This window comes from Perognathus longimembris, chromosome 11 (genome assembly GCF_023159225.1).
Source record: "Perognathus longimembris pacificus isolate PPM17 chromosome 11, ASM2315922v1, whole genome shotgun sequence".
NCBI classification, from domain to species: Eukaryota; Metazoa; Chordata; class Mammalia; order Rodentia; family Heteromyidae; genus Perognathus; species Perognathus longimembris.
The window spans coordinates 17,764,857-17,881,055 of record NC_063171.1 but is presented as its reverse complement, the minus strand read 5'-3'; the positions used below and the strand labels follow the sequence as shown (position 1 = coordinate 17,881,055).

At 38.1% G+C, this 116,199-nt stretch overlaps 2 protein-coding genes and 1 long non-coding RNA gene across 13 annotated transcripts; 1 reads left to right on the top strand and 2 right to left on the bottom strand.

Moving 5' to 3' along the window:
* Window positions 1-10,114: 10,114 nt before the first annotated feature.
* Trmt1l (tRNA methyltransferase 1 like) lies at window positions 10,115-40,611 on the bottom strand. 6 transcript variants are annotated; one of them, XM_048356776.1, is made up of 16 exons: window positions 40,168-40,611; window positions 38,579-38,725; window positions 35,445-35,555; window positions 34,094-34,207; window positions 29,692-29,756; window positions 27,452-27,581; window positions 25,312-25,435; window positions 24,835-24,932; window positions 21,609-21,855; window positions 20,628-20,840; window positions 19,122-19,312; window positions 15,905-15,983; window positions 14,218-14,342; window positions 13,530-13,583; window positions 11,302-11,428; window positions 10,115-11,202 (listed from the first exon to the last, which is right to left on the bottom strand). In XM_048356776.1, the coding sequence occupies exons 1-16, from the start codon at window positions 40,370-40,372 to the stop codon at window positions 10,995-10,997; spliced, it is 2,238 nt and encodes a 745-aa protein (XP_048212733.1). In that variant the 5' UTR covers window positions 40,373-40,611; the 3' UTR covers window positions 10,115-10,994. The 6 variants fall into 6 exon arrangements, with proteins under 6 accessions (XP_048212733.1, XP_048212730.1, XP_048212732.1 ...); XM_048356773.1 differs by having other exon boundaries at window positions 10,852-11,202; window positions 14,176-14,342; window positions 40,168-40,610; XM_048356775.1 differs by having other exon boundaries at window positions 10,852-11,202; window positions 14,176-14,342; window positions 24,835-24,914; window positions 40,168-40,609.
* On the bottom strand, window positions 25,507-26,332 carry LOC125359191. The gene is made up of 3 exons (XR_007212512.1): window positions 26,024-26,332; window positions 25,885-25,988; window positions 25,507-25,660 (listed from the first exon to the last, which is right to left on the bottom strand). It is a non-coding gene; the product is annotated as an uncharacterized LOC125359191 (long non-coding RNA).
* A 197-nt stretch (window positions 40,612-40,808) lies between the features above and the next one.
* On the top strand, window positions 40,809-112,043 carry Swt1 (SWT1 RNA endoribonuclease homolog). 6 transcript variants are annotated; one of them, XM_048356904.1, is made up of 21 exons: window positions 40,809-40,931; window positions 44,517-44,668; window positions 44,821-44,907; window positions 48,823-48,906; window positions 51,989-52,047; window positions 52,141-52,170; window positions 52,803-53,502; window positions 56,410-56,469; window positions 58,224-58,353; window positions 58,974-59,075; window positions 59,472-59,660; window positions 70,011-70,104; window positions 73,749-73,894; window positions 76,472-76,635; window positions 78,169-78,307; window positions 79,789-79,937; window positions 84,609-84,796; window positions 89,339-89,473; window positions 104,720-104,786; window positions 107,498-107,562; window positions 111,103-112,043. In XM_048356904.1, exons 2-21 carry the CDS (start codon window positions 44,657-44,659, stop codon window positions 111,230-111,232), a joined length of 2,730 nt encoding a protein of 909 aa, XP_048212861.1. In that variant the 5' UTR covers window positions 40,809-40,931; window positions 44,517-44,656; the 3' UTR covers window positions 111,233-112,043. The 6 variants fall into 6 exon arrangements, with proteins under 6 accessions (XP_048212861.1, XP_048212860.1, XP_048212862.1 ...); XM_048356903.1 differs by having other exon boundaries at window positions 40,810-40,936; XM_048356905.1 differs by having other exon boundaries at window positions 40,930-40,950.
* The last annotated feature ends 4,156 nt before the right edge of the window (window positions 112,044-116,199 follow it).

The following is a 116,199-nucleotide window of genomic DNA, read 5'->3' as shown; positions in this document are numbered from 1 at the left end:
ACTACCATAAAGAAATTTGCATCCACAAAACAATCAGCAGTTGTAGATTCTAGCAGTCTTAGAAAGCAACAAAAGAACAATTTATCACAAGAGATTTTCCATAACAGCCTTTAAACAGTGGGGATGGGGAGAAGGGAAGACAGTGAATCTCATAGTGTTGAGAGAAAAAGTAAGAATTTTATGTGCAGTAAAATTGTGCCACAAATCGAAGAAATAAGCCATTCTCAAAGTCAAAATCAGCCAGCTGACTGGCCCTACAAGAAATTCTAAAAAGACCTGCAAGCTGAAGACATGAATCTACACAAAGAAACAGCCTTGGTAAAAGGAATAGAGGCTGGGAATATGGCCTAGTGGCAAGAGTGTTTGCCTCAGATACATGAAGCCCTGGGTTCAATTCCCCAGCACTACATAATATAGAAAACTGCCAGAAGTGGCACTGTGGTTCAAGTGGCAGAGTGCTAGCCTTGAGCAAAAAGAAGCCAGGGATGGTGCTCATGAGGCCCCTGAGTCTAAGGCCCAGGACTGGCAAAAAAAAGGAATTGAATAGTTTACATGTAAAAGACAGTCTTAGTCCAGGCTTGATATGACAAAATGCCATAGACCACATGACTTAAGCCACATTTATTTCTAGTTTTGAAGGCTACGAAGTTCAAGGTGAAGGTGCCAGCGAATTGTTACTGTGAACTTCTGTTTGGCTGTCTATAAACAATTGCCTTCTCATAGTCCTCAAATATTGGTAGCAAGTGAGCACTGTTCTCACCCATCTCTCTCTCCCTCTCTCTCCCTCCCTCTCCCTCCTCCCCCTCCCCTTCCCTCACTTTCTCCTTCCCTCTCCCTCTCCCTCCCCTTCCCTCCCCCTCCCCTCTCCCCTCCTCTCCTCAGTTGTGGGCCTTGAACTCAGGACCTGGGCATTGTCACTGAGCCTCTTTGTGCTCAAGGCTAGGGCTCTACCAATTGATCCACACACTTAGGTGGTTATTTGGAGATGAGTCTCAGGAGGACTTTGCGTGGTTATTTGACTAATCTTTTTCCGTTTTTGAGACAGTATCTCCAAGCTAGGTTCTGACTCAGATCCTTCTATCTCACCCTTTTAGTGCTGGGATTCCAGGCATTTGCATACTCTGCTGTTCTCCTACTTAGAAGGAATCCCTCCTAGAGACCTCAACACAGAACTTTCAACTTCAGCTACCTCCCCAAAGCCCTGCTTCCTCAAACCATTGCATTGTGGTTAGGGCTTCAAGGGAGAAAACTGAAGATGACTAATTATCAGTCCATGCACCTCTTCTTTTGAAGGAGGGATACTGAGGATAGAACTTAGGCCTCACAGTATGCTAGGAAAGTTCTCTACCACTGAGCTATGTATGTCTCCAACTCCAGATACATTTTTGCTTATTTCATTAAACCCTGCAAACTATAGGTATATTGCTTAGTGATGGTGGTAGGTTCTGAGAAGTGTATTAGGCTGTTTCCTTGTATGAACATTAGCGTGTGCTTAGAACATAGCTAGATGTTAGTCTATTCCACACCTTGGATGGGGATAGCCAGTTGAGCTTGAGGTAGCATGGATAGACAAAAACAGTACAGTAAAAATACTGTATCAAAGATTTTACTGGAAGTCCATTGGTGGGTGGAGCCTGGGATATTACTGTATTCTGATCTAGAGTATAAATGTATACTTAGGTTTGCCAAATTTATTAAAATATTTTCTTCAGTAATCAAGTTTAGCTTATGCTTTTTTTAATTAAAAAATTACCTTTACTTGTACACAGGAGTTTCAATTCAACAGGCTTATACATACGAGTCTTGGTCAATGTTACCCTTATTGTACTTAAAACATTTTTTTTAATTCTAAAAGTCATTTTCTAAAGTTTTTTTAATTTTAAGTTGAGGTTTCACTGTGTTGCCAAGGCTGTCTTTGAACTCTTGGTCTTCTCAGACTCTCTAGTGCTGATATAGTGTGTGACACCATGTCCAGCTGTTTTTAGCCTTTGACTCATGTGATAACCTTGTTAAAAACTGTAATGGATGTGTAAACTTACTTTTGCACATCCTTTTTTTAAATTTTAAATTGAAAAAAAGTGTGAAGCTGTTTGTTAACTGAGATACACAAAGACATGCCTAGGCCTACACAAGGTGGGGATTATGAATATCACTGTCTCCTATATCCATATTTTGTCTCAATGGAAAGTCTTGAGGGTTAGTAGTATGCAGGGAGCTGATGCATCACATAATAGCTATTCTGAAGCACCTGCTTGAGGCTCTTAAGACAAAGGCTCTTCTGAAACGTCATCAGAGTTGTTTGTATGTAGGTCATGTACTGCAATCATTACTCTTTTTTTTGGTGGGGGGGGGGGGCTTGAACTCTGGGCCTGGGCACTGTCTCTGAACTTCTTTTGCACAAAGCTAGTGCTCTACCACTTGAGCCACAGTGCCATTTCTGGCTTTCTCTGTGATTAATTGGAGATAATTGTTTCATGGCCTTTCCTACCTTGGCTGGCTTTGAACTGTGATCTTCAGATCTCAGCCTCACAGGCATGAGCCCCCAGCACCTGACTAATCCTCTCTTAAAACTTAAAAACCAGACACTGTTGGCTCACTCCTATAATCGTAGCTACTAAGGAGGCTGAGACCTGAGGATCATGGTTTGAAGCCAGCTTGGGCAGAAAAGTCCCCATGAGACTCATCTCCAGTTAACCACCAGAAGACCAGAAATGGCGCTGTGGCTCAAAGTGGTAGCGCATTACCCTTGAGCAAAAACCTCCATGACAGTGCCCAGGCCTAGAGTTCAAGCCTCAAAACCACCCTGTATTTTTAAAAATATTAACATGTGGATGCCTGCAAATTTCTGCTGGGGTAGCAGCATAGATATTACTTTTGCACAAGTTTGGGGGGGGGGGCGAGGGTGTATGGCATACTTTCCCTTAAGTCCTTTGTTGTTAATTTTTCTGGGGTTCTGTGGTTTCCCATTGCCATAGTAGCTCTATTTAACTACCAGTAACTTCATTAGCCGCTTACTCAGCAACTGCCAAAGGCACATCTCAGAGACATCAATCCTGTCTGTGACTCAGTCACAGGTACAGTCCTTGAACTGCATTAATGTCTTTGGTTGAAGCAGTAAAAGAAACAACAGTGAAGAGAAGAAACAGCCTACAGAATGGAAGAAAGTACTTGCAAACCATCTTGACATATGTAAGGAACTTAATAGAACACTGAATTTAAAAGTGGGCCAAAAGCCAAGTATGTTGGTCCACAGCTGGCTTCCCTGCTCAGGAAGTATAGGCTAGACTGGGCCAAAGTCAATGATACCATCTTTCTTTCTTTTTTTTTTTTTTTTTTTTTTGCCAGTCCTGGGCCTTGGACTCAGGGCCTGAGCACTGTCCCTGGCTTCTCTTTGCTCAAGGCTAGCACTCTGCCACTTGAGTCACAGCGACACTTCTGGCCATTTTCTGTATATATGGTGCTGGGGAATCGAACCCAGGGCTTCAAGTACACAAGGCAAGCGCTCTTGCCACTAGGCCATATCCCCAGCCCTTAATGATACCATCTCAAAAACAAAGATTAGACATATAGTTTATATGCTGAGTGCTTGCCTGCAAGGCCCTGGGTTCAATCTGCAGTACCAGGGAGAGTTAAAGCACCTGAATAGATAACCTCAGCAGAACAGAAAGCCAACTAGTGTATGAAGAAATTATAATAATTAATCATCAGAACCACAGATTAAAAATACAATGAGATATCGCCCACCTGGTAGAATGGCTATTATCATTTGTGAAGATGTGGAGAAAAAAAAATCCTTGTATAAATGTTTGTGGGAAAGTAAGTATAACAACTATGGAAAACAGTATGGAGGTTCCTCAGAAAGTTAATTCTGCTTCTTATATATACCCATAGAAAATAAAGTCACTGTCAAGACATCTGCAGTTAATGTGTTCATTACAGTGTTATTCACAGTAACAGAACCGACCTACATTTACATTGGTGCATGAATGCATAAATCAAATGTATAGATATACATATTGGAATTGTTACTTCTACCGATAATAGAAAATTTGTCATTTGTGATAACATAGATGATCCTGGAGAAAAGGATACAATCTGAAATAAGCCAGACACCAAACGTGGAATCAAAAAACAATGCCTAGAAGCAGAGAGTAGAATTGTAGCTGCCAGTTACCAGGAGGTAGAGGTGGGGGATGAAAGGTGAATTGTCAGAAGTATATTCTGAAATGATAGAAATACAGAAGCATGTGAAACATGTTTCCTATGTTGGAAGTTAATTCCCTGATGTGATTGGGTTGGGGGGAGGGATCTTTGGGACATGACGGTCATGAGAGGGGCCCTCATCAATGGCATTAGCGTCATATTAAGAAACTGTCTTGTTCATCATGTGTGGTTATAAAGAGAAGATTATTGTCTATGAACAAAAGCTGACTCTAAGACACTAGGTCTGTCAGTGCCTTAATGAATTTGTGTGTGTTTTTTTCTTCTATGGTAATTTAAGGCATACAAGAAGTAGAAGCAAACATCAGAAGTCTCACTAGCTCATATTTAATACTGGGGTTTGAACTCCAGGCCTGGCTGGCACTTGTTAGATAGGCACTTTGTTGTTGAGCCATACCTCTAGCTTTCCATTAAGAAAAGTAGGGGCTGGGGATATGGCCTAGTGGCAAGAGTGCTCACCTTGTATACCTAAAGCCCTGGGTTCGATTCCCCAGCACCACATATACAGAAAATGGCCAGAAGTGGCGCTGTGGCTCAAATGGCAGAATGCTATCCTTGAGCAAAAAGAAGCCAGGGACAGTGCTCAGACCCTGAGACCAAGCCCCAGGACTGGCCAAAAAAAAAAAAAAAAAGAATTAAAAGTAGGAAAAAAATAAGCCTTGAAAATTAAAGAATAGAATAATGGGAAATATTTAACACCAACAGAAGTGCTAGGATGTAGGAAGTGTCCCGGAGAAAGTAATAAAAAGATGGAAAATAGAAAAAAAGTAAAAGTTTTGGGGTGAGCTGGGTGTTGGATTACATGCCTGTAATCTTAGCTACTGGGATTTGAGTATCACAGTTCGAAAACAGCCCAGGTATGAAAAGTTTGAGACACTTATCTCCACTAAACTAGAAACAAGTGACATAGAGCCACAGCTTCGAGAAAAAAGCAGCTCAGGGACAGAGCCTGTCCTATGTTTGAGCCCCAGGACTGTTACACACAGAAGTTTCAGGGTGGTAAGAAAGATGGCAGGAGGTTAGGATTTCAGTAAAATTGAAAATAAAAGGATTATGCATTTTACTTGGGAATAACTAGTGTGACCTTTTGTCTTCCTAATATACATACATTGCTTTTTTTTTCTTTTTTCCCCAGTCCTAGGGCTTGAACTCAGGGTCTGAGCACTGTCCATGGCTTCTTTTTGTGCAAGGCTAGCACTCTGCCACTTGAACCACAGTGCCTCTTCTGGCCTTTTCTATATATGTGGTGCTGAGCAATCGAACCCAGGGCTTCATGTATATAAGGCAAGCACTCTTGCCACTAGGCCATATTCCCAGCCCCTTTAATCTCATTTTTCTGTCTAAAGTATGAGTGCAGTATCTTTGCAAGCATGTAAAATCCTTATCAGTTTAAGCACCCTTAAGATAGATTATCATAAAATATTTTGAGATTTTCCAGCTGGAAGTGTTCATTGACAGAAATGAAGCTTAAAGTGTTTTTACCAGTTATCTTCAAATTCTTAGTTTGCAATGATTTTGTTATCAATCTAAAACTAAGCCCGGGGCTTAGTTTTAATCCTGGCAATAGAAATGATAATGAAGTGGAATTAAGTGCTCTCTGAAGATGCACAAATGAGTGAGTATACAGTATACTGATTTAGAGGTTTCAGAAATAGAAAATGGTAGGCTAGTAGTTAGCTGTCCTTTTCTGATAATTTTGTTCCAGAAGTTTTTACCTAGCTAATTTTGGCCAAGTAAGTACTTAAACTTTTACATGTCTTTATTTCCTTTAATAAAGGCAGATTGCCAACTGCCTAAAAGCATGAGCTGTAAGATTTCCCGGATTTGGATCTTGGCTTTTTTTTTTTTTTAACTTAGTGGGTTTTTTTTGGCCAGTCGTGGGCCTTGGACTCAGGGCCTGAGCACTGTCCCTGGCTTCTTCCCGCTCAAGGCTAGCACTCTGCCACTTGAGCCACAGCGCCGCTTCTGGCCGTTTTCTGTATATGTGGTGCTGGGGAATCGAACCTAGGGCCTCGTGTATGCGAGGCAGGCACTCTTGCCACTAGGCTATATCCCCAGCCCTTAACTTAGTGGTTCTGAAGTAGCACTGGAAAATCATTTAGCCTTGCTTAGCCTTCATTTTCTATGAAATGAGGATGACAAAATGGATTATATAATTTTTTTTTTGGGGGGGGGGTGCTGGACCTAGGGCTTGGACTCAGGGCCTGGGGACCATCCCTGATCTTTGCTCAAAACTAGTGCTCTACCACTTGACCCACAGTTCCACTTTGGGCTTTTTGGTGATTGATGACCCTGTAATAACATTTAAAGTAGCTAGTTACCTTGAGTAAAGGCTCTATTATCCTACAATCCTTTTTGGCTTTAGGACAGGTTGAGGATTCCCAGAATGCCCTGAGGGTACATAAGATATGGGGAAATAAGACTAAGACCTTGCCGAACATAAGCTTAAATTGGGTCTTAACAGGGTACTGCTATGGTTTGAATGGTTTATCTCCTGATCAGAAGTTTTGCGCTAAAAACTTAAACTTCAAAGTCATATGTTAATGGGATTTTGATGTAAGAAATTTGAGACTTGACTGTGTCATGAGAGCTCTGCTATTATGGATTGCTCTGTTCACAGGTTAACTGTTATTAGGGAGAGACTTTGTTGATTTTTAAAATGCCCGTTTTATCTTGCACATGATGCTTTCCACCATCTAATGATGTAGTTTCTGGCACTATGCCCTTAGATTTAGTGGCTTCAGAACCACGAGCTTGGTTAAATCTGTGTCCTTTTATGAATTACCCAGTCTTGACTAGTTGTAAACAGACTACACCTAGACAGATTTAGGCTTAGTTAGCTTGAAACCTGGGGCCATCCTGATTGAAAGACTTTAATGCACAATGGTTCATCCAAATTGGAGGAGACAGGATAGAAATTCCCTGATGTAGAGAATGGAAAAGGAGACCAAAGGATTTAGCATTTGTGATCCTCTACCTTTATAAGAATCTGGACAGCCGGTTTTTTATTCCTCTGTACTGGCTTTGTGCCCTTGTTTAGCCTTTTCTGGTCAGGGCTGGTGTATTACCACTTTTGCTGTGGCACTGCTAGCTTCTTGCTGATTAATTGGAGGTATACGTCTCATGAACTTTTTTGCTGGGCTGGCTTCAAATTGATCCATCCTCAGAGCTCCACCTTGAGTAGCTAGGATTACAGGTGTGAGCCACTGGTGGCAGAGCACTAGCACTAAAGCCTGATAGTATGGCAGTGGACGAGGAGTGGCAGTGGGGGATGTTTCAGTTGAAAGGGATCCACTGGTTCAATGAGCCTTGCTAATGGTGATTATTTTGAGTACAGTCACACATTACCCAGCACAAGAATACATTCCGGGAAATGTGTTGGGCAATTTCATTGTGTTGAGATAAGAGAATTTATTCACAAACTTAGATGGTATACATCAGTCATGAGCTCTATGTCAGCACTAGGCTGCTGCCAGTGTAACATGAAATACTGGCTTACAATAAAAACAAAAAAAAGTGCCCACTGAAAAATGATTATAGTGTAGGGGCTGGATATGGTGGGGACACACCTTTAATTCCAGCATTTTGGCAGAAGGATCTTGAACTTGAAGTCAGCCTTCCCCCTACTACTAGAAGTAGTAAATTCAAAACCCAGTTGCAGTTTATTGCTATTATCAAGTATTATCTATGCAACTGTATGTGCAATACTTTTATATAAATGATGGCACAGGGTAGGTTTGTTTACACCAGCAATGTGTGTTGTACTATGACATTTCGCCAGCTATATTACAGGCAGTAGGAATTTTTCAGTCCCATTCTCTGTGGAACCACTCACTATATGCAGTCTCTCCCTAACTAAATATTATGCACCACATATTATGAACAGTAGTTTACTTAATTGCTAGACTAGAAAGATAGGCATGGGCAGTATAGTAGGCAGGAGAACCTACAATATAATATAGAACCAGAATAGATTCCATGATCCATTTGATGTACTTGAATGAGCCACAGCAGTACTCATGCCGCCTCAGGCAGGTCCCACCCTGTTTATAATTCACTTTGCTAAGTCTACTGAGAAAGGGCCAAAGACTAACATTGTAATTATGCAATGCAAATTCCAAAACTTTGGGGGATTATTTAATTAATATCAGAGAACCAGAACATCATCAGTTTAGAGTAAGGTTTTATAAAAGTCAGTATATAGTTTTTACTACCATTGTAACTGCCCCCCCCCGCCCCCAGCCATTGTTTGGTTACATCACCCCTTTCCTGAATTTGTTTAGAGTATTAACAGTTAATTTTATTTTTTGTAGTGTTGGAGATCAACCCATGGGCCAGGAGGCCTTATTAATACTAGGCAAGCATTCAACCAGATCTACACTTGATCTTAGCCAAAAGGCCAAGAAGCAATTCAACCAGATCTATATTCCCCAACCTGCTTTCTTAAAATTCATGAAGGGATACAGCTGGCACTGCTCAACAGTGTACTTAATATTCTCAAATTACTAGTTATTATGACAAGATAGCAATTCTAGATAGCATTTTGAAGTATTTTCTCTGTAGCTTGGTGCACTATATCAGTTTAAAACTTTCTACCAAATATTTTAAAACCTACCTTTATGTATGAAACTTTTTCTATGGCACTGGAGACCGAACTCGGCCTGTTTTTATCAAGCTCCCTACCAACTGCAATACATACATATTCTGGGTAACACTAAGTTCTGTTTCTGTACTAAATTAAGCTCCTTACATATAAAACTTAGTATTTGATCAATATGTCATGTCGATGAGCATTTAGCAAATTCTGGCTTTCTGGTAATTGGAGAACCCTATCATGAATTTCCTGCCTGGGCTAGCTTCTTATTGAGTTACAGTAATTTATTCAATTATGCAAACAAGAAAGTTACAGTGATTTTTGTGCTTAAGTTTTAATTCCAACTAGGAAGAATTAGGTGTTTTGCTTTTTTTTTTTGCCAATCCTGGGGCTTGGACTCAGGGCCTGAGCACTGTCCCTGGCTTCCTTTTTGCTCAAGGCTAGCACTCCACCACTTGAGCCACAGCGCCACTTCTGGCCGTTTTCTAGATATGTGGTGCTGGAGAATTGAACCCAGGGCTTCATGTATAGGAGGTGAGCTCTCTTGCCAGTAGGCCATATTCCCAGCCTGGTGTTTTGCTTTTTTTGTTTTTGGCAACACTGGAATTTGAACTAAAAGCTTCCTCAAGCTTATTCAGACAGATGTGATTCATAGTTGCTCTATCACGTGAGCTGAGACTCCACCCAATTTTTGGCTGGTAAATTGGGGAGATGGAATCTGGAGGATTTTTCTGTCTAGAGTGGCCTTAGTCTTCTGAGCATCTAGGATTACAGCACCCAGATGAAGTGGAGTTTTTATAGTCATTACAGAAAATTACTTGTATGTCATATTATCTTGTTGAAATATACTATTAAATCAGATAAAGAGAAACGAAGATTCTTTTGGGAATATCCTGTAACAACACTAAAAGTTTCTTTTATTTCTGCTAAATTAATATTCTGTTTTTCTAATTCTTCCAACACCCAGACTTTTTATGTGATGAGATTTCTTATGTATGTTTATAGAGTTTTCAGTTTTAACTATACCACTCTTCCAGAGCTTAATGGTTGTAATGTTACTTCCTCTGAGCTTGGGATGTGGGTCAAATGGTTAAAGTGCCTGCCTGGCAATTTTGAGGCCTGTCTAGCCAAAATAATAAATTAACTACTCTTGATTACTCAAATAAAGCAAGAATATTAGTTCAAATAACTTTTTCATCTGATTTTACGGTGATGTTAACTTGAGCTAACTATTCAAAAAAGTATACACATACACACACCTAAAAAGAAAATATAACAAAACAAAAACCCCAAAGAAACTTCATATACTGACAAATTTTACTTCTCAGTGGTGGCACAGCTACATATTACAACATAACAAACATAAAATTTCTACTGTTGGGATTTCAGTACTTGTGAAGTTATATAAGAACAATAGCTCTGAAGTTTCGTCTCTGACAAGTATTTAACTTTTCAAACGGTATTAATAAATTAAAATCAGTGTGTAAATTATGATATCTTAAAACTGTGAAAAAATTTCAGTGTTGTACTTGTCACTTGGCAGAACAGTATTCCTTATTCTACCCAGGGTAATTTCAATATGTAAAAGGCTTTAACTTCATTCTGTATACTACACATAGAAAAACATCACAAATAAGTTAACAAAGGTATGTGATTAAGAATAGTAAAGGATAGCAGGGCACAATGGTGCATGCCTATAGTCCCAGCTACTGAGTGTGACAAAAGATGACTAGCTCGAAGGATGTACCTTACCTTAGTGGTATGGTAGATTGCTGCCTAGTTTGCCTGAAGCCTTGAGTTTGATCCCCAACACTGCTCCCCTAAAAAAAATGAAGCACTTCTACAATGTACTTCAGTTTCTAAGTACTATCTGTGCGAAAATTTTCTAAATTTATTAAACATAGTGTGATCCCAGTCAAAGTTCATATTATGAAACACTTTTCATTAAAACTTGTTTTCTTTAAATAAGAAAAACTTACAAAGCAAAGTTCTCAAACCAATAAACTTGGAGCTAATTTTCTGAATGAAAACATCAGTACCTTTTTTTCTTTATTTTTACACAACTGAATTGAATAGAAAAGGAAATATAAGTTGGCATAGAACTATTGGGCCATCTGTACAGACACCTGAGAATAAACTCATCATTACTGTCTTCTGCAACCACTTATTATTCAACCTGTTATTCAACCCTGTCAGCCACTGTATTTTCGGGTGATGATTGGACATAGCCTTCTGATTGTCCTCCAGTGTAAGTGGGGGTGCTGTACTGTAGAAGGATAGATTTAAATTGCAACAGAGGTGCATCTGTACGAACACCCATTGGGTCAAAATGAGTTCGGCTTACACGAAAGCCTGCTTGAGAAAGATAGCACAGAAACTTTTTCAACCTGCAAAAAGAAAAGGGTAAAAAATTAGGTTCTTGAATATTTAAGTCATAATTTTACTAAAACATGACATATATACTTTGCCATTCACTGGTGTCTTACTTTGGCATGTTCATCCCTTTAATGCTGTGTCTGTGGATATTATAATAGAAAGGAGGATGCTCAGTACTGACATCAGACTTCTGCTTCTTGGCTAAATTTGTCATCACTTCATGGCTTTTTCTCTTTCCTGAAAAACATACATACATACATGGTTAACATTCTTTTAAAAATTACAAGCCAACTGGGGCGTGGCATAAATGGTAGAGCATCTGTCTTCCAAGTTTGAGTCCCTGAGTTCAAACCTCAGTACCACACACACAAAAATACAATATCAAAACTTTGATAACTACCTGCAACTTACTGGCACACTCATTTAAGTCAACTTGCTCAAACTTAATTCTAAGCCAGAATTTCCTTCTACCTTTTTCAGCTTAAAACCTTAACCCTATCTCCTGTAGGAAGCTTATTTATTGACCATTTACCTCACACAATTCATTGCTGTCAGTACAACTATTCAGAGCTCAAGTTCTATCATACCCTTCATTTTTTTACTTGCATAATTGTATAGCACTGGATACATAATAAATGAACATAAAGAAAAAGTCTCCAGGGCTTACTAAACTACTGATAAAGGGCTGAGAATGTGGCTTATTGGTAGAGTGCTTGCCTCGCAAGCATGAAGCCCGGGTTCGATTCCTCAGCACCACATAAACAGAAAAAGCCAGAAGTGGGCGCTGTGGCTCAAGTGGTAGAGTGCTAGCCTGGAGCAAAAAAAAAAAAGCCAGGGACAGTGCTCAGGCCCCAAGATCAAACCCCAGGACTGGCAAAAACAAAACAAAAACATACTGACACAGGCACAATATATGAGCTCATTGCTGATATTTTAATACTTAAGTTCTGGCAATGTATCCTTCCCAGAGACACACACACAGATATCCAATACTATGATGAAATTTTGCTTGAATATTCAACATGTCATTATTATTATTATAGGTCTTGAACCTGTGGACTCCAGTGATCCTCCTGCCTCAGCCTCCTGAGCTGCTAGGAATGCAAGCATGTGCCCCAATAGCTGGCTACCAACTGATTATTTGGGACTCTTCCATTAAGTAAAATTTGCCTTTATCTCCACATGAAATTAACAAGCACATAATGAAAGAATATCCAGAGTTATAATTTATAGGAAAGTGAGACAAAAATCCAAAATAATACCTTAATAGCAACAATCAGAAGCAAGACATTGATTTATTTTTTCTCTTCTATATGTTGTACTGACAATCCAGTCTTAGAATATATTTACAGCTGGCTGCCAGTGGCTCAAGCTTGTAATTCTAGCTACTCAGGAGGCTGAGATCTGAGGATTGTGGTTCAAAGCCAGCTCAGGCAGGAAAGTGTGAGATTCTTATCTCCAACTAACTATCAGAAAACTGGAAGTGGCACTGTGGCTTAAGTGGTAGAGTGCTAGCCTTGAGCTGAAAAGCTCAGGCCCAGAGTTCAAGCCCCATGACCAATCAAAACAAATAAAAAACTTACAAATTTTAGAGATAAAGAAGAGTCCATAGAGATAAGTCCATTTCCTTAATTTAAATGTGTTAAAAACTCAAAAGAGATTTTTAAATGTTTTTAGCTTATTCTAAAGAAGATTTAGGCCAAGAAATTGAGGGACCGTCCTAAAGTTATACAAATGAAGTAGAATAATGCTTTTAAGTCCACCTCCTACACAGATCAACTCACAATGCCTCTTTCAATCCTCTAACAGAGAAGTTAAACTTCAAAGAAATTGGATTATTTGTGTGTGTGTTTTTTTTTTTTTTAACACCCCTGTGCTGGTCCTAGGCACTGTCCCTGAGCTTTTTGCTCAATGCTAGCACTCTACCACTAGAGCCACAACTCCACTTCCAGCTTTTTGGTGGATGACTAGAGATAAAATATGTCTTTGAACTATGATCCTCAGATCTCAGCCTCCCAAGTAGCTAGGATTAGAGATGTGAACCACCAGATCCTGACCAATATTTAGTCTTAAATACTACAACTTTATCATATAATACTCTATTTTAGTTCACATAGTTCCTCAAGTTCTCTGGGTTTCTCTATATTGGAAATGTGAACAATGTACATGCTACTAGGGATTTTGAATTATGTGAGTGCTTATAACACATTTCATTGTTCTGTTGTCAGCATTTGAGAGAAGGCTACTGAGGCCATGTCTTGTTTTTCTACCTTTCTGCTACATGTGTTTTTGCACTGATGCTTAGTACATACACATTTACACACCCACATATACATACCTTGTAGATGGTCTGTTGTGCTATCTGTGGTCTTAATAAATACATCATTTTCTTCTATAAGAAGAATGAGAAAGCAATATTTAAAGATGCTATTGCAGGTTAGTGTTTCAATAAAACTTCACCGTGAAATTCCATATTTAAGGTTCTGGGTCTAAAACAGGCTGTACAAATTATATATTTTAATGTTCTATAATAGCAACAACTTCTTATGTGTAATACCACTAGGATGTTTAACAAGCTTATTCTTTTATCAATAGCCAGACATACCTATGAAATCCTATTGGTACCGAGAAAAAAAAAGATCTGAGTAATAAATATGAACATACCTTCTGAATTTCAATGAGCATTACCAAAAGTTTTGGTTGTACCACTTATATAATTACCTAAGGTTTCTTTTTCTACAAAGTAGAAAAGTAATGAAGTCACAAAAAATGTTTGGTTCTATTAATTGAGTAAAGTTTACAAAAAAGCTAATGTAGAAAAACATGAGACTCAAAGGTGGGCTGAGGCACATTATTGTATTGCTTTTGATTTCAGTACCAAACATTTAAAAAAATATTTTTAAGAACAAATCTGTCTAAATAAATATGCAGGAAAAGAAAAAAAAAGAACAAATCTGTAAACTAGCAAGCTAGTATATAGTAACCTTGCTTCTTGAGATTTGAAGGTGTCTGAGTTGAAAACTGACTTTGAAGTGTACACTCTGATTCAAAGATTAATGTCTTTATGAGGGTCTGAATATCATCCACACCATGATGAACAGATTCAAATAGCATTCTTTTGAGGAATCCAGTGTTGAAAAGGGAACTTGACCTGAAAAACAGTACATAGAACTGGCTTTGCAAAATGTTTATGTTCTTTAAAAAATAAGTTCATAATTTTACTACAACTAAAACACTGAAAATGAAGAATTTATGATTATACTGTTATTATACTGTTCTTCCCCACGTTTATCATTCCACTTTTCTAAAGCAGTAAGAATTGCTAAGGAAATTCATTTACATTAAATCAGCAAGAATTATTGAGCCCTCACAAGTTACTCAGTGCTGTATTATATTGGTAGGTATATGGAAGATATACCCAAATATAAAATTCAAAGTTAACCCTGCAAAATCCTACAAATCTAAACAGGAATATAGTGTTAATAAATCTAAATAGGAACACAGTGTTAATGCACATTTCAGTCAGAAACAGTGAATCTTAATTCTGGTGTGTATACTGTAGTGGTATAATTAAAAAATAGCTCACGGGGCTGGGAATATGGTCTAGTGGCAAGAATGCTTGCCTTGTATACATGAAGCCCTGGGTTCGATTCCCCAGCACCACATACATAGAAAATCGGCCAGAAGTGGCACTGTGGCTCAAGTGCTAGCCTTGAACAAAAAGAAGCCAGGGACAGTGCGCTCAGGCCCTGAGTCCAAGGCCCAGGACTGGCCAAAAAAAAAAAGAAGGCTCAGGAATTAATCTAGTATGCTTCAGGATCACAAGTATGTATAAATGATAAAATATGCAATTCCAACTCAAACCTGGATTCTAGTCCTCCTTTCACCACTTATTAGCTGTGTAACATTGAGAGGGTAATACTGCTTGAGTCTTGTATTCCTTGTCTCGAAATTAAAACTTCTCACAAACTTATAGGAATTAAATGAGACAGTACATGTATAATACCTAGCACAAAATATATCCTCAATGAATAGTAACTAATATTAAGGTTAGTAATTGTTTAGAATTTTAAAGTATCAAATGATGAATATAAGATATACTAAAAATTTACTAGAGCTACTTGGAGTTGAACACTAAGAGATTTCAAAAGGGAATTATAACCTGAATACATGATGGGGTAAAGGGATGATATCTTGGATGAAAGAAAAGACAGGAACAATCCCTATGAGTTAGTATTCACAGTCCCAGGAGTGAGAAAACCCGAATTCTGGCCCTGATTATGCCAATAACTAACTCATTTGGGGGTAAGTTTTAGTAAGCACTTAAAAACACTGTGCCACAATTTTCATGTCTAAAATTAAGAGAGCTAGGCTAGCAGATACTCCTTCTGGATACAGCAACCTGTTATTATCTCTACCTTTGAGATTTGAGAGCAGGGTCACTGTATATTAGATGATATAGGTAACGGAATGCTAATCTTGAGGCTTGAAGACAGGGCCTGCGTGTTGTCCCTGAGATACTTTGGTCAAGGCTAGCACTCTACCACTTGACTCACAGCTCCACTGAAAATATTTTGAGATCATACAGGGAGAAGAGTCCTAACTGCTTACTCAGACCTAAAAACAAAACTGCGTTTTACCACATATAATCGTAAGTTGATAATAAACCAATTAATGAGTCAGTTTTGAATCTTACTATGTTTAAGTACATACCATAGAGGTCCAAGTTCTATTGCTGTCTTTCCAGGCATGGTTCCATGACAGTTACAGGGCAACTGTCTATATGGGTTTTCTATGAATAAACAAATAGAAATCAAAGGAGAAATAACTACTGCAAATAGTAATTATTCGTAGCTAGTATACACTGGGCATCTACTACTATGTGCCAGGTACTGTGCTAAGAATTTTAAATGTATTTTGAATCTTTAATTCTATATTATTTTTTAGGCAGGGATATTGAAATTTCAATGAGCGTACAGAATCAAAGCTTAGACTGTAGAAGTCCATGTCAAATGGTTTTACTGAAGACATAAAACTAATACTAGCTTTTGCTATTTTGAGAAGAAGCAAAACAGTCACAAGATTTCCATATTTTAAAATTAACTTGACTGGGATGCAATTTATATTGTATACTGATATATAAACCAGGCAGGCACTGGTTGTTCATGTTTACGATTCTAGCTATTTAGGAGATGGAGATCTAAAGATCTAGCTTCAAAGTAAGCTAGCTTAGGCAGACAAATCTGTGAGACACTTATTCTCCAATTAACTGGCAAAAAACTGAAACTGGAGGCATGGCTCTAGCCATAAATGAAAAAGATGAGCAAAACACAAGGCTGAGTTTAAGCCCCAGTAATGGCACCAAAATAAATAGTATACATCATACAAATGTAAATGAGGCCTAACAAGTGTTACATAACCTTAACCAATACCACTATCAAAATACAGATATTGTGTTCTCTGTAATTAGGTAAAAAGTAAGTTACTTTATTCTCTAAGCTTGATTCATATTTAGTGCCCAAAGTATACACTAGAAAAATCTTACTCCATTTAAACAATGAGAGTCTGAGCTATTTTGCTCAAGGCTCGTGCTCTACCACTTTGAGCCATTTCTGGTTTTTGAGTGGTTAATTGGAGATAAAAGTCATCTCATGGACCTTCCTGCCCAGGCTGGCTTCGAACCAATCTCAGCCTTCTGAGTAGCTAGGATTACAGGCATGAGCTACTGGTACCCAGCTTTATTATATTCTTATTTTTATTTCCTAATGGTGCTGGGGTCAAACCTAGAACTTCAAATATGTTAGGCCATTGAGCTACACTAACAGCTCTCAGAATGTCATTTTAAATTAGAAATTGTCTTTACAGTCTCCCCCAACTCCAAGTCATTTTGAGGTTGACCACTGACTTTCCTGGAATGGTCTAATCAGGCATAGTACACAATTATAACTTGAGCTGGCTTTGAACCACAATCCTTAGGTCTCAGCCTCGTGAGAAGCTAGGGTTACAAACATGAGCCACCAGTACCTGGCTAGGTTATTTGCTTTTTTCATTTAAAATTTTCATTATTTTTTGGTGCCAGTCCTGGGGCTTGAACTCAGGGCCTGGCACTGTCCCTTAGCTTTTTTGTTCAAGGCTCCACCACTTGAGCCACAGCTCTCCTTCTGGCTTTTTAGTGGATAATTGGAGATAAGAGTCTCATAGACTTTCCTGGTGGAAATGGCTTGAGAATCATAATTCTCATCTCAGCCTCCTGGGTAGCTAATACAGTGCTTCTCGGACAATGTCACCCCTTCCTTTGCTTTTCCCCCATTTCCCTCTTCAGTTCCTGTCCACAAGTTGCATAGCTGATTTTTTGCAAGTGTATATTGAATACAGAGACTGCCTTTGTTCACCCTTCCTCCATTCCTGTGTCCCCTTAATTTTTATTTTTTGCATTGTTGAGAATTTAAAACAGAGCCTCTTTACCTATTGAGCTACAATCCCTAGCCACTTATCTACTTTTTAAAGGAAAACAAAAACCAAGTACTAATATCACTATGAGATAAAAAAAAAAAAAAGCTTTGAGAAGAAATTGCTTTACCAGATAGCAAATAATGCTAGAAAGCCTCTAATCAAAACAACATGGTACAGGTATTAATAGATAATAGAGCATAGTAGAAAATCAGAAATAAACTCAAATTTATGTGGAAGTCAGTATAAGACATAGGAGATAAATCATCAGAGAAAAGGTGAACATCAAGAGAAAACCTCTGCATTAAAAATAAAAAAAAAGAGGGCCAGGTGTGAGGAGTTCATGCCTGTAATTCTAGCCATTCAGGAGGCTGGGACCTGGAAGATCAAGGTTTGATGTCAGCTGGGGATGAAGAGAAAAAGAACAGAAAAGTCTTCAAGACTCCATTTCCAATTGCTAGCAAAACGCTGAACTTCAAAGTGTGATTCAAGTGCAGCTGTGAGCAAAAAAGCCGTGAAGCCTGAATTTAAGCTCTAGCATTAAAAGAAAAAAAAATAGAAAAGATGCTGGTAGTTGTTGGAGGAAGTTGTGTGGCTCAAATGACTAGCAAGCATCAGACCCTGAGTTCAAACTCCAGAACTGCTTTAAAAAAAAAAAAAAGGAAGGAAAATATCAGCAACATTGGAGATAAGCCAGCCCAGGCCAAAAAAAAAAAAAAAAAAAAAAAAAAAAAAAATCCAGACACCTCTCAATCTTTTCAATGAATAATGAGTGTGGTGGTATACACAAACCATCCCAGCTACATGGGAAGCACAAATTAGGAGCACTGAGGCCTAGTCGTGAGAGACCCTATTGAAAAATTACTAAAGCAAAAAGGGATGTTGACATGACTCTAGTGGTATATACCTATTATCAAGCACATGGCTTCCAGTTCAAACACTCATGCTGCCCCTCCCCCAACTATTAAAAGAAATACTAAAATTACCAAGAACTAAACAAAATGGCAAAATTTTTCCTACATCCCAGAAACAGCTTTATGAAGGCATGAACCACAATTTCTTCCTATATACTCAAGCCTGGCATATAGTAGAGGTTGTGTACTGAATTAATTTTATAAATGTTGGCCTTTACATTCAGTAAAAAACATGAAAATTATTCCTATAAAGTTAATGATTTGTAATAGCCTAGACAAAAGTAATCTGACTTAGGTTTTTAAGATTAGTTGACAGTAGAAACTAAGTTATCTCTAATGTTTCAAAAAAAGAGTATATCCAGAAAGCATAAACTACATAGTAATAACTTAAACTCACAGGAATGTGTTGTCTGTTGATCAAAGTAAGTCCAGTATAGTAAATAACAAAGTTAGCACTGTGATCTTTAAAATCAAAGGACAATATGTATAATTAGGGGTGTAATAAAGGCTTATTCATTAGCGGCTATATATACATAAATCAAAAATCAAGAGGAACTTCAGGTTACCTTCTACCATATTACCATCCTTCTGAAAAATTCTCTCTTCGCACCACTGACAGTGGATCAGGTATTGAATTTTCTTGGCTGTCTCATCTGCTGATGTAGGCCCCCTTAACACTCTCACAACAACCAACACGAAATGTTCCAAAGCCACTGCAAACAGTACTTCTATGCCTTTGTTGCATCGTGCTGCAGCTCTATAAAAATTTTTTTAAATTATTTTGAGAGCTTAGTTTCCTCTAGCATAGCAATGACAATAATTCTGGACTAAACTATGGGTAACAATGGGAAATTCAATTTTTAGTAGCAGAGCTTTATAAAAGATTGTTACTGTAACTTTTATACAAATTAAAATGCAGGGAATAAAGAACACTTGTCAGGTCTTCAGTTTCTAGACATTTTCCTGGATCACAGCATAGACATAACCTGTATCATAGCAATAGTGCTATCTTTGCAGGTTTTCAGCCTCATCACTTCCTGTCCTGTCATCATTGTTACTTTTCTTCCTTTCTGTTTTTTCCTACAAAAGTTTCTTCCAAATATATATTGAGTGCCGTTAGTATGCTAGCTGCTGAACTTTCAGTCAAAATGAATCATCAAAGTCATTTCTACTGTTAATCTAAGTAACTTTTTAGATTAAGTCCTACTAGGTATACCACTTTTAAATCTACTGATGTTATAAAACATTTCTAACTATGTACATATATCTTTGGCATGCATAAACTGTGCATCAGTTTTCAGTAACTTAGGAATAATAGTGGAAGTACAGAAAGTGATATAATAATAATGAAGTCTAGCCTAATTTAAGTGGAGGTAGGAATTTCCATCTATATGCTACAGAACTTATATCTGAGCTAGTGAATGAGTTGGCTGGTCATTAAGCTATCCTTCTAGCTTAACAATCTGCATGTAACAGATGCTCAAATAGTCTTTTTTTTTTTTTTTTAAACTACCTAGAAATCCTGACAAGAAACAGAGAACTTCTTGTTTTCTAAGATCATTTTGCAGAATAAAGTTTACAAGCCATAATTCTTATTCAATATACTTAGAAAATTAGGTACAAAACAAATATTTCTAACCTTTGTTTTTCCTTTCCACGTTGCTACTTGCTGTCTACCCTATATATTGTTAAAATAGATCTGCAATCAATTTCTACTAGCTTTTCTGCCTTATAACTTCTATTATTTAATAACATCTTAAGTTGGAGAGTAAAACAAGTATTTCAGATACAAACTTTTGTTGTATACTAGGGCTTGAACTTAGGACCTAGGTACTGTCCTTGAGATACTCAGCCTCCTGAGTAGCTAAGATTACAGACATGAGCCATTGGTGTTCCACCAGATATAAACTGTTACATAAACTTCTAACAAACATAAGATAAAACCAAAACATACCAAATTACCAGTATAGAGTATGGAATTTATACCCTAAGCACATTTTGAAAAAGAAGACAAACACTCATTTGTATTATCAGTTTCAGTCATATACCAAATCATACTAGGCACACTATACCTTGCCACTGCAGCCACCACAATTCTGGCTGCTAGTTCCTTATAATATTCAGTTCGGACAATGTTACATCCATAGTGACGCCGGGCAACATGCTGTGCCTTGGCATATAAGGAACTGATGTCTGTCGACGTCACTGAAACTATGCCAAGGTTTCTTATATTTCTGAATGCCGAATCTAGATAGTTCACCGAAGTTCCAAAAGGGTCTAGGTGTCTAAAATGAAAGAGAATGGACATATTTAAATTCATATTGGTAACCAAAATCATAATATTTATTTCTAACGATAAAATTCCTTAAATTCTGAAGTACTTTCCAACCTAGCTTGTAGTAGTACACAATCATAATCCTATCAACTTGGGAGGTAGAAGCAGAAGAACTGAGAGTCCAGTCTATAATATACAGTGAACTGTAGTTCAATGCTAACCTGAGCTACATACTAAAACCTGCCTCAAGAAACCAAAACATAGAAACAAAATAACAACACAAAAACCTTTGGAAATTGATTTTAGATACATACTTGTTTTAATATACATAATAAGATGACATGACATGTCAAACATGTAAAGATAAATTAGACTAAGAAAAAGTTCATGTCCATACATTTTATTTGAAATGCTAGACATTTTTCTTATTGCATATGTTAGGCCAATGTTAAAAACGCTATTAAAATAAACAAGGGGCTAGGAATGTGGCTTAGCAGTAGAGTGCTTGCCTAGCATGCATGAAGTCCTGGGTTCGATTCTTCAGCACCACATAAACAGAAAAAATAGGAATTGGCTCTGTGGCTCAAGTGGTAGAGTGCTAGCCCTGAGCAGAAGGAAGGCAAGGACAGTGCTCAGGACCTGATTTCAAGCCCCAGGACTGGCAAAAAAATGAACAACAAAATATTTTCTTAATTTTCAACTACTCCCGACTGACTTCCCCACCCCTCAAAACAGCAGGACAGTTTAGCAAGTGACATAGCAACCCTTTTTCACTTACATGAAATCAAAAGATCTCAAATGCATCAGTACATTGGCATCCATTTTAGTCACCTTAATATTACCAAGATTTTGTTCTTCTTCTCCAAGACAATCTCCGCTTTCCTTTTCCTTACTGTCTACCACCACTTTCAATTTGTTTAAATGGCAGTTTTTCTGAATCAATGTCACAGAATTTTCATTCATGTCATTAATTGTAACTTTGACTGCATTTCCAAGGTGTTTTGCCCATTGTAGTCCCATTATCCCTTAGGAGACATAGGAAAGAAAACAAGTTTTTTAGTTGTAATTATTAAAAAATAAAAACAATAAGGAATATATTTTATAAATAACAAATTCCCTAAAAATCTTAATATATTCATAAATAGCTCTTATTAGACTGTTTTCCTCACTATAAAGTTTCTCAAAAGTTACCACAAAAATGTGTGCCAAACAGGTTTTCATCAATCTTAAAATTTTTCACATGCTTCTAGTTCAAATAAAGCATGTATGTTTTAGTTTGTAGAATAGATTGCTGTTCTGTTCTTTTACTTACAATGTAATACTTTTTATTAAAAAAAGATTCGCAATATACAATATGAATAAAAGTGGGGTTACCCTGATAGGAGGAGGAAGGGAAGTTGAGGTCCTACTGCTGAGGTTTACCTCTAAGCACCAAAATAACTTTCCAAGACCAAAAATTTCAAGTAGTGCACAAAAGCTTGCTTGTTAATGGAAAACAATTTTGTATATGTAAGCAAATGATTGAGAATTCACCCAAAAAAGCACTTTCTCACACATTTTCCATAGCCATTAGATTGGCTATATAAATAAGAAACATTGATTAACTAGACATGGTGACTGACATAAGCCCAGCCAATATGTATTAGAAGATCTCCTGTGTATTAGAAATATTAACAATCTTCTCCATATTATGTCTTATACATGGAAATATTTATGTCTACAGTATGTCATAGACTTTAAATATATTCTTTTCCTATCTTCACAATAAACTTATAAGACAGAACATCCTCACTTCAGGGACAGAAAACATACAAAATGGATGCTACAAACCTGATAGAAATTTCCAAAGGCCCATTAAAAAGTAAAGGTTAGAAGTTGGATATGGTAGCTCAAGCCTGTAATCCAAACTACTTGGGAGGTGAAGATTGGTGGATCATAGTTTGAGGCCAGCCTGGGCAAAAAGTTTTGCACATCTGTTATGCCAGCTATGGGGGAAGCACAGATAGGAGGATCATAGACAAGACTAGCTCAGGCATAAAGCAAGACTTTATCTCAAAAAACAAGTAACACAAAAAGACTGATGGAATGGCTCATGTGGTAGAGTACCTGGCTAGCAAGAACAAAGCCTGAGTTCTAACTCCATCCAGAATAAAGACAAAGAGAATGGGAAGAAAAATTAATATGAAGGACATATTGTTATTGAGCACTTTGTAGTCTGAGCAATAAACTGAGAAGTAACATTATTATAGTGCCACCTCAGAGGAATGGTTGTTTTTGACAACAGCAGGTAAGTTACTGGATGGCAGAGCAATCACTATTGGCAAGATTACAGCAATAGATATCATCAAATCTTTAAATTGGCAGATATGGAGTAGAAAAGGAGTGTGAGTTATAGTAAACAGATCTGGGGCTTAGTTTATGTGTGGTCAGGGGAGGGAAAAGAAGAAATAAAACATGATTCACATTCCATATCTAAGAGACTTAAGAGGATATGAGCTACTACGAAGTATCATTTCATCACTTTCATCATATTTACAATGATATGTTCTTAATGGTAATGGCAATAGCAGTAGTGATGTTGATACCTAATACTTTGATAGCAATTGCTAAACCACTTATTATTGTTCTAATAACTTTAATTTGCTTAAATCTTTAAATATTGTTTGTGTTTTAGTACTCCTTACTTTTACAGATGAGAAAGCTGAGCACAATTTCCTGTGATCATAAAACCATAGAGAGCTAGAACTTTTGGCTCCATAATCTCTCTTTTAATCACTGTTTTTCCTGTCAGGACAGGAGCTTAGGAAGGACAGTTTACAAATGCTCTCACCACTCGGTACAAAATTTCCCACTGTACAATATAATAATCTTAAGAAAGACTTGGATGGGTAGTACAAGTGCTTTTTAGAGATTTTCTGCTACTACTATCATCTTTTCTTTATTTTTAAGTCTTTTGGGAAAAGTCTCAATTTCAAAACTGAAAGCTAGGCAATGAACAGCACAACATGAAAGAGCTATCTATTGCTCTTGATTACAGTAAGTAAGTATTCTTGAAATAAAGTAACTCCTTACTGAATCTGATCAAACTACCAATATGGAAAATACAATTAACAGAAGACAGTGTTACATGTGTCATGGCAATAGAATCAATTTAGATGGTTAGAAATTATAGGTCAAAGGTTAACACATACACACACACTCTAAGAATAGAAGGGACTTAGACATCAAACAATTAAAAAATATATATATATATATCTGTTCTGAAGCTGGGTGCAGGTGGCTCCCACCTGTAATGTTAGCTAATTGGGAAGCTGAGAGTAGGATCATGATTTGAGGCCGGCTTGGGAGAAAGGCTCATGAAACCCCCTTCTGATCTCATAGCTGGTGCAGTGCCTGTCATTCCAAGACCCATGGAAGGCTGAGATCAAGAATCATGGCTCCTGGCCAGCCTAGGAAGAAAAAGTTTTTGAGACTCCATTTCCATAGTGGGAAGTAGGCCATGATGTTCTAGTTTGTCAATCCAGAAATGATGGGAAACTTAAAAGTAGGTGGATTGCAGCTAAGGCATGTTTTTTAGGTATATTAATGGTATTACAGTCGTATTTCCTGGAAAGTCCTTATCAGAAGAGGGAATGGTAGCACATGCTTGTAGTAATCTCAACATTTGGAAGGAGAAAGCAAGATTTTGTTTTATTTGAAAACATTTTTGTTAGCAGGTGCCAGTGGCTCCCCATGTAATCAGTCTATTTAGGAGGCTAAGACTTGTGTTCAAAACCAGCTTAGGCAGAAAAGTCTTGGAGGTTCCAACTCCAATTGGCTAGAAAGTGCTGGGCTGGTGGTATGGTTCACCAAATGGTAGAGCATGGGTTGAACAAACAAGCCCTAATTTCAAGCCAAGTGCAAAAAAAAAAAAGGTTGCTTTTTTTTAAAAGGTATAATACCTATATAAATATCCTAAGATACCAGACAAATATAATGGGATTCCAAAAATCTTCTTCACTTACCAGTGGCTCCGAAAGCATCTAGACATTCCAAAGGTTTTCGTTCTTCAGCCAAAGCAGCCAATGTACAGAATATTAGCTGCCTAGAAAGAAGTAATAATCTGAAATAATTTTAGGTTACTTGGGCTTCATTACTATAGAACTTTGAAAAGTGATCTAATTATATACGCCTAATTTAATAATGTAAAACCTAGAAGTTAGTGAAATTAAGCTATTACCACTTTCTAATTAAGCATTCATTTATTTATTTAATAAAACTTAACCACAAAAGTCTATTCAAGTGTAATTATATAAAATAAAGTCTATTTTACTCTCTTAACAAAGAAACTGGCTTTGTAGCTAAAACAAAGGAAACCATTTTGAGAAAAATGTTACAACAGATAATTATCATTTTGTATCATTTTCAATTATTAGCTCATAAGAACTTAAAAAGTTTTCACTATTTGAAATAGCCCATAACCTTATTTGAATTAATCTTACCGATTTAGTTTCATTTTCGGATTAAAATAGGAATCTGTTTTCTGAGGTATAGAATAGTTAGGACAAACTTGTACATCTGTATCTGCTTCCTTCAAAATTTCACTTGATGGTTTAGCAGTAGACACTATTATTGAAAAAAATATATTTAGGGAAATATGACATTCCAATATCTTAAACAGTATACACTTATAAAAATAATTTTATTAGATTATTTTGTATTAAAGCAAAAGGTTGTGTAGATAGAAAGGAACACACCAAAAACTACAAACAAGATTCATTCATCAGTAACTCTAGAAAAAGAGTTGGACCTAGATATTGGATGGAAGAAAATAAATCTTTAAAATCTGGACTGCCAGGCTGGGAATATGGCCTAGTGGTAAAGTGCTCACCTCGTATACATGAAGCCGTGGGTTCAATTCCTCAGCACCACATGTATAGAAAAAGCCGGAAGTGGCACTGTGGCTCAAGTGGTAGAGTGCTAGCCTTGAGCAAAAAGAAGCCAGGGACAGTGCTCAGGCCCTGAGTTCAAGCCCCAGGACTGGCAAAAAAAAAACCAAAACATAAAATCTGGACTGCCTAGCATAACAATATCTATAATATTATACCTAAGAGCAGTCAGGCTAAGCTAGCATAAAACCTTACAGTAACTTCATGATTAATCAAATACTACATTGTGTCTGTCTGTATGGGCTGGTTGCTAAACATATTTCACTGTGTTATCATTAGAAAATGAATACCTGCATGACTATATTCCATAAGTTTGAGCGAATGAGTAAAAAAATCACTTATTTTTTGAACATTTTGAATGTCAGAATAATTTCTGATATAATTTTAAACAATAATTGCATTTAGATGGCTATAAGTAGTAAAAAGGAAAAAAATAGATATAAGCTAGTGGCTCAAACCTCAAAACCTGTACTCTCAGGATCATGGTTTGAAACCAGCCTGGGCAGCAAAGTCTCTAAGATTCTTATCTCCAATTAACCATAAAAAAACAAAAGTGGAGCTATGGTTCAAGTGGCAGAGGGCTAGCCCTGAGCAAAAAGTTCAAGGACAGCAGCCAGGCCCTGAATTCAGGCCTCAGTATACACACGTACAAAAAAAATCCAGAAGCCAAACCAAACTAAAAACAAAAAAAAGATACATATAAGAGTTCAGGTGTCCATGGCACATGCCTGTAATCCTAGTGAGGATCACCGTTTGAAGCTAGCCCAGGCAGAAAGTCTGTCTACAATAACACATACCCCCCGCCCCCCAAAAAAAGCTAGAAGTGAAAGAAAGAAAGAAAGAAAGAAAGAAAGAAAGAAAGAAAGAAAGAAAGAAAGAAAGAAAGAAAGAGAGTAGAATATTTAAGCTACAAGCTAAGTAATAATAATAAGTAAATATGTATGTTTTAAATATTCAAAAATAATGTATAGCTGTTTAATTTGTGGGGAAAAAACTGGGATGATCTGTGGGGAAAATAATGGGGCTATTTTTATGTGGCATTTTAATAAAATTACAATCAGAAGTTGATAAAGTAACAACCATCTTTCCATAATGCTAAATAGTAAATATCTAATGTTAAATATTTTTCTATCCTCACTGAAGAAGCATGTTACACATCTCACAGTATCAACCATGATGGATGAGGTTCTATGAGAAGTTAAGTGTTGCTTTAGGCCATAGGGCTAATTTCATTTTTGAGATTTGGTATCACTCAAAGATCTTTCTTTGCATCTTTTAGTTATTGTACAGTACATACAATACAGTTACTGATGCAAAAGCCATCAGCAGGAGTAATCTGTTAAGTTATCTATATTTAGTTGAATGTCACTTGTATTTCTGTTTATTAGTTTCTTAAAGTTGGGTTGTTAAAGCAAAGTCTTGTTGTGCAGTCTAGGATGGCCTTGAAATCACAATCCTCCTGCCTCAGCTTCCTAAATGCTGAGATTATAAGCAAATACCACTAAGTCTGGCTTATTACCATTTGTCAGAATCTGTTGAGAATAGCTGTAATGTTATTGGAAACATCACACAAATAAAACAAACAGTAGTCAATCAATATACATCATCTGTCTAAGGATCTGAAAAGAACTTGATTAAAAATTAGGGATCTACTTACTAATATCTAATATGTTAATGAGATGGGTCAACTTACCAGCAGTGTACCTGGACTTAGTCTCTCCTTTATTTACATGGCGCCTAACATGTCCTAGCATGTCAGTCCTTCTGGTGATTGTTGCTGAACAAATGATACAATGGTAGTGGGCACCCATTTTACTGGATATCTATCAAACAGGAATTTTTACAGATTAGTAAAATAGTGAAATCCAAGTTTAAAGTTGCAAATATACTAGTTTGTCTTAGATTTGATGGTATAGAAGATGTTAAAGTATGCCATATGACTGAAAGGATAATTCTATTACACATATTAAAACAAGTTTTGAAATCATACTTTACAATAGGCCTCAAATCACTGAGTTTGGGAAGAAATGTCTTATTTTGCCTTTGGAAAGTAATAGATACTATGCAGATAAAACAGATGTAAATAACTAGAAGAGCAGAGAAAATAGTAAAATTCAGTATAGTAGCTGCAAATGGTTGAGTTTTTAATGTTCATTACCTTTGCTTTTTCACTTTATATCTTGTCTTTTAATTTTATGTAATTTAATTATTAATGGCAATTGTATTTGACAACCACTTCTCAAGATTTCTTTTTTTTTAAATATTTTATTTTTTTTGCCAGTCCTGGGCCTTGGACTCAGGGCCTGAGCACTGTCCCTAGCTTCTTTTTGCTCAAGGCTAGCACTCGGCCGCTTGAGCCACAGCACCACTTCTCATCGTCTTCTATATATGTGGTGCTGAGGAATCGAACCCAGGGCTTCATGTATATGAGGCAAGTACTCTTGCCACTATGCCATATTCCTAGCCCCTTAAGATTTCCTAAGAAAATTTGAGCCAGTTGAACTTCAGTAGAGACTCAATTCCAAGTAAGCAATTCCAAGTAAGCAATTCTTCAGGATTTCTCTGTTGCTTAAAATACTACCACCACCAAAACCCCACTCAAATGGCTCTTCATTAGTTTTGATGGCTACTTCCTACTTACTTACATGATAGCAAATCTGTTTCTTTTCTTTTTTTGAGATAGGTCTCCCTATGTAGCCCAGGCTGAGCCTATAAAGCTAAAAGCTGTTCTGTAATACATCATCCTCTTTCCTCTGTCTGTCCAGTGCTGGGAATACAAGTGTATATCATCAGCCTTTACAGTTTCTTACTGTAACCTAATAGTTATAACAAAAGTATCTTGGGCTTTTTGTTCTTGCTGCTTATGCATGCTAGGCAAGTGCCCTACCAAGACAATGCATTCACAGCCCATAAGAAACACTTTTTCCAAAATGGAGGTGCGGCTCAAAAGGTGGAGCACCAATCAGTCTTGAGAGAAAAAGTTAAGGAAAAGTACCCTAGCCCAGAGCTCGAGTGCCAGTACTGAAACAAAAATAAAACAAATTAATTAAGTTAGAAAAATAGAAAGGAACACTTTTATCCCTAGTATTTTACCAGGATTCTCCCCACCCCCCCCAAAAAAAATACAAAACAAGCACCCATTAGGATAAAATGCATTTAGGCATTACTAAAACCTTTTATACTTTGTGTTTTTTGCAGGTCAAACCTATCTTGAAAATAAACACGTGCATTTTAAAAGTTATTAGTATTTCAATTTCTTGATTCTTTCAGCTTAAAAGGATATATATGGGAAGAATGGGTATGAAATTTAAATATAAGACATTAGCTTACAGAATACTGAAGCACTTATTCCATGATCAAAATTCATTTTCAAAGATATTTTTACCTAAATTCTCCAATTCAAACTTAATAGCTTTTTCTTTTTCTTTGGCTTGTAATGGGGTTTGAATTCAGGGCCTGGGGGTTATCCCTGAGCTGTTTCGCTCAAGAACAGCACTCTACTACTTTGAGCCATAGCTCCACTTCTGGTTCTTAGGTGGTTAACTGGAGGTAAGGGTCTCACAGACTTTCCTGTCCAGACTAGCTTTGAAACTCAATCCTTAGATCTCAGCCTACTGGTGTAAGCCACCAGCACTTGGTAATGGGTTTTCATTTTGAACACAAGAAAAACTTTACTGAGAATAAAAGCTATAAAACAAGAAGTTCAATACAACAATCCTTTCTTCCCAAACATTTCATATTTTCCTACTATGATCATCTGAAAGCACTCAGGTAAGAATTTTAAAGTATGTACTGCTGAACAAGTTTTAGTTTTAAATCAAGAATAGTTTCCTTGGCTTTGGGGTAAAATCAAGTGCAGTTTTAAGGCAAGAAAATATTGCACTCTCTTTAAAGACAACTGAGTCTAAAATAGTAAGTCTAATATTTTATTACCTGTTCTCCAATAATGTTTGGTTTTACTGGTCGACAAGGTAAGTGACAGATGCACATTCTGAAACCTACAACAAAAAATGATTGGTTGTCTTCTAATTGTTCACTTAATATGCAACATTTTAAAAACTATAAACAAACTATTTGATAAGAATAACTAGGAGTATCCTTGTATTTACAATGTCAAATTTACTTGGAAATTGCTTTAGTTTGTATATGAGATAGGCAGAAACAAGTATAGGAAATTAGATCAAATTCACGACTACTTTATCTTGGATAGTCATTTCACATTTTTGGCTTCAGTTTTTTCATTTATTTTCTGCCAACTTAAGCTTTATCATCTTTATCTCATGCTGCATTGGTCATTACATTCACTCTACTTCATTTATGACATGTTATGAAGTTGTTTTTTGTGGGGCATGTCCCACCCGTCCCCGCCTGTTTCCCACTCTGGGGACACGTGTGTACACCCCTCCCCTTCCTGCCGCTCTGACCTATTTAAGAGCGGAGCTTATTTCAATAAAGCGAGACCTATGCAGACATTCTCCCCAAGGGTCTGATTGTCCTCCGGTGAGGGGGTGCTGGGTGTGGGCGGTCTGTCAACCCTTCTCCTTTCTTGGCCTGCCCGGGTCAGGGGGAGCTTCCCCTTCTCTCCCGCAGGTCAGGAGAGCACTGAGGGCTAAAGACCTCGACAGTTTTTCTTCTCATCCTTTTCATTCTCACATCTTAAAATGTAGATATTCCTTAGACCTGTTTGGCTAGATGACTTTTATCTTTGTTAACTTTTTATCCTGCCAGGAGTAGGGTTTTTTGCCAGTCTTGGGGCTTGGACTCAGGGCCTAAGCACTGTCCTTGGCTTCTTTTTTTCTTTTTAGTTTTTTTGCTCAAGGCTAGCACTCTACCACTTGAGCCACAGAGCTACTTCTGGCTTTTCCTATATATATGGTGCTTAGTAATCAAACCCAGGGCTTCATGTATGGGAGGCAAGCACTCTACCACTAGGCCATATTCCTAGCCTCAGTAGTAGGTCTTGAACTCAGGACCTTACACAAGCTCAGCTGGTACTCTACCACTTGAGCTACAACTGCAGCTCAGCTTTTGGCTAGTATGGTGTTCAAGGACTTTCCTGCCCAAGCTTGCTTTGAATCCTGATCCTCTAGGTCTTAGCCTTACAGATTTGAGCCACAGGCCTGGCTTTATCCTTGGTAATTTTTAATTCCTTTCATGATTTCTACTATCTTTCTCATGGTAAGGAATCCAAAATCACAGCTCTAGTTACTAACTTTTTCAAACTGCCTATTAAGGATCCATGGCTAATCTATAGCCAGTATCCCAGAACAAATGAAGACTAAAACTGATCGATCTCTTTTTTGTTTTGAGGTGCTGGGAAAAACTCAGAGCCTTGTGAATAGTAGGCAAGTACTCTGCCACTGAGATTCATCCTTAACCGTTATCAATTCTTCTATATTATCTTGAAGGTTTTTGTTAGTGGTACTGGGGTTTGAACTCAGGGACTAGGCTCTTGCCAGATAGGTACTTTATCACACAAGCCTCTCTTTTTTCTTCTGTCACTTTTTCTACTAGGGTCTTGTATTTATGCCCAGTCCCAGCAGGAACTCTGATCAGACTTAGGCTTCCTATCTAGCTGGGATAACAAGTACCTGCTACTCTGCCAAACTTTTTACTGGTTAAAATGCGGGTCTCATGAACTTTTGTCAGGCCTGGTATGTTAATATCTCCTCCTAAATTAAAATTGTAAACATGAGCAATAGTGCCCAACCTCTCTTTAATAAGCTGTTATTTCGTAATTCATATTTTATTAGGGTATTTGGTTATGCAAGTGTTGGGGGAGTTCATCTTGACATTTGCATACATACATACAATTTATCAAGATCAAACCTACCCTTCCATCTCTTTCCATTATCTTCCCCCTTAAAATAATTTCAAGAGGTTTCATTGTTATGTTTGGATATATGTACGTGCATATATTTAGTGTGTTGTTTTAAATAAATGCCATTTACATTTGGAGAACTCCTAAATGTGTATCTCTAGTCCCAACCTGTACTGTCCTGGAACTCCACATTCATATAGACTATAGGATACTTGGCACCTCTACTCTGAGGCATCTTAACTTTGATCTGTAAGTCTGAAGTCCTGGCTTCTTCCAGACATACGATTCTAACGCAGCTGTATCCAGCTCGGGAAAGGATAACTTCACTTGTGCAGTTTCTCAAGTCTAAGCATTTTCAGCTTTCCTCCACACCTGTCACTCCTTCAGTGTATCTTGTTGTTTATACACTCAATATATTTGCAACTACTTTGAAACTTGTTCATGAAGACAAAAACTATCATGTCTATTTACCTGAACAATATGAAAGAACCCATCAACCCAATGTACCAAAAAAAGCCCACATCCATGAGTAAGGAAATATAAGAAAATAACTTGGAAACTAAATCTAAAAGTTAAATAATGGCCTAAATGGAGAATACAAGAGATCTTTTAAATTAAAAGAAGAATTTTCCTTTAGGCAAGAAACCAGTATAATTTACTACACATTCTTTCTTCTTTTTCTCTTTCTATTGCATTACTGGAGATTAAACCCATGGCCTTGCTCATACTATATGCTACTACTTGAATGATGCCCTCAGCATTTTTATTTTTAGTGAGCTGTTTTTTCTGTTGGATTTTGGCTATTGTAGTTTCTTTCTGATTCTGTCTGTGTGTCTTGTACGATCTCTGTTGGGTGGGGCTCCCCTCTTAGAATTCGCTGTAGGGCTGGTTTTTTATTCACATACTCCTTTAGCTCCTCTTTGGTGTGGAAAGATCTGGTTTTCCCTTCGAATGTGAACTCCAATTTTGCTGGACATTTGATCCGAGGTTGCATATTGTTAGCCTTAAATACTTGGATGGTGTTCTTCCACTCACTTCGTGCTTAGTAAGTTTGTGTGAATAAGTCAGCTGTTATTCGAATCCTCTTCCCATTGTAGAAAATTTCTTTCTTCGCTTTGGCTGAATTCAGAATTTGCTCTTTAATCTTGAGGTCTGAAGTCTTGAATATTATGTGCCTTGGGGTGGCTTTTCTGGGGTCTGGCCTGCCAGGTGTCCTATAGGCTTCGGTTACCTGGATGGGGTCCCCTGTGAAGCATTTTTATTTTTATATTTTGTTTTTGAAGTAGTATCTTGTTGGCCTCAAGCTCATGATCCTCCTGCCTCTACATCCTAAGGATTAAGCCATATGCTGCTACCATGCCCAGCTCAAACTAGGCTCCAATTCTTTTTTCCCCTAAATAATGAGTTATATGTATAGTCTTTTACTAGTACTAATAAGATCACTTTTGCAGTTCTAGTTCTAGGAATGTCACATAGCTGTTTTACCTAGTTTGCTTGAAACTGCAGACAAGTTTAATAATTTCTATTGTCACATGATCATATACAAGTTTATGTCTCACACACACAACAAAACAAAAATGTTTGAGGGGGAACTTGTTTCATCCAAATGAAATGCTATTAGGTCTTCCCTATATACTGTTAAAAGAATATACTGTTATATACTATTAAAGAATATACTTTTCCCAGTGGCTGTATTACATACATATCATGGTATGTAGATATCAAAATTTAGTTAGCTATCCTTTTTGTTTTACTCCAAGTTTCTGTCAAGTACATGGTGCAATTAATGATCAATTGATCAATCTATCAATGCATATCTGTTCTTGCTTATTAATTTTTTAACTTCTATGGCACTCACAGTAAAGAAAATGCCTGGTGGACTGATAGATCTATTTTAAAATTTTAAAGATATTGCCAGATTTTTTTCCCTAAAAATGTTATAACACTTCACTTAGTTTACTATCTCAGAATCTAGGAAGTCGTTAAACTTGGTAGTATCTTAGTTTCCATCCTTCAACATTTTTATTTTCCTGATGAGCCTTCTTGCTAAATTTATTCCTCCAAATGGTATCGTTTCTGTCCTTATTATAATTGGTATACTTTTCTAATTTCTATCAGTAGATGTTACCTTTTTTTCTGATATTTACACCATTTATTTTATTTTCCTGTTTTACTACATTTACTTTGCCTTCAGGATTGTAAGTAAGTAGTAGTTGTTCTATTCTTCTAGAGAAGAAAAAGTATAAATTAAGACATTGTTCAATGGGCAACATGAACTTCCAGGGCCAGAGTACCCAGTATAAGTATGCCTAACCAATGTTCACTACACTAAACTCGTGTCACATCTATTGTATGCTTATGCTGTCTTTTATTAAATTCATTAAAAGTGGGACATTAAACCCATCATAATTTAAAAATGAAAATGTTTGATTATGTTCACAGTAAGACTTCAAAAATGGTAACAAATGTTGAATATCATATATATCACTCTAGCCTATGGACAAAAATACCAACCTTCATATTCAACTGAGACTTTCCAGTGTAAATTCTGAAGGTGACGACGTAATTTGTGACTATTACAAGCTCTGAATTTTTCCTTAGGGCACAATGGACAAGCTTGCTTATTTCCTTAAAAAGAAAAAAAGAATCAATAAAGCACGTCATATGCTAGACTAGTAATGAATGGATTTGGCTACAAAAGAACAGGAGACTTCTCCACGCTCCCTGCCTGATTCTTGGTTAAATCTTTAACTTTAAGGAAAAATCATTTTCCCAGACCCAGGAAGTAGCTTATAACCATGGTAGCACATGATCAGCAATTGATCTTCTATCTTAAAGCTCTCCTCTCTGTGGGTAGCTAATGCTTTTGCCACTGGGAACAGAGAAGTTGAGGAAATGATAACCTATATAATACTCCCTTCAGTCAAAATGATCACCACCGACTACCACTCAAGACTTTGGATAGGAGAAAGGGCCAGCACCGATAGGACTCATGGAGGGAGATAAAGGTTGGGAAGAGATATGTAAGCATCCCCTGTGTAATTTCTCTACTAGTTTAGTAGCAACAATTGACACAGAAGGTTAGAATAACTGAAATGGAAATAAATACCAATGTAATTGTTAGAGACATGACACATGGTTAGAACCCTGAATATAACTGTATTGTTAAATTTATGCCTTTGTCCTTCATTATAGTACATTCCTGACAAGATTATGGATCATCAAATTATAAGTCTTAATTATAAATTTAATGTACCTCAAAGAATTCAGATCCCAAATTCCAATTTGTATATTAAGCCATCAAATTTAGGTTTAGAGTAAAGAAATACACAGAAATAATCAGTGATTCACCTGATCATTTTAATTCAAAAGTATCTTTCACATACAAAACAATGTAAGAGTAAGAATAAGTACAATTTTTTAGTAGGCTGCCTGCCTACTTCAAAAAACTACAAATTGATTGTGATAAAAATCCAAGAACTAAGCAGAGCAGAAAGAGGAAGAAGCATGGACAACAACCTTAAATTCTCTTGCTTGGGATTTCTTTTACATAAAATAATTTCAACCTCTATATTATTTAAAATGCTGTTTGGAGAATCACTACACTTTATAACTCACACAATCTGTTGCCTTACAGAATACAGAGGCCTTAAATAACCATGAAATTGTAATTCCCTTGATTTGGTCAAAAAAATTATCCTGTAACACTTTTATCAATATAGAGGTATCAGTTTACTGGATTAAAATATATTTTTACTTCCATTCTTGTTCAATTCAAGAAGCCAATCTATTCTTAGCAAACTGTTTTCAGGAGTTAAAAGGTAACAACTCAGTAAGGAGGAAAAATTTTCCAAAATGGAATTACCTGCATCAAGATTATCTGAGTTCAGTGAACTGGTAGAATCAAAGTCTCCTTCAGTTACAAAAGCTAGCTTCTCTAGATCCGCAAGCTGCCTTTGAATTGAGATGTGTCTCTCTGAAAGGAAATTTTAAAGAGTTAGAAAATCACATTTTAACAATTTGTTTTCTAACCCACTTTTATTTGATCACATCACATACAAGTTTTTTGTTTTTTTTTGCCAGTCCTGGGCCTTGGACTCAGGGCCTGAGCACTGTCCCTGGCTTCTTCCCGCTCAAGGCTAGCACTCTGCCACTTGAGCCACAGCGCCGCTTCTGGCCGTTTTCTGTATATGTGGTGCTGGGGAATCGAACCTAGGGCCTCGTGTATCCGAGGCAGGCACTCTTGCCACTAGGCTATATCCCCAGCCCCGACACATACAAGTTTATACACTTATCTTCTGAAATATAGTGTCCTAGAATCTAAATGGTAAATGTCAACATTCATTTTGCACTACGACAAACACGTTTCACAATGGAAAAGTTGGAGAAAAAAAATCCATTATATAAATTCACAGATTTAAATTTTTATCTAGCCACTCTAATTCTACAAAAAATATTTTTATCTTTCACAAAATGCTAAAGAAATATATGCTATTTTTCTTGTCTTCAAAGAACTTTCAGCCACGTGGAAAATATTAGTTTATTAATTTCTAAGTGCAATGGGAGGTAGAATGGAGTGAATGACATTCTAACAAATGACTGAGTGGTATTTAATACTTAAAGTAATGAGCAGAATTTCAATTAATTGGAGACCTAGTAAAAGGACTCATAAAGTAACCTTATGAACAAAAAGCATGTGTTATAAAACAAACAGCAAACAGCCAGGCCCAGGTGGCTTACACCTGTAGTCCTACCTATTTAGGAAGCTAAGATTTGAGGATTTCATCCAGGTAGGGCAGGAAAGTCCATGAGATTCTTATCTCCAATTAACCAATACAAAAATCAAACCAAATCAAACAAAACAAAAAACAAAACCCAAGTGGAGCTGTGGCTCAAGTGACAGAGCACTAGCCTTGAGCAAAAAAGCTCAGGATAGCAGCCAGGCTCTGAGTTCAAGCCCAAGGACCGGCACAAAAAAGCAAACAATATCCCCCAAACAACAACAAAAACAACCACAAAAACATACAGCTTCCACTACTCTACCCTAGCTAGAATGGAATTTTTTTTAAGAGTGGGTAGAAATATTCAGGTTAAAAAAATGTACATCACAGGAAGGAGAACTCTGTAAGTTAGTTTGGATCTTATTCTTGAAGCATTTGGAATTTTTGAGAAAGTGCATGTAGGAAGATCCAAGAGGTAAGAAAGTGAGTAGTAGTAATAGAAAGGTAAGAGAGAGTATAAAGTAAAAAAGAACCAACAAAAGCTGGGATGTGAGAAGTCAGGGTGGATGAAGTTTTGTGTAATTAAAGATGATTCTAAAATTCTGAGTTTATATGGTTGAGGAACATGGTACCATTTTAATTAAACAAAAAAGGAAGAGGAATTTGGAAGGAAGAAAAAAAATTCTATGATAATGTGTTTTATATACTACAGGTGGAAACAAATTCCAGAAGGAAGTTGAAAATTTGCCTATCAAGCACTTTCTTGATGCCCTGAGTACCATTGCAAACAAAAAAGAAGAAAATCTGTGAAAAGGAAAAAAAATATCAGCTTACCCATATATGACAGGGTAATTAATCATACTGTGATCATTATCTTTAAATAATGACTCATTTCATATTTTTGAATCATTGTATTTTTCCCAGTTATGGATTCTTAGGTTTCTTAAAAATGATTCTTCAAATTATACACCTTATAAATTTTGAAATTGGTCTTCTAAAATATGTTTTAACATATTCTTGACTCAGTGTTGGAGGGATTCACTCTCAAAAGGTGACAAACCCACTACTGATTAATATAAATGGATATAATCTACAAGTGAAATATGGGAGGATGTAGGTACTTAGCAATTGTTTGTAAAAGAAGCATGCTCAATGCGAAGGACTACAAACAACTGCACCTATCAATGTCTAAAGAGATTTAGTATACAGCATGTCTTGGTGACCTTTAGAAAAGCAGGTTCAGTGAGGTGTTGGGAGAGAAAAAATGAGATCAGAAAGGGAGATGAAATACAGAAAATTAGTATTACTTTTTAAGAAAGTCTGGTCATTAAAAAAAAGGAAATGAAGTTTTAATTGTTTTTTCTAACAATGGGGAGATCTGAATTTTTGTGCATCCATAGCAAAGGACCATTAACAAAGTGGGAGTGAATGTGTAAGATGCTAACTGACAGGTAAAGATCCCCAAAGTGGTAGGAGAAGGTGGAATTAACTCTTGGGGTTCTTTAATATTTATTATGTTAAGTAGTTTATAACTTGAGACTATTTTCAGACTATTAACTTTAGTCTATTTTAAGACAATTAACTTTAGTTCTTGCACTATTGCCATCTGATCTCCCTCTCAGTTCATGTGTTCACTGTAGAATAATTTGTCTTCCTCACAAACAAGGAACAAATTGTTCATCTTCCTAATGGCTAAATGCACAGTTGCAGAAACTTGCATATAGTAGGCACTAAAGCATATAAAAAAAAAAGATTCGACTTTTTGAATTAATTTTGGAATTGATTTCAATATTATCACACATTCTTCCTCAGAATAACTTTTTCTTACTAAAAACAAGTAAAAATCAAAAAGAAATATTATTGATTAAATTATTAAACCAGCATAATTGTCTACAGACAATTTTTTTCCTGTTTGATCAAATACTTTTAATTGCTAAGTCAGACAGTAACAGTCAAGAGTTCTTACAACCTGTAAGATCTGAAACCACAAAGGTTTTTTGGCTCCATAGTTCAAAGACTTGTTTGTGAAGGAAGATGTACAGTGTTACATAAAGTCGTACCTGTTGAAATTATTAAAAGTGAAAGCCTGCAAAATAGAAAACTGAAAACTCTGTAGCACATTTGAAAAAAACTCTCAAATATCTGTCTACAAAATTTATGACATGACTATCAAACATCTCTGAAATCACTTTCTGATTAAAGTCAGTATCAAACTGTATTTTAAAATCACTCAACCTGCTTTTCATAACACTAAATATCCAGAAGTCAACAGGCAAACCTCTTGTTAAATTAGGTGAGTCCAAGATGTCAGGAGGTTCTTTTAAAACTTCTTCTGTTACTGTTTCCTCAGTTTTCAATTCTATTTCAGATACGCCATCTTCATCTTCCCTAGTTATGATTGACTTCAAAAGACTAACTAGACCATCTAAAAATAATTTTTAAAGTATTAATATGTATCTTAATTCTAATACACTTCAGATTTCTCAATCATTTATTTGTCCCAGTTAATGCATTTCCAAGTTTTTAAACAGTATATACATTCTTCATATAACACCCTTTTGAGTCCTGGAATACATAAATGTTTCCAATCTTTTATTTTTGAGACAGGGTCTCTCTCTAGGCTGGCCTCCAACTGCATAACCTCCTTCCACCTCAGCCTTTAAGATTACAGGTGTTGTAGTAGTACAGGTGTTTGGTTTAGCACATTCTTAATGGTGAGGAGGTGGAGAAAGCATGAATTCCCTAAAGCAGCTGAACCACTTGTGACTAATTTAAACAGACATCTGAAAAGCAGTAGGCTACTTAGCAGTGTAAAACTCCCCACCCACCCACCACCACACAGTAGGTGAATAAACTAGCCTTATTTTGCATGTACAAGCAAATAATGAGACTTTTACCTGGGATGGTGACTTTCTTTGCTCTCTACGGACCAACATGTTTTAAATCTACTTAGAACAGTTAGTTACATGTTCTTTTAAAATCGCAGAATAATTCCATTAGACTATAACTATCCAAGTGTTTTTAAATCACCAAATTCAAACCACACCGTAGTAAGGGCTATGGATTAAAATATCCTAAGTGGTTATTCAGTAAAAGGAATAAGCATAAATTCATGGACCATAAATTAATTTCATTAAAGTAGTCGCTAAATCTCCCTTCACATTTCAAAATGTTTAGAAGATCCCTACAGAAGAGGTTAGTCATCAATTTTTAAAGATCCCAAACGATCCAATCAACTGCCACTCAGAAAACAATAACATGGACTATTAATTTCCAGCAGTCAACTTTTGAAGGGATAAAGTAAATAAAAACCTAGTGGGGGAGGGCACTGACGGTGTTTTAAAAGTCTCAAATTCTTTGGGGAGGCAACTTACAAAGTAAAAGGAGACACAGATAAGCCCATCTCGGTATAAGGCGAGGGTTAATATTTAGTTAATAGTTTCTAAATTGTGGCAGCTAAGATCTGTCTTAAACGGGTGGCCTCGGTTACCGTCACTTCCGAACGAACTCCGTTAACCATAGCTGATGGGGGTTGACATGGTCTTAAGTACAAAATAATTGTGAGCTTATTTTCGTACATAAAACGATTCTCCCCCACGAAAAAGCTCTGAAGCTCACCGTTTACTTGTGGCCACAGCACCCCAGGCCTCCCCGCACCTTCACCGTGATGACCTCGAGGTTTCTTCTGGAGGTGCCTCCTTGAACTCCGCACCCCTTCCATAACCCGCACCCGCTACGCCGGTCCCCTTACTAAACTAGACCTGCCAGCGCTCACTAGCCAGATTAGGAGGCCCTCCCCCACCCCCCCGCACCCCCACTCCCTCTCTAGCTCGGCTGTGGTTGGAAGATGCGGGGTCCCGCACTTACTGCTTTCCGCCTCCTCGGGGGCAGACGCTAGGGACGGGGACAGGGCCGGAGCCTGGGCCCGGGCAAGGGCTGGGGCTGGAGCCGAGGCCGGAGTCGGAGCCGGTTCCGGAGCCGAATCTGAAACCCGAGCCGAGGCCGGGACGCCGACCTGAGCTCCCTCCTCCTTCTCCAGGGGTAGCAGCTCCTCCTCCGCCATATTCTCCATAGTTACCGCCTCCGTGCCGGGGGACCCGGGGGAGTATGGGAGGACTCTCGGCGGGTCGAGACAACTGACGTTAATGCCCACAGGGCAGGATCCAAGGAGAGGGGAAACAAAAGAGTCTGTGGGATGTGGGCAACAGACAACAACAACAAACAAAAAGAGAAACCGGCGAACAAAACCTATCAGCAGAAAAGCCAGAGGCAACGATTCGAGAACGCGACCGCTTCCCTCTCCCCAGGCGTTGCGACGCCCCCTCACACTGCGCAGAAGCGTGTTGGAGACCTCGTCCAATCAGGGGAAAGAGTTCCTTTTCCACGCTGCGTTTCTCATTTCACTGGTCCACCAGCGAACTTCAAGACTACAATACCCAGTGAGCACTGCGCCCCGTGGGCGGGGCCGAGTTCCAGTCCTCAGAGGAAGAACAGGCAGATGGGCTCTACGCTCCGGAGCGTTGGGGCGTTGGTGTGGAGCCGAGCGCAAAACTACATTTCCCAGTGAGCAGCGGGCTCCGGGGGCTTTCTCCAGGTTTGGGCCTCCGGAGTCGCTACCGCCGCTGTCGCCGGTAAGGTAGGAAACTGGAGGTGCTGTGACTTTTAGCTGGGTTAGGAGTTCTCCATGCCGGGTACCCCCTTCTCCCAACCCAGGCACTCCAAAGGGCCACGAGTCGGCGGAAGCGGTCCGAGAGTCGCTGGAGCCTAAGTGGGGCGAGGTGGTGGGCGGGTCTAGGTCACTGAAGGGTGTGGCCCGGTGCTGGACGCAGGTTCGAGGTTGACCCCCCGTTCTGTGCGGCTCGGGTGGGTTCCTGAGGGAGCGGGCTGTCCCCGCCAGTGTCTGAGGCGCAGAACCCTGTACAGCCAGCTAACTCCGACTTGGATTGGACTGCACTTCCTTTCTCATCTTTACCCTACACTGTGACCCGAACACCTTTCGTGTGTTGTTGCTTGTGGCCGTGAGCAATGGGATTACTTTGGCCCAGTCTGGGTGTAGGCCTTAGGGGCCTTGTAGGAGAGCTGGGATTTAGAGCCTCGAGGCACTTGGTCGATGCGTTTCAGACTTCCCACGATTTTTGGCCCGTCAGTCTGCTCCCTGTTGTTTTCTCCCCCTCTACTGCTGTCATTCCTTCTTTTCTTTTTATGGCTCGCGGGGGGGGGGAGGGGAAGGGATGGGGGGCCGGAGCGGGGGGAGGAAGGGGAAGAGATGGGGGGGACGAACTTGAGTTTTCTGGTTTTTCTGCCTGGGACTGATTTGGAGGTGGTTAGGCAAAAGGGAAGGAGAGGGACGCTTCTTTTTAGTCTCTGGGACAAGACATACATCCCGGTATTTTTCTGAGTTAATAAGGGTGTTAAGGGCTGTTGTTTTTCCTACTGGTTTTAGACATGGAAAGGAGATCCTGATTGTCACCTTGAAATGCCAACTGGAAGTTGGCCTCTTCCTTTCTCCTTAGTTTGGAAGTTTATCTGGAAGGGTTTATTGTTGTTGTGTGTGGGAGTGCCCACGGGCTCCTGTTCTGTGGCTTGAACTCAAGACCTGAGTGCGGTCCCTGAGCTTCTTTGGCTCAAGGCTATAGCACTCTTATCACTTGAGCCGCAATGCCACTTCTGGCTTTTTCTGAATAGTTTATTGGAGATAAGAGTCTCATAGGCTTTCCTGCCCCGGCTGGCTTCTAACCTATCTATCCACAGATCTCAGCCTCCTGAATAGCTAGAATTACCAGTGTGAGCCACCAACTCTTGGCTTGGAAGGATTTCTTGTTTTTGTTTGTTTTGTTTTCTGGTACTTGGGCTAGAACTCAGGACCTGATGCTGCCCCTTGGCTTTTTTCTGTTGAAGGTGGTTTTCTTTTGGTGCTTAATTGGAAATTAGTTGTCTTTTGGAATTTGCCTGTTCCTGGCTGACTTCATACTGACTGCAATACTCAGATCTCAGCCTCCTGACTAGCTAGGATTACAGGGAGCCCCTGGCGCAGGTTTTTGTTTGTTTTGGTTTTGTTTTAAGACAGATTATCCTCATAAACTTTTAATTGTGAGCTGGGGCTGTAGCCCAGCAGTAGAGCTCTTGCCTAGTACTCAGGCTTTGGTTTCCATTTCCAGCCTATCAAGACAACTAAAGTCCTTTAAACCTCCCCTCTTCTCGTTAACTAATATTCTTGGGTGTATATTGAACTTTATTTTAACAATTAAAAATGGCATATCACTATTATATAATCTATATGATTACAACCTATAGAAATGTTGACTATATTAGTGCACTCTTTAAGAATAATTGCTTTTTAAAAAAAATTTTAGGGGCTGGGGATATAGCCTAGTGGCAAGAGTGCCTGCCTCGGATACACGAGGCCCTAGGTTCGATTCCCCAGCACCACATATACAGAAAATGGCCAGAGGCGGCGCTGTGGCTCAAGTGGCAGAGTGCTAGCCTTGAGTGGGAAGAAGCCAGGGACAGTGCTCAGGCCCTGAGTCCAAGGCCTAGGACTGGCCAAAAAAAAAAAAAAAAAAAAAATTTTAGATGCCGTCTGTAATTTATGTTTTCTCTTTTTGGATGCTGCTGAGGATGGAAACCAGGCTCATGCATGTACTAGGCAAGCCCTCTACCACTGAGCTACATACATCCCCAGCCCTTGTTTCTAGAAAGCTTGACTCAATATATCAACTTCATTCTTTTTTTTTTTTTTTTTTTTGCCAGTCCTGGGCCTTGGACTCAGGGCCTGAGCACTGTCCCTGGCTTCTTTTTGCACTCTGCCACTTGAGTCACAGTGCCACTTCTGGGCGTTTCCTATATATGTGGTGCTGAGGAATCGAACCCAGGGCTTCATGTATATAAGGCAAGCACTCTTGGCCACTAGGCCACATTCCCAGCCCTCAATTTCATATTTTAATACCAGCTGGAAAACAAAAGATGGAAGCATTCAATTTTAGCATATGGATTCTGTGGGAAATGTATTTAAGAATTTCTGAGCATGAAGGAATCTTCAGAGTTTGAAGCATTAAGGAAGTACACTATGCATCAATCAATTACTGCATAGGTTACCCAAAAACTTTCTAGCTTAACATGACCATAAACACTCATCACTCCATAGTTTGTCTGGGTTAGAAATTCAGAAATGACTTTTTGGGTGGATTTGGCTCTGCATTTTTTCACGAGGTTTCTATGAAGGTACCTGCCAGAGATACTGTCCTGTGAAGGCCTGATGATTGGGCTATAGGAGAAACTGTAAATATATTTTGTCATCACCTGATGGCATTGTGTTGGCCTAGAGCAGGGCTCAAAAAGTGAGACAGAGATAGGAATTGGGCAGAGGAACTATAATTGGCAAGAATTAGAAATGGTTCAGAATGAGAGAGTGAATATCCTATGTTAGAAGTAACTCATTCCATATTAGCAGGCCTTTAAGAGCATTACCCAAGTTTTTAATACAGCACACTTTTCAAGGAGCTCTGGTTCTAATAGGACAGCCACATAGAGATTACCTTCTTTCCTTTCTTTGTTTCTCCCCTCCCTCTCTTCTTTCTTTAATCAGTCTTGGGCTTGAACTCTGGGCCTGGTCACTGTCCCTGAGCTCTTCAGCTCAAGGCTAGTGCTCTACTACTTTGAGCCACAGTGCCACTTTCCTGATTTTCTGGTTGTTAATTGGAGATGAGAGTCTCATGGACTTTCCTGCCTGAGCTGGCTTTGAACTGAGATCCTCAGCCTCCTGATTAACTAGGATTATAGGCGAGAGCCTCAGGCACCCGGCAGGGATTTCTTTAGACCCTATCATACACCTCCTATGCAACGTGTTTTTGTCTCCTTTGTTTTAATTGACTTCCTCAAAAATCCTCTAAGATGAATGATTTGTTTTACATATAATGAAATGGGCTCATAAAATTGTATATGTAATTTGTCTGCCATTTGCTGAAGCTTTACATAATGAATGACAGGGTATGTTGGGAAAAATGAAAATTTATAACTAATTGGTTAGGTTTCAATTACTTAAGTCAGGTAAAGAGTACATTTCTTTTTGGACAATGTCACCCTTTCCTCTCTCTTTCTCTCCCAGTTGTTTCCACTCATATCCAGTCATAAGTTGTTCGTTTTCAACATAGTGTCCAATGAGTACCATTGTTGCATTTCTTCACATTTTGTCCCTCCATTTCTGTGCCTCTCCTTAGACCCTCAAATACATATAAACAAGCAAACAGAACAAAAAGGAAAGGAAACAAAAACAGCAAAAGAAGACAGAAAACTTTGCAAGGCATAGTTTTTAAACTCAAGCTTGACTGATCAAACTGAAGGAGAGGAACAGATCTTTATGAAGGTGAATGTAAGTAATAAAATGGAACAATTAGGGCATCTTACCATCTTGAAAATGGTATTTTTTAAAATAAAAATTTTAAACTAATTTTTATATATCTGAAAAAAGAATAGTTCCTAATGTGTTTTATTATTATAAAATATTTTGAAATTTTGTTTTAGCTTTTAAAGATGTCCAATGAAGAATCTTGTGGGAAAGAAGAAAACACTCAGAGAAAAAGCTGTGCCTCTTCACCTGCTTTTGATGTAGTAAGAATTTTGATTTACAGACCTAATATTACCTTCTTTTAAGAATTTCTTCCTCTCTATAATTTCCTTTCCTTTATCTTTTCTCCCTATTTATGTATTTTTTTTTCTTCTTTTACTACTATAGCTTGAACTCAGGGACCCCTTGCTGGCTTAGCTTACTTGCTCATGGCTGATGCTCTACCACTTGAGCCATACCTCTAGTAGAGCGCTTTGCTGGTTAATTTGATGTGGAATCTCATGGTCTTTTCTGCCTGGGCTGGCTTTGAAGTATGATTGTCCAGGTTTTCTCCCACGAATAGTTAAGATTACAGGTGTAGGGCTGGGGATATAGCCTAGTGGCAAGAGTGCCTACCTCGGATACACGAGGCCCTAGGTTCGATTCCCCAGCACCACATATACAGAAAACGGCCAGAAGCGGCGCTGTGGCTCAAGTGGCAGAGTGCTAGCCTTGAGCGGGAAGAAGCCAGGGACAGTGCTCAGGCCCTGAGTCCAAGGCCCAGGACTGGCCAAAAAAAAAAAGATTACAGGTGTAAGCCACCAGCACCTGGGTATGATTTATTTTTATATAATAAAAAAAGAGACCTTCTTCAATGAGATAAGTACTTTATTCTGCCTATGTGACCGAGGAGAAGTAACTTGATTTTCTCATTCTTTACTTGTGCTGTTTTACTTATTATGAAGTAGTTACTTTTACCTCAGTTTTACAGAAAAGAAAATGAGGCTTAGAGTACTAAGAAGAAAATACTTTTCATTTGTGACCTCAATTCTAAGCCCATGCATCTTCACATTCATAATAACAATTCACCATTAGGCTGTTTCCCACATTTTCTCTCTTCTTCATTTCTTCAGCATTGACCAGGGTTGCACTGTTGTCAATCAGTGACCATTGCTTGGCAAGTGACAACATTAATGTTAGAAAAGGTATACCTTCCATGTTCCTTTCTCTATTTTCAATACACTACTTTTAAGAGTATTGTGAAATGAAATTTAGGGTATATCATAACTTGGGTGGGTACTGTTACTAGGAAGTAAGACTAATATAAATGATATCAAAACCAAATAAACCCATCTAATTGGTTTTATTGTGTACTTTATGAATAGTCTGCGTAATTCATCACCAGAATTAGTATGTGTGCTATTTTACCAACCAAAATGAGAGACTTGGGGCTAGGAATGTGGCTTAGTGGTAGAATGCTTACCTAGCATGCATGAAGCCCTGGGTTCAATTCCTCAGCACCACATAAACAGAAAAGCCAGAAGTGGCACTGTGGCTCAAGTGGTAAGTGCTAGCCTTGAGAAAAAGAAGTTCAGGGACAGTGTCCAGGCCCTGAGTTCAAACTCCAGTACTGGCAGGAACAAACAAAATGAGAGACTCATCTTGCAAAGATGACTATCCAGTAAGAAGTGGTTTCTGTTTGGTAGGTTAGTTCATAAGACTTTAATGACCTTAATGAAATAGTCAAGATACATTGCATTCTTTGATATTTGCTCTTTTCTTCTTATAAGCTTTATGACTATGAATTTAGTCTCTAGTTTTAGTGATAATTAGGAAAGGAACCTTGGACATGTTCATATCTGTCCTTGATTTATATCACCACCTCCACCATTTATCATTCTTGACCTGTATGCAATTTATAATCCTTTTCCCTTCCCTCTGATATGTGGTCTACTCAGATGTTTTCTTATCATCGTTCTGTTTAAGGTGCCGTCTATAAGGCCAGGGGTGGTTTTCATGTTGCTGACCCTATTGGTCAGCTCAATAGGATCAATAGGGTCAGCAACAGCTCAGGCCTCATCTGCTTTAATTTACCAGCAGTATTTTTCATAGTTAATTATGCCTTCCTCTTGAAATACTTTCTTCACTTAGCTTATGAGATACTGTACTCTTAATTTTTCTAATGAGTGATTGTGTCTCAAATTCCTTTGTGTGTTTCTCCTGATCTTTTTAGACTATAAGCTTTCCAGTGCCCGTGCCCATTTTCTCCAGTTTAGTAAATTGCAGTTTCATTCACTTGTTTACATAAAAAACCTAGGGGCAGGCTGGGAATGTGGCTTAGCAGTAAAGTGCTTGCCCAGCATGCATGAAGCCCTGGCTTTGATTCCTCAGCACCACATAAAGAGAAAAGGCCAGAAGTAGTGCTGTGGCTCAAGTGGTAGAGTGCTAGCCTTGAGCAAAAGGAAGCCAGGGAGAGTGCCCAGGCCCTGAGTTCAAGCCCCAGGAAAACAAAACAAACAAACAAAAACAAAGAAACAAAAAAAAAATAGAGGGGCATTCTCTTTTGGTATCCAGTCTATATCAGTGATTTCTATTAACTTTCTTTAAGTGATGTACAGAGGGATTACAGTTACATAAGTCAGGTAAAGAGTACGTTTCTTTGGACCCCTTCTCTCACTCTCTCTCCAAGAGCTTTCTTTTCTTTTTCTTTCTTTTTTTTTTTTTTTTTTTTGGCCAGTCCTGGGCCTTGGACTCAGGGCCTGAGCACTGTCCCTGGCTTCTTCCCACTCAAGGCTAGCACTCTGCCACTTGAGCCACAGCGCCGCTTCTGGCCGTTTTCTGTATATGTGGTGCTGGGGAATCGAACCTAGGGCCTCGTGTATCCGAGGCAGGCACTCTTGCCACTAGGCTATATCCCCAGCCCTCTTTCTTTTTTTTTTTAATAATACAAAAAGTCTTAAGACCTTTATTGCTGTCCCATGGTACAAGCAACCTATATGTTTTCTTCAGTTCTTCCAGTAGTTTCTGTTTCTGCCTTTGACTGTTTGTGGTCTATTCTTACTGTTTTCTTTTTTTGGTGCTGATCCTGTAGCTTGAATTCTGGGCCTGGGCAAGATCCGTGAGCTTTTTCACTCAAGGCTCGTGCTCTACCACTTTGAGCCACAGCTCCAGGTCTAGCGTTTTGGTAGTTACTTGGAGATGAGAGTCTCACAGACTTCTGCTTAGGCTGGCTTCAAATTGTGAGTCCCAGTCCTCATTTTCCTGAGTAGCTAGGTGTAAGCCACTGGTATCCAGCTTCTTGGTCTGTTCTTCTTGGTCTATTCTTAACCCAGTAGACCTGTCATCTTGTTACAATGTAAGTAAATCATGTCACTCCTCTGTTCATACTTTCTATTTGTTTTCCATATCGTCTTGTTTTCCAGTCTCATCTCCCCATCACTCTCTTCTATGCTATTCTCTGTGGCTTACTTGTTTCAGCAGTCGAAGCTTATGTGTGCCTCTCAGGGCCTTAGTTTTTCTGTTTATTCTCTTTGAGTTGAAAACTGTTTTTCTTTTTATTCAAATGGTATTTCTTCCATTTGTTTTGGTCTCTATTCAGATGTCAAGGTATCAATGGAATCTGTTTTAACTACTCTGTGTAACAATCACAGATCCTCCCACTTTCAGTTGCCAGCCCATTCTGTCTGCTTCCTCTTTTTATTCCGCTATATATCATTCAACTGCACTGGATTTCAGCACTGGATTTTTAATCTGTGGGCTTTACTGTCTTTCAATTAATCTCTCCTCACTGTTCTTTGTATCTTTGGTACAGGGTAGATATTCCCAACGAGTTTGTTCTTGGTCTTTTGAATTCAAGATTTACTAAAAACTGATGGGATGTATGCTTTTACTTTATTGAAGACTGAATCCCACCATGGCAGTGTCGCCTTACTACATTCTTATCTGAACTGTCAGCTGGCCTGTTGGAACTGTTTGTATCTCATCTCTAATTGATGAGTATATAGGCTAATAAATCAGAATATTTTCTTCCAGTAGTCTTTCTTCTTCTTACCAAAGTTTATATGTCTTTAAGTGTTCTCCGCTGGAGTTCATTATTGAATGGGAATATCAATGTGGAATAATAATGACATAATGCTGTGAGTGTGCTTTATTTTCAGCTTTTCTGTTCTCTCCCCTCTCCCACCAAATGCCATTCTTAGAACAAGAAGGAGGAAAAACCTTCCACCAGTTCTATTCGTTCACCTTACTCTATAAGACCAGTTTCATCAGAGAAGAGAAAATTGGTGAGTGTTGAATACTGTAATGACATGTTTTCCCAGCTGCTGTGCAGGTAGAGACAAGAAGATTGAAATCTGAGACCATTTTGGACGGAAGTTAGTGAGAGTGGTTGGGGGGGCATGCCTCAGTTGATAGAGGGCTAGCCAATGATTGAAAGGGGTACTCAGTTCAACTCCCAGTCTCAGGCCTAAAAAAAAAAAAAGTGATAGCCTATCTCAAAAACAAGGCAAAAGTAGTGATACAGACCTATCGTTCCAGCTATTTGGGAGACAGAACTAGGTACCCACCAGTCTGGACAAAGTTAACATTGCTTTTCAGACTATATTTGAGCCACAAGCTCAAATGGCAAAGCACTTGCCTAGCAGGTGTAAGCCCTGAGTTCAATCCCCATTACTACTGGGGGGAAAAGATACTGTAACTAAAAGATGTTTCTAAAGTTTTGGGGTTTTTTGTAAATAGTTGAGGTCTCACTTTGTTACCAAAGCTAATCTGACTTTCTAAGATCAAAGCAATCTCCCTACCTCAGCCTCCCAAGTCTATGGGACTACAGACATATAATACTACATGTAGGTAATTTTTAATGCACAGTTAAAGATATTATCATATAAAAATTTCCCCACTACTTTTCCATAAACTAACTTCCTCCCTCTCTGTTTTTCATGCTCCCTCTCTTCTCTCCCTACAGTCTTCCCTCACTTCCTTTCCACCTCCTTCCTGTTTACTTATTTATTTATTTGATTGCTAGCTAGTACTAGGATTTGAACTTTGGACCTCATACTTAACTAAGTAGGTATTCTACCACTTGAACCATACCTCTAGCCATGCATTTTGCTCGGTAATTGGGGATGAAACCTTGTAGACTTGTCTGCTTAGGCTAGCTTTGAACTCTGATCTTCTTGGTCTGACCCTCCTGAACAGCTAGGATTATAGGTATGAGCTGCTAGTGCTTAGCCATGTCCCTCTCCCACATTTTGTCCCACAGGAAGATCTTGAGAGACAATGGGATAGCAAGACCATCCTTTGGAATGCCTTCTGAACAGCTTGCCTGAGGCTTTTCTTAAAGGATGTCATTCTTTTCTGAAACATATCCATGGTAGTTTACTTGGTTTGTTTTCTTTTTGTCATTATTGATTTGCATCGTGAATATTCCTCTCTGTGAATGGAAAGGTTTTGTTGTTGGGGTATATGTTTTGTTTTGTTTTGTTTTTGTTTTTGCCAATCCTGGGGCTTGAACTCAGGGCCTGAACACTGACCCTGGCTTCCTTTTGCTCAGGGGTACCACTCTACCACTTGAGCCACAGCACCACTTCGGACCTTTTCTGTTTATGTGATGGTGCTGAGGATTCAAACTCAGGGCTTCATTCCCAGCCCCGGAGTATATGTTTTTAAACTTGAGGGACCTTGTTGAAGTGTTCAGAAGACTCTGCTAAACCCTTCACTTAGAATTTTTGTAGAAGTCTTTTTTATTTTCCTATATTCTATATTCCATTTCATAATTAAATTTGTAATCTTCTTGTATCACCAGAAGATCACTGCATATATGCACTATGTCACTGAAATGGTGTAGTATGTGACTGTTGCTTCAGGTTGTTGTTTTGTGCCAACATTCTTTTTTTAGTGGGGGTACTGAGAATTGAACTAGGCCTTACACAGGCTAAGCACACTTCCCAGCACTAAACTTCTTTACCCAATCTTCTTAAAACATTTGCCAGACTTGTTCACTGTAAAAAGATGTTAGTTTCTCATTCAGGGGCCTTCATTTTCAAGTTTGGTTGCATCTGGAAATGTAGGTGTGGTTCAAGTGGTAGAATGCTAGCCTTGAGCAAAAGAACGAAAGGAGAGCACAAAATTTTCAGTTTATCTCAGTACTGGCAAAAAAAAAAAAGGTGAATAAGAAATGTACTCACTGCCTTACATATGAAACTGTAACCCCTCTGTACTTCACTTTGACAATAAAGAAAAAAAACATAAAAAGTGAAAAATCAAATTTGGTTGCATTATACTTTTTCCATTTTCTTTCTTTTTTTCTACCTTGACAGAATCTATTTACTTCTAATTAGGCTGGTTTATTTTCTCTGCTAAAGTTATATCACTCATTTTTCTTTTTGTTAGTACTGGGGTTTGACCTAGGGCCTCATAAGTACTCTCACCACTTAAGCTACTCTACCAGCCCATTTTTGTGTTGGTTATTTTAGTTTTTTTTGTTATTGTTGTTGTTTTGTTTTTGTTGGTTATGGAACTTGAACTGAGGGCCTGGGCGCTGTCCCTATGAGTCTCTTTGTGTTCAAGACTAGCGCTCTACCACTTTACTCACAGAGCCACTTCCTGTTTTTTAATGGTTAATTGGAGATGAGAGTCTCACTAGGACTTTTCTGCTGGGGCTGGCTTCGAACTGTGATGTTCAGATCTTAGCCTCCTGAGTAGCTAGGATTACAGGTGCAAGCCACCAGCACCCAGCTATTTTATTTTTCACAGTGTCTTCCTCTTTGTGCTTCTCATTTCTGGGATGACAGATGTGTACCGCTGTGCCTTCCCATTTGCATTGATAGAGTCTGGACTTTTTTTTTCCCTCAAATGTTGAACTGACCTTAAACAAGATTATCCTGATTTCTACCACCCAGGTATAGGGTTACTTGCTTGAGCCACAATGCCTGGCTTATTTTTCAACCTTTAGGATGTATAGGATGTATTTTGTCTACCTTTTTTTTTTTCCCCCCTGGAGGACCTTCTCTCTTTTGGTGGTGGATATTTTGACCTCTTATTTGTACATATCTTTTATGTCTATCTTACCTTTCTTGGGTATCTCCCCAGAGTACAGACTGGTAGAGAATGTCTACTCTTGTTTCAAGTCATGACTCTGCCAGTGACTTTTTTCTGCAGTGATGAGTAGATGTCTAATTCTGTTTAAGCCTTTGGTGCTTTATTTGTAAAATAAGGACAATGATTGGGAGGATTAAGTAAATTATTATGGTAGCCTAATTATACAGTTATGGAAAAGAATCATCTCCTAATCTCCCTTCCCTGTCAATTTTAATGTTAAAATTAATGCACAAGTTATGTTTTCTAAACGATGTTTTTAATTTTTAGAAATCAGATCATACAGACATTCTGTATTGTAATACCAAAAGAAGGCAAGACTTGAAAAGGTAAAATATGTTTTTTTCTACACAGCTTTTTACAATTATGCCTTTAAAAATAAGACTAATTTTCTTTTTCTTTTTCGTTTTCTTTTTTGCTAGTGATCAAACCCAGGACCTAGAACATGTGAGGCGAGTGCTATACCACTACACGATATACTAGTCCTTTGTAATTTGAGACAGTCTTGCTATACTTGAGGCTGGACTCACACTTGTGATCTTCCTGCCTGTGCCACAAGTATTAGGAGGCCTGTGCCACCATACCTGGCTTATGTTTTCATATGCTAAAGTAGCCACATATTATCACTGTTATCCTTTATTGTTTTTCTCACTGTTAGGAAGTTCTCTACTAAAAATTATATAAACATCCCATTTTCTCCTGTAGTTATTAAAGATTCAATGAAAAGCATAGTGATTATGACAATTATCTTATACTTGTTTAATTGTTTCAGAATATATTTTGTCTGATATTAGTTAAAATTAACTTTCTTTCAAATAGCAAACCAGTGATTCCAACACTATTTGTTAATCCTTTCCACCTTTCCCCTGCCCCACTTCACTCTATTCTTTTTTCCTTTCCTGCTCCTCCACCCTGCCCCAAACTGCACCACCCCCTCTTTCTCTTCCCTTCCTCTCCTTGAGGACCAAACTCAGGTCCTTGCACTTGTCTACTTTTTTCTTAAAGACCAGTGTGTTTTCCTTAACCGAAGTTATACCCTGAGCATTATTTGTAATGAAATGGAGGTTTTTCTGCTACCTTACAGTTTGAGTGCAAAAGTTGATATACCCAGAAAGAAACAAAAAAGCACTTCTTCATGTCAAGAATCTATTAAACTTCAAGAAGCATCATACTCAAATGACAACCAGATTACATCACAGAGTCTTTCAAATGGAAGTAAAAAATATACTAAACTTACAAATGTTAAGAGTAAGCTTGACTTTGGAATTAAAAACTTTAGCTGTCCTAAAATTGCCAAAGATATGAAACCTAAAGCTGAAAACCAGATGAAGGAAAAGAAATGGCCTTATTTACTTGCTCAGAGAGAAAAGGTGAAAGAAGTCAAGAATGAAAGGACCAATAAACTTAGAGACAATTCTGAAGAATGTATCTTGATGAAATACAAGAAAAATCAATTTTCTCAGGATTATAATTCTAACAACATAATTAAGGACTTTGAATCTAAAGGAAAGAAAATCAGCTTCAGAATTCCAGTAAAATCCTGTAATACCCGCCAGAAGCTACTAGAAGAAAATGTTTACAATTTAGAATATAACAAGTCAAAGACTAAGCGAGAAGAAAAAGAACACCTGGAAAACTCGCAGATTTCATTAAATTTAACAAGGCACAAAGCTGAACACTTGCATTCAGATTCCACATATAAGCAGACTGTTAATGAGAGGAAACGGAAATATCATGAGTATCAAGAGAGTAAGGATTCAAATTCTAAGGAAAACCTTACCCAGGTAAGGAACTACAAAAAGAGCAATTTGGGTTTAGCAAAAACCAATTGGTAAGATTTTAGTTCCTTTTATCACTGATAATAATCATTAAGGGCTCATTGAAACTTGGGAATAAAGGTAAAGTAGATCTCTTCTAATTCCAACTTCCTTAAAGTTATATTCTGGTAAGTATCTAGGATCTGTAACAGAAGAGAATGTGTAAATGTATACAAAGAAGCAGTTTCAGATATTTGTGTGGGAAAAAAAAGCACTATATGTCTTACAGGTTTTTCTAACCCCAATACTGGAGCCTTTTGGGGCTAATAGTCTAGTAGTCATTGTATGCCAGGTACTGTAACAAAATCGTCTGTAAGAGGTACACAGTGTATATCCAGAGGTTATTTATGTAGAGAGAGAACTGATAAAATACTACTTAATATTGGCATGCACAGTATGAGATTAATATAGCTTTAGTACACATTGACTGAAGGAGGTAACAAACTGAAGTTCCTTAGATACAGATGAGGTACTTTGGAATTGGGAAGCAAGGCTGTTTTATGTTTTAGGCAGAGGAATTATATGAGCAGAAAGCCTGGCATTTGTGAACTATTTTGAGATCCAATCTCTATAGCTTTGTTTATGTGGGAAATAAAACTTGTTTACCTTTAAGACAACTTTTAGAATTTTGGAACCTAGAAATGAATTAGATTGCACATAAACAGTATTTTGGGATATCAAGGCCACAGACTGTTAAGGCTGAGGTTGGAGGCCAGTCTGGACATCATAATGAGATCCTAATTCAAAACAAGACAACCCATAGATTGGCAAAAAATACTTCCTTTTGTTGTTGTTGTTAATGTTACTGGAGTTTAAGCTCAAGTACTGATTTTTTTTTTTTTTTTTTTTTTTTTTTTTGCCAGTCCTGGGCCTTGGACTCAGGGCCTGAGCACTGTCCCTGGCTTCTTCTCGCTCAAGGCTAGCACTCTGCCGCTTGAGCCACAGCACCGCTTCTGGAGGTTTTCTGTATATGTGGTGCTGGGGAATCGAACCTAGGGCCTCGTGTATCCGAGGCAGGCACTCTTACCACTAGGCCATATCCCCAGCCCCTCAAGTACTGATGTTTAAACCCAGATCCTGGCACGTGATAGGCAGGCATTCTACCACTTGAGGCACTCTGCAAGCCCCTGAAGATACTTTTTGGGTAAAGATGGAGGAATTATAACTAAGGAGGCAGAAGAAGGGTTTAGGAGGTTGTATTATTGTTGCTTTGGTTACTACTGTTCTCAGTACTGGGGCTTGAACTTAAGGCTAGGTTGGTGCTCTACTCCTTGAGCCACCCCTCCAGCCCTGTCTTTTTGCTTGTTGTTTTTTTTTTGCTTGTTATTGCATCTTATGAACTTTTCTGTCCAGATTAGTTTCAAATCTTTTCTCTCTTAGCCTCCCTATAGCTAGGATTACAAGTATGTCTTGTAGATGAAAAAGACTCACTGAAAGGTAATCAAGGAAGCAAAATAATCCCATTTTCCAGAAAGTATTGGTAGATAAAACTATTACTAACCTCATTATTGATACTCCCCCTTTTTTTTTGGCCAGTCCTGGGCCTTGGACTCAGGGCCTGAGCACTGTCCCTGGCTTCTTCCCGCTCAAGGCTAGCACTCTGCCACCTGAGCCACAGCGCCCCTTCTCGTCGTTTTCCATATATGTGGTACTGGGGAATTGAACCGAGAGCTTCATGTGTAGGAGGCAAGCGCTTTTGCCACTAGGCCATATTCCCAGCCCTGATACTCCCTTTTATTATCACCTGGCAAGAATGCTACAGGAAGGCAAACAGTTAATTTCCTATTAAAACTTTCATTTTTAATAGGGAGGAATTGTTTAGGGACAACTGAAATGAACCTTTCTGGTTGGTTAAGTGATACAAATCTTTGAACCTCCCCTGAAGTAGCCTAAGGTCAAAGAGAACAAAGGGGTATTTGGGGCCCAAAGAAGAAAATAAAAATACTTAGAAGAATTTCAAGAGTTTTAGGAAGTTCTGAAGATAAACTGTGGCTTCTTTGACACTTTTTTGTTGTTGTTGAGAAAACCTTGATGATATGTAGTCAGAATTTTTTTTTTTTTTTTTTTTTTTTTGGCCAGTCCTGGGGCTTGGACTCTGGACCTGTGCACTGTCCCTGGCTTTTTGCTCAAGGCTAGCACTCTGCCACTGGAGCCACAGCGACACTTCTGGCCATTTTCTATATATGTGGTGCTGGGGAATTGAACCCAGGGCTTCATGTATCAGAGGCAAGCACTCTCGCCACTAGGCCATATTCCCAGCCCACGTAGTCAGATTTAGAGTCAGCACTATGAGTGTAGCTTTATTGGTAGAAAGCCTGTCTAGCAAGTATGAGGCTCTAAGGTCAAACTCTAGAACTGAAAAATTAGAGGAACTTAATGAAACTCCTTGATGCAGTAAACACACACACACACACATATTAAAGAAAAAAATGGTAGCAAAGTAAATCAGGCTTAAATAAGGGAGCAGGCATCAAAAAGGAGGGGAAAAGGGTAACCAAGAGAATGAATAAGGATGAACATGGTCAACATAGTTTCTCTTTTGCCTGATTGATTACAGTCCTCTAGTTCCTTTTGTTTTGTTCAACAATTATAAGATGAGTATATTTAGGACTGAAAACCCTAAACAATTTTACTCACACTTTTCATGAGTAGAATGGGGCTTTTCTATTCTGTGGGCGTTTTATCATCTTAGGGGACCATTAGCAATGTCTAGTGACACTTGTCAAGATGGGGAGTGTGAGTAGTGCTACTGACATCTAGTGGTCAGAGTCCAGTGATGCTACTAAACATCCTACAATGTACAGAATAACCCCTCACCCCCACCCCAAATGTTAGTGTGCTTCATTCCTAATACAATGATTCTTTTCATTTCAGAATTTTGAAGCACCATGTTCATCAGTGTCACCTGAAAGTATTCAAGATACAGATCAAGAGGTTACTTATTTACTTTAAATACTTTAATGAAATTCAAACAGTTCTCACTTTTTCTTACATGAAACGATTTGTACCTTTAAGAGATTAAAAAGCCGTATCTATCTATCTGCATCTATTGGTAGATACATATATATATATATATATATCTCAATGTCTATACTGATTTATAGATATCTATAGATTGTATGTATCTATGAAAGATCCAGGAAAGAACTATGTATAATTATATATGAAGCAAAATGCATAAAGGATTGACAGAAAATTTATTAAGTATGATACCAAATATTCAAAGATTTCCCTAACATCTTTACTTGCTGGTATGAAAAGAAATTTTCAAAGTGTTTAATTGTAGAAATGGTTTAATTTTCTTTTTGCAGCATGAGTTGTGCACTGATTAGAGATCCTGAATTTTTCTCAAGTCTGTCTGATATTAAACAGCTCTCATTGAAATCACACAGTAAAATTATCTTGCAAACTCACTAACATTCCCCAAACCTCTGCAACCCTCTTATTGTTCTGAGCCAGATTTCATGAACCCTGAGTTTCATGTTTTTCCGATGATTTCTTAGTAGAAACTTGATAGACCAATTATGCTATGAGATCATTTAGTAGTCTTATTTAACAACCACCAAAAAGTAATAGATTAAAAAGTGTTACCTGTGGATTTTATATCATCTGTATATTTTCTTATTAATGAAGTAAACACTTTGGTTTTGGGAACAGAGGAATCTTTTTCAGTAGAACCATAGTCATAATAATGATTAGTAGTACTAATACTTATTATATAAAACTACTCTGCTTCAAATAATTGTAATTATAAGCTAAGGTATAGTAGATGTTATTCTCCTAGTCAACATACTCATCTACTTAAATGTTTTAGTGCTTTTATTTATTTATTTTTGTTTGTTTTTGTGCTGCTACTCTTGCTTGAGCTCAGAGCCTGAAGTCTTCCTCAACTTACTTGTTCACTGCTGGCTCTGTACCACTTGAACCATGCTTTGCTGGTTAATTGGAAATGGAGTCTTCAGGACTCTTTTGCCCAGGCTGATTGTAAACTGATTCTCTGTGTTTCAGCCTCTTGAGTAGCACTAGGATTACAGTTGTTAGCTGATGGCAGCTGGCTGTGTGTGTGTGTGTGTGTGTGTGTGTATGTTAAATCCTCAGCACTACAAAAGCAAAATGAAACAAACCAGAGACTAGATTCACAAAACACTATTGATAACTTTTATTTGTGACAGTTGTATTTTTCTGTCTTGAGGGTCAATACACCTGGATAGATGATTTCTCTCTTCTTTAAAGCTACAATATATCTTTATTACTTTATGTCACAGAAAATTAGGGAAATTCTTCTTTGATGTAGTAAGGGTCTTACGATGTATTTCACCTTTGATAGTTCATAAACATCAGCATAAAGAAAATTGGCTCTTAAAGTACTTTGAAATGAGAATGAAAATAAGAATGGATTTACTTCCAGATGTGCACAAGGCTCTCTGCTAACAGTTTTACAAAGTTAATTTTATTCAGTCCTCAACAAAGCCTGACAGGGATTAGATATTTAATATCCCCCTATGTAAATGAGCAGTTGAGACCCAAAGTAGTTAAATAATTTGTTTTCTTAATGTTGTAGAATAAGAGAAGGAAATGTACCGTGCTGTCTTCATATTTCTATGAATTTTTAAGTGATTGAACCTTTTCTTATTAATCAGCAAAGTTAAGTAACTCAAAATATCTCATTGAGGTCTTTTATCATTTAGATGCAGATAGTAGAAGAACTCCATGCTGCACGTGTGGGGAAAAGTGTGGATTTACCTGTTGTTCCACCTTCTGGAGAGTTAATGAATATGGAAATTGACTTAATGGAAGATGATGTACATTCTTCTGCTGGTATTCCCTATACATTAATGTTTATGATGTCCTCTTTTTGCCCATGAGTTAATATTGTACACACATTTAGTTTTTACTTTATTTAGATGAAGAGTTATATTTTGTTCATATGAAGTGAAGTATGGTGTATTTCTTTTAGGTTTAGGAATCAGGTCTAATATTGGTTTTACCATTTGTTTTCTTTATATCTCACGTTATTAGACAGAAGTAATTCTCCTCTCTTTTGCCAAATAAACAGTAATCAGAGTTTTCCTGTTCTTGGCCATTAACCACAACTTTTAACAGTTTCAACTAAGTAAAACACTGATCAGCTATAAGGCAGATTGCCTGGAGGTATTCCTTTTTTTTTTTTTTTTTCTTTTTGCCAGTCCTGGGGTTTGAACTCAGGGCTTGGCTTGGACACTGCTTCTGAGCCTCTCCTCTGCCACTTGAGCCACAGTGCCACTTCCAGCCTTTTCTGTTTATGTGGTATTGAGGGATGGAACCCAGGGTTTCATGAATGCTGAGCAAGCACTCTACCACTAGGCCATATTCCCAGCCCCTATAGTATCAAAACTTTAGTCATTATACACATCTGTTATCAAGTCATCATGGAATTCTACTTTTTTCTTTTCTTCAAGCAAATACTGCTTTGGACAAAAAACTTCTAATTGTTATCGACACGAATGTTCTAATGAATCACCTTAAGTTTGTGAAAATTTTGAAGACAACAGAAATACCAGGTATTTACAAAGCATACTTTAAAATTCTAATTTTTTTCCTTGAATTGTTACTTCATATGTAACTGTGATAATGAATTTTTTCTCATATGTATCTTTGCATGTTTGCTATTATACATATTAAAATCAAATTTTTAAAAAGAGATCCTTCTTAGATTAACTTAGCAATCTAGTACTTACTTTGTATTTTTTTTATTATTTTTATTGTCAAAGTGAAGTACAGAGGGGTTACAGTTTCATATCTACCTTCTATAATGGTGTTTGTTGTAATTCAAAGTTATTATGAAATTTTAATTAGGAACCTCGGTTATAGAAATTATGTTGTACACTTTTTTGTTCTCTAGTTGTAGTTATTTAAGACATGTTGGTTGGTTTCTAAGAAATCTTTCTATTTTTTAGGATTTGACAGACTTGTATTAATAATTCCATGGGTTGTTGTGCAAGAGTTAGATCGTATGAAGGAGGGAAAATTACTAAAATATGCCCAGCACAAAGCTATACCTGCAATTCATTTCATCAATGACAGTCTCAAAAGTCAAGATAGAAAATTATGGGGTCAGTCATTACAACTTGCATCTCAGAAACTTTGTGAGTATTTTCTTTCAAAATGCTTGCTTCCTGGTGGACTTGTTTGGGTACTGACTAATTATTAGAAGGAAATAGATCAAAGCTCTAAAATATGTACATAGTTGTTGGAATTTGAAATGGAATGGGTGTTTTAGGATTCCTTTGTGGTTTGTTTTAGGATTCCTTGGTTTTTATTTACTTTCTGTTTCTCCTAGACTTTCACTGGTTATGCCAGTATTTCACATAAAGTAACTATATAGTACTGTATGTATATACAACTATATTACAGATCTTTGTTTTTTTAGGGAGGTCGGATTGTGAGTTTGAACTCAAGACCTTATACTTGCTAGGCAAGCATTTTAACCACCTGAACCTCAAGACCTCAACCATTTTTGCTTGAGTTTGTTTTGCAATAGGGTTACACTTTTGCCTGGGACTAGTATTGGATCTTGATTTTCTTACCTAACCCTTCTGAGTATCTGGAATTACAGTATGATCAACTTCTCCTGGCTTGTATGATGAGATGGATATCTCACTAACATTTTGACTAGGCTGGGCTTCCACTTTGTTCTTCTTATACTCTTTATCTCCCACTATCTGGGATTCTAGGCATGAACCATCAAACCGAGCATATATTTGCTAGTACTTGGGCTTGAACTCCAGGTCTCATTTTCTCTCAACTTTTTGGATTTTGGCTGTTGCTCTGTCATGTGAGCCACATCTCTATTTCTGCCTTTTGCTGGTTAATTGGAGATAATCTCTAGGATTTGTCTTCCTGGGTTGGCTTTGAACCATGATTGTCAGATCTCAGCCTTTTGAGTAGTTAGGATTCTAGGTGTGAAACACTGGTGCCTGGCCTCTTTTATGTCGTTTTAAGAGCTGAGAAGTCTGTGGTTAAGTGATATCATCAGTGTGTGAATATCAGAGAGTACCTACATGAGTATAATAAGAGAAAGTTATCGGGGCAGGGGATATGGCCTAGTGGTAAGAGTGCTTGCCTCGTATACATGAAGCCCTGGGTTCGATTCCCCAGCACCACATTTATCTAAAATGGCCAGAAGTGGCGCTGTGGCTCAAGTGGCGGAGTGCTAGCCTTGAGCAAAAGGAAGCCAGGGACGGTGCTCAGGCCCTGAGTCCAAGGCCCCGGACTGACCAAAAAAAAGAGAAAGCTTTCCCTGGCTTCTAGATGTAATAAGATGAATAAGACTGCTGTCAGTGTAACACAATATACTGTTCTAGAATTAACTTTTTTGTAAATAGGACAACATTCTAAATTATAATAAAACTTAGATATAGAAATCAGTAAGTCATTATCATTATGAAGTATTATGTATTATATTTGCTATATGACTGGCAGCACAGTAGATTTATTTATACCAGCATTACTACACACTTGAATAATGTATTATATTATGAATAACTAGGTAATAGGTATTTTCCAACCAATATAATCTTATGAGACTACCTTGTATCTATGATTGACTAAAATATCATTCATTATATGGTGCTTTATATACATATTTATTGCAGAGTGGGTGGTTTTCTATTTAAAAAAATTAAGAAATATATGCTAAAAATGGAGAGAAAAATACTATAAATTGGGACCAAGGTCAAGGCTCATTAACTAAAATTAAAATGTTTTGAATCAGTGTGTAGGAGATTCACCAAGAGCTTAAATCTGTGTCTGAATCCAAACTCTAGAGACTGTCATCCAGAATCAATCTGATGTGTGGTCCTGAAATTAACAAGCACTGAAAGAATTGTGAGACGGGTAGATTAATAACCTATGATAAACACTGTCTTTGGTACTGTCTCAACACTTAACAATATTTTCACAAAAGCTGAAGGTTTTTTTTTTGTTTGTTTGTTTTTGGCCAGTCCTGGGCCTTAGACTCAGGGCCTGAGCACTGTCCCTGGCTTCTTCCCGCTCAAGGCTAGCACTCTGCCACTTGAGCCACAGCGCCGCTTCTGGCCGTTTTCTGTATATGTGGTGCTGGGGAATCGAACCTAGGGCCTCGTGTATCCGAGGCAGGCACTCTTGCCACTAGGCTATATCCCCAGCCCTGAAGTTTTAGTATATGTTTTAAGGCATAAAGATGCTATAGGATACCCTTTTGGCAACTGATTAGCATTTGTTAGAAATTAGTTTTTGTATTCTTCACCTAGGACTCTTATTTATTCCCTTCCCTGTGCATCTCTATAGTTCTTTAGAGGTTGACAGAAAGCAAACACAAAAATAGTGACTTGTTACTATGAGAGCAAGTTGCCCATTCGTTTATATATCTCTTAAACTGAGATAATTTTAAACGTATACTTATATAATTTATTTACACTGTGTGAATAATTGAATTGTGACTGAAACTCATAGCTTTTAGTTTCTTTTTTTAAAATTTATTTATTAATTAAACACAAATTTTGGGGGGCTGGGGATATATGGCCTGGTGGCAAGAGTGCTTGCCTCCTATACATGAGGCCCTGGGTTCAATTCCCCAGCACCACATATACAGAAAGTGGCCAGAAGTGTCGCTGTGGCTCAAGTGGCAGAGTGCTAGCCTTGAGCAAAAAGAAGTCAGAGACAGTGCTCAGGCCCTGAGTCCAAGCCCAGGACTGGCCAAAAAAAAAAAAAAAAAATGTTTTTTGACAAGGTGTTGTGCAAAAAGGGTACAGTTACATAGTAGGGCAGTGTGTACATTTCTTGTGATATGTTACACCCTGTTTTTCTTTACCTTCCCTAGGTCAGGTAGACATTTATACAATACACAATGTACCAAGAACATATACAGTAGCCACATGGCCTACGCCCAAGAAAATTTGCCTAGGGTTTTAAATGTAATGTCGACATTAGACAATATGTCGACAGTAGTCTTATATTAACGTACATACATAGCTTTTGAGTTATTGTATTCCACTGAGAGGTCAATTTTTGATCTTTATATGTTGAGTAGTTGTTTGGTTTTAGTTACATAATGTTGGGTCGCTGACCCAATCCTGTGGGAAATACCATTTGACAAGAAGTTTTAGGTTTCACAGACCTGGTCTCTACTGTCTCTCTGTCACCCCAGCTTAATATCTTGGGACCTGCTGTTCAAGATAGATGCCTAGGAGTGGTATGGCTGGGTCATAGGGTAGGTCTATATTGAGCTTTTTGAGAAACCTCCATACTGTTCTCCAAAGTGGTTGTACAAATTTGCACTCCCACCAACAATGGAGAAGGGTTCCTCTTTCCCCGCACCCCCTCCAGCATTTGTTGTTGCCTGAGTTCAGGGTATCGGCCAATCTAACTGGGGTGAGGTGGTATCTCAGGGTTGTTTTTATTTGCATTTCCTTTACTACCAGGGATGTTGAACATTTCCTCATATGTTTCTTTGCCATTTTTATCTCTTCTCTTGTGAAGTCTTTCTTTAGCTGTTTTGCCCATTTCCTAATTGGTTTATTGGGCTTGGAGGGGCTTAGTTTTTTGAGTTCTCTGTAGATGACAGATATTAGGCCTTTGTCTGTTGCTGTACTGGTAAAGATCCTTTCCCATATGGTTGGCTGTCTTTCTATTTTGGTGGCTATGTCCTTAGCTGTGCAGAAAGTTTTTAATTTGTAGTAGTCCCATTTGTCGAGTCTCTCCCCTATTTTTGTTGTGCCCCTGGGACTATATTCAGGAAGTTCCTTCTTGTGCCTGTAAGTTCTAGAGTCTTTCCTACTCTGTCCTTCAGTAGTTTCAAGGATTCAGGTCTGATATTGAGGTCCGTGATCCATTTTGAGTTGATCTTGGTGCATGGTGATAGGCTTGGGTCTACTTTGAGTTTTCTGCATATGGCTGCCAAGTTCTCCCAGCACCAGTAGTTGAAGAGGCTATGTTTATTCCATTGTATGTCTTTAGCTCCTTTGTCGAATATCAGCTGACTGTAAGAGTGCGGTTTTATTTCTGGGTCTTCAATTCTAATCCATTGGTCTTGTGGTCTGTTTTTATACCAATACCAGGCTGTTTTTGTTATGATGGCCCTATAGTAGAGCTTGACGTCTGGTATTGTGATACCTCCTGCACTGCTTTTTTTGCCTAGAATTGCTTTGGCTATTCTAGATCTTTTGCTGTTCCTTATGAATTTATGGATTGGTTTCTCTATTTCAGTGAAGAATGTAACTGGGATATTGATAGGTATTGCATTAAATTTGTATAACAATTTGGGCATGGCCATTTTCACTCTATTGATTCTGCCTGCCCATGAGCATGGGAGGTCTTTCCATCTCCTTGTGTCTTCTTTGATTTCCCTTATTAGATTTTTATAGTTCTCATTAAATAGGTCCGTCACGTCCTTGGTTAGGTTGATCCCTAGGTACTTTATTCTTTTTTTGGCTACTGTAAATGGAATTGTTTCCATAATTTCCTTTTCTGCTTGTACATTGCTGGTGTATAGAAAAGCTGCTGACTTTTATGGATTGATTTTGTATCCTGCTACTTTGCCAAAATGGTTTATTAGGTGTAGGAATTTGGGGACTGAGTTTTTTAGGTCGGTCCTTCAGATATAAGATCATGTCATCTGCGAATAGGGATAGCTTGATTTCTTCTTTGCCGATGTGGATCCCTTTGATGTCCTCCTCTTGCCTTATTGCTATGGCTAGGGATTCCAGCACTATGTTGAAAAGAAGTGGGGAGAGTGGGCATCCTTGTCTTGTTCCTGAGTTTAGGGGGAATGATTTAAGTTTCTCTCCATTTAATACGATGTTAGCAGTTGGTCTGTTGTATATGGCTTTTATTGTTTTGAGGAATGTTCCATCTATTCCTGTTGTCTCCAGAGCTTTTAATAAGTATGGATGTTGTATTTTGTCAAAGGCTTTTTGGGCATCGACTGAGATAACAATGTGATTCTTGATTTTAGTTCTGTTTATGTGGTGAATTACATTGATTGATTTACAGATGTTGAACCATCCTTGTGACTGTGGATGAAGCCTACTTGGTCATGATGTATAATTTTCTTGATCAGTTTCTGGATCCTGTTAGCTAATATTTTATTGAGGAGCTTTGCATCTGTGTTCATTAGTGATAGTGGTCTGTAGTTCTCTTTTTTTGTTGGGTCTTTGCCTGGTTTGGGAATGAGTATGATATTAGCTTCATAGAATGAGTTTGGTATTTTTCCCTCTGTTTCTATTTTGTGGAAGAGTTTGAGGAGTATTGGTATTAGCTCCTCACTAAAGGTTCTATAGAATTCGTTGGTGAATCCATCTGGGCCTGGGCTTTTCTTTGTTGGGAGGTTCTTGATTACCCCCTGTATCTCGCTGTAAGTTACTGGTTTATTTAGTTGATTTATTTCTTCTTGGTTCAGTTTGGGCAGTTTATACTTCTCTAAGAATTGATCCATTTCTGTAAAATTATTGTTTTTTACTGAGTAGAGGTTCTGGCAATAGTTCCTTATGATTGCTGGAATATCGTGTGTACTTGTTGTAATTTTTCCGGTGGAGTCCCTGATTTTACATTTATGAGTCTCTTCTTTTTTTGGTAAGTCTTGCGAGGGGTCTGTCAATTTTATTTATTTTCTCAAAGAACCAGCTTTTAGTCTTATTTATTTGTTGATGGTCTTTCTATTTTTAATCAGATTTATCTCTTCTTTAATCTTTGTGAAATCTCTCCTCCTAGTCGATTTAGATTCGGTCATTTCTTGCTTCTCCAGTTGTTTTAGTTTCATCGTGAGGTCATGCACCTGCTCTGCTTCCATTCTTTTAATGTGAGTGCTGAGGGCAATGATCTTGCCCTTCAGTACTGCCTTATTTGTGTCCCATAGGTTTCTTTGTGATGTATTTTCATTGTCATTGTGGCTTATGAATTCATTGATTTCATCTTTAATTTGGTCTGTGGCCCAAGTGTTGGATAGCAGTGTGGGGTTTAGCCTCCAAGAATGTGTATAGCCTCTGGTAACAGTGGTTATTGAGGGTTACCTTTAATCCACTGTGGTCAGATATAATACATGGGATGACGTCAATACTTTTGTATTTGCTGAGTTCCTTGTGTGGGCTATGACATGGTCTACTTCGGAGTATGATCCATGGGCTGCTGAGAAGAAGGTGTATTGGGTCTCTGTAGGGTGGAAGATTCTGTATAGATCTGTCAGATCCATTTGGGATATGGTGTTACTTAGGTCCTCAGCTCCCTTGCTAATCCACTGGGTGTTGGATATGTCTATTGGAGAGAGTAGGGTATTAATGTCACCCACTATGATTGTGTTTGGGTCTATCTTGTTCTGTAGTTCTGTGAGAGTTTGCTTGACATATGTAGGGCCTCTTTTGTTCAATGAGTATACATTTATCACTGTGATGTCTTGATTCTGGATTTTTCCTTGTATTAAAATGTAGTGACCTTCTTTGTCTTTTTGAGTTGATTTTAATGAGAAGTCCAACTTGTCTGAGATCAGGATGGCTACTCCTGCCGTTTCGGTAGGTGAATTTGCTTGGAAGATCTTGCTCCATCCTTTCATTCAGAGCCTGTTTTTATCCCTTGCTGTAAGGTGGGTCTCTTGTAGACAACAGATGGCAACTTTTTGTTTGCAGATCCATTCTGCCAGTCTGCTCCTCTTTATCGGAGAGTTTATACTGTTTATATTCAAAGAGATCAAGGATAAGAGTGTTTTTGTCCTTTGGGCTGTTTTTCCTCTTTTTTTTTTTCCTTGTCTTTAGTGAGCTGCTCTTTCTGTTGGGCTCTGGCTATTGTAGTTTCTTTCTGTTTCTGTCTGTGTGTCCTGTACGATTTCTGATGGGTGGGATTCCCCTCTTAGAATTCGCTGTAGGGCTGGTTTTTTATTCACATACTCCTTTAGATCCTCTTTGCTATGGAAAGATCTGGTTTTCCCCTCGAATATGAACTCCAGCTTTGCTGGATATTTTATTCTAGGTTGGCACTTGTTGGCCTGTAGAACTTGGATGGTGTTCTTCCATTCTCTTCGTGCGTGGTAGGTTTGTGTGGAGAGGTCTGCTGTTATTCGGATCCTCTTCCCATTGTAATAAATTTCTTTCTTTGCTTTGGCTGCATTCAAAATTTGCTCTTTATTCTTGAGATCTGAAGTCTTGAATATTATGTGCCTTGGCGTAGCTTTTCTGGGGTCTGGTCTGCCAGGTGTCCTATAGGCTTCGGTTACCTGGATGGGTCCCTTGTGAGATTGGGGAAGTTTTCTGCAATAACTTTATTGAAAATATGTTGAAGCCCTCTGCTCTGGTATTCGGCTCCTTCTTCTATTCCACGCAGATTATATCTCTTGTCTTTGTCCACTAGCTCCTGGATTAGTCTGCCCTGGAGCTTTACCATTTCTTGGAGTGTAGTAATTTTCTGGTTCTTATCGGCTGCATCATCGTCCAAGAGAGAGATTCTGGCTTCAATATGGTCAATTCTTTGTGCTGTGGATTCAATTGAGGTATTTATAGATGTCAGAGAGCTATTCATGGTTGCCAGATCAGCTCTGATCGTGGAAGTTTCTTCCTTTAAAGAGTTGTATTTTAAATCTATTTTTTCATGCATTTCACTTCTCAGGATTTTAAGGTCTTCTTTAACAGAGGTTTGCACTGTATCCATTTTTGCTTCCATTTCTTTCTTGGCTTCCTGGATGTCCTTCGAGACTTCCACTCTAAACTCCTGGAATTGTTTTCTGATTTCATTTCTGAGGCTTTCCATCATTTCTGGTAACATGGCCTCAGTTGTTTTTATTCTCCATCTCCTCTTCAGTCGTGCTGCTTTTTTTTTTTTGGCCAGTCCTGGGCCTTGGACTCAGGGCCTGAGCACTGTCCCTGGCTTCCTTTTTGCTCAAGGCTAGCACTCTGCCACTTGAGCCACAGCGCCACTTCTGGCCATTTTTTTGTATATGTGGTGCTGGGGAATCGAACCCAGGGCCTCATGTATATGAGGCAAGGCTCTCTTGCCACTAGGCCATATCCCCAGCCCCAGTCGTGCTGCTTTTGGAGCTGGCAAGTTGGCTTGCCCTTTGACGAAACTCGTTATATTTCGTTGTGATTTGCGCATCTGGTGATCTGTGGGTGGCTTCCCTGGTTTGACTTTGTGCTGGTTCCCGCTGGTCCGTCAGTGGGAGACTTGTATGTGTCCTGGCTCTGGGTTTGAGCCGGGCTGTTGATCCTTACTGCCCAATGGGTGAGCATGACCATCTCGGTTGTTGCTGGGGTGGTCACCCTCCCTGCACTTGGGGGTGGGTAGGTTCTGTGTCTTTCTCTGCGGGACAGTGTCCCGCTGCTGTGTTGTGCTGACCCTAGTGTGCCCCTGGTGGGGGTTTGCTGGTCGCTGATTCAGCATGGCATGGAGGCTTTTCTCTTCTTTGGTTCTTTTTTCCACTCGGTATCTTGATCAGAAGAGCTCACCTCTCAGGCAGTTCGCCCTCCTGTGTGGACCTCTCTGGGGCCAGTGTTGTTGAGGGGTGCCCACCCACTTGTGGGAAATACGCCAAACTGAGTGTGCACCGCCGCTGGGGAGCTCTGCCCTCCTGTGTGGGCGCACCTACCACAGCGGGCACTGCCGCTGGGGGGCCCTGCCCACCTGTGCGGGGCACACCTACCAGAGTGAGCCCCGGGTTGTTGGGGGTGTTCTTGTGCCCTCCTGCGAGTCCGCTGTGGTGGGTGGTATGTGTGTGCCCCAGTGGGATCAAGTGTCTGGGCGCAGGTTAGCGCCCACAGACTGCGCCTCCGCTGCGAGGGCGGCGCGTGATCGGACCCAGCTGTCCCTGCTGGGCTTTTATTGCCCACCAGCGAGCCTGTAACTTTTGTTGAAAAAGTCCGCGAGGCCCAGGCGCGTCAGGTGGGGCTTCCAATGCCTGCCGGTCCCCGGGCCCCTGTTGGGAAGGGGGCGTGGCCGGTGCAGCCGGTTCAGTCTCCTCTGCTGCCTTGGCACTGCTCCGAGCACCTCCCCTGCTAGCTCCTGCGTCTTCCCAGAGTCTGAAGGGACCTTTTGCGGCCTGATTTGGGGGTTCTTTGTTCCCTCGGGGTGGGGAGGGGGAAGGAGGGAGTTCTAGCTTCTTTGTAGGGTTTGGGTCTCTGACAGCTAGTCTCCCACTGGGGGAGGAGGCAATGGGGAACTCACTGGTCCTGGATTGTGTATGTGTGTCCCGAGCCACCGTTGGCCCTTCAGGGGTGGGATGCAGTAAACAGTTGTTTGGTGGTGGCAGCCCCGGCTCTTCCCTTCTGCACCGCTCGGTTCCCCTGCCGCTCACGTCCGATCCCGGCCGTGGGGTCCCAAACTTCCCATCACCACCGTCTGTCTAGGTCCGCACTCCCCCTGGGGTCCGTGGAGTCCCACTGTCTGGACTCTGCGCTCCCAGCGTGACTTTTAGGCAGTTGGTCTGCCATTCACTGGGTCCCTTTTCCCAGCCTGGCCCTTTTTGGGCCAGGGTCGGTGGGTGAGTGGGGGGGGTACCCTGGAGATTCTCCGGCTCCGTGCAGGTTATAGTCTCTTCTTTGTTTGTTCCTTTTCATTTTCTGCGTTTCTCCACTGCTTCTGGCTGCTGTTTTTGCTGGGTTCTTGAATGGGGTGTTGGGTGCTGGAGTTCCCAGCTCACTATTCAGTTGGAGCGAGTTGGGGTGCCTCCCTACTGTGGTGGCGCCATCTTCCTCCCCCATAGCTTTTAGTTTCTAGTCTGCAATTTAGCCTACAGGGTCACATTTTTTTAAATTTACTGCTAGACATATTCTAGTCCATTTTAGTAGTAAATAAATTATTTACTTAGTTATTGAGCAACAATATGCTATGTGAATTTCAGAACTGGAAGTTACTAAGGCATATTTTACTACTTTTTCTTGAAATTTTTTTTGTCAGATACATTTTAAAAATGGACTTAGAGCACCTTTGCCCTTCAGGAAGAAGATACAGAGATTTCCTACATATTCCTCACTCCCACCTGTGTAGCCTCTATCATCATCAGTACCCTCACCAGACAAGTAAATTTATTACAGTTAGTGAACATACATTGATATATTTTACTCATAGGCAGCACTTTATATTAGGTGTTAAGTGTATACTATATGCATTTAGAGAAATAATGACATTTATCATTACAATATCATAAAGTAGTTTCACTGCCCTTAAAGTTACAGATCTTTTTTTTTTTTTTTTGGCCAGTCCTGGGGCGTGGGACTCAGGGCCTGAGCACTGTCCCTGGCTTCCTTTTTGCTCAAGGCTAGCACTCTGCCACTTGAGCCACAGCGCCTCTTCTGGCCGTTTTCTAGATATGTGGTGCTGGAGAATCGAAAGGGCTTCATGTATACAAGGCAAGCTCCTTGCCACTAGCCCATATTCCCAGCCCCAAGTTACAGATATTTTTAATTGGTAATTTTTAATTGTTTCTATGAAACCTAGATTTCTCATCTGTTTATTGACAATTGCCTTTGCTAAATTTGCAGATGGATTGAGTGATGAAAACAATGATGACCGAGTACTAAAATGCTGTCTTCAGTACCAGGAATTATTCCCATGTTCTCTTGTTATTCTATGCACGTGAGTTTCATAGACATTTTATTGTTTTCTCTTGTAAATTTTTTTTATTGTATAGGTGATGTACAGAGGGGTTGTAGTTAAATAGGTCAGGTAATGAGTACATTTCTTTTTGAACAGTGTCACTTCCTCCCTTGTTTTCTCCCAGTTTTTTACTCCTGACCTCTCTCCCCCATAGGTTTTATAGCTCATTTTCAATGTAGTATCTAGTAAGTATCACTGTTAAAATAGCTTACCCTTTGTTCTACCATTTCTGTGCTTCCTCTTGTCCTTCCCCAAACATATACTTATAGGTAGATAGATAGATAGATATAGATACTTATAGATACATATATATGAAACAAAAAGTACAGAAATAAAAAACAGCAACAAAAGGGCAAAAACAAAACAACAATAACAAAACCCACTAAAAGTAAAATGAAAAACTTCTTGTTTCCATTTCTGGGAGTTCAATAGACTGTATACCAAAGAATTTTAGAAAATCATATTGTATGTATGAAGTGAAGGAATCAGTGAATAATTATTTTTTATGTCTTCCAGTAATCTCAGTTATAAGCTCTAGAAGAATAAGATCTAATAGATGAAATTTCACTTTATTTAAATTTATATTCTATTTTAAAAAGTGAGGAAAATATCAGTACCAAGCTCTGACAGAATTTTTTATTTAGATGAGAAAACAAATTTGGGTATTTATTTAATTATTTGTGTTACAGTTTCTTTGTATAGTTAGACTGGGTCTACCAGTTAAGGGCTATATGACCTTGAACAATTTATCTAACTTAGCTTCTTCATGTATAATAAAAACAGGGAAACTAATACCTGCCTCATAAGGTTATTTTATTTAATCATACTATCATATTGAATCATACTTAACATTAACTTAATCTTGTTTAATATGTAAAAGATTTTTAGTAGCATTGAAGTGTTCCTAGTCACTATGAACTGAGACTTGTGAGTTCACTATAAACTCTTTAAGAGTTTTCCTTTCTTCCTCTTTCTTTCTCTCCTAATTTTCATAACTTATTTCTAAGATAAAACTAATGTAATGTGTAGCAAAATTGTATTTATTATGTTTGGGAAGACACTGAAGAAACAGAAGCAATTTTAATTTATAGTTTTAATCTAAATTTGCTCATTGCATAATACAGTTTTTAATTTTATGAGTATGCCCAAGTTCTCTTTATGAAATTGAAAGAATGTAGAAGTGCACTGGAGCCCTAAGATTTTTACTGTAAAGGGGCTTGATTAATATCATTAATTTATCTTCATAAACATTGGTAATTTTTTACTAAAGAAAGTGCTAGAGATTGCTATCTCCAGGTTTTAAATTTGTACTGATCTACAAAGAGTTTGCTGAAGTTTAAAATATAATTAGTAATATATAAGCCAATTTGAATTTTGGATTAATTAAAACTAAATTTAAGAAGTAATTCTTTCCTATTATCAATTCATTATTTAGTCACTGTTTTGGAATTAACAGAAATATTAGTTTAGAGGAAACAAAATATGTAGCCAAACATTTTAATTCTGACATTGTATGTTCTAAGTAGAGTCTATTTGTTTGTGGGTTTTTTTTTCTATTTTCTTTTTCTGATTTGTTATTGTTTTAAATTAAATGATGATAATGTGTACTATACAAGTCATACTTACTATTGTATAGATAAATTTATTATACTTAAATGGATGATGATGATGTTTATAGTTGTTATTATTTGATAATGATCATAATGGAAAAAATTCTACATTACATACTCTTCTAAGTACTTTATAATCTTAAGTCTGGACCAGAAACCCCCCATCAGTATCTCGCTCCATATTGTTGTTTTGATTGAAGACTAATTTAATCACCTACTTTATCTGATAGCTTTACTTATCTATGTCATTAACATAGACATAGACATGCAACCTGCCCTCACAAAAAATGGGCTCTTGAATTTCCTTCTAAACTATTTTTCTTCTGAATCAAAAGTGTCACCTTACAGCAAATCACTAGTCTTGTGAGGTCTTTAAGAATAAATAAATCCCCTGTCAGTATCCTATGTAATCAATATTAATTTGACTCTTTCTACTCTAAGATGAATTATGCTATTAATATGCCATGTATTATATCTGACCACAGTGGATTAAAGGTAACCCTCAATAACAACGGTTACCACAGAGGCTATACACATTCTTGGAGGCTAAACCCCACACTGTTATCCAACACTTGGGCCACAGACCAAATTAAAGATGAAATCAACGAATTCATAAGCCACAATGACAATGAAAATACATCACAAAGAAACCTATGGGACACAGATAAGGCAGTACTGAGGGGCAAGATCATTGCCCTCAGCACTCACATTAAAAGAATGGAAGCAGAGCAGGTGAATAACCTCACGATGAAACTAAAACAACTGGAGAAACAAGAAATGACCAAATCTAAATCGACTAGGAGGAGAGATTTCACAAAGATTAAAGAAGAGATAAATCTGATTAAAAATAGAAAGACCATCAACAAATAAATAAGACTAAAAGCTGGTTCTTTGAGAAAATAAATAAAATTGACAGACCCCTCGCAAGACTTACCAAAAAAAGAAGAGAAGAGACTCATAAATGTAAAATCAGGGACTCCACCGGAAAAATTACAAGTACACACGATATTCAAACAATCATAAGGAGCTATTTCCAGAACCTCTACTCAGTAAAAAAACAATAATTTTACAGAAATGGATCAATTCTTAGAGAAGTATAAACTGCCCAAACTGAACCAAGAAGAAATAAATCAACTAAATAAACCAGTAACTTATTTGTTTTACCTTTTGTCCAAATTTTAGAATTTTCATGAGTAGGAGAGTTAGTCTAACTAAGTTACTCTGCCATTAACAGAGCTGAAAGCCTGCTAGATTATACAACAATTTTAACACAGCTGCTCATATCATTCCTTCCACTGAACCCCTTAAATGTCTTTTCATTTATGAATGTCCTTGCCTTTCTCTATAGCCTCACAAAAATAGTCTCATGCATCATGTTCTAATCATACTAGCTTATTTCAGCAAAAGGAAAATTCACACCATGTCTCTAATGCTTATTGTGAGTAAATTTGTAATTATACTGTGTAAAATATCTCTCATACTATGGTACTCTATGTTTATTTCTCTGGATGGTGATATCCTTATGTTTAAATCCATTTCCCATTTAACTGGGAATAATTTCAGGCAAGTTACTTAAGCTTGTTCACATCTCCGTTTTCAATCTGTGAAATGAGGATAGAATTAACACCACTTTTAGGGGTAAGGACATAGTTCAGTGGTGGAGTGCTTACCTAGCATGTGCAAGGCCCTGCGTTTCATAACTCCAACAGAGAGAGAAGAGGGTCTGGTGGTGGAGGGGAGGAGAGTTTGTTACAAGGATTAAATAGATTGCTCTATGTGAAGCACTTACTTACAATGATACCTAGTACCAGGAAAGCATTCAGTAAATAATAATTACTCTAAAAATCTTATGTGATTCTACAGTGTAAAATTCATTTATCATCTCTTTTAAAGAAGTGTTTAATCTTTTTAAATTTATATGCTGATAGTCACCAACCTCTGCCTAGATCTCATGTGTTTTGAGTTGCCATCTGTTTTAACAAAAATATGTTTTTCTTTTAACCATAACTTTAGGGATGATAGAAACTTAAGAAGTAAAGGTCTAATAAGTGGTGTGAAGTCACTCAGTAAAGAAGAATTGAGTTCAGAATTATTAAACTTATCTCTGAATACAGATATGTGCCATCAACCTTGTATTTCTGAGCAGCAGTTGAAAGCAGGTAGTATTTTTACTAAAATTTTTATTTAAAATATATCTTACATCCTAGGATTATTAATAACTTTAATGGTAATTAATCTACTTTGTGCCAGTTCTGGGGCTTGAACTTAGGACCTGGGCACTGTTTCTGAGCTTTTGTGCCCAAGGCTGGAGCTCTCCCACTTGAGTCAGAGCTCTACTTCTGGCTTTCTTATGGTTAATTGGAGAAACGAGTCTCATGAACTTTCCTGCCCAGGTTACAATCATCAGATCTCAGCTTTCTGAATAGCTAGGATTACAGACATGAGCTACCAGTATCCAGCTCATCTTGGAAATTTATAATAACATTAAGTTTAGGATACTTGTTGCTTATATTAATGAAAATTATGATGATAATTTAAAAAATAAACATGATTTTCAAAGTATACTTCCATAAATTGACTTTTATCCATACACTCACATTATAATCACTTTGTGCAAGCTAATTTGTACCTTGCAAAATATATCTTTTAAGTTAATAGTTGCTATAGTTATATTCATTTGAAATGGAGAGAATTTTTAGTTTCTTTTTACAGTTAGCTTTGTATTTATTGCCTCCTACTAATATACTTAAAAACTCAATTGATATTAATTGAAATATTGTAGGAGTCTAGTAAAAGAGTTTTCTTAAATTTTAATTAAAAATTAAGGACAGTACTGATGTCTTGAGCTTCCTTTGTTTTTTTTTTTTGTTGTTGTTGTTAAATTTTTATTGTTAAACTGAGGTACAGAAAGGTTACACTTTCATATGTTAGGCATTGGATACATTTCTTTTTTTTTTTTTTTTTTGGCCAGTCCTGGGGCTTGGACTCAGGGCCTGAGCACTGTCCCTGGCTTCTTCTTGCTCAAGGCTAGCACTCTGCCACTTGAGCCACAGCGCCACTTCTGGCCATTTTCTGTATATGTGGTGCTGGGGAATCGAACCCAGGGCCTCATGTATACGAGGCAAGCACTCTTGCCACTAGGCCATATCCCCAGCCACTAGGCCATATCCCCAGCCCCTGGATACATTTCTTGTACTTTTTGTTACCTCCTCCCTCATTGCCCCTGAGCTTCCTATGTTTTAAAAAAAAATCTGTCTGTTACCTGATAAGTGATGGGGTATTTTATCAAATGGCATCATTTATAAACATATCCACGTTATCTCTCTGTAAGGAAAATAATTTGAAATCTTCAGTATTTAAGTATTTATGAATAAAAACAAACTATTTGTCCCTATTTGGAAACACAGTTTTTGTTATAATCCTCAAAATATTTGAGAGGAATACAGAATATTCTAGATTATGGATTTTCAGGGCAATATCTTCTCACTTTGCCATTATATTACTGCTATCTTGTGTCCTTTTTTGTGTGTTGAGCTGAGCCACTTAGTGTTTTGGGTTTTGATTTAAAAATCTTAGTTTTTTTAAAAAAATACATATTTCATTGTTATTGTAGAGGTGATGCACAGAGGGGTTACAGTTAGATAAGTTAGGTAATGAGTACTTGATTTTTGAACCATTTCACCCCTTCTTTCACTCTCCCAATTTTTCCCTCTTATCCCCACCCACAAGTTGTATAGTTCATTTTCCACAAATCATCTAATGAGTACCATTGCTGTATTTGTTTGCTCTTTGTCCCACCTTTTCTGTGTCCTCACGTACCCTAACAGAAAACCAGCCAGGCACTAGTGGCTCACGCCTATAACCCTAGCTACTCAGGTGGATGAGATCTGTGAATCACAGTTCAAAGTCAGCCCAGGCAGGAAAGTGTGTGAGACTCTTATCTCAAATAAACTACTCTAAAAAGCCAGAAGTAGAGCTGTGGCTCAAGTGGTAGAGTACTAGTCTGAGCAAAAGAAGCTCAGAGACAGCACCAGGCCCTGAGTTCAAGCCTCAGGATTGGACCCCCCCCCCAAAAAAAAAAAAAACCTACAGTTGTTTTCAAGTGTCAAAAGTAATGATTGCTGGAAACTGGTGGCTGGTGCCTATAATCCTAGCTACTCATGAGGCTGAGATCTGAGGATCATGGTTGAAGCCAGCCTGGGCAGGAAAATCAATGAGAGACTAATCTCCAATGAGCCACCAAAAAGCCAGAAGTGGAGCTCTGGCTCAAATTGACACACCCGCACACTATTGATAATGAAGTGATTTGGGGTAATAAAATGATTTCTCCCTTAATGAGAGAAGGCACAAAGATAAGCTAGAAATATTGGTTGTTTCTAAATAATTGGTTGCCATAGACTGAGTTTAGAAATTTGTACTATTTTTGGAAGAAAGCCCATTTCCATATATACTTCTTTGGTTTGGTTTTCAGTTGTAAATAAACACAATACATTCTTGTCACTCCTTTTTTTTTCAAAATAATTTAAAGCAGTTTTAGTTAAAATATCACACACATTTCTAAAATATCATGCACATTTCTATTTGAGTAAAAACTTTGTCCCTTTATCAGTCTCTAAAGGGCTGAGGCCATGACTCAAGTGGCAGACACCTGCTTAGTAAGCATGAGGACCTAAATTCAAACCCCAGTACTATCCCAGAAACAATAACAAAAGAGCACCCCTTTATTTGCTTTGAAGGAGTAACACCTATAGAAGAGAGCTGTAAAGAAGAGTCTACAAATTCTGGACTATCCATTCTACTTGAACACATCATATGTGATCTTGAAAAATCTCTTGGAACTGCTTTGTCTTCAATATTAGAAACAGAAATGAAAATAGCTTTTGGAAACCTTTGGATGGAGGTGATTTGTTCAAAATTTTCTATAACTGGATATTGGTTATCTTAGAAGGTTATTGTACAAAATGTGTAAGCTGCATTGATTTTTCTCCTGATTTTTGAAATAACTTTTTTTTACAAATCATAGATATTTCTTAAGGTTATGAATACTACATGGTCATTCATATTTTTAATCAACAAGTATTCATGATGTGTTAGAAATCTGCCCTCCTGGATCTTAAATTGAGCGCAGTAAACTTTCTTTAATTTGATTTGATACAGAGAAATCAACTAAGAAATGTCCATTCAGAAAAAAGTTTGTATATTGGCTATGCCAAATAATGAAAAACAGAGTACAGTTGATCACTTTAGCAAGATGTTTGGATTTTCTTTAGGTTTAATCTTTTCTGCAATTCAGTAAAACACCAAACTCTGGGCAACCATGTTCTTGAGTTCAGTGTAATGTTGATTTGATGTTCACATACATTTTTAGCTAGCAGAAACATTATATAGCCCATCAATTGTAGTTTCTAACTTTATCTCAGCTTTTCAATGACATTCTAAAATTTGCCAGTATAATGTGTTTGCAACTTGATTGTATTACTTAGTATTGAGACAAAAAGATGAAGAATGATGAGAAGATCCTAGGGGGGTTGATTTAAATTGTATATTCTGTAGTAGAAATAGGAGTGACTCAGAGAAAAGGTGTTGAAATGTCATACAAATTATGGCCATTTTTCTTTATAATCATATCTTTGTAACAGAGTATAGGAAATGGAATTTGTATTTTTTTTTTTTTTTTTTTTTGGCCAGTCCTGGGCCTTGGACTCAGGGCCGGAGCACCGTCCCTGGCTTCTTCCCGCTCAAGGCTAGCACTCTGCCACTTGAGCCACAGCACCGCTTCTGGCCGTTTTCTGTATATGTGGTGCTGGGGAATCGAACCTAGGGCCTCGTGTATCCGAGGCAGGCACTCTGGCCACTAGGCTATATCCCCAGCCCTGGAATTTGTATTTAACACCTTGTTTCTGTATTGTGCTCTGATATATATATGAAATAATAAATTGAAGGACCTTTCTGATGAAGACTATGCTTCTCTCATTAGAATTAGGGTTTTTTTTTTGACTTGTAGTTTCTGAAACTATAAAGATTAATGCTAAAATATACTTTACAAAAGCAAATTATAATAGAAATAGTATTTCAAGATTGATTAAATTTTAATAAAACATTTCAACATAAAAATAATCCAACTATGGCCTAGTGGTAGAGTGCTTGCCTAATATTCATGAAGCCCTGGGTTTGATTCCTCAGCACCACATATGCAGAAAAAGTCAAAAGTGGCATTGTGGCTCAAGTGGTAGAGTGCTACCTTTGAGCAAAAAGAAGCCAGGGACAGTGCTAAAGCCCTGAGTTCAAGGCCCAGGCCTGGCAAAAACAAAACAACAACAACAAAAAAAAACAACCATATTTTCAACAGAAATATCTGCTTGAATTGCTAAATGGGTATGTTTAAATAACAATAATAAGTCCACAAATAATAATTTTTAAAAATGCTTTTTAGATGCTGTATTTGAAACCACCATGGACACTAATACATTTATTACAGTGCTTTAAAAAACATTGGTTGGCTGTATTTGGATTAGTTATGGAAAAGAACTTGCTTTTAACTGTTGAGAGCCTATATGAAAATCTCTCTAAAGGTATGAATCGTTTTCTTTCTTTAGCCATGTGTATTAATTATTAAATAAAGTTGGGTACTGGTGGCTGTCACTTGTAATCTTAGCTACTCAGGAGGCTGAGATCTGTGAACCATAGTTTGAAGCAAGCCTGGGCAGGAAAAGTATGCGAGACTTTTTTTGGTGGGTCATGGGGCTTGAACCCAGGACCTAGGTGCTGCCCTAAGCTCTTGTGCTCAAGGCTATCACTCTACCACTTTGAGCCACAGCTGTACTTCTGGTTTTATGGTGTTTACTTGGAGATAAGATTTTGGCAGACTTTCCTGCCCAGGCTGGCTTTGAACCGAGATCCTCAGATCTCAGCCTCCTGAGTAGCTAGGATTACAGGTGTGAGCCACCAGTATCCAACTGTGAGACTCCTGTTCTCAATTAACCCCCAAAAAGCTGTCTCTCAAGTGGTAACGCACTAACTAGCCTTGAGCATTGAGCTCAGAGATAGCACCTAGAACCTGAGTTCAAGTTCTAGGACTGGCATGCACACACACAAAAAGAATACCTTATTTTTAACTCATAGTTCTAGTGAAAAACCATGTTCTTGTTTCAAAATACGTAAGTCTCTGAAAGTGAAAATTAAGTTCAAGACACATTTTAGTATGATTAATTTGCTTTTGAAAATTGTTACATAGCATTATACCTTAATGAAAAGATGATTGTTCTGTTTTATTGTTCATAAGTTTTTAATCTTTGAAATTATTGTCACTATCTTTCCTAGCTAATTTGAGGATTTAAGCCTTGTTAGATCCCTGAAAAAAATAGTTAGGTCTTTTTTGTTGCTGTTGGTTGTGGGGTTTGAACTCAGAGTCTGGGGTGCTGTCCCTAAACTCTTTTGCTCAAGGATGATGCTCTACCACTTTGAGCTACAGCTTCATTTCCAGTTTTTGAGTGGTTAATTGGAATAAGAATCTCATGGAAACTTTTCTGCCCAGTCTGTCTTCTAACTGTGATCCTCAGATCTTAGCCTCCTGAGTAGCTAGGATTGCAGTTGTGAGCCACCAGTGCCTGGCACATTGTTAGGTCTTTAAATTATTATTTGTAGATTTTCTCACTTTAACTTACAGAGGCGAAGCATCCAGCTTCTTTTGCTTTTCACTATTGCCCAAATTCCCTATTTTTTGTTATAATTTGACTACACACAGAATATGTTATTTTCATTAAATCAAGAGATAAGTTTCATGCAATGGGTTAAAGAAAAGACTACATGACTACTGAGTTGATGTGATAAGGACCTTTTCTAACTGACATAGCTTGCCATAGCATGTGACTCTTTTGGTATTTTCATCACTATGAAGAAGATATACATGGGGGACAATCTCAGCTTGCAACTCTATAGTTTGACTTTTTAAGTGACTTCTTAAATTTCAGAGTCAATATTAGATTAGTGTCCCAAAGTAATTTTCATGTTGTGGACTCATTCTTACATGTTCATCTTTACTTTCTCTTACCAGCTAATAGTGAAGTGAATTTTACAACAGTAAAATTTCTCCTTGAGGATTCAAAAACTTTGTTACATGCTTTTAGTACAAGGTCGAATTATGATGGTATTCTCCCACAGACCTTTGCTGAAGTGAACAAACTGCTCAAAACATTTGCAGAGGTAAGACACTTTTGAAATATCATTTAGAGCAACCATTAACATACATTCTAAAAACGTCTTTAGACAGTAATGGGTAAAAGATAATGCAATTCTAACCTATACTGGCATACTTAAAAGCATTACATACATAAGTGAAGGGGTGTGTATGCAAGCCTTGTCATAAGTTATGAAAACAGGGCTGGGAATATGGCCTAGTGGTAAAGTGCTCGCCTCGTATAAGTTATGAAAACATTTTGTGGAGGCATTGTGGTAACAGTTGGTTTTGTTATTGTTTTGCTTATACTGGTACTCCCTTCCCTTTCTCCTTTGTGTTTTCTTTTCTTTCTCTTCTCCCTCCTATCTCTTTTCCTTCCCCTACCCTTTCCATTTTCCTTCTCTTGTTCTTACCCCTTCTCTTCCCACTCCCTCCCTTTACCCTTGCTTTTCCCTTTCCCTTCTTATTTTTGAGACAGGGTCCTCAAATGTAGCTTAGGTGGCCTTGAATGTGCAGTCCTCCTGCTTCTGCCCAGTGCTAGGATTTCAGGTTTGTGTAACTACACCATGCATTTGGTGAGATTTTATATTATTTCCTTTATGGATAGGAAAAAGCAATTCAGTATTTTTCAGCTATTATTCCCAGTGTCTGAGACCATTGGATCTCACATGGATCGAAAACACATAGGAAGCTAGGTACCAGTGGTTCGCATCTATAATCCCAGCTACTCAGGAGGCTGAGATCTGAAGATTATGGTTTGAAGCTAGCAGCAGCAGGAAAGCCTGTAAGGCTATCTCCAATTAACTATCAAAAAAGTCAGAAATAGAGTTGTGGTTCATGTAGTAGAGCACTAGCCTTGAGTAATAAAGCTCAGACACAGGGTCTAGGCCCTGAGTTCAAGTCCCAGGATCAGCACCAAAAAACAAAAATAACCATGTAGAAGATGTTTTAAAATATGCATATACTCTCTGAAACCTTACTGAGTCATAAAAATATTTTGACAACAATTTTGACCTGTGTTTTTAGCCTGGTTATTTGTTCTCTGAATCTTAAGTCTCTTCTATAAAATGATATACCCTGCCTTAGAATTGTTGTGAGAATAAACTGAGTTAAAATTTTCAATGACCTTCATACCTATATTAGTGGTTGATTACTGACTAGTGCATATAATCCTAGTTACTCAGGAAACTGAAATCGGAAGCCAGCTGTGGTAGGAAAGTCTATGAGGCTTTTATCTCCAATAAACTACAAAAAAATTCAGAAGTGGCTCAAGTGATAGAACACTACTAGCCTTGAGCAAAAGAAGCTCAGTCTGCACCTGGACCCTGAGTTCAAATCACACTTATAAATATATTAAAATGTATATTAAAGTGAAACATATTAAAATATATTAAAATTATACAACAGATTTTGATATATATTAATTAAATTCTAGCTTTAATGGGCAAAAATGGTAGGCATCAAGTTTTTATTTTTTGCTTCCTGAATTAGAAGATAAATGTCATATTTACTTTTATAGTTGGCAAGAAATCATGACTTCATTTATAGATCACTGAAGGCCAAATCCTTTTCATGCCTCATACCATCTGAGTGACATTGCACGAGTTATTTAGCTTTTCTATGTCTGTTTCCTCTGTTATAAAATCTGAATTACAGTATCTGTTTCATGGGGTTTGTGTTTCATTAGATTGTGTTTAGTTATCTCTTTCATTGGATAGTCATAAAGTTAATTGTGCTGATAGAAAGTTGATATTGGTCTTAGGAATACTTTTTAATAGTATCATAACTTTTATTTTTGTAATTTAAAAGCAAAATTAGTGACCTATGAAACTAAGAGTTTTTGTTTGTTTTTGTTTTGTTCTGTCTTGTCAGTGCTGGGGCTTGAACACAGGCCTGGTTGCTGTCCTTTAGTGTTTTCCACTCAGGACTCTAGGTCTACCAACTCTTTTTTTTTTTTTTTGCTGGTTAATTGGTGATTGGAGTCTCACAGATCTTTCTTCCTGGCTTGGCTTTGAATCAGATCTCATCCTCCCAAGTAGCTAGGAAAATATGTGTGAGCCTCCAGCACCCAGCAAAGCTAACATCTGAAATCATCTTATTATCAGTGTGGAAACCTAACCCTAGAGAAATGGAGTGATTCTACCCAAATTCATAAAGCATGTTACTGCAAAGCCAAGTTCCCAAACTAAGTTTTAAAACTCATAATGCAGGGCTGGGCATATGGCCTAATGGCAAGAGTGCTTGCATCATATGCATGAAGCCCTGGGTTCGATTCCCCAGCACCACATATATAGAAAACGGCCAGAAGTGGCGCTGTAGCTCAAGTGGCAGAGTGCTAGCCATGAGCAAAAAAAAGAAAAAAAGAAGCCAGGGATAGTGCTCAGGCCCTGAGTCCAAGGCCCAGGACTGGCAAAAAAAAAAAACAAAAAAAAACTCATAATGCAAATTTTTTTCTATTTTATCAATTTTTGTTTCAAACCCACCCCTTTTGAGTACCTGTTTCCTGGTGTTTATTTAGTCGAACTTTGACTTAGCCTTTCTAAATAATTATACTATTTGAAATCTGCTTTGAATCTACTGTATTTCAACTAGTATATTTACATACACTTGCCTAACACCCAACATATATGTTTATAAGCTAATTCTAGCTTCTACAGATGAGGGAAAATGTGCAGCCTTTGTCTCTCTGTGCCTGACTTAGTTCACTTAACATAATTTTTTCCCAGATCTTTTCATTTTTTTACAAATGGTATAATATCGTTCTTTCTAATGGATGAATAAAATTCCATTGTGTATATATAACACATTTTCTTGATCTGTTCATCCAATGAAGAACATCTGGGCTGATTCCATATTTTGACAATGATGAATAGTGCTACAGTGAACATGGTTGTACTGGTAGCTTTATGGTATCTTGTTTGTGCTCTATTGGATTATGCCCAGGACTGGAATTTCTGGGTCATAGAGAAGCTCTGTGTTTAGTTTTTGAGTAACCTCCATACTGCTTTCCAGTGTGGTTGAACAAGCTGACATTCCCATCACCAGTGTAATAAGGGTTCTCTTGGCTATATCCTTTGCAACATGTGTTATTGTTAGTTTTCTTGATAATGACTATTCTAAGGTGATATAGAATCTCAGTGTTGCTTTGATTTGCATTTCCTTTATAGCCATAGATATTGACCATTTCTTCATATATCTATTAGCCATTTTCACTTCATCTAAGAAGTCTCTTTTTAGCTTATTAATTATTTATTAATTGGGTTGCTGGTTTTTTGAGGATTTAATTTTTTAAACTTCCTGCATATTATGGCTATTAAGCCATTGTCTGTTTTGTACAGCTGGCAAAAATCTTCCATTTTTGTAGGCTGCCATTTTTTTAGGCTGTCATTTTACCTTGTTGGGTATGTCCTTTGCCATGTAGAAACGTTTAATTCGATGCAGCCCTGTTTATCAAGTCTTTCTTTGATTTGCTGTGCTTCTGCGTGTTTATTCAGAAAATTCCTACCAGTGCCTACAAGTCCTAATGTTTCTCCTACTCCTTCCTGTAATAGTTTTATGGTTTCATGTCTTACATTGAGGTCTGTGGGCCTTTCTGAATTGATGCTGGTGCAAGGTGATTTTAAGGATCCATTTTCAGTTTTTGGCATGTGGGTATCCAGTTTTGCTACTGTCATTTGTTAAAGAGGTTGTCTTTCTTCCAGCCTTTTTGTGGCTTCCTTATGGAATATTAGATGGCTATAATTTTGTGGTTTTATTCCTGGGTCTTCGGTTCCATTGGTCTGAGTCTTGTTTTGTCTGTAGGTTTGAAGTTTTGTATTGTTATTCCTCCAACACTACTTTTTCTGCTCAGGATCACTTTTGTGACTTGTTGCCTTGTGTGATTCCATATAAATTTTTGGATTGTTTCTCTGTCTCATTAAAGAATGATGTTAGAATTTGGATGGGCCTTGCATTGAATTTAGAGATTGCTTTGGGCAGTGTTGCCATTTTCATGATATATTAACTTTGAAAATCCAGAAGAATGGAAGGTCTTTCCACTCTTTATGTCTTCTTCAAATTGTTATAGCTTTCACTGTAGAAATCCTTCAAATCCTTGGTTAATTCCTAGGGTTTTGCAAATGGAGTTGCTTTCCTGATTAGATATATTCTTAATACTTTTTGTTGGCCATTCTTTTTACTGCATTGTCTATTTCCTTGTGGATATCTTCTTGTACCTTTTTTAAGTTTGTAAACAGGCACAAATATACTTTAAACATGTTTTGTTGCATTTCCAGTGTCATATGTGATATGTTCAGTGTATTAACCCACATTAGTATTGGCAGTGTTTCGTTTAAAATTATAATGAATGTGACATATCAAGTGTACAATGCATGGAGCTTGACTCTGCCTATTTAATTTTCTGTACTGTCTCTAGTTCAATACTATTTGTGTAAAAATGATCAAATAATAGTATATTAACATTAGCATGTTAACTTAGAAAGGTCACTATAATAAATGGATTGGAACTACTACTTGCTTTAACAGAAAAGGAAAGTATCTATTCTAGCTCTACTTCTGGGAATACTCTATACATAATCAAAGAATAAGAATTGCAAGCATTTCCCAGAAAGCTAACATTTATTAGCACAGTGGGCATTCTGTTTTACTCATTAGCTATTGAAGTATTAGTACATTTTATCTAATTCTTCTTTCCCTAGGCCAAGACAAAACTTAAATCGTATTCTCCAAAAACCACAATAAATACTGAGCAGGAAGATACATCTTTGATGAAGTTTCATAACCAAGAAATCACTGTTTTCTCAGGATCTCACCTTCCCCAGCCCAACAGGCATCAAGAAATCTGGTCTATCCTAGAGACTGTTTGGATTACAATATATCAGGACAGGTATTAAATTGCAAAGTGTATTTTAACTCCTTACCGATTTATTTTCTTAGGGTTTTCATTATTACTGTTATTTATGAAACAACATTTAGCTTACGAGTTTATTGTGCTAGATTGTCTTACTGGGGGCCTTTTATCAAATTAGTACCTTAGGAACAGTAATGCTTAGTGTGTGTGTGCCCCACGTTGGGCGCCAAGTTGCCGGGCTCTGGTCGCCTCCCCTGGCGCGGAGATACAGGCTCTGCTCTGCTCTAACAGCTCCCTTTCTCACCCTCTCTCCTGGTCACCCGACCCACAGGTAAGGCCAGGGTGGAGTGGGGGGTTCAGGAAAGACCTCAGGTGCACGGGGCCGTAGGAGATTACTTTACCCACCTCCTTACCCGTGAAGAAAGCCAGGCGTGCGCGGATCTCGGAGACACTTCGTGAGCAATCTGATTTATTAGGGCAGGGCAAAGGCTAATGGTAGGAAGGGACGAGAGAAGCGTGATCGGCCAGAACGCTGATAGGCTGGTGAGCTTGCCATAGGACCCCCTCATGAGCTAACGTCACTTGGAAAGCGCCACGCCAGGGGTGAAAACCCGTGAGACTGGGGGCACATGGGCTGGCGAGAAAGTTGGGGGGGCTGTTCGCAAAGCCGGTTCTTCTGGTTCTGGACCCAGAGAAATGTGGCCTGCTTCTGCATTCCCCAGGGCTGGGGGAAGGGCGGCATCTCAGGCGCGTTCTCCAATGCCCTTCCCCCTCAAGGCCAAGGGTGAACCCCAACATCTGTGTGTGTGTGTGTGTGTGTGTGTGTATTACATATATGTGAGATATATTTGGTATATGATACAAGATCTATGTTACCTATATGATCACACACACACACACACACACACACATGGGTGAGCTAACTGGGACATCTGTCATCCCATTGATATTGATTACCGATGTTCATTTGGCCCTAAACCAATTCATGTACGTCCCTCTCCAAGCTGCACACTTGATGGAAGAGGATGACTTTTCCAGATGAAGGATTGTTCTTCTATCAATAATATATGAGTGGGGCTGGGAATAGTGGTAACAGTACTTGCCCCGTATACATGAAGCCCTGGGTTCAATTCCCCAGCACCACGTACATAGAAAATGGCCAGGAGGGGCACTGTGGCTCAAGTGGCAGAGTGCTAGCCTTGAGCAAAAAGAAGCCAGAGACAGTGCTTAGGCCCTGAGTCCAAGGCCCAGGGCTGGCAAAAAAAAAAAAAAATAGTATATGAGTAGCTGCACTCTCCTGCTAACACTTCAGACAAGTTTTCTAAAATGTATATAGCTTAAGATCTATTTCTAGAAATCTAGATTCAGAAGGACTAAAGTGAAGCTGAGAATACATTTAGAATAGTCTCCAGGATTCATATGTAAACTTGGCTGAGAAGCATTGCCTATATGTGTCAAAACCAATGAAATTACACTTAGATTTGGTCAAGCAGAATAGCATAGTATAAGAATAGAACAGAATCAAACAGTTTTAAAAATAGGCTGCTGCTAGAGTAGTTTACAAAATAATGTAAAGCCACTGATTTTTATTAATCTGCATAGATGACTATTCCCATATATATTTCTCCTCAAGTTTCAGATCTTCATTTTTTTTTTAATTGTCTGAGAGCAGGACTCGAACTTGGTATCTGAGACTTGCTTTCACTCATTGGCTGGAGCTCTATAACTAGAGCCATACCTCCAACCCCTTAGAATTTTTACATAATCTAATTTTATCAAACTAATATAATTTTGATTTTTGTTCAGGGTCATGGGATTATTGCCACTTTTTAAGTGCTTACACAGGCAGCAGAACATAGCAGCACTGTAAACACCTGTGAGCAATTGCCATGTCAGCTTTTTTTATTTGGGTCTGACTTTTAGTCCTTGGCTATATTCTTTTCAACAGACTTAGGCTGTCATTTGGCTAGCTAGCTTATCATACTAAAGAACTACCTTTGCTTGACATGTACACTAAAGAAGATATTATTTATAAATTTATATTTTTATGTAAAAGTTTCACTAATTTAAGAATGAAATACAGGGGCTGGGAATGTGGCTTATTGTTAAGAGTACTTGCCTAGCATGCGTGAAGTCCTGGGTTCGATTCCTCAGTACCACATAAACAGAAAAGGCTGGAAGTGGCGCCGTCGCTCAAGTGATAGTGTTAGCTTTGAGCAAAAAGAAGCTCAGGTACAGTGCCCAGGCCCTGAGTTCAAGCCTCAGAACTGGCACCAAAAAGAAGAAGAAGAAGAATGAAATATACACCTGGCGCTGGGTAGCTCATGCCTATAATCCTAGCTACTCAGGAGGCTGAGATCCAGGGCTGGTGGTTCAAAGCCAGCCTGGGCAGGAAAGTCCATGAGAGTTTTATCTCCAACTAATTACTAGAAAATCAGAAGTAGAGCTGTGGCTCAAAGTGATGGAGTCTTAGCTTTGAGCAAAAGAGCTCAGTGATAGCGCTTAGGCCCTGAGTTCAAGCCCTACAACTACCACCAACACAAAAGAAATGCACTAAAGTCAGTTCCAAGATATTTTAGTTTTTATTTCACTTAGAAAAGTTTTTATTGTTATTACTAACGTGTTATACAGAGGGATTATCATTTCATAAGTGAGATACAGAGTATAATTCTTTTTGGAAAATGTCACTTCTTCCTTCTCTTTCCCTCAGTTTCTCCCTCCTGTCTCTGCCCACAAGTTCCATAGTTCATTTTCCACATAATGTTCACTTAGAAAACTTTTGAGTGCCTTATGCAACTCAGAGTTAGTCTATAATATTTATGCATTCTTCTTGTTTTCTAGAGGGTTTTGGGTTCTTTTGGGGCAATAGCATTTTAGTAAATGGAAAATGCTTGTGTTTTCTTATCAGTGTCTACTTATTTAAGTCTACTTCATTGCTTCACAAGCTGGTTGTACACCAGAATCAATGTAGGACTTACTCCACACAGTATGCTTTGGCCCTTCATGTAAAAGTGCTCATTGGGAGGGTTCATAGGATTTATGCATAATATGAAGTTATTAGCACTTTTGTATAAGTATATATATATATATATATAATATGCTAGCTTCTAGCCCTGTGATTTATTAATCAGTTGTGCACTTAATAGCACCTCAAGTCAGGTTTTTATTGTTTTTTTAAATTATGAGGAACTTGGATTAAGTACTTTGTATTCTGAATGATTCAAGTTTTGGGTGTTTTTTAAAATTTTTTTGGCCAGTCCTGGAGCTTGGACTCAGGGCCTAAGCACTGTCCCTGGCTTCTTTTTGCTCAAGGCTAGCATTCTACCTCTTGAGCCACAGTGCCACTCTGGCTTTTCTGTTTATGTGGTGCTGAGGAATCAACCCAGGGCTTCATGTGTGCTAGCAAGCACTCTGCCACTAAGCCACATTCCCAGCCAAAATATTACTTTTTTATCTGATTGTGAATTATGATTTATTTATGATAGCTTTCTTGAAATAGAATTTCCAGAATAAATTTTGTTTCAAATTTTTTCATATTTTTGTCTTTTTTGAGGGGGGATGCTGGAGACAAACATCTTTATTAAAGATACTACCAACATTTTGGCAAACATTTCAAAACAGATTTGTAAACATAATGCTTCCCTTTTCAACTGGCAGCACTTTGAAAAGACAAATAAGACAACACAACTTGAATCAACATTAGTTCAAAATTTTTACACTTTGACCACTTTTGACCACGTAACTTATGTTCCCACATGGTAAAACCAAGTGATAGTTTAAATCAACATCAACAGATAAAACTCCATGAAATGAAATTTGTGCTGTTTGATTAATCACAGTATGTTGTGGTTAAATATATCTGCTTTTTCTTATATTCCTGGCATCCAGAATGAAAAAAATCTTTAAATATATATTTCATGTAGGTAATAGCTTCTTTTTCATATCTCTCTTCAAAAAAATACTTAATAGCAGTATATAAATAGGTTACCTACACATTTAATTTTATAATTTTGCCCCCAAACTGTAGATCTGCTTCATTTTAATAAAGCTGACAAACTGTTGAAATGGAAATGCTTTTGTCTTCCAAAATAGAAGAAAGTAGCAATTTGACAGGAAAAAACAACAACCTACAGTAATACTCACCAGCTGTTGAACCTGAATGTTGGGCCTACTGAGAGTTAGCAGCTTTTTTCCTTCACGCACGCTCAGATCCACATCAGCTTTGCACACGTATGGGTCAAGCACACGTAATGATTACACTATGTACATTGTATTTTTGTTCTTGAGTGCTTACTTGAATGTACATTGATAATATTACTAGCCATCCTTTATGGCCTATTATAATAGGGCATTATCTACACAACTTTTACATTTTAGTTTAGAACTGCATTGTGTCTGACCTAGATCCCTTGCATGAATGTTGGCTCTGATTTTCATGTTACCATCTTTTTCATTTCTAACTTAAATAGATTAGTATTTCAAGAGATATAATTATGTCATCATTTTTATACACTGGTGGTGGAAATAATTGAAATACTCAATGTACAATGTACTTATAAACATTTTTTTCTATTTTAGCACAGATGTATTTCAAAGATTGGGCTCTAGTTCAGCTGTGATCACTCCTCCAAAAATAGCATCATTTGAAGAAGCATTTATATATCTTCAAAAGTTAATGGCAGCTGTGAAGGATATTCTTGAAGGAATTCAGAGGTAAACCCTGTATTAGTTTTAAGGCTTCAGTTTTAAATTATTTTTCTATTAGTATTTTTCAGATTTCCTAGGAATCTTCTAGTTAATAAACAAAGGACTTTTAGATTTAACTTTCTCGCCTGTACCACTATGCTTAGCTTATTTTTTGAGATGGATTCTTAAAAACTTTTGCTCAGTCTGGCCTTAACCCACAATCTTCCTTTTTTCTTTTGGTGACTAGCTGAATGATAAATATGTGCTACCACATCAGGCCTATTAATTTATTATTTTTGACATTTTCCCTGACTTAATTCTTGGTCCAAGACAAACAAAATAATTAAACTGTAGCTTTGATTACTAATGATAGTTAAAAGATTTAATTTCAGTCTTTTTGATAATATCAATTAAGTGTGATCATTTTTTGCACACTGTTAAAATGCAAGATAAAATACTCATTGGGCAGCCTTCTCCAAAGTTACCTATCTCCGTGAATCATGGTGCCTGTATGATAAAGTAATCTACTTCCATGTTTTAGGTGATTGTTACATACTGGCTCTAGATTAAGGGTAATCCTCATAGATATAAGATGCTAATGTAGTTGGAGAAATGGCCAAGGGGACAAATCTACCTTGATGAATATCATGTCCTTTAATGTCTATTTTAATTTTGTTCTTACTTGGGGGGTTAATTTTTGAAGGATCTTGCAAGATCATTTTTAGTTTATCTACCAAGAAGCCTCATAAAAGTTCAAACTGAAAATACGGGCATGAGTTTTGCCATGTTTTATTGATTGCATTTTGTTGCGGTATTATTACTACCTTTAATCCTTGGGTTTTTTGCTGGAATCTTTGAAACCATTATTCATTTGATGAAGTTAATTGGGTGCATAATACAACCTATTAGCCAACTAACTGGACATATATAAATGCATTGTCTTCAACTCCTTGGAAAGCCAACAAATAAGACTATCTTTCCCTAATTTGGAACTCTGGTTCCATCCTCTGGACACTTCACCATTATAACCTGGTGTGGTTTGACATGTGGACCAGTTAAGAAGGGATGAAGTAATGTATGCAAAACACTAAGAACAGTATCTGGAAAGTAGTGTATAAGTACTTAGCTACCATTGTCATTTATTGTTTTGTTACTTACTTGTTATCTTACTAATGTTTAGACTTCTCCTTAAATCATATTTTTGCTGTCTGATTTATTCTTTTATTAAAAAGACATTCATTTTTCTCCCTTTGTTCATTGATTCAAATATAGCCTTTTTAATCTGGCAGTCAAGTTTTTCTACTATTTGGTTCTAACACAGTTTTTTGTTCTTACAATTACCTATGTATAGTTTGTAAATTAGCCAGATTAGTTTATTTCTGATTTTCAAGGCTCTATACAGTCTTACTGGTGAACTTTGACAAAATCTCCTCTCAGAGCCTAGAATGACTTCTTAACTTCCCTGCTTGTAAAATCTTACTTGTTGAGTCCCAGTTCAGGGATTTCTGTTCCACCCACACTTTTCCAATTAGTCCTTGTAGAAATATTCATATTCCTTTGAATACCTGTTACATCTTTAACATTCTTAGCACATATGACCTCTGATTATAATTATTTGTCAACATTTTATTTCTGCTCTCAAATGAGCCTCATGAAGGTAGGATCGGTCTCTTACATCCCAAGGTATCTTGCATTCTGCCTTATCCTAACACTATTCATAATGGTAATTTTAATAAAATGTTAACTGACAATCATTAAGCACTTAGTGTATATCAGGCACTGTGCTATCAGAAGTTTAACTATGTGATCTTATTTGAGTCATATCATATCCTATCAGAAATACTATCTGTCTCTTCACATGGGAAAGGAGGATCAGAGAGAGATCATTGCCCAGGGCCCATAGTTTATTGGCAAAATGATTCTAGAGAACCTCCACCTAAATACACTAAACTTTCTGACTAAAAAACAAAAAAGCTTGTTTTTTCATTCTATAGAACTTTAGAAATTTTCTAAACTTGATTTTTTAAAGAATATATAACTGAAAACTTATTTTCTTAATCTGCCTTAGAAGAACTTTCATCCTTTTCACTTGCTTTTCTAAGTTTGCCCTTTTCTATCTTTATCTACCTTTAACTCTCCCCCACCCCACTCCACCCCCACCTCCACCCCCCGCCCCCGCAGTTTTCTTTTGCTAGTCTTGGGGCCTGGTGCTATCCCTGAGCTGTTTTGCTCAAGGATTAGCCCTATACCACTTTAAGCCATAGCTGCACTTGTGGGGGTTTTTGATAATTATTAAGAGTCTCACAGACTTTCCTGCCTGGGCTGGCTTCAAACTGTGATTCTCAAGTCTCAACCTTCTGAGTAGCCAAGATTACAGGCATGAGCCACCAGTGCCTGGCTTGTTTCTGTTGTTACTGTTGCTGGGAATTGAGCCCATAGTCCTTATCTTTTCCTTTTCTGAGAAAAGATCGTGTTCCTCTTGGTTGAAAAGGAGATCTCTAAAGGGTTTCTGTTAATTAATGGTCTTATCTCCACCCTCAGAAGTTACAAAGATGGATATTAAAAGCAGAAAATAGAAATATATGTGGTGATATTGCTGTCAGGATCATGTAATGGGAACAAATGGTTTGAAACAAGGTGGCTGAGAACAAGAATAAAAATTTACAAAGCTGGATCCCTGGGGTATGACTCAAGTGGTAGAGTGATTGGCTGGTAGATATGAGGCCACAAGTTCAATCCCTAGGACTATTCTCAGAAATATATTTTTCTAAAGTGGTCAGTGGTGGCACATGCCTGCAATCCCAGCAATGGGAAACAAACATAAAGGAATGGTAAATTTAAGGCCAGCTGAAATTTAAGGACACAGTGAATCCAAAGCCAACATATACTCCATAGTGAGATGCTGTTTCAAATAAAACAAGAATACCTTTAATTGCACTGGAGAGGCTGATGCTGGAAGATGAAAGGTTCAAGGCTAGTTTGGGCTACATTTTTGAGTTCATGGTCAGCCTTGGCTACATGCAGAAGACTAAACTACCCAAAAGTTCTTACATCTAATGTGATTGTACAACTAATTCATACATTTCTGTCTCTGAAGGGAAAACAAAATATATCATTTAAAAAATTTTTTATTTGACACTTTATAATCTGAAGATGATAAATCTTTCCATTTACATAACTGATTGCACCAAAATATAGAAAACATTGAATTCTAATTATGCTTGTAATAAATAGCAAAAAAAGTGCCATAAAAGCACTTTTTTCCAAGTGAGTATCTCTGTATTGTTGAATTTAACAAATTTTCATTCATTGCCATAGTACATTTTAATTCTTACTAAAAAATTGTAATCTGATGGTATTATCCAGGCATGACATTTCATTAAAATGAGAAGAGTTTTGAGGGTCAGAATGATATGAACTTGAATCTTGGTTTCACTGATTTATCACCTCTGCCTTAAGTATTATAATTAGTTACATAAGTCAGGTAAAGAGTACTTTTCTTTTTGGACAATGTCACCCCTTTCCTCACTCCCAGTTTTTCCCTCCCATCCCTCCCAGCTCTGCTGGTAAAAGGTTAATTAATGTTTTTGTGCTTGTTTCCTAATATGTAAAATGGAGTTTACTACAGTGGCTTTATCAAATTGTAGAGATTTAACTGAGATATCATTTGTAATCAGCAATTAGTATTGGTAATTAATAAGTACTGAATAAATGATATTCCTATGCTTAATTGGATACTAATGTTAAGCCATGACCTATTTCTTAACTATAGAGAATATAAATATGATTTAAAATAATGAATTATACATGTTACTTCATATAGTGTTCAGATATGATTCAGGTTTTCATGCATGTGGAGAGACAGCAGTCTACCACTGAGCTACAGCCATGGCCCCATAAATTGCTTAAGTTAAAAAATTTTTTTTTACATTCTCAAAAGCTATTTTGCTATTATACTAATATAAAACTTTACTAACAGAGTGGGCTACAGTGAGAGCTCTAGATCTTTACCATTAATTTTTCCTAAATAGAAAGAAAGTCTTACTTGAATTTTAAAAATCTTACTTAAAAACTGAGTTAGCATATATATATATATACATATATATACACACATATGCACACATATATGTGTGAGTGATTGTATGCACTCTGAGCCTAGGCACTGTCCTGAGCTTTTATTTTTTTAAAAGAATTTATTGTTAAGATGATGTTCAGAAGGGTTTACAGTTACATAAGTCAAGTAATGAGTACATTTCCTTTTGAACAGTGTCAACCTCCCTTTTCTCTGTTTTTCCCCTCTTGACTTTCTTCCTCCCCAAATTGTGTAGTTCATTTCCAAAATGTCTAGTGGGTTTCACCACTGAATTGGTTCACCCTTGGTCCCACTGATTCGGTGCTTTTCCTTCCCTTCCCTTCCCCAAATCAGTTAAACTTATGTACAAGACAAAGGGTACAGAAATCAAAGACAGTGACAGAAAGAGATAAACCAAAGAAACAAAGAAAAAAGAACCTCAAACAATACAATAAAAAAAAACCTTTTGCTCCCATTTCTTGGAGATCCTTTGATAAGCATACATTTTGTATCATAGCTATTCAGCCCTTGCTCAGTAGCTTCTTAGGAAATTCTCTCTTAAGAATATTCTCCTTTGTTCTCACTATGTGAATGATTCGACTTATGTTTAATTAATCATGTCCAGGTGTAATTATTTATCTTTTACTATACTTGTAGATTTGTAGGCACATTCTAATTATTACAATGAGGGAAACCATTCAGCCTATGTTTTGGGGGGTCTGGCTTACTTCACTTAGTATAAGTTTTTCCAACACTTTCCATTTCCTCATGATTGGGCTAATGCCATTCTTTCTGATGAAAGCATAGAATTCCACTATACACACACACACACACATTTACACACATACCACATTCTCTTGATCTATTCATCCAATGACAGGCATCTGGGTTGATTCCATATCTTAGCTGTGGTAAACAATACTACAATGAACATGGTTGTGCTGGTAGCCTTAGTGTGGCCTGGTTTGTGGCCAATTGGATAGATGCCCAGGAGTGGGATTGGTGGGTCATGGGAAGCTCCATGTTTAGTCTTTCAAGGAACTTTCATACTGCTTTCCAGAGTGAATGAACAAGTTTACATTTCTACCAGCAGTGTAGTAGCATTCCCTTTTGGCCATATCCCCACCAACATCTGTTTCATTATAATGGCCATTCTAAGTAGAGTGAAGTGGAATCTCAAAGTTTTGATTTGCATTTTTTTATGGCCAGATATGTGGAACATGTGCTTATTGGCTATTCTTATTTCTTCTTTAGAGAAGGCTCTAAGTCTTTAACTCATTTATTAATTGGGTTGTTGTTTCTTTGAGGATTTGTTTTAAGGAAGTTTAATTTATTTATTTAAAAGAAAAATTTTTTTTGGTCAGTCATGGGGCTTGAACCCTGGGCCTGGGCACTGTCCCTGAGCTCTTCAGTTCTACCACTTGAGCCATAGCGCTACTTTCGGAAGTTTAATTTTTTGAGCTTTAAGTATATTTTAGATATGAGGCCTTTGTTTGATGTGTAGCTAGTAAAGATATTTTCCCATTCTGGGGGCACTCTATTTATCTTGTTAGCTGTGTCCATGCAGAAACTCTTTAGTGTGATGCAATCCTATTTATCCAGCCTTTCTTTGATTTGTTGTGTTTCTGGATCTTTAGGAAGTTTCCACCTGTGTTAAGGAGCCCTAGTGTTTTCCCTATCCTTTTCTGTAATATTTTCAGGATATCTGCTCTTACCTCAAGGTCTTTGATCCATTTGGAATTGATTCTGTTGCCAGATGATATATAAGGATCTAACTTAAGTTTTCTACATGTGTATAGCCAATTCCGCCAGCACTATTTGTTGAAGAGACTGTCTTTCTTACATCTGATGTTTTTGGCTCCCTTACCAAACTTTAGGTGGCCATAGGTCTGTTGGATTATTTCTGGGTTTTCAATTCTTTTTTTTTAATTAATTAAATTTTGTTGACAAGGTATTGTGCAAAAGGGTACAGTTACATAGTAAGGCAGTGAGTACATTTCTTGTGATATCTTACACCCTCGTTTTCCTTTCCCTTCCCTAAATCAGGTAGGCATATATAGGCATATATATACAATACCCAGTGTACCAAAATCATGTACAGTAGCCACATAGTGTATGCCAAAGGAAATTCATCTAGAACTTTAAATGTAACGTCAACAATAGAATCCTCCTGTGTCCTTCTCTTGGAGTTGTTTTTGCTTATTTTTGTCTTATATGATCATATGTAGATAGCTGTTGAGCTATTGTGATCCACTGATAGGTCTATTCTAGACCTTTTTATGTTTAGTAATTGTTTGGTTTTAGATACATAATGTAAAGTCACTGACCCAAACGTGTGGAAGTACCATTTGAGAAGAAGCTTTTTGTTTCACAGACCTGGTCTCTACTGTCCCCTCCCACCTTAACAGTCATATATCAAGGAGACCGTGCCCCTTTGTTCTCTGTGTTCTAGGCTTGTCTCGCTCAACATTATTTGTTCAGGTTCTGACCATTCCCCTGCAAATACCAATATTTTATCATTTCTAATCGCTATGTAGTATTCCATTGTGTACAGGTACCACATTTTTTTGTATTCATTCATCTGTAGTGGGGCATCTGGGTTGTTTCCATATTTTGGCTATTGTGAATTGTGCAGCAGTAAACATGGATGTGCAGATGTCTTTTTGATATCCTGAGACCTGTTGTTCAGGATAGATGCTTAGGAGTGGTATGGCTGGGTCATAGTGTATGTCTATGATGAGCTTTTTGAGGAACCTCCATACTGTTCTCCAAAGTGGTTGTACTAATTTGCACTCCCACCAACAATGGAGAAGGGTTCCTCTTTTCCCACATCCCCTCCAGCATTTGTTGTTGGCTGAGTTCAGAGTATAGGCCATTCTAACTCGAGTGAGGTGTATCTCAGGGTTGTTTTTATTTGCATTTTCTTTACTGCCAGGGATGTTGAACATTTCCTCATATGTTTCTTTGCCATTTTTATCTCTTCTGTGAAGTCTCTCTTTAGCTCCTTTGCATGGGTTTTCAATTCTATTCCATTGGTCCTCAGGCCTGTTCATGTGTCACTACCAAGCTTTTGTTTTTTTATTACTACAGCTTTATAATAGAGTTTGAAGCATCGTATTAGCATCGTTTTTCTCCAGCACTCTTCTTCCTGCTAAGGATTGCTTTTGCTATTCAGAGCATCCTCTTATTCCATATGAATTTTTGGCTTGCTTCTTCTATATCATTGAAATATGTTGTTGGGATTTTGATGGATATTGCATTGAATTTGTAGATAGCTTTGACAGTATTGCCATTTTCACAGTGTTAATCCATCCAATCTAGGAAAGTTTTTGTTTCCTTAATTCTGCTTTAATTTCTTCAGGTTTTTAAAGTGTTCATCATAGAGATCCTTAACATCTTTGATTAAGTTAATTCCTAAGTTTTTTTTTAGTCTACTACAAAGGAAAGCAATTGCTTTCTTGATTTCAGCCTCACTCTTTTCATGTTGGTCTACAGAAAAGCTACTGATTTCGGGGGCGGGGGTGGCGTTAATTTTAAACGCTGCTGCTTTGCCAAAGTTTCTGATCAGCTCAACTTGGGAGAGAAATCTATGTTGCTTCTTTAAATACAGAATCATGTGATCTGCAGACAGGGAGAGTTTTACTTCTTCTTTCCCTATTTGGATCCCCTTGATGTTTGCCTCTTGCCTTATTGCTGTACCTACAAATTCCAGTTCTATTTTGAAGAGGATATTTATTTATACTGAGTAGTACAGAAAAGGAATTTTTAAAATTGAGATCAACTGAAGCTGCTTACTTGATGTTACTGCTCTTAGGCAAATAGAGAACTCTCAAGGCATATGTGAACAAGAGTCAGGACTTCTATGAATATTGATTCTTTTACTAGCTTACTTTGTAGCTTTGGGGATGAGAGCCAAAAACATTTAGTGTTTGAACACAAAAATAATTTGCAACATCATTTGATAAAAGGCAACATCTTTTAAAAGCCAGGCTCACACCTGTAATCCTAGCTACAGAGGCTGAGATCTGAGGATTGCAGTTTCAAGCAAGCCTGGACAAGAAAGTTTTCAAGATTCTTATCTCATTTTAACCAAAAAAATTTGGAAGTGGAGCTGTGGCTCAAGTAAGTGGTAGAGTGCTAGACTTGAACACAAAAGCTTGGGGACAGTACCCAGGCCCAGAGTTCAAGACTTAGAACCCTCTCCCCCAAAAATAAAAGGCAAGATTTTTTGGCTTTCATAAAAAATCAGTTTTACCTTTCAAGTGGCTTGATTTGATTTTGTAATATCATCTAAAGGCAAATAGAGGGTAGTAATTTTTCTGTTTTTAGTGAGAAAAGCATGCACTTCCAGAGTCAAACCAAACCAGTAAGAGATTTGATTACTTCCCACCATCTCTATCATCTTAGACAAGTGTCCTAAAACTCTGTTCTTTAGTTTTTACATCTGAAAACTAATTTTTGTAATAGCTGATAATTACTGAACATAAACTATTTGCTAGGGATTTTGTTAAACACTTTAGATAAATTTAATTCCATACTTTATGAGGTAAATCTTATCCTCGTTTCACAGTTGAGGACTAAGATGCACATAAAGAGAAGTTTGGTCCGAGTCACCTAACTAAACTCAGAGTGTTAAGAGGACTGGAGATGATACGTGTAAAGCAGGGTCAGACTTGGAATAACCGTTATAAAGAGTACCAAAATGTTCTCAAGCCAGATCTGTGAACAGATTATTTTGTTCTAAACAACAGAGGACATTCATTGTTTCTCAGAATTCATCCCAGAGTAAAATTTCAAGACTATAAACAAGTAGAAGATAGAGAACCATGTCTTAAACTTTTATTTTATTTTATTTATTTATTTTTCAAATTTTTATTATCAAACTGATGTACAGAGAGGTTACAGTTTCATACGTTAGGCACTGGATACATTTCTTGTACTGTTTGTTACCTTGTCCCTCATACCTCCCTCCCTTCTCCCCCTTTCCCTCCCCCCCCCCCACCCCCGGAGGTGTTCAGTTCACTTACACCAAACAGTTTTGCAAGTATTGCTTTTGTAGTTGTTTGTCTTTTTTTTACCCTGTGTCTGTCAAATTTGGTATTCCCTTTCAATTTCCTACTTCCAATACCAGTATACACGGTTTCCAATATACTCAGATAAGATTACAGAGATAGTGTAGGTACAACCACAGGAAGGTGATACAAGAACATCATCAATAATAGAAGCTACAGATACACATGGGACGTTGAAAGTAGTTACAACTGTGATATAACAATTGTTTCCATAGCATGGAGTTCATTTCACTTAGCATCATCTTATGTGTTCATAAGGGTATAGCTATTGGGCCTTGTGATGCTCTGCTATGACTTGCCTAAACCTGTACTAATTATTCCCAATAAGGGAGACCATATAGTACATGTTTCTTTGGGTCTGGCTCACTTCACTTAGTATAATTTTTTCCAAGTCCTTCCATTTCCTTACAAATGGGACAATGTCATTCTTTCTGATAGAGGCATAAAATTCCATTGTGTATATGTACCACATTTTCCTGATCCATTCATCTACTGAGGGGCATCTGGGTTGGTTCCAGATTCTCGCTATGACAAATTGTGCTGCGATGAACATTGTTGTGCTGTTGGCATTACTATGATTTTGTTTGTGGTCTTTTGGATAGATACCCAAAAGTGGGGCTGCTGGGTCATAGGGGAGTTCTATATTTAGCCTTCTGAGGAATCTCCATACTGCTTGCCAGAGTGGCCGAACCAGTTAAACTTTTATTTTATATTCCATAGCTTGCTTTCTTTTGAGGATGATCAATTTTAATAGATATTGGTAGTTTGTAATTAAAATGGATAATATTATGCCAAGACCCTTCATTACATTTAACCCTGCACCATGAGTACATTTGTGTGTGTGTGTGTGTGTGTGTATGTGTGTATACACGCACATGTGAGTGTAGTTTATTTATTTTTTTTTTTGGCCAGTCCTGGGCCTTGGACTCAGGGCCTGAGCACTGTCCCTGGCTTCTTCCCGCTCAAGGCTAGCACTCTGCCACTTGAGCCACAGCGCCGCTTCTGGCCGTTTTCTGCATATGTGGTGCTGGGGAATCGAACCTAGGGCCTCGTGTATCCGAGGCAGGCACTCTTGCCACTAGGCTATATCCCCAGCCCTGAGTGTAGTTTATTAAAGAGTCTCACTGACATTCCTGCCTGGGCTGGCTTCAAACTATGATCCTCAGATCTCAGCCTCCTGAGTAGCTAGGATTACAGGTGTGAGCCATTGTTACCCAGAATGAGTATGTCATTTAAAATAGGATGAAAATTGTGCAATTATATTGCCATGTGAGTATACTTTGGTAATTGCTTCAAACTCCTCTTAACCCCCTTGATTCCATAGCTCTTATTACATACATTTGAGGAAATGCTATGAATTGAATATGTACTTATTATGAATGTCTTTTAGAAGGACAAAGATGCATGTGTGTGTTGCCTTTTTTTTTTTTTTTTTGGCCAGTCCTGGGCCTTGGACTCAGGGCCTGAGCACTGTCCCTGGCTTCTTCCCGCTCAAGGCTAGCACTCCGCCACTTGAGCCACAGCGCCGCTTCTGGCCGTTTTCTGTATATGTGGTGCTGGGGAATCGAACCTAGGGCCTCGTGTATCCGAGGCAGGCACTCTTGCCACTAGGCTATATCCCCAGCCCCGTGTTGCCATTTTCTTGAATTTCCATTTTTTTATTCTTTCTAAAAATTGACATAGAAGGGTAGTTTTAAGATTTTGTTCTAAGAGTCTTTTGTCTTCCCACTCGTACAAAGGAAGCGCGAAATGAGAAACTTAGAGCAGTCTGACCTCTTAAGAATTTTGTGTGGGGAATTACTAATACATGAGAATTCATAAACAGCTTTTTTTTAGTTTTTACAAACAAGCTGTTTTCTAGAGCATAAGAGTTTACAATTATTTTATATCAAACAAAATTATATTTTTTAAATCCAAAAGTAATTTTTCTCCATTTTGTGTGGGATTTTTTTTCCAAGTACTTTCAGCAAATTATACTTCTAGAGAGTAAAAGTTTGCAATTGCTTTATACCAGTACAAATTCCATTCTCTAAAACTCAGAATTGGTGGATGCAGTGAAGTCTGAATTCAATCCCCTTAATGGAATATATTACAGTAGACTCTTAGTCTATTTGGAAATGTGATTACCATAAACCATTCTTTTGAAATAAGGACTATCTTGGCTTTAAAAAATAGTACTTGTAGTGCGTGTGTGTGTTTGTGTGTGTGTGTACACATGATGCACTTGCCACTCCTATGACTTGAACTCAGAGTCCTCCCATCTCAGCCTCCTAAGTAGCTAGGATTACATGTGAGCCACCAGCACCTAACTAAATTTGTTACTTTATTCCAATAGTAGCCTTTCTTCATAGAATTGTATTCTGTGATTTATTTCTTAATTTTACTTATTTATTTGTGCCAGGATTAGGGCTTGAAGTCAGGATTTGGGGCACTCATTCAATTTTTGTGCACATGGATAACATGACCACTTAAGCCACTACTCAAATCTGGCATTTTACTAATTAATTGGACATAGAGTCTCAAAGATTTTTCTGCCCAAGCTGGCTTTGAACTGTTTTCTTCCAGATCTCATCCTCCTAAGTTGCTAGGGTTACAGGCATGAGCCACTAGCACCAAGCCAACTCTTGAATATTTGGCAAGATATCAAAGTATTTTCATTTGAAGGAAGTGACTTTCTTAAAACCTTAAATTTCTGATTTTCATGTTTTGTTTACAGTTAGCATTCAGAAGTGGGCAGAGACTGCCAAATGGCAAAAATGGGATTTTTTTCTTGATTATTTACCTGTGCTCAGTCAGCATTTTTTCTTTCATATGCTTTTTAGAACGATTATGCTATAGTCTACTCTGAAGCTTCAGGTTTTTCTTGTTTTTTTGAATTGTTATACCGAAGGATCTAGAGCAGTCCCATAGTAGGTCTCAAATGTTCTTTAAGTAAGAGAAGAAAGGATTGATTGTTCTGATCTGGGCATCTTTAGTATGCTTTTTGGCTTACTCATCAAATGTACTGTGAAAGTTAGGGCTCATCCTCTCAACTCTTAATATAGTATGCTATTATTTACAGTTACAACCATGCTTTTGTTACTGGATGAGGGAGAAAACTTAGAAATGAAGAGATCAGTGTAGTCCAGAAATGGCAACTGTTGAGACAGAGTAGACCAGTGGTTGCCTGGAATGGGGTTGGAGGTAAGAACAGAGAACGACTATAAAGAGGCAAACCAGATTTTTTTTTTTAAGGAAATTTCTGAAATTAGATTGTGGTGACCATTATACACGTATAAATTTATTAAAAATCATTGAATTGTTAGCATGAGTGCATTTTATGGACTATAAATTATATTTGTTAAAAGAAAAAACAAAAGCATGGTTTTATTTAAAAGTAGTTTTAGCCCGACACTGGTGGCTCACAACTGCCAACCTAACTACTCAGGAGGCTGAGATTTGAAGATTGCAGTTCAAGACCAGCCCAGACAAGAAAGTCCCTAAGACTAAATATCCAATTACCCACCAAAAAGCCAGAAGTAGAGCTGTGGCTAAAGTAGTAGAATGCTAACCTTCAACAAAAAAGCTTAGAGATAGCACCCAGGTCATGAATTCAAGGACCAATATGCACCACATACACACACACCATTAAACCTTTTACTAATCAGAAAACTAGATTGGTGAATTATTTTGCCTCTTTCTTGGGATATAACTTGTTGCTATAGACAAATGACCAGTTTACTTAGAATGAGTTTTTCTTCCAAGTGATTTTGAACAAAGAATGCTAATTATATTCTCACATGTGTACTTCTGTGATATGAACTTGGAGTTCATAAGTTTTTAATATAACACATCTAATTTCCTTACCCTTTTTTGTGTACAGTTTGTTTTTAAATCCATGAAAAGGAACAGGTATAAGCTGTTCTATATTGGTCATAGTTTGTCTTCATTGGATTGGAGGTTAGAACATTCCAGTTTTTCATTTCTAGGTAAATGAATAGCATAGCTATCATTTACAAAAAAAAATTTTGGGGGGGGGGGCCAGTCCTGGGCCTTGGACTCAGGGCCTGAACACCCTCCCTGGCTTCTTCCCGCTCAAGGCTAGCACTCTGCCACCTGAGCCACAGCGCCCCTTCTGGCCGTTTTCCATATATGTGGTGCTGGGGAATCGAACCGAGAGCTTCATGTGTAGGAGGCAAGCACTCTTGCCACTAGGCCATATTCCCAGCCCCAAAATTTTTAAATGATACATGGAAAAATAAATTTGCATTGTTAAGTGTTAACTGTGATATTTCAACACAAATATACATTGAAAGATGTATTAGGTTAAATGTCTCTTCAAACATTTGTTATTCCTTCATGGTAGTCATTCAAAATCAGTCTAGCATGTTGAAATACACAGTTGATCTTATAGTATAGACTGGTAGTTACCTGTCTACTTGCTGGGGCAAGAGATGGGGAGCACTTGATCAATGGGGACTAAGCTATAGTTAGGAGTAAGAAGTTCTGCTGTGCTGTTGTATTGTTGGGTGACTAGATAATGATAATATTTTGCTTTTATTTATTAAAACATTATTTATGGATCTTGCCTCTGCCCCTCCTCTCCTCATCTCTTTGACTTTGTGTTTCAGTTAGGAGATTAACTTTATTTTTAAATTAGTTGTAGAGAGAAAATGTTTTCCCCAGAACTGGTATTACCATTCAGATTTGTGTATGCCTCTTCCCAAGGAGTCTAGTAGCTTTATAATTTTTATTATATCTTATATAACTTGTACAAGTTTTACCATAAGTGTAATAAAGACCAAATAGCCTCAGGATATAATTAAGGATATTCACAGTGCTTAGTTTCCGATTCTGGCAGTATTAGGCATTGGCAAAAACATGACAGCCTTGAGACAACATAATTAAAAGCCACTTGGGATTTCAGAGCTAATTGAGATGACTTAATTTCACATTAGTTGAATCATTCACTTATTTTGTGGCTTCCTACTAGGAATGATGTTACAGTTGAAGTGTGTAGTGTTTAGAGTTAGTATTGTAAAGGCTTTGAGTTAATAGTAACTCATTTAGTCCTCATAATAGCTCTATGAAGTTGGTATTATTCTCATCTGTACTTTGCAGATAAGAAAAGTAAGTCAGCCCAACGTATGATACTGTAACCTCTCTATACGTCAGTTTGATAATAAAAATTTGAGAGAAAAAAAAAAAAAAGAAAAGTAAGTCAAAGAACGTAACAGACAGATTGAGATAGACAGTATTCAGAATATGCTCTAATAGCAGGGTAGGTTTCCTATTTTTTTTTCAAAACAAAAAAAATATCTTATCGAAAGAATTAAAAATATTTAACATAAAGTGCCAAGAGAAAACATCTCGTTTCTATTTTTTGTTTTTGATATATATGTGTGTTTGTATGTGTGTGTGTGTGTGTGTGTGTGTGTGTGTGTGTGTGTGTGTGTGTATTAGTGTAATGTCCATCAGCTGACCTGGATGATAGTTGAATGTTGTTTGAATTTAGTTACAGGTTATTTTTTATTTTCTTCTTGCTTCTTGTTTTCTTTTAATATGTATTACAGTTTTATTTGTTGTCTGTTTGGACTGGTTAAACATTACTATGGAAATCTTTAAGCTTTGTACAAAGTATCCCTTTTTTGCTCTTTTGGCTTGCTTGCTTAGCTGGCATTCCACCTCTTGTGCAATACCTCCAAAACTTTTTTTTCTGATTATTTTGGAGACAAAGTCTCACGGACTTTTCTGCCCAGGTTGGCGGAAACCAGAGACTACCTTCAAACCACACTCCTCCAGATCTCAACTTCCTGAGTAGCTAGGATTATAGATGTGAGCCACTGGCATCAGCTCTCTGCCCTTTCAGAAATATGTATTATCTTTACCCACTCTGTGACTTGTAATTTCACATATAAGAATGGTTATGGTTGTTTATTAACTGATGTTACAAATATCAATTTAAATAAACCAAAGTGTTGCAATGATCCTACAAATTTTAATTGATAAACCAAAGAGGTTATAAAGTTTCAATAAGTTTATTAAACAACCAATTATCTTTTCATGGTATGGGTATGTTTGGGGGGAAAAGAGTCAAAATACTGTTATTAAATGAGTCACTCCTCCTTCCTTTTTATTTTTATTTTAAAGGATTTTGGCCCCCAACAGTAATTGTCAAGATGTTGAGATGCTCTACAACTTCCTAATTAAGTATGAGGTATGAGAAGTATTTTCAAGTATTTGTATTTTTCTCATAGACAAACATGTTTAATATAAATAAATATAGGAGTTATGAAACATAGCGAATGCTGTTTGATTTTTTTAAAATTTATTTTGTGACACAGTAGCTATGCGGCTCAGGCTGACGTCAAGCTCATTATTCTCCTTCCTCGGCCTCTCAAGTACCAGGATTGCCAGCGTGTGTCTCCACTTCCAACTTAAATTCTTGAATGCTATAACAGTTTGCTAGTGACCTATTCCTTTTACTCTCAATTTTAAAAGCATACATTTAAAGCATACAAGATGATATTTTTATATGCATGGTGAAATTGTTTCTATAGTCAATTAAATTAACATTAACCTGTCCATCATCTCATTTAGTAGCGCTTTTTTTTTTTAACTCTTTTTTTTTTGGCCAGTCCTGGGGCTTGGACTCAGGGCCTGAGCACTGTCCCTGGCTTCCTTTTTGCTCAAGGCTAGCACTCTGCCACTTGAGCCACAGCGCCTCTTCTGGCCGTTTTCTAGATATGTGGTGCTGAGGAATCAAACCCAGGGCTTCATCAATATGAAGCAAGCCCTCTACCAGTAGGCCATATTCCCAGCCCCAGTGGCTTTTCTTTTTCCTGTGGCAACAACACCTAAAAGCTACTCTTCAATGAAATTCCTAAATACAGTTGTGAACCTCAAATTCTATATCCTGTGTATCTACAATTTGCTATCCTTTCACTCATGTCTTCCCACCTTCTCCCATCCCACTCCCACCAGTTGACATAGCCAGTTTATTGTTTTCCAAGTAAAAAATAGAATAACATGTTTGTTTCAGCAAAGAAGTATTTCAGCTGGGATTTATTGGCATTTTGAACATGTTATTTCTTCACTGTGTTCCACATGTCATAATTGCTGATTCACAGAAAGTGTTCTGATTATTTGTTTCAGTTTGCTTTAAGCTCTCTGATGTTCCCTGTTCATTTTTCTGTTGAGTGTGTATGTGTGTTTAATTTTTAAACATTTCAGGAGGAGTGACATATTTAAGTCTTGTTTCTTATGGAGTCAAAATGCATTCCTTCACTTTTATTCCTGGCTAGCTTTTTACTTAACCTTTTGTATGCCATATCATCTATTAAGAACCTAATGAGTAAGAACCCAGAATCTGAGATCACACTCCTCTGTGATCAGGTTTTGGCTCCTCAGCTACTAACTGTATGTTCAGGAGTGGCTTACTTCATTCTCTTTATCCCAGTTTCTTCATCTTTTAAATGGAACTAACGGCAGATAAATTATATATAATCTGTCTGGAATGACGAAAGAACATGTAAAGTTTTGCAAACAGGATAGAACCAGGCACAGAGGAAGTCTGCATTTGTGACCTATTCTTATTTAAGCAAAAAATGGCTTTACATGTACACTTAAAAATCAATTAAACAGGGCTGGGGATATGGCCTAGTGGCAAGAGTGCCTGCCTCATATACATGAGGCCCTGGGTTCGATTCCCCAGCACCACATATACAGAAAATGGCCAGAAGTGGCGCTGTGACTCAAGTGGCAGAGTGCTAGCCTTGAGCAAAAAGAAGCCAGGGACAGTGCTCAGGCCCTGAGTCCAAGCCCCAGGACTGGCCAAAAAAAAAAAAAAAAAAAAATCAATTAAACATCTATAACCATATTATATGATCATTGAAAGGATTTCCTTACTTGAATTCATACATAGTTCAACATACTTTCAGAAATTTAAATTGACATTAAGTCTAATGGCAAAGATACATGCTTGTGGAAACAAAAGGATAGTTTGAACATCATATATCCTGTGAGTTTCTAAGGCATGGCGCTTTTTTTAGTATATTACTTCAAATTGGTAAGAATATTGAAAATGCCTGAGTTATGTATTTATAAGAATATGTGGATTTGATTTTCAAATGTTTGAAATAATTTCCCTTAGCAGAGTTTCTCCCCTACGTCAGTTATTACATTGTCTTATGATAAAAATAAGGATGGGGCCACCCTTTATACTTTGTATTTTTATTATATCAGGTTCAAATCTCTGTGTTGTTCACTTACGAGGTTAAATAGGAGGATCTAGGTTCTAGGCAAACTTGGGGGAAAAATTTTGCTAAGACTCTGTTTCCACAAGCTAAATGGCATTTTTCTTACCTGTAATATCAGCACTCAGTAGGGTTAAGCAGGAAGATAATGGGTTCTGTGTCAGCCTGAAAGATATAGTGAGACCATGTCACAAAACAAAAACAATAAAAATGTCCATAGACTGGTGTTGTAGATAAATAGCAGAGCACTTGCTTAGCATACTAGAGGCCTTAAGCTTGATCTCCAGCATTACTGAAAGAAGGAAAAAAGGAATGGAGAAAGAGGAGGAAAAAAGAGCTATGTACTAGTCGAAGTTTTAACTAAATTAGATAGAGCTTTCCATAATTTATAATCTTAGGTTCTTTTTCTGTCCATGTGATTTCCAGTATGATCATCTACATGTTGAGATCCCACTAAATCCAGGCTCATTTCACATGTAAAGTATAATAGTAGTAGGACTAACATTTTATATGTTGTTAACTGTTAATAGACATTATTATTATTGCTTTTTAAGTCTTTTTTAAAGCAGTAACTAGGAACTTGAGATCTAACTCTCCCAGAATACAGGGCATTCCAACTTTACTAATTTTGCTTAATGTATTTTCTTAATTACTGTATTGTGGTTCTTTTCAGGTAAATAAAAATGTCAGATTTACTGCTCAAGAACTTTATGATTGTGTTTCTCAGACTGAGTATCGGTAAGTCTTACTTATATGTAGATATATCATTGCAACAGGCTTTTAGCATATTCAGCAGCACTGAGAATTTTAAAATGTGAGCCTGGTATAGTACTCCCCCCAGCTACTTGGGAGGCTGAGGCAGGATTGAAAATTTGAGGTCAACCAGGGCAACTTAATAAGACCTTGTCTCAAAAAAAAAAAATTAGAGTAGAGTAGGAATAAGGCTGGGGATGTAGCTCAGTTGTAAAGCTCTTGCCAGTGTGCACAAGGTTCCTGTTTTGGTATCCAGTATTGCAAAAAATTTTTCTCAATGCATTTTTATATAAAAATCACTACATGTTATTTATGTAGCATTATTATAAAACTATTTTTTCTAAATAAAAAATGTTACTGATAAAAGTGGCACTGCTGTACAGTTTTGCAAATCTCAGAGGACAACTGAATCCTCATAACTGCTTTTGTATTCAGTCTGTTATGGTAATTAGATGTCACATACTAATAGAAACTATACATTTGAAAGAACAAAAGTCAAAAGACAATAAAGGCCTTGTGCTTGTTGGGTACACACTGTTACTTGAGCTATACTCACAGCTCTTTTTGCATTTAATTTTTTTTTTCTGATAGAGTCCTATATTTTTGTCTAGAGACTGACTGAGACAGATATCCCCACCTATAGCATAAGGTAATGTGAACTTCCACACTTGGCTTATAGATTAAGATACGGTCTGGAGAACTTTTTTTACCTGGGCTGGCCTTGAACCTTAATCTTCCTGATTTCTATCTCTCAAGTAACTGGGATTATAGTTATGAGCTAATGCTCTAGTCAGACTTCCTGCTCTTCTTATTATTTGTTTTTTGTTTTGGGGGTTTGGGGGTTTTTTTTTGGCCAGTCCTGGGCCTTGGACTCAGGGCCTGAGCACTGTCCCTGGCTTCTTTTTGCTCAAGGCTAGTGCTCTGCCACTTGAGCCACAGTGCCACTTCTGGTCTTTTTCTATATGTGGTGCTGGGGAATCGAACCCAGGGCTTCATGTATGTGAGGCAAGCACTCTTGCCACTAGGCCATATTCCCAGCCCCTGTTCTTCTTATGAAGATAGCTATGACCTCTCTGACCTTGCAGACCCTCTAGAAGAGCCTTAAGTTCCTTTGGATCCATAGGCCACATTTTGAAGAGCAAGTAGTTTAAAGAAAACTCTTGCTCCTGCCCTTCAGCAGCAAAAAAGATCTCCATAGCTCTACCTTTCCTTCCCTCCTCTCTAGGGATTTTTATGTTTAAAATTCTTATCCTTTATAGTGTTACTAAATATTATGTACAATGAAAATATTTGTTCATTTTTAGCTTAATGGTACTACACTGTATACTCTTTGTTTTCAAAATAATTCAGCTCATACATATGCAACAAAAAGTATAAGTATTATAAATGAGCCTTTTTCTACATACACATACGATTGTTAAGCCCTTGCTTTGAAGCCCATTCCTCAGTGTTACAGCAACATGAAACTTTGGAAGTGGAATTCAAGAGGAGCAAAAACCTGTTTAGACCCTTCAGTGTTGCCCTACAGCTGTCTCTTACCCCCACCCCCAGTCTATTTTAACTCAACATGGAGACTCACCCCTATGTTCATAATAGAGGAATAATTTATGATCAGTTCTATTATGACAAATATATGCATTCCTAAATGTCATTTCTGCACTGTGTAGTCAGGCAGTGAGAACTACGGGGCCTGTGAGAAAAATGTAAAACCTCATCAGGAACATGTCAACAAAAGATAAGAACCTAATAAAATGACATCATAGATCATATATGTTCAGTAGCTGAGAAATGCATTAATGCTATAAGAAAGGTGTCATTTTACCTTGAAATGTTTACCTTAAAGTTTGCTTGTAGAGGTGGTCATTGAAAAAGTTTGAGCTGGATTTGAATACAAAGCTGTAACACTAAAGTTGAGTGAATGTCTCTTAACAATACGAAGAGCTATTATTTGAGGTGTATGTACATGTGTTTTTGTTTCATAGGTATAGCTGGGTACAATTTTCTCTGTTCACCTGTTGCTTCTCCTTACTAAGTGGGAAAGTTGCACTGTATTCAAATTTTATCAGTAGTGATCGAACAAATTCTTGTGTTGAAATCAAGCATTGTGGCAGAATGGACTATATTTCCACTGTATTGTGTCACTAATCCATAGTTCATTTGCGGGGCTGGGGTTATAGCCTAGTGGCAAGAGTGCCTGCCTCGGATACACGAGGCCCTAGGTTCGATTCCCCAGCACCACATATACAGAAAACGGCCAGGAGCGGCGCTGTGGCTCAAGTGGCAGAGTGCTAGCCTTGAGCGGGAAGAAGCCAGGGACAGTGCTCAGGCCCTGAGTCCAAGGCCCAGGACTGGCCAAAAAAAAAAAAAAAAAAAGTTCATTTGCTACATAAAACTTCTGATGTTCTATGAGCCAACCAAATGACAAAGCTTTTTTTCAAAATACTTCTGTGTCCAAACTCTAGATTAATCAATTTGATGATAGTAAGACTTGAAGAGTAATGATAATAGACAGAAGTTACCAAACTTACTCAACCATGATTTGAAATGTTTCCAAGAAAATTTGAAGTCAATGTGTATACATGAGTGCATTACATTTGGAGGAGAAAAGGACTTCTTGCTCAGACCTTCAGACTTTCAGTGAAGCAATTGTACTCTTGCTTGTGTGTCTTTACATATAATGCACAATTAAAGGATTATGCAATCTTTGTGTTAAAAAATTGTCAGGCAAATTTTGGGAGGTTTAAAATCCTCATTCTGTTCATGGAGGCCATAGCCTCTTGAAAGATGGCTTCAATTAGATTGAAGAATTATCATTATTTTATTGAAGAAGTATTTTGACCTCAGCTTACTTTTGGAATGGTTGGAAGATTTTTGGAGAATCAGGTTGAGTGTTGAAAGTTAAAATAATTGACTCCAGCAATCAGCATGGTAGAATCTTTAAGATGTTGTTAGAGCTATGGGTCTCATATGTGGCCCTACACCAGAGTGTGCATCACCTAGAAACTCATGAGAAATGCACATCTTAAGACCCTGTGCCAGATTTTGTGAATCAGAAATGGCGTAGAGCCAATAATGGGTTTTACAACTATCCGAAGGCTCACTAAAGTATTAGAAGCACCACAGTAGTAAGCTAACTTGGTCTGTCCAAGAAAACTTAGAAAAAAGCTGTAGAGAAGAATAGTCGGCCTGGGCTACACAGCAATGCTTTATCTCAGAGAAGAAAGTGCAGGAGATCTAGTGTACAAGATGTTAATTTTAGTTAATAAAGTTATATTTTGAAAATTGCAAAGAGCAGATTTTAAGTGTTCTCGTCACAAAAAATAAATGTGCAAAATAATGCTGCTCACTAGCCCAGCTGAGCCATTCCACTGTGTGTGCATATTTCAGAACATCGTGCCATGTGTAATATCCAAATAGTTAGACAATTCTTTTTTTTTTTTTTTTTCCATTAGAAATAGGAAGAGAAAACTGCTTTCCTGGGTAGCTAGCCTCTGAGCAGTGATTTAACACTTGTCTTCCCCCTAGGGAGAAGTTAACCATTGGGTGCCGCCAGCTGGTTGAGATGGAGCACACCATGCAGCAGTGCAGTGCATCTGTCTACATGGAAGCCAGGAGCAGGGGGTGGTGTGGAAATGCACTCAACGACAGGGCCTGAGTGCTGATTTGGAACTGAAGGGGAACTGCAATGTCTGCATAAATAACAGAGTAACTTTCAACCGGGTCACTTTTTTGAGCCAAACTCAGGAAATTTTAAGCAGTTTCATAAATACAAAAAAGTGATTATATTACTAACAATCTCAGTAAAACTCTAAAAAACTGCAAGCATCCATGTGTGATACACTGTGGACTGAACTCTTGGAGCTGACAATACCTTCATACCTCTACAGCTGGACCAAGCCAGTATCTTTCAGGAAAGGAGAGCCATCTTCTCACTGCTCCTAGGGCAGGAGCCACTTTGACATCCGAGGAAGGCCTACAGCACAGCATTACCAATCCCCCAAACCCCCAACCCTAAATACGGGCCCATGACCGCACACTGCCAAGAATTAGGACAAGATCATGCTTACCACATTCCATGAATGAACTCTTGTCCTGAGATGTTTCTGTGATCAGTCATTCATATAAGTCTGGTGGAAATACCATCACCTTCCTCAGGGGAATAAATGTGGCTTCTTTTCTTCCCTGGACTTGTCTTTTGTCAGTGCATTTCTGTTGGGGACGAGTTCTGTGCTGACTTGCCCCTTAAATGTGAAGCAACATGAATTTTTGGAATTAGGTGGCAATGACTGACTTGATGTTTGCCCAGTGTTTAATTGACTTATTTCTAATTTAGTTAACAGTAAGTTGGAAATCTGTTTACTGGAATGTATTATGCCCTTGTTAATACACCAAATTTGGCATTCTATTATAAATGTTAATTTATTTTAAAAAGCAATAAATAACTTATTTTAGTAAGATTTTTGCTTTTCATTTTACTTCCAAGTAACTTTTGTGAAGTGAGTATAGGTGTAATGATAAAAGTGAACATCTCCAACAAGAGAGAACCAGTTCAGCATGTTTATTTTACATTTTCCCAGGTAAATTAGCACATCCCTGAGTGTTGGGATGGCAAAGTGCAGTCAGGGACTTAGGTTCATAAGGGTGTGAACCTCTTTGTTACCCAGAAGCTTTATCTCTTCCCTTGTCTTCCCTAGAAGCATCTTTAGCCCCCAACTTTTAGTTATGACTGGGTTGCTTTGCTCTATGTTTATCTTATTTCATCTTTTTCCCAGTTTGTAAGATTTGCATTACATGCAATTTTTTATTCTGATCATTGCCAACTTACCTAAACATATTTCACCCTTTTTATATTAAGCATTACTTTGTGGTTTGATTTCAACGTGTATTTATTGAGATGTATATAGTTCTTTTCTAACGTCATAGTCTTATGTTTAATTGGTTCTTTCCCTTTCTCCAGCTGGTACTCTACCACTTGAGCTATACCTCTACTCCTGCTTTTTGCTATTTTAGAGATGGAATCTTGTGGATTTTTCTGCCCGGGCTGGCCATCTGCAGATTTGAGTTTCCTTAGTGACTAGGATTACATGCAGACATCTGGGCTTGGCTTCTTTGCTCATCTTAAACTTTTATATTTGCTCTTCATGTTTACATTTGTTATGTTTTATATGTTTGGTATTTGCAGATTTCTTTCTCCTATTGACTACTCTAGGGTTGGAGTAACTCATTGGCTCAGTATTCTTGTATGGTAGTTATTTTTCTTTAGGGTCTGGCATACCTTATTCTAGGCTCTCCTTCCTTTCATGGTCTCTGCTGAGAAATCTGGAGTAATTCTGATTGATTTTCCTTTATATTTGATTGTTCTCTTCTTCATGGAAGCTTTAAGGATTCTTTCCTTCGTTTCTATTGATCCTGTATGGACTACTATGTGTTGTTGGGATGCCCTATTCTGGTCTGGTCTATTTGGAGTTCTAAAAGCTTCTTGTAGCTCAGGGAGGAAAGATGGCGCCCACAGAATAGGGAGGCACCCCGACTCGCTCCAACTAAATAGCGAGCTGGGAACTCCAACACCCAACACCCCATCAAGAACCCAGCAAAACCAGTAGCCAGAAGCAGTGGAGAAACGCAGGAAAACAAAAAGGAGCAAAAAAAGAAGAACCGAAAACCTACACGGAGCCGGAGATTCACCGGGGCACCCTCCCCCCACCAGCCGACCCTGGCCCAAACAGGGTCAGGCTGGGAAAGGGGAACCCGGCGATCGGCAGACAGGCTGCCAGGAGCGCAGAATTCAGATAGCGGGAGACCCCACGGACACAAGGCAGGGTGCGGACCAAGACACACACCGGCAGCGACGAGAAGTTCAGGTCCACACCGGCTTCAGACAAGGGAACCCAGCGCGGCAGAAAGAGGCAACTGGGGAAGCCACCACAACACTTCGCCAACCCCTGGAGGGCCAACGGCTGCGCGGGACACACACACAAAGCAGCAAAAGTGAGTGCCCCGTTATCCCCTCCCCCAATGGGAGACCAGCTATCAGAGACCCAAGCCCGACAAAGAAGCTAGATCTCCCTCCCCCTCGCACCCCCGAGGGAACAACCCCCAAATCAGGCGGGGGAACTCCCATCAGGCGCTGGGAAGTCAGTTTAGCAGGGGAAGGGCAGAACAGCCCCAACGCCCCACAGGTTCCTGAACTGGCAGAACCGGCCCCGTCCCCTTCCCAACAGGGGCCGGGGGACGGCCAGCAGGGCAAGCCCCACCCGAGGCAACTGGACCTCGCAGACTCTTACAACTAAAATCACAGGCGCTGGTGGGCAATACCAGCCCAGCAGGGTCACCTGAGCCTGATCACGTCCCTCCCTCGCAGCGGAGGCAAGGTCTGAGGGTGCCAAGCCACACCCGGACAGTCAATCCCACTGGGCCCCACACGTACCGCCACCCCCCCAATGGTCTCGCGGGAGGGTGCAAGCACAACCCAACAACCCAGGGCTCGCTCTGGGAGGCATATCCCGCTGAAGTGCCTGTAGTAGTGGACGCACTGCGCACAGGAGGGCGGGGCCCCCGGCAACAGCGCCTGCTCTGGTAGGTGTGCCCTGCACTGGTGGGCGGGGCCACAGCGGCAGCACCTGCTGCCATAGATACGCTTACACAGGAGGGAGGAAAGAGCTATAAACCAAACCTGAGAAGCTATCCACAGATCTCCAGATGCGCAAATCACAAAGAAACATAACTCAGTTCATCAAAGGGCAAGCCAACTCACCAGCTCCAAAAAGCAGCACGACTGAAGAAGAGATGGAGACTAAAAAAGCAAATGAGGCCATGTTAACAGGAATGATCGAAAGCGTCAGAAATGAAATCAGAAAACAATTCCCAGGAGTTTAGAGCGGAAATCTGGAAGGACACCCAGGAAGCCAGGAAAGAAATGGAAGCAAAAATGGATACAATGCAAGCCTGCTTTAAAGAAATGGAAGCAAAAATGGATACAATGCAAGCCGCCTTTAAAGAAAATCTCCACATCCTGAGAATTGAAATGCATGAAAAAATAGATTTAAAATACAACTCTTTAAAGGAAGAAATTTCCACGATCAGAGCTGATATGACAACCATAAATAGCTCTCTGACATCCATAAACTCCGCAATTGAAACCATAACACAAAGAGTGGACCATATAGAATCCAGAATCTCTCGCCTGGACGATGAAGCAGCAGACAACAACCAGAAAATGACCACACTCCAAGAAAAGGTGAAGCTTCAGGGAAGACTAATCCAGGAACTAATGGACAAAGACAAGAGATATAATCTGCGCATAAATGGAATAGAAGAAGGAGCCGAATACCAGAACAGAGGGCTTAATCATGTTCTCAATAAAGTTATTGCAGAAAACTTCCCCAATCTCACAGGGGACCCCATCCAGGTAACCGAAGCCTATAGGACACCTGGCAGGCCAGACCCCAGGAAAGCCACCCCAAGGCTCATAATATTCAAGACTACAGACCTCAAGATTAAAGAGCAAATTCTGAATTCAGCCAAAGCGAAGAAGGAAACTTTTTTCAATGGGAAGAGGATTCGAATAACATCCGACTTATCCACACAAACTTACCAAGCTCGAAGTGAGTGGAAGAACACCATCCAAGTACTCCAGAATAACAATTTACAACCTCGGATCAAATATCCAGCGAAATTGGAGTTCACATTCAAAGGGAGAACCAGATCTTTCCACACCAAAGAGGAGCTAAAGGAGTATGTGAATAAAAAACCAGCCCTACAGCGAATATTAAGAGGGGAACCCCACCCAACAGAGAACATAAAAGACACACAGACAGAATCAGAAAGAAACTTCAATAGCCAAAGTCCAGCAGAAAGACCAGCTCACTAAAGACAGGAAAAAAAAAAAAAGAGGAAAAAACAGCCCAACAAGAAAATGGAAGGAGAAAAAGCACCCTTATCCTTGATCTCTTTAAATATAAATGGTTTAAACTCCCCGATAAAGAGGAGCAGACTGGAAGAATGGATTCGCAAACAAAAAGTTGACATCTGCTGTCTACAAGAGACCTACCTTACAGCAAGGGACAAAAACAGGCTTCAAATGAAAGGATGGAGCAAGATCTACCAAGCAAATGCACCCATCAAAACGGCAGGTGTAGCCATTCTGATCTCAGACAAGCTGGACTTCTCTTTAACGTCCACTCAAAAAGACAAAGAAGGACACTACATATTAATACAAGGAAAAATCCAGAATCAAGAAATCACGGTGATAAATGTATACTCACCGAACAAAAGAGGCCCGACATATGTCAAGCAAATTCTCAAAGAATTACAGAGCAAAATAGACACAAACACAATCATAGTGGGTGACTTTAATACTCCTCTCTCTCCAAGAGACAGATCCAACACCCAGAGGATTAGTAAGGGAGCTGAGGACCTAAATAACACCATTTCCCAAATGGATCTAACAGACCTATATAGAACCTTTCACCCTACAGAGACCCAGTACACCTTCTTTTCAGCAGCTCATGGATCATATTCCAAAATAGACCACGTCATAGCCCACACAAAGAACCTCAGCAAATACAAAAGTATTGACATCACCCCATGTATTATATCTGATCACAGTGGATTAAAGGTAAC

Bases quoted from the DNA above. Each gene is read 5' to 3' on its own strand.
- Trmt1l (XM_048356773.1), bottom strand. From the start codon at position 40,372: ATGGAGAATATGGCGGAGGAGGAGCTGCTACCCCTGGAGAAGGAGGAG. The intron at 20,841-21,608 runs GTAAGTGAAAAA...CTTTCATTTTAG, and splicing joins TTGAGATCTTTTGATTTCAT to ACACCTAGACCCTTTTGGAA. The intron at 14,343-15,904 runs GTATGTACTTAA...ACTGTTTTTCAG, and splicing joins ATAGAACTTGGACCTCTATG to GTCAAGTTCCCTTTTCAACA.
- Swt1 (XM_048356904.1), top strand. The intron at 59,076-59,471 runs GTATTTACAAAG...TCTATTTTTTAG, and splicing joins GAAGACAACAGAAATACCAG to GATTTGACAGACTTGTATTA. The intron at 107,563-111,102 runs GTAAGTCTTACT...TCTTCCCCCTAG, and splicing joins GTTTCTCAGACTGAGTATCG to GGAGAAGTTAACCATTGGGT.